This window comes from Anser anser (assembly GCF_964211835.1).
Source record: "Anser anser genome assembly, contig: HAP1_SCAFFOLD_71, whole genome shotgun sequence".
NCBI lineage: Eukaryota > Metazoa > Chordata > Aves > Anseriformes > Anatidae > Anser > Anser anser.
The window spans coordinates 724,502-868,680 of NW_028153640.1; positions in this window are offsets into that span (position 1 = coordinate 724,502).

The window sequence follows — 144,179 nt, forward strand, 5'->3', positions numbered from 1 at the left end:
GAGTGCACTGGCACCACTGGGGATGCACTGCAGTGAGTCCAGAGAGTGCACTGGCACCACTGGGGATGCACTGCAGTGAGTGCAGAGAGTACACTGGTACCATTGTGGATGTACTGCAGTGAGTCCAGAGAGTGCAATGGCACCACTGGGGATGCAGTGCTGTGAGTCCAGAGAGTGCACTGGCACCACTGGGGATGCACTGCATTGACTCTAGAGAGTGCACTGGCACCACTGGGGATGCAGTGCAGTGAGTCCAGAGAGTGCACTGGCACCACTGGGGATGCAGTGCAGTGAGTCCAGAGAGTGCACTGGCACCACTGGGGATGCACTGCAGTGTGTCCAGAGAGTGCACTGGCACCACTGGGGATGCAGTGCAGTGAGTCCAGAGAGTGCACTGGGACCACTGGGGATGCACTGCAGTGACTCCAGAGAGTGCACTGGCACCACTGGTGATGCAGTGCAGTGAGTCCAGAGAGTGCACTGGATCAATTGGTGATGCAGTTCACTTAGTCCAGAGAGTGCACTGGCACCACTGGGGATGCAGTGCAGTGAGTCCAGTGAGTGCACTGGCACCACTGGGGATGCACTGCAGTGAGTCCAGAGAGTGCACTGGCACCACTGGGGATGCACTACAGTGAGTCCAGAGAGTACACTGGCACCATTGGGGATGTACTGCAGTGAGTCCAGAGAGTGCACTGGCACCACTGGGGATGCAGTACAGTGAGTCCACAGAGTGCACTGGCACCACTGGGGATGCACTGCAGAGACTCCAGAGAGTGCACTGGCACCACTGGGGATGCAGTGCAGTGAGTCCAGAGAGTGCACTGGCACCACTGGGGATGCAGTGCTGTGAGTCCAGAGAGTGCACTGGCACCACTGGGGATGCACTGCTGTGAGTCCAGAGAGTGCACTGGCACCACTGGGGATGCACTGCAGTGAGTCCAGAGAGTGCACTGGCACCACTGGGGATGCACTGCAGTGAGTCCAGAGAGTGCACTGGCACCACTGGGGATGCACTGAAATGACTCCTGAGAGTGCACTGGCCCCACTGGGGATGCAGTGCAGTGAGTCCATAGAGTGCACTGGTACCACTGGGGATGCAGCGCAATGACTACAGAGAGTGCACTGGCACCACTGGGGATGCAGTGCTGTGAGTCCAGAGAGTGCACTGGCCCCACTGGGGATGAAGTGCAGTGAGTCCAGAGAGTGCACTGGCACCTCTGGGGATGCAGTGCAGTGACTCCAGAGAGTGCACTGGCACCCCTGGGGATGCACCGCAGTGACTCCAGAGAGTGCACTGGCACCATTGGGATGCAGTGCAGTGAGTCCAGAGAGTGCACTGGCACCACTCCGGATGCAGTGCGGTGAGTCCAGAGAGTGCACTGGCGCAACTGTGGATGCAGTACAGTGAGTCCAGAGAGTGCACTGGCACCACTGGGGATGCAGTGCAGTGAGTCCAGAGAGTGCACTGGCACCACTGGGGATGCACTGCAGAGACTCCAGAGAGTGCACTGGCACCACTGGGGATGCAGTGCAGTGACTCTAGAGAGTGCACTGGCACCACTGGGGAAGCACTGCAGTGACTCCAGAGAGTGAACTGGCAGCACTGGGGATGCAGAGCAGTGAGTCCAGAGAGTGTACTGCCACCAATGTAGAAGCACTGCAGTGAGTCCAGAGAGTGCACTGGCACCACTGGGGATGCAGAGCAGTGAGTCCAGAGACTGCACTGGCACTACTGGGGATTCAGCGCAGTGAGTCCAGAGAGTGCAGTGGCACCACTGGGGATGCAGTGCTGTAAGTCCAGAGAGTGCACTGGCACCACTGGGGATGCACTGCAGTGAGTCCAGAGAGTGCACTGGCACCACTGGGGATGCAGTGCGGTGAGTCCAGAGAGTGCACTGGCACCACTGGGGATGCAGTGCAGTAACTCCAGAGAGTGCACTGGCACCACTGGGGATGCACTGCAGTGAGTCCAGAGAGTGCACTGGCACCACTGGGGATGCACTACAGTGAGTCCAGAGAGTACACTGGCACCATTGGGGATGTACTGCAGTGAGTCCAGAGAGTGCACTGGCACCACTGGGGATGCAGTACAGTGAGTCCACAGAGTGCACTGGCACCACTGGGGATGCACTGCAGAGACTCCAGAGAGTGCACTGGCACCACTGGGGATGCAGCGCAATGACTACAGAGAGTGCACTGGCACCACTGGGGATGCAGTGCAGTGAGTCCAGAGAGTGCACTGGCACCACTCTGGATGCAGTGCAGTGAGTCCAGAGAGTGCACTGGCACCACTGGGGATGCACTGCAGTGAGTCCAGAGAGTGCACTGGCACCACTCTGGATGCAGTGCAGTGAGTCCAGAGAGTGCTCTGGATCAATTGGGGATGCAGTTCAGTTAGTCCAGAGAGTGCACTGGCACCACTGGGGATGCACTGCAGTGAGTCCAGAGAGTGCACTGGCACCACTGGGGATGCAGTGCAGTGACTCCAGAGAGTGAACTGGCACCACTGGGGATGCACTGCAGTGAGTCCAGAGAGTGCACTGGCACCACTGGGGATGCACTGCAGTGAGTGCAGAGAGTACACTGGCACCATTGGGGATGTACTGCAGTGAGTCCAGAGAGTGCACTGGCACCACTGGGGATGCAGTGCAGTGAGTCCAGAGAGTGCACTGGCACCACTGGGGATGCAGTACAGTGAGTCCACAGAGTGCACTGGCACCACTGGGGATGCACTGCAGAGACTCCAGAGAGTGCGCTGGCACCACTGGGGATGCACTGCAGTGACTCTAGAGAGTGCACTGGTACCACTGGGGAAGCACTGCAGTGACTCCAGAGAGTGCACTGGCACCACTGGGGATGCAGAGCAGTGAGTCCAGAGAGTGCACTGGCACCACTGGGGAAGAACTGCAGTGACTCCAGAGAGTGCACTGGCACCACTGGGGATGCAGAGCAGTGAGTCCAGAGAGTGCACTGGCACTACTGGGGATTCAGCGCAGTGAGTCCAGAGAGTGCACTGGAACCACTGGGGATGCAGTGCTGTAAGTCCAGAGAGTGCACTGGCACCACTGGAGATGCACTGCAGTGAGTCCAGAGAGTGCACTGGCACCACTGGGGATGCAGTGCGGTGAGTCCAGAGAGTGCACTGGCACCACTGGGGATGCAGTGCAGTGTGTCCAGAGAGTGCACTGGCACCACTCTGGATGCAGTGCGGTGAGTCCAGAGAGTGCACTGGCACCACTGGGGATGCAGTACAGTGAGTCCATAGAGTGCACTGGCACCACTGGGGATGCAGTGCAGTGAGTCCATAGAGTGCACTGGCACCACTGGGGATGCAGTACAGTTACTCCAGAGAGTGAACTGGCACCACTGGGGATGCACTGCAGTGAGTCCAGAGAGTGCACTGGCACCACTGGGGATGCTCTGCAGTGAGTGCAGAGAGTACACTGGCACCATTGGGGATGTACTGCAGTGAGTCCAGAGAGTGCACTGGCACCACTGGGGATGCAGTGCAGTGAGTCCAGAGAGTGCACTGGCACCACTGGGGATGCAGTACAGTGAGTCCATAGAGTGCACTGGCACCACTGGGGATGCACTGCAGAGACTCCAGAGAGTGCACTGGCACCACTGGAGATGCACTGCAGTGACTGTAGAGAGTGCACCGGCACCACTGGGGATGCAGTGCAGTGAGTCCAGAGAGTGCACTGGCACCACTGGGGATGCAGTGCAGTGAGTCCAGAGAGTGCACTGGCACCACTGGGGATGCAGTACAGTGAGTCCATAGAGTGCACTGGCACCACTGGGGATGCACTGTAGAGACTCCAGAGAGTGCACTGGCACCACTGGAGATGCACTGCAGTGACTGTAGAGAGTGCACCGGCACCACTGGGGATGCAGTGCAGTGAGTCCAGAGAGTGCACTGGCACCACTGGGGAAGCACTGCAGTGACTCCAGAGAGTGCACTGGCACCACTGGGGATGCAGTGCAGTGAGTCCAGAGAGAGCCCTGGCACCACTGGGGATGCAGCGCAATGACTACAGAGAGTGCACTGGCACCACTGGGGATGCAGTGCAGTGAGTCCAGAGAGTGCACTGGCACCACTGGGGATGCAGCGCAGTGAGTCCAGAGAGTACACTGGCACCACTCTGGATGCAGTGCGGTGAGTCCAGAGAGTGCACTGGCACCACTGTGGATGCAGTAGAGTGAGTCCACAGAATGCACTGGGACCACTGGGGATGCACTGCAGTGACTCCAGAGAGTGCACTGGCACCACTGGTGATGCAGTGAAGTGAGTCCAGAGAGTGCACTGGATCAATTGGGGATGCAGTTCACTTAGTCCAGAGAGTGCACTGGCACCACTGGGGATGCAGTGCAGTGAGTCCAGAGAGAGCACTGGCACCACTGGGGATGCAGTACAGTGACTCCAGTGAGTGCACTGGCACCACTGGGGATGCACTGCAGTGAGTCCAGAGAGTGCACTGGCACCACTGGGGATGCACTGCAGTGAGTGCAGAGAGTACACTGGTACCATTGTGGATGTACTGCAGTGAGTCCAGAGAGTGCAATGGCACCACTGGGGATGCAGTGCTGTGAGTCCAGAGAGTGCACTGGCACCACTGGGGATGCACTGCATTGACTCTAGAGAGTGCACTGGCACCACTGGGGATGCAGTGCAGTGAGTCCAGAGAGTGCACTGGCACCACTGGGGATGCAGTGCAGTGAGTCCAGAGAGTGCACTGGCACCACTGGGGATGCACTGCAGTGTGTCCAGAGAGTGCACTGGCACCACTGGGGATGCAGTGCAGTGAGTCCAGAGAGTGCACTGGCATCACTGGGGATGCACTGCAGTGAGTCCAGAGAGTGCACTGGCACCACTGGGGATGCAGTGCAGTGAGTCCAGAGAGTGCACTGGCACCACTGGGAATGCAGTGCAGTGAGTCCAGAGAGTGCACTTGCACCACTCTGGATGCAGTGCGGTGAGTCCAGAGAGTGCACTGGCACCACTGGGGATGCAGTGCAGTGAGTCCAGAGAGTGCACTGGCACCACTGGGGATGCAGCGCAGTGAGTCCAGAGAGTGCACTGGCACCACTAGGGATGCAGTGCAGTGAGTCCAGAGAGTGCACTGGCAGCACTGGGGATGCAGTGCAGTGACTCCAGAGAGTGCACTGGCACCACGGGGGATGCACTGCAGTGAGTCCAGAGAGTGCACTGGCACCACTCTGGATGCAGTGCAGTGAGTCCAGAGAGTGCACAGGCACCACTGGTGATGCAGTGCAGTGAGTCCAGAGAGTGCACTGGCACCACTGGGGATGCACTGCAGTGACTCCAGAGAGTGCACTGGCACCACTGGTGATGCAGTGCAGTGAGTCCAGAGAGTGCACTGGCACCACTGGGGATGCACTGCAGTGACTCTAGAGAGTGCACTGGCACCACTCTGGATGCAGTGCGGTTAGTCCAGAGAGTGCACTGGCACCACTGTGGATGCAGTACAGTGAGTCCACAGAGTGCACTGGCACCACTGGGGATGCAGTGCAGTGAGTCCAGAGAGTGCACTGGCACCACTGGGGATGCAGTGCAGTGAGTCCAGAGAGTGCACTGGCACCACTGGGGATGCAGTACAGTGACTCCAGAGAGTGAACTGGCACCACTGGGGATGCACTGCAGTGTGTCCAGAGAGTGCACTGGCACCACTGGGGATGCACTGCAGTGAGTGCAGAGAGTACACTGGCACCATTGGGGATGTACTGCAGTGAGTCCAGAGAGTGCACTGGCACCACTGGGGATGCAGTACAGTGAGTCCACAGAGTGCACTGGCACCACTGGGGATGCACTGCAGAGACTCCAGAGAGTGCACTGGCACCACTGGGGATGCAGTGCAGTGAGTCCAGAGAGTGCACTGGCACCACTGGGGATGCACTGCAGTGAGTCCAGAGAGTGCAATGGCACCACTGGTGATGCAGTGCAGTGAGTCCAGAGAGTGCACTGGCACCACTGGGGATGCACTGCAGTGACTCTAGAGAGTGCACTGGCACCACTCTGGATGCAGTGCGGTTAGTCCAGAGAGTGCACTGGCACCACTGTGGATGCAGTACAGTGAGTCCACAGAGTGCACTGGCACCACTGGGGATGCAGTGCAGTGAGTCCACAGAGTGCACTGGCACCACTGGGGATGCAGTGCAGTGAGTCCAGAGAGTGCACTGGCACCACTGGGGATGCAGTGCAGTGAGTCCAGAGAGTGCACTGGCACCATTGGGGATGTACTGCAGTGAGTCCAGAGAGTGCACTGGCACCACTGGGGATGCACTGCAGTGAGTGCAGAGAGTACACTGGCACCATTGGGGATGTACTGCAGTGAGTCCAGAGAGTGCACTGGCACCACTGGGGATGCAGTACTGTGAGTCCACAGAGTGCACTGGCACCACTGGGGATGCACTGCAGAGGCTCCAGAGAGTGCACTGGCACCACTGGGGATGCAGTGCAGTGAGTCCAGAGAGTGCAGTGGCACCACTGGGGATGCACTGCAGTGAGTCCAGAGAGTGCACTGGCACCACTGGCGATGCACTGCAGTGAGTCCAGAGAGTGCACTGGCACCACTGGGGATGCAGTGCATTGAGTCCAGATAGTGCACTGGCACCACTGGGGATGCAGTGCAGTGAGTCCAGAGAGTGCACTGGCACCACTGGGAATGCACTGCGGTGAGTCCAGAGAGTGCACTGGCACCACTGGGGATGCACTGCAGTGAGTCCAGAGAGTGCACTGGCACCACTGGGGATGCAGTGTAGTGAGTGCAGAGAGTGCACTGGCACCTTGGGGATACAGTGCCGTGAGTCCAGAGAGTGCATTGGCACCACTGGGGATGCACTGCAGTGAGTCCAGAGAGTGCACTGGCACCACTGGGGATGCACTGCAGTGAGTCCATAGAGTGCACTGGCACCACTGGGGATGCACTGAAATGGCTCCTGAGAGTGCACTGGCCCCACTGGGGATGCAGTGCAGTGAGTCCAGAGAGTGCACTGGTACCACTGGGGATGCAGCGCAATGACTACAGAGAGTGCACTGGCACCACTGGGGATGCAGTGCAGTGAGTCCAGAGAGTGCACTGGCACCACTCTGGATGCAGTGCAGTGAGTCCAGAGAGTGCACTGGCACCACTGGGGATGCACTGCAGTGAGTCCAGAGAGTGCACTGGCACCACTCTGGATGCAGTGCAGTGAGTCCAGAGAGTGCTCTGGATCAATTGGGGATGCAGTTCAGTTAGTCCAGAGAGTGCACTGGCACCACTGGGGATGCACTGCAGTGAGTCCAGAGAGTGCACTGGCACCACTGGGGATGCAGTACAGTGACTCCAGAGAGTGAACTGGCACCACTGGGGATGCACTGCAGTGAGTCCAGAGAGTGCACTGGCACCACTGGGGATGCACTGCAGTGAGTGCAGAGAGTACACTGGCACCATTGGGGATGTACTGCAGTGAGTCCAGAGAGTGCACTGGCACCACTGGGGATGCAGTGCAGTGAGTCCAGAGAGTGCACTGGCACCACTGGGGATGCAGTACAGTGAGTCCACAGAGTGCACTGGCACCACTGGGGATGCACTGCAGGGACTCCAGAGAGTGCGCTGGCACCACTGGGGATGCACTGCAGTGACTCTAGAGAGTGCACTGGTACCACTGGGGAAGCACTGCAGTGACTCCAGAGAGTGCACTGGCACCACTGGGGATGCAGAGCAGTGAGTCCAGAGAGTGCACTGGCACCACTGGGGAAGAACTGCAGTGACTCCAGAGAGTGCACTGGCACCACTGGGGATGCAGAGCAGTGAGTCCAGAGAGTGCACTGGCACTACTGGGGATTCAGCGCAGTGAGTCCAGAGAGTGCACTGGAACCACTGGGGATGCAGTGCTGTAAGTCCAGAGAGTGCACTGGCACCACTGGAGATGCACTGCAGTGAGTCCAGAGAGTGCACTGGCACCACTGGGGATGCAGTGCGGTGAGTCCAGAGAGTGCACTGGCACCACTGGGGATGCAGTGCAGTGAGTGCAGAGAGTGCACTGGCACCACTCTGGATGCAGTGCGGTGAGTCCAGAGAGTGCACTGGCACCACTGGGGATGCAGTACAGTGAGTCCATAGAGTGCACTGGCACCACTGGGGATGCAGTGCAGTGAGTCCATAGAGTGCACTGGCACCACTGGGGATGCAGTACAGTTACTCCAGAGAGTGAACTGGCACCACTGGGGATGCACTGCAGTGAGTCCAGAGAGTGCACTGGCACCACTGGGGATGCTCTGCAGTGAGTGCAGAGAGTACACTGGCACCATTGGGGATGTACTGCAGTGAGTCCAGAGAGTGCACTGGCACCACTGGGGATGCAGTGCAGTGAGTCCAGAGAGTGCACTGGCACCACTGGGGATGCAGTACAGTGAGTCCATAGAGTGCACTGGCACCACTGGGGATGCACTGCAGAGACTCCAGAGAGTGCACTGGCACCACTGGAGATGCACTGCAGTGACTGTAGAGAGTGCACCGGCACCACTGGGGATGCAGTGCAGTGAGTCCAGAGAGTGCACTGGCACCACTGGGGATGCAGTGCAGTGAGTCCAGAGAGTGCACTGGCACCACTGGGGATGCAGTACAGTGAGTCCATAGAGTGCACTGGCACCACTGGGGATGCACTGTAGAGACTCCAGAGAGTGCACTGGCACCACTGGAGATGCACTGCAGTGACTGTAGAGAGTGCACCGGCACCACTGGGGATGCAGTGCAGTGAGTCCAGAGAGTGCACTGGCACCACTGGGGAAGCACTGCAGTGACTCCAGAGAGTGCACTGGCACCACTGGGGATGCAGTGCAGTGAGTCCAGAGAGAGCCCTGGCACCACTGGGGATGCAGCGCAATGACTACAGAGAGTGCACTGGCACCACTGGGGATGCAGTGCAGTGAGTCCAGAGAGTGCACTGGCACCACTGGGGATGCAGCGCAGTGAGTCCAGAGAGTACACTGGCACCACTCTGGATGCAGTGCGGTGAGTCCAGAGAGTGCACTGGCACCACTGTGGATGCAGTAGAGTGAGTCCACAGAATGCACTGGGACCACTGGGGATGCACTGCAGTGACTCCAGAGAGTGCACTGGCACCACTGGTGATGCAGTGAAGTGAGTCCAGAGAGTGCACTGGATCAATTGGGGATGCAGTTCACTTAGTCCAGAGAGTGCACTGGCACCACTGGGGATGCAGTGCAGTGAGTCCAGAGAGAGCACTGGCACCACTGGGGATGCAGTACAGTGACTCCAGTGAGTGCACTGGCACCACTGGGGATGCACTGCAGTGAGTCCAGAGAGTGCACTGGCACCACTGGGGATGCACTGCAGTGAGTGCAGAGAGTACACTGGTACCATTGTGGATGTACTGCAGTGAGTCCAGAGAGTGCAATGGCACCACTGGGGATGCAGTGCTGTGAGTCCAGAGAGTGCACTGGCACCACTGGGGATGCACTGCATTGACTCTAGAGAGTGCACTGGCACCACTGGGGATGCAGTGCAGTGAGTCCAGAGAGTGCACTGGCACCACTGGGGATGCACTGCAGTGTGTCCAGAGAGTGCACTGGCACCACTGGGGATGCAGTGCAGTGAGTCCAGAGAGTGCACTGGCATCACTGGGGATGCACTGCAGTGAGTCCAGAGAGTGCACTGGCACCACTGGGGATGCAGTGCAGTGAGTCCAGAGAGTGCACTGGCACCACTGGGAATGCAGTGCAGTGAGTCCAGAGAGTGCACTTGCACCACTCTGGATGCAGTGCGGTGAGTCCAGAGAGTGCACTGGCACCACTGTGGATGCAGTACAGTGAGTCCACAGAGTGCACTGGGACCACTGGGGATGCACTGCAGTGACTCCAGAGAGTGCACTGGCACCACTGGTGATGCAGTGCAGTGAGTCCAGAGAGTGCACTGGATCAATTGGTGATGCAGTTCACTTAGTCCAGAGAGTGCACTGGCACCACTGGGGATGCAGTGCAGTGAGTCCAGTGAGTGCACTGGCACCACTGGGGATGCACTGCAGTGAGTCCAGAGAGTGCACTGGCACCACTGGGGATGCACTACAGTGAGTCCAGAGAGTACACTGGCACCATTGGGGATGTACTGCAGTGAGTCCAGAGAGTGCACTGGCACCACTGGGGATGCAGTACAGTGAGTCCACAGAGTGCACTGGCACCACTGGGGATGCACTGCAGAGACTCCAGAGAGTGCACTGGCACCACTGGGGATGCAGTGCAGTGAGTCCAGAGAGTGCACTGGCACCACTGGGGATGCAGTGCTGTGAGTCCAGAGAGTGCACTGGCACCACTGGGGATGCACTGCTGTGAGTCCAGAGAGTGCACTGGCACCACTGGGGATGCACTGCAGTGAGTCCAGAGAGTGCACTGGCACCACTGGGGATGCACTGCAGTGAGTCCAGAGAGTGCACTGGCACCACTGGGGATGCACTGAAATGACTCCTGAGAGTGCACTGGCCCCACTGGGGATGCAGTGCAGTGAGTCCATAGAGTGCACTGGTACCACTGGGGATGCAGCGCAATGACTACAGAGAGTGCACTGGCACCACTGGGGATGCAGTGCTGTGAGTCCAGAGAGTGCACTGGCCCCACTGGGGATGAAGTGCAGTGAGTCCAGAGAGTGCACTGGCACCTCTGGGGATGCAGTGCAGTGACTCCAGAGAGTGCACTGGCACCCCTGGGGATGCACCGCAGTGACTCCAGAGAGTGCACTGGCACCATTGGGATGCAGTGCAGTGAGTCCAGAGAGTGCACTGGCACCACTCCGGATGCAGTGCGGTGAGTCCAGAGAGTGCACTGGCGCAACTGTGGATGCAGTACAGTGAGTCCAGAGAGTGCACTGGCACCACTGGGGATGCAGTGCAGTGAGTCCAGAGAGTGCACTGGCACCACTGGGGATGCACTGCAGAGACTCCAGAGAGTGCACTGGCACCACTGGGGATGCAGTGCAGTGACTCTAGAGAGTGCACTGGCACCACTGGGGAAGCACTGCAGTGACTCCAGAGAGTGAACTGGCACCACTGGGGATGCAGAGCAGTGAGTCCAGAGAGTGTACTGCCACCAATGTAGAAGCACTGCAGTGAGTCCAGAGAGTGCACTGGCACCACTGGGGATGCAGAGCAGTGAGTCCAGAGACTGCACTGGCACTACTGGGGATTCAGCGCAGTGAGTCCAGAGAGTGCAGTGGCACCACTGGGGATGCAGTGCTGTAAGTCCAGAGAGTGCACTGGCACCACTGGGGATGCACTGCAGTGAGTCCAGAGAGTGCACTGGCACCACTGGGGATGCAGTGCGGTGAGTCCAGAGAGTGCACTGGCACCACTGGGGATGCAGTGCAGTAACTCCAGAGAGTGCACTGGCACCACTGGGGATGCACTGCAGTGAGTCCAGAGAGTGCACTGGCACCACTGGGGATGCACTACAGTGAGTCCAGAGAGTACACTGGCACCATTGGGGATGTACTGCAGTGAGTCCAGAGAGTGCACTGGCACCACTGGGGATGCAGTACAGTGAGTCCACAGAGTGCACTGGCACCACTGGGGATGCACTGCAGAGACTCCAGAGAGTGCACTGGCACCACTGGGGATGCAGCGCAATGACTACAGAGAGTGCACTGGCACCACTGGGGATGCAGTGCAGTGAGTCCAGAGAGTGCACTGGCACCACTCTGGATGCAGTGCAGTGAGTCCAGAGAGTGCACTGGCACCACTGGGGATGCACTGCAGTGAGTCCAGAGAGTGCACTGGCACCACTCTGGATGCAGTGCAGTGAGTCCAGAGAGTGCTCTGGATCAATTGGGGATGCAGTTCAGTTAGTCCAGAGAGTGCACTGGCACCACTGGGGATGCACTGCAGTGAGTCCAGAGAGTGCACTGGCACCACTGGGGATGCAGTACAGTGACTCCAGAGAGTGAACTGGCACCACTGGGGATGCACTGCAGTGAGTCCAGAGAGTGCACTGGCACCACTGGGGATGCACTGCAGTGAGTGCAGAGAGTACACTGGCACCATTGGGGATGTACTGCAGTGAGTCCAGAGAGTGCACTGGCACCACTGGGGATGCAGTGCAGTGAGTCCAGAGAGTGCACTGGCACCACTGGGGATGCAGTACAGTGAGTCCACAGAGTGCACTGGCACCACTGGGGATGCACTGCAGAGACTCCAGAGAGTGCGCTGGCACCACTGGGGATGCACTGCAGTGACTCTAGAGAGTGCACTGGTACCACTGGGGAAGCACTGCAGTGACTCCAGAGAGTGCACTGGCACCACTGGGGATGAAGAGCAGTGAGTCCAGAGAGTGCACTGGCACCACTGGGGAAGAACTGCAGTGACTCCAGAGAGTGCACTGGCACCACTGGGGATGCAGAGCAGTGAGTCCAGAGAGTGCACTGGCACTACTGGGGATTCAGCGCAGTGAGTCCAGAGAGTGCACTGGAACCACTGGGGATGCAGTGCTGTAAGTCCAGAGAGTGCACTGGCACCACTGGAGATGCACTGCAGTGAGTCCAGAGAGTGCACTGGCACCACTGGGGATGCAGTGCGGTGAGTCCAGAGAGTGCACTGGCACCACTGGGGATGCAGTGCAGTGAGTGCAGAGAGTGCACTGGCACCACTCTGGATGCAGTGCGGTGAGTCCAGAGAGTGCACTGGCACCACTGGGGATGCAGTACAGTGAGTCCATAGAGTGCACTGGCACCACTGGGGATGCAGTGCAGTGAGTCCATAGAGTGCACTGGCACCACTGGGGATGCAGTACAGTTACTCCAGAGAGTGAACTGGCACCACTGGGGATGCACTGCAGTGAGTCCAGAGAGTGCACTGGCACCACTGGGGATGCTCTGCAGTGAGTGCAGAGAGTACACTGGCACCATTGGGGATGTACTGCAGTGAGTCCAGAGAGTGCACTGGCACCACTGGGGATGCAGTGCAGTGAGTCCAGAGAGTGCACTGGCACCACTGGGGATGCAGTACAGTGAGTCCATAGAGTGCACTGGCACCACTGGGGATGCACTGTAGAGACTCCAGAGAGTGCACTGGCACCACTGGAGATGCACTGCAGTGACTGTAGAGAGTGCACCGGCACCACTGGGGATGCAGTGCAGTGAGTCCAGAGAGTGCACTGGCACCACTGGGGATGCAGTGCAGTGAGTCCAGAGAGTGCACTGGCACCACTGGGGATGCAGTACAGTGAGTCCATAGAGTGCACTGGCACCACTGGGGATGCACTGTAGAGACTCCAGAGAGTGCACTGGCACCACTGGAGATGCACTGCAGTGACTGTAGAGAGTGCACCGGCACCACTGGGGATGCAGTGCAGTGAGTCCAGAGAGTGCACTGGCACCACTGGGGAAGCACTGCAGTGACTCCAGAGAGTGCACTGGCACCACTGGGGATGCAGTGCAGTGAGTCCAGAGAGAGCCCTGGCACCACTGGGGATGCAGCGCAATGACTACAGAGAGTGCACTGGCACCACTGGGGATGCAGTGCAGTGAGTCCAGAGAGTGCACTGGCACCACTGGGGATGCAGCGCAGTGAGTCCAGAGAGTACACTGGCACCACTCTGGATGCAGTGCGGTGAGTCCAGAGAGTGCACTGGCACCACTGTGGATGCAGTAGAGTGAGTCCACAGAATGCACTGGGACCACTGGGGATGCACTGCAGTGACTCCAGAGAGTGCACTGGCACCACTGGTGATGCAGTGAAGTGAGTCCAGAGAGTGCACTGGATCAATTGGGGATGCAGTTCACTTAGTCCAGAGAGTGCACTGGCACCACTGGGGATGCAGTGCAGTGAGTCCAGAGAGAGCACTGGCACCACTGGGGATGCAGTACAGTGACTCCAGTGAGTGCACTGGCACCACTGGGGATGCACTGCAGTGAGTCCAGAGAGTGCACTGGCACCACTGGGGATGCACTGCAGTGAGTGCAGAGAGTACACTGGTACCATTGTGGATGTACTGCAGTGAGTCCAGAGAGTGCAATGGCACCACTGGGGATGCAGTGCTGTGAGTCCAGAGAGTGCACTGGCACCACTGGGGATGCACTGCATTGACTCTAGAGAGTGCACTGGCACCACTGGGGATGCAGTGCAGTGAGTCCAGAGAGTGCACTGGCACCACTGGGGATGCAGTGCAGTGAGTCCAGAGAGTGCACTGGCACCACTGGGGATGCACTGCAGTGTGTCCAGAGAGTGCACTGGCACCACTGGGGATGCAGTGCAGTGAGTCCAGAGAGTGCACTGGCATCACTGGGGATGCACTGCAGTGAGTCCAGAGAGTGCACTGGCACCACTGGGGATGCAGTGCAGTGAGTCCAGAGAGTGCACTGGCACCACTGGGAATGCAGTGCAGTGAGTCCAGAGAGTGCACTTGCACCACTCTGGATGCAGTGCGGTGAGTCCAGAGAGTGCACTGGCACCACTGTGGATGCAGTACAGTGAGTCCACAGAGTGCACTGGGACCACTGGGGATGCACTGCAGTGACTCCAGAGAGTGCACTGGCACCACTGGTGATGCAGTGCAGTGAGTCCAGAGAGTGCACTGGATCAATTGGTGATGCAGTTCACTTAGTCCAGAGAGTGCACTGGCACCACTGGGGATGCAGTGCAGTGAGTCCAGTGAGTGCACTGGCACCACTGGGGATGCACTGCAGTGAGTCCACAGAGTGCACTGGCACCACTGGGGATGCACTACAGTGAGTCCAGAGAGTACACTGGCACCATTGGGGATGTACTGCAGTGAGTCCAGAGAGTGCACTGGCACCACTGGGGATGCACTGCAGAGACTCCAGAGAGTGCACTGGCACCACTGGGGATGCAGTGCAGTGAGTCCAGAGAGTGCACTGGCACCACTGGGGATGCAGTGCTGTGAGTCCAGAGAGTGCACTGGCACCACTGGGGATGCACTGCTGTGAGTCCAGAGAGTGCACTGGCACCACTGGGGATGCACTGCAGTGAGTCCAGAGAGTGCACTGGCACCACTGGGGATGCACTGCAGTGAGTCCAGAGAGTGCACTGGCACCACTGGGGATGCACTGAAATGACTCCTGAGAGTGCACTGGCCCCACTGGGGATGCAGTGCAGTGAGTCCATAGAGTGCACTGGTACCACTGGGGATGCAGCGCAATGACTACAGAGAGTGCACTGGCACCACTGGGGATGCAGTGCTGTGAGTCCAGAGAGTGCACTGGCCCCACTGGGGATGAAGTGCAGTGAGTCCAGAGAGTGCACTGGCACCTCTGGGGATGCAGTGCAGTGACTCCAGAGAGTGCACTGGCACCCCTGGGGATGCACCGCAGTGACTCCAGAGAGTGCACTGGCACCATTGGGATGCAGTGCAGTGAGTCCAGAGAGTGCACTGGCACCACTCCGGATGCAGTGCGGTGAGTCCAGAGAGTGCACTGGCGCAACTGTGGATGCAGTACAGTGAGTCCAGAGAGTGCACTGGCACCACTGGGGATGCAGTGCAGTGAGTCCAGAGAGTGCACTGGCACCACTGGGGATGCACTGCAGAGACTCCAGAGAGTGCACTGGCACCACTGGGGATGCAGTGCAGTGACTCTAGAGAGTGCACTGGCACCACTGGGGAAGCACTGCAGTGACTCCAGAGAGTGAACTGGCACCACTGGGGATGCAGAGCAGTGAGTCCAGAGAGTGTACTGCCACCAATGTAGAAGCACTGCAGTGAGTCCAGAGAGTGCACTGGCACCACTGGGGATGCAGAGCAGTGAGTCCAGAGACTGCACTGGCACTACTGGGGATTCAGCGCAGTGAGTCCAGAGAGTGCAGTGGCACCACTGGGGATGCAGTGCTGTAAGTCCAGAGAGTGCACTGGCACCACTGGGGATGCACTGCAGTGAGTCCAGAGAGTGCACTGGCACCACTGGGGATGCAGTGCGGTGAGTCCAGAGAGTGCACTGGCACCACTGGGGATGCAGTGCAGTAACTCCAGAGAGTGCACTGGCACCACTGGGGATGCACTGCAGTGAGTCCAGAGAGTGCACTGGCACCACTGGGGATGCACTACAGTGAGTCCAGAGAGTACACTGGCACCATTGGGGATGTACTGCAGTGAGTCCAGAGAGTGCACTGGCACCACTGGGGATGCAGTACAGTGAGTCCACAGAGTGCACTGGCACCACTGGGGATGCACTGCAGGGACTCCAGAGAGTGCACTGGCACCACTGGGGATGCAGTGCAGTGAGTCCAGAGAGTGCACTGGCACCACTGGGGATGCAGTGCTGTGAGTCCAGAGAGTGCACTGGCACCACTGGGGATGCACTGCTGTGAGTCCAGAGAGTGCACTGGCACCACTGGGGATGCACTGCAGTGAGTCCAGAGAGTGCACTGGCACCACTGGGGATGCAGTGCAGTGAGTCCATAGAGTGCACTGGTACCACTGGGGATGCAGCGCAATGACTACAGAGAGTGCACTGGCACCACTGGGGATGCAGTGCTGTGAGTCCAGAGAGTGCACTGGCCCCACTGGGGATGAAGTGCAGTGAGTCCAGAGAGTGCACTGGCACCTCTGGGGATGCAGTGCAGTGACTCCAGAGAGTGCACTGGCACCCCTGGGGATGCACCGCAGTGACTCCAGAGAGTGCACTGGCACCATTGGGATGCAGTGCAGTGAGTCCAGAGAGTGCACTGGCACTACTCCGGATGCAGTGCGGTGAGTCCAGAGAGTGCACTGGCGCAACTGTGGATGCAGTACAGTGAGTCCAGAGAGTGCACTGGCACCACTGGGGATGCAGTGCAGTGAGTCCAGAGAGTGCACTGGCACCACTGGGGATGCACTGCAGAGACTCCAGAGAATGCACTGGCACCACTGGGGATGCAGTGCAGTGACTCTAGAGAGTGCACTGGCACCACTGGGGAAGCACTGCAGTGACTCCAGAGAGTGAACTGGCACCACTGGGGATGCGGAGCAGTGAGTCCAGAGACTGCACTGGTACTACTGGGGATTCAGCGCAGTGAGTCCAGAGAGTGCAGTGGCACCACTGGGGATGCAGTGCTGAAAGTCCAGAGAGTGCACTGGCACCACTGGGGATGCACTGCAGTGAGTCCAGAGAGTGCACTGGCACCACTGGGGATGCAGTGCGGTGAGTCCAGAGAGTGCACTGGCACCACTGGGGATGCAGTGCAGTAACTCCAGAGAGTGCACTGGCACCACTGGGGATGCACTGCAGTGAGTCCAGAGAGTGCACTGGCACCACTGGGGATGCACTGCAGTGACTCTAGAGAGTGCACTGGCACCACTGGGGATGCAGTGCAGTGAGTCCAGAGAGTGCACTGGCACCACTGGGGATGCACTGCAGTGAGTCCAGAGAGTGCACTGGCACCACTGGTGATGCAGTGCAGTGAGTCCAGAGAGTGCACTGGCACCACTGTGGATGCAGTGCAGTGAGTCCAGAGAGAGCACTGGCACCACTGGGGATGCAGTGCAGTGAGTCCAGAGAGTGCACTGGCACCACTGGGGATGCAGTGCAGTGAGTCCAGAGAGTGCACTGGATCAATTGGGGATGCAGTACAGTTAGTCCAGAGAGTGCACTGGCACCACTGTGGATGCAGTACAGTGAGTCCACAGAGTACACTGGCACCACTGGGGATGCACTGCAGTGACTCCAGAGAGTGCACTGGCACCACTGGTGATGCAGTGCAGTGAGTCCAGAGAGTGCACTGGCAGCACTGGGGATGCACTGCAGTGACTCCAGAGAGTGCACTGGCACCACTGGGGATGCAGTGCAGTGAGTCCAGAGAGTGCACTGGATCAATTGGGGATGCAGTTCACTTAGTCCAGAGAGTACACTGGCACCACTGGGGATGCACTGCAGTGAGTCCAGAGAGTGCACTGGCACCACTGGGGATGCAGTACAGTGACTCCAGAGAGTGAACTGGCACCACTGGGGATGCTTGCAGTGAGTCCAGAGAGTGCACTGGCACCACTGGGGATGCACTGCAGTGAGTGCAGAGAGTACACTGGCACCATTGGGGATGTACTGCAGTGAGTCCAGAGAGTGCACTGGCACCACTGGGGATGTAGTACAGTGAGTCCAGAGAGTGCACTGGCACCACTGGGGATGCACTGCAGTGAGTCCAGAGAGTGCACTGGCACCACTGGGGATGCAGTGTAGTGAGTCCAGAGAGTGCACTTGCACCTTGGGGATGCAGTGCAGTGAGTCCAGAGAGTGAATTCGCACCACTGGGGATGCACTGCAGTGAGTCCAGAGAGTGCACTGGCACCACTGGGGATGCACTGCAGTGAGTCCATAGAGTGCACTGGCACCACTGGGGATGCAGTGCAGTGAGTCCAGAGAGTGCACTGGCCCCACTGGGGATGCAGTGCAGTGAGTCCAGAGATTGCACTGGCACCACTGGGGATGCAGCGCAATGACTACAGAGAGTGCACTGGCACCACTGGTGATGCAGTGCTGTGAGTGCAGAGAGTGCACTGGCACCACTGGGGATGCAGTGCAGTGAGTCCAGAGAGTGCACTGGCACCACTGGGGATGCACTGCAGTGAGTCCATAGAGTGCACTGGCACCACTGGGGATGCAGTGCAGTGAGTCCAGAGAGTGCACTGGCACCACTGGGGATGCAGTGCAGTGAGTCCAGAGATTGCACTGGCACCACTGGGGATGCAGCGCAATGACTACAGAGAGTGCACTGGCACCACTGGTGATGCAGTGCTGTGAGTGCAGAGAGTGCACTGGCACCACTGGGGATGCAGTGCAGTGAGTCCAGAGAGTGCACTGGCACCACTGGGGATGCACTGCAGTGAGTCCAGAGAGTGCACTGGCACCACTCTGGATGCAGTGCGGTGAGTCCAGAGAGTGCACTGGCACCACTCTGGATGCAGTGCGGTGACTCCAGAGAGTGCAATGGCACCACTGGGGATGCAGTGCAGTGAGTCCAGAGAGTGCACTGGCACCCTGGGGATGCAGTACAGTGAGTCCACAGAGTGCACTGGCAGCACTGGGGATGCACTGCAGAGACTCCAGAGAGTGCACTGGCACCACTGGGGATGCAGTGCAGTGAGTCCAGAGAGTGCACTGGCACCACTGGGGATGCACTGCAGTGACTCCAGAGAGTGCAATGGCACCACTGGGGATGCAGTGCAGTGAGTCCAGAGAGTGCACTGGCACCACTGGGGATGCAGTAGAGTGAGTCCACAGAGTGCACTGGCACCACTGGGGATGCAGTGCAGCGAGTCCAGAGAGTGCACTGGCACCACTGGGGATGCAGTGCCGCGAGTCCAGAGAGTGCACTGGCACCACTGGGGATGCACTGCAGTGACTCTAGAGAATGCACCGGCACCAATGGGGATGCAGTGCAGTGAGTCCTGAGAGTGCACTGGCACCACTGGGGAAGCACTGCAGTGACTCCAGAGAGTGCACTGGCACCACTGGGGATGCAGTGCAGTGAGTCCACAGAGTGCCCTGGCACCACTGGGGATGCAGCGCAATGACTACAGAGAGTGCACTGGCACCACTGGGGATGCAGTGCAGTGAGTCCAGAGAGTGCACTGGCACCACTGGGGATGCAGCGCAGTGAGTCCAGAGAGTGCACTGGCACCAAATGGGTATGCAGTGCTGTAAGTCCAGAGAGTGCACTGGCACCACTGGGGATGCAGTGCAGTGACTCCAGAGAGTGCACTGGCACCACTGGGGATGCAGTGCAGTGAGTCCAGAGAGTGCACTGGCACCACTGGGGATGCAGTGCAGTGAGTCCAGAGAGTGCACTGGCACCACTCTGGATGCAGTGCGGTGAGTCCAGAGAGTGCACTGGCACCACTGTGGATGCAGTACAGTGAGTCCACAAGGTGCACTGGCACCACTGGGGATGCACTGCAGTAACTCCAGAGAGTGCACTGGCACCACTGGGGATGCAGTGCAGTGACTCCAGAGAGTGCACTGGATCAATTGGGGATGCAGTTCAGTTAGTCCAGAGAGTGCACTGGCACCACTGGGGATGCAGTGCAGTGAGTCCAGAGAGTGCACTGGCACCACTGGGGATGCACTGCAGTGAGTGCAGAGAGTACACTGGCACCATTGGGGATGTACTGCAGTGAGTCCAGAGAGTGCACTGGCACCACTGGGGATGCAGTACAGTGAGTCCACAGAGTGCACTGGCACCACTGGTGATGCACTGCAGAGACTGCAGAGAGTGCACTGGCACCACTGGGGATGCAGTGCAGTGAGTCCAGAGAGTGCACTGGCACCACTGGGGATGCAGTGCAGTGAGTCCAGATAGTGCACTGGCACCACTGGGGATGTAGTGCAGTGAGTCCAGAGAGTGCACTGGCACCACTGGGGATGCACTGCAGTGAGTCCAGAGAGTGCACTGGCACCACTGGGGATGCACTGCAGTGAGTCCAGAGAGTGCACTGGCCCCACTGGGGATGCAGTGCAGTGAGTCCAGAGATTGCACTGGCACCACTGGGGATGCAGCGCAATGACTACAGAGAGTGCACTGGCACCATTGGGGATGCAGTGCTGTGAGTCCAGAGAGCGCACTGGCACGACTGGGGATGCAGTGCAGTGAGTCCAGAGAGTGCAGTGGCACCACTCTGGATGCAGTGCGGTGAGTCCAGAGAGTGCACTGGTGCCACTGGGGATGCAGTACAGTGAGTCCACAGAGTGCACTGTCACCACTGGGGATGCACTGCTATGCCTCCAGAGAGTGCACTGGCACCACTGGGGATGCAGTGCAGTGAGTCCAGAGAGTGCACTGGCACCACTGGGGATGTAGTACAGTGAGTCCAGAGAGTGCACTGGCACCACTGGGGATGCACTGCAGTGAGTCCAGAGAGTGCACTGGCACCACTGGGGATGCAGTACAGTGACTCCAGAGAGTGAACTGGCACCACTGGGGATGCACTGCAGTGAGTCCAGAGAGTGCACTGGCACCACTGGGGATGCACTGCAGTGAGTGCAGAGAGTACACTGGCACCATTGGGGATGTACTGCAGTGAGTCCAGAGAGTGCACTGGCACCACTGGGGATGCAGTGCAGTGAGTCCAGAGAGTGCACTGGCACCACTGGGGATGCAGTACAGTGAGTCCATAGAGTGCACTGGCACCACTGGGGATGCACTGCAGAGACTCCAGAGAGTGCACTGGCACCACTGGAGATGCACTGCAGTGACTGTAGAGAGTGCACCGGCACCACTGGGGATGCAGTGCAGTGAGTCCAGAGAGTGCACTGGCACCACTCTGGATGCAGTGCGGTGAGTCCAGAGAGTGCACTGGCACCACTGTGGATGCAGTACAGTGAGTCCACAGAGTGCACTGGGACCACTGGGGATGCACTGCAGTGACTCCAGAGAGTGCACTGGCACCACTGGGGATGCAGTGCAGTGAGTCCAGAGAGTGCACTGGATCACTTGGGGATGCAGTTCACTTAGTCCAGAGAGTGCACTGGCACCACTGGGGATGCAGTGCAGTGAGTCCAGAGAGTGCACTGGCACCACTGGGGATGCAGTACAGTGACTCCAGTGAGTGCACTGGCACCACTGGGGATGGACTGCAGTGAGTCCAGAGAGTGCACTGGCACCACTGGGGATGCACTGCAGTGAGTGCAGAGAGTACACTGGCACCATTGGGGATGTAGTACAGTGAGTCCAGAGAGTGCACTGGCACCACTGGGGATGCACTGCAGTGAGTCCAGAGAGTGCACTGGCACCACTGGGGATGCAGTACAGTGACTCCAGAGAGTGAACTGGCACCACTGGGGATGCACTGCAGTGAGTCCAGAGAGTGCACTGGCACCACTGGGGATGCACTGCAGTGAGTGCAGAGAGTACACTGGCACCATTGGGGATGTACTGCAGTGAGTCCAGAGAGTGCACTGGCACCACTGGGGATGCAGTGCAGTGAGTCCAGAGAGTGCACTGGCACCACTGGGGATGCAGTACAGTGAGTCCATAGAGTGCACTGGCACCACTGGGGATGCACTGCAGAGACTCCAGAGAGTGCACTGGCACCACTGGAGATGCACTGCAGTGACTGTAGAGAGTGCACCGGCACCACTGGGGATGCAGTGCAGTGAGTCCAGAGAGTGCACTGGCACCACTCTGGATGCAGTGCGGTGAGTCCAGAGAGTGCACTGGCACCACTGTGGATGCAGTACAGTGAGTCCACAGAGTGCACTGGGACCACTGGGGATGCACTGCAGTGACTCCAGAGAGTGCACTGGCACCACTGGTGATGCAGTGCAGTGAGTCCAGAGAGTGCACTGGATCACTTGGGGATGCAGTTCACTTAGTCCAGAGAGTGCACTGGCACCACTGGGGATGCAGTGCAGTGAGTCCAGAGAGTGCACTGGCACCACTGGGGATGCAGTACAGTGACTCCAGTGAGTGCACTGGCACCACTGGGGATGGACTGCAGTGAGTCCAGAGAGTGCACTGGCACCACTGGGGATGCACTGCAGTGAGTGCAGAGAGTACACTGGCACCATTGGGGATGTACTGCAGTGAGTCCAGAGAGTGCAATGGCACCACTGGGGATGCACTGCAGTGAGTCCAGAGAGTGCACTGGCACCACTGGGGATGCAGTACAGTGACTCCAGAGAGTGAACTGGCACCACTGGGGATGCTTGCAGTGAGTCCAGAGAGTGCACTGGCACCACTGGGGATGCACTGCAGTGAGTGCAGAGAGTACACTGGCACCATTGGGGATGTACTGCAGTGAGTCCAGAGAGTGCACTGGCACCACTGGGGATGCACTGCTGTGAGTCCAGAGAGTGCACTGGCACCACTGGGGATGCAATGCAGTGAGTCCAGAGAGTGCACTGGCACCACTGTGGATGCAGCGCAATGACTACATAGAGTGCACTGGCACCACTGGGGATGCAGTGCAGTGAGTCCAGAGAGTGCACTGGCACCACTGGGGATGCAGTGCAGTGAGTCCAGAGAGTGCACTGGCACCACTGGGGATGCACTGCAGTGAGTCCAGAGAGTGCACTGGCACCACTGGGGATGTACTGCAGTGACTCCAGAGAGTGCACTGGCACCACTCTGGATGCAGTGCGGCGAGTCCAGAGAGTGCACTGGCACCATTGGGGATGCACTGCAGTGAGTCCACAGAGTGCACTGGCACCACTGGGGATGCAGTGCAGTGAGTCCAGAGAGTGCACTGGCACCACTGGTGATGCACTGCAGTGAGTCCAGAGAGTGCACTGGCACCACTGGGGATGCACTGCTGTGAGTCTAGAGAGTGCACTGGCACCAGTCTGGATGCAGTGCGGTGAGTCCAGAGAGTGCACTGGCACCACTGTGGATGCAGTACAGTGAGTCCACAGAGTGCACTGGCACCACTGTGGATGCAGTGCAGTGAGTCCAGAGAGTGCACTGGCACCACTGGGAATGCACTGCTGTGAGTCCAGAGAGTGCACTGGCACCACTGGGGATGCAGTGCAGTGAGTCCAGAGAGTGCAGTGGCACCACTGGGGATGCACTGCTGTGAGTCCAGAGAGTGCACTGGCACCACTGGGGATGCACTGCAGTGAGTCCAGAGAGTGCACTGGCACCACTGTGGATGCAGTGCAGTGAGTCCAGAGAGAGCACTGGCACCACTGGGGATGCAGTGCAGTGAGTCCAGAGAGAGCACTGGCACCACTGGGAATGCAGTGCAGTGAGTCCAGAGAGTGCACTGGCACCACTCTGGATGCAGTGCGGTGAGTCCAGAGAGTGCACTGGCACCACTGGGGATGCAGTGCAGTGAGTCCAGAGAGTGCACTGGCACCACTGGGGATGCACTGCAGTGAGTCCAGAGAGTGCACTGGCACCACAGGGGATGCAGTGCGGTGAGTCCAGAGGGTGCACTGGCACCACTGGGGATGCACTGCAGTGAGTCCACAGAGTGCACTGGGACCACTGTGGATGCAGTACAGTGAGTCCACAGAGTGCACTGGGACCACTGGGGATGCAGTGCAGTGAGTCCAGAGAGTGCACTGGCACCACTGGGGATGCAGTACAGTGACTCCAGAGAGCGTACTGGCACCACTGGGGATGCACTGCAGTGAGTCCAGAGAGTGCACTGGCACCACTGGGGATGCACTGCAGTGAGTGCAGAGAGTACACTGGAACAATTGGGGATGTACTGCAGTGAGTCCAGAGAGTGCAATGGCACCACTGGCACCACTGGGGATGCACTGCTGTGAGTCCAGAGAGTGCACTGGCACCACTGGGGATGCAGTGCAGTGTGTCCAGAGAGTGCACTGGCACCACAGGGGATGCACTGCAGTGAGTCCAGAGAGTGCACTGGCACCACTGGGGATGCAGTGCAGTGAGTCCAGAGAGTGCACTGGCACCACTGGGGATGCAGTGCAGTGAGTCCAGAGAGTGCACTGGCACCACTGGGGATGCAGCGCAGTGAGTCCAGAGAGTGCACTGGCACCACTAGGGATGCAGTGCAGTGAGTCCAGAGAGTGCACTGGCACCACTGGGAATGCAGTGCAGTGACTCCAGAGAGTGCACTGGCACTACGGGGGATGCACTGCAGTGAGTCCAGAGAGTGCACTGGCACCACTGGGGATGCACTGCAGTGAGTCCAGAGAGTGCACTGGCACCACTCTGGATGCAGTGCGGTGAGTCCAGAGAGTGCACTGGCACCACTGGGGATGCAGTGCAGTGAGTCCAGAGAGTGCACTGGCACCACTGGGGATGCACTGCAGTGAGTCCAGAGAGTGCAGTGGCACCACTGGGAATGCAGTGCAGTGAGTCCAGAGAGTGCACTGGCACCACTCTGTATGCAGTGCGGTGAGTCCAGAGAGTGCACTGGCACCACTGTGGATGCAGTACAGTGAGTCCACAGAGTGCACTGGGACCACTGGGGATGCAGTGCAGTGAGTCCAGAGAGTGCACTGGCACCACTGGGGATGCAGTGCAGTGAGTCCAGAGAGTGCACTGGCACCACTGGGGATGCAGTACAGTGACTCCAGAGAGTGAACTGGCACCACTGGGGATGCACTGCAGTGAGTCCAGAGAGTGCACTGGCACCACTGGGGAAGCACTGCAGTGAGTGCAGAGAGTACACTGGCACAATTGGGGATGTACTGCAGTGAGTCCAGAGAGTGCAATGGCACCACTGGTGATGCAGTGCTGTGAGTGCAGAGAGTGCACTGGCACCACTGGGGATGCAGTACAGTGAGTCCACAGAGTGCACTGGCACCACTGGGGATGCACTGCAGTGAGTCCAGAGAGTGCACTGGCACCACTGGGGATGCACTGCTGTGAGTCCAGAGAGTGCACTGGCACCACTGGGGATGCAGTGCAGTGTGTCCAGAGAGTGCACTGGCACCACTGGGGATGCACTGCAGTGAGTCCAGAGAGTGCACTGGCACCACTGGGGATGCAGTGCGGTGAGTCCAGAGAGTGCACTGGCACCACTCTGGATGCAGTGCGGTGAGTCCAGAGAGTGCACTGGCACCCTGGGGATGCAGTACAGTGAGTCCACAGAGTGCACTGGCACCACTGGGGATGCACTGCAGTGCCTCCAGAGAGTGCACTGGCACCACTGGGGATGCAGTGCAGTGAGTCCAGAGAGTGCACTGGCACCACTGGGGATGCACTGCAGTGAGTCCAGAGAGTGCACTGGCACCACTGGGGATGCACTGCAGTGACTCCAGAGAGTGAACTGGCACCACTGGGGATGCACTGCAGTGAGTCCAGAGAGTGCACTGGCACCACTGGGGATGCACTGCAGTGACTCTAGAGAGTGCACCGGCACCAATGGGGATGCAGTGCAGTGAGTCCAGACAGTGCACTGGCACCACTGGGGAAGCACTGCAGTGAGTCCAGAGAGTGCACTGGCACCACTGGGGATGCAGCGCAGTGAGTCCAGAGAGTGCACTGGCACCAAATGGGGATGCAGTGCTGTAAGTCCAGAGAGTGCACTGGCACCACTGGGGATGCACTGCAGTGAGTCCAGAGAGTGCACTGGCACCACTGGGGATGCAGTGCAGTGACTCCAGAGAGTGCACTGGCACCACTGGGGATGCAGTGCAGTGAGTCCAGAGAGTGCACTGGCACCACTGGGGATGCACTGCAGTGACTCTAGAGAGTGCATTGGCACCCTTGGGGATGCAGTGCAGTGAGTCCAGAGAGTGCACTGGCACCACTGGGGATGCACTGCAGTGAGTCCAGAGAGTGCACTGGCACCACTGGTGATGCAGTGCAGTGAGTCCAGAGAGTGCACTGGCACCACTGGGGATGCAGTGCAGTGAGTCCAGAGAGAGCACTGGCACCACTGGGGATGCAGTGCAGTGAGTCCAGAGAGTGCACTGGCACCACTGGGGATGCACTGCAGTGAGTCCAGAGAGTGCAGTGGCACCACTGGGAATGCAGTGCAGTGAGTCCAGAGATTGCACTGGCACCACTCTGTATGCAGTGCGGTGAGTCCAGAGAGTGCACTGGCACCATTGTGGATGCAGTACAGTGAGTCCACAGAGTGCACTGGGACCACTGGGGATGCAGTGCAGTGAGTCCAGGGAGTGCACTGGCACCACTGGGGATGCAGTGCAGTGAGTCCAGAGAGTGCACTGGCACCACTGGGGATGCAGTACAGTGACTCCAGAGAGTGAACTGGCACCACTGGGGATGCACTGCAGTGAGTCCAGAGAGTGCACTGGCACCACTGGGGATGCACTGCAGTGAGTGCAGAGAGTACACTGGCACAATTGGGGATGTACTGCAGTGAGTCCAGAGAGTGCAATGGCACCACTGGGAATGCAGTGCTGTGAGTGCAGAGAGTGCACTTGCACCACTGGGGATGCAGTACAGTGAGTCCACAGAGTGCACTGGCACCACTGGGGATGCACTGCTGTGAGTCCAGAGAGTGCACTGGCACCACTGGGGATGCAGTGCAGTGTGTCCAGAGAGTGCACTGGCACCACTGGGGATGCACTGCAGTGAGTCCAGAGAGTGCACTGGCACCACTGGGGATGCAGTGCGGTGAGTCCAGAGAGTGCACTGGCACCACTCTGGATGCAGTGCGGTGAGTCCAGAGAGTGCACTGGCACCCTGGGGATGCAGTACAGTGAGTCCACAGAGTGCACTGGCACCACTGGGGATGCACTGCAGTGCCTCCAGAGAGTGCACTGGCACCACTGGGGATGCAGTACAGTGAGTCCACAGAGTGCACTGGCACCACTGGGGATGCACTGCAGTGAGTCCAGAGAGTGCACTGGCACCACTGGGGATGCACTGCTGTGAGTCCAGAGAGTGCACTGGCACCACTGGGGATGCAGTGCGGTGAGTCCAGAGAGTGCACTGGCACCACTCTGGATGCAGTGCGGTGAGTCCAGAGAGTGCACTGGCACCCTGGGGATGCAGTACAGTGAGTCCACAGAGTGCACTGGCAGCACTGGGGATGCACTGCAGTGCCTCCAGAGAGTGCACTGGCACCACTGGGGATGCAGTGCAGTGAGTCCAGAGAGTGCACTGGCACCACTGGGGATGCAGTGCAGTGAGTCCAGAGAGTGCACTGGCACCACTGGGGATGCACTGCAGTGAGTCCAGAGAGTGCACTGGCACCACTGGGGATGCACTGCAGTGAGTCCAGAGAGTGCACTGGCACCACTGGGGATGCACTGCTGTGAGTCCAGAGAGTGCACTGGCACCACTGGGGATGCAGTGCAGTGTGACCAGAGAGTGCACTGGCACCACTGGGAATGCACTGCAGTGAGTCCAGAGAGTGCACTGGCACCACTGGGGATGCAGTGCGGTGAGTCCAGAGAGTGCACTGGCACCACTCTGGATGCAGTGCGGTGAGTCCAGAGAGTGCACTGGCACCCTGGGGATGCAGTACAGTGAGTCCACAGAGTGCACTGGCACCACTGGGGATGCACTGCAGTGCCTCCAGAGAGTGCACTGGCACCACTGGGGATGCAGTGCAGTGAGTCCAGAGAGTGCACTGGCACCACTGGGGATGCAGTGCAGTGAGTCCAGAGAGTGCACTGGCACCACTGGGGATGCACTGCAGTGAGTCCAGAGAGTGAACTGGCACCACTGGGGATGCACTGCAGTGACTCCAGAGAGTGAACTGGCACCACTGGGGATGCACTGCAGTGAGTCCAGAGAGTGCACTGGCACCACTGGGGATGCACTGCAGTGACTCTAGAGAGTGCACCGGCACCAATGGGGATGCAGTGCAGTGAGTCCAGAGAGTGCCCTGGCACCACTGGGGAAGCACTGCAGTGAGTCCAGAGAGTGCACTGGCACAACTGGGGATGCAGTGCAGTGAGTCCACAGAGTGCCCTGGCACCACTGGGGATGCAGCGCAATGACTACAGAGAGTGCACTGGCACCACTGGGGATGCAGTGCAGTGACTCCAGAGAGTGCACTGGCACCACTGGGGATGCAGTGCAGTGAGTCCAGAGAGTGCACTGGCACCACTGGGGATGCACTGCAGTGACTCTAGAGAGTGCATTGGCACCACTGATGATGCAGTGCAGTGAGTCCAGAGAGTGCACTGGCACCACTGGGGATGCACTGCAGTGAGTCCAGAGAGTGCACTGGCACCACTGGTGATGCAGTGCAGTGAGTCCAGAGAGTGCACTGGCACCACTGGGGATGCAGTGCAGTGAGTCCAGATAGAGCACTGGCACCACTGGGGATGCAGTGCAGTGAGTCTAGAGAGTGCACTGGCACCACTGGGGATGCACTGCAGTGAGTCCAGAGAGTGCAGTGGCACCACTGGGAATGCAGTGCAGTGAGTCCAGAGAGTGCACTGGCACCACTCTGGATGCAGTGCGGTGAGTCCAGAGAGTGCACTGGCACCACTGTGGATGCAGTACAGTGAGTCCACAGAGTGCACTGGGACCACTGGGGATGCAGTGCAGTGAGTCCAGAGAGTGCACTGGCACCACTGGGGATGCAGTACAGTGACTCCAGAGAGTGTACTGGCACCACTGGGGATGCACTGCAGTGAGTCCAGAGAGTGCACTGGCACCACTGGGGATGCACTGCAGTGAGTGCAGAGAGTACACTGGCACCACTGGGGATGCACTGCAGTGAGTCCAGAGAGTGCACTGGCACCACTGGGGATGCAGTGCAGTGTGTCCAGAGAGTGCACTGGCACCACTGGGGATGCACTGCAGTGAGTCCAGAGAGTGCACTGGCACCACTGGGGATGCAGTGCAGTGAGTCCAGAGAGTGCACTGGCACCACTGGGGATGCAGTGCAGTGAGTCCAGAGAGTGCACTGGCACCACTAGGGATGCAGTGCAGTGAGTCCAGAGAGTGCACTGGCACCACTGGGAATGCAGTGCAGTGACTCCAGAGAGTGCACTGGCACCACGGGGGATGCACTGCAGTGAGTCCAGAGAGTGCACTGGCACCACTGGGGATGCACTGCAGTGAGTCCAGAGAGTGCACTGGCACCACTCTGGATGCAGTGCGGTGAGTCCAGAGAGTGCACTGGCACCACTGGGGATGCAGTGCAGTGAGTCCAGAGAGTGCACTGGCACCACTGGGGATGCACTGCAGTGACTCCAGAGAGTGCACTGGCACCACTGGGGATGCACTGCAGTGACTCTAGAGAGTGCACTGGCACCACGCTGGATGCAGTGCGGTTAGTCCAGAGAGTGCACTGGCACCACTGTGGATGCAGTACAGTGAGTCCACAGAGTGCACTGGCACCACTGGGGATGCAGTGCAGTGAGTCCAGAGAGTGCACTGGCACCACTGGGGATGCAGTGCAGTGAGTCCAGAGAGTGCACTGGCACCACTGGGGATGCAGTACAGTGACTCCAGAGAGTGAACTGGCACCACTGGGGATGCACTGCAGTGAGTCCAGAGAGTGCACTGGCACCACTGGGGATGCACTGCAGTGAGTGCAGAGAGTACACTGGCACCATTGGGGATGTACTGCAGTGAGTCCAGAGAGTGCACTGGCACCACTGGGGATGCAGTACAGTGAGTCCAGAGAGTGCACTGGCACCACTGGGGATGCACTGCAGAGACTCCAGAGAGTGCACTGGGACCACTGGGGATGCAGTGCAGTGAGTCCAGAGAGTGCACTGGCACCACTGGGGATGCAGTGCAGTGAGTCCAGAGAGTGCACTGGCACCACTGGGGATGCACTGCAGTGAGTCCAGGGAGTGCACTGGCACCACTGGGGATGCAGTGTAGTGAGTGCAGAGAGTGCACTGGCACCTTGGGGATGCAGTGGAGTGAGTCCAGAGAGTGCATTGGCACCACTGGGGATGCACTGCAGTGAGTCCAGAGAGTGCACTGGCACCACTGGGGATGCACTGCAGTGAGTCCATAGAGTGCACTGGCACCACTGGGGATGCACTGAAATGACTCCTGAGAGTGCACTGGCCCCACTGGGGATGCAGTGCAGTGAGTCCAGAGAGTGCACTGGTACCACTGGGGATGCAGCGCAATGACTACAGAGAGTGCACTGGCACCACTGGGGATGCAGTGCTGTGAGTCCAGAGAGTGCACTGGCACCACTGGGGATGCAGTGCAGTGAGTCCAGAGAGTGCACTGGCACCACTGGGGATGCACTGCAGTGAGTCCAGAGAGTGCACTGGTATCACTGGGGATGCAGTGCAGTGAGTCCAGAGAGTGCACTGGATCAATTGGGGATGCAGTTCAGTTAGTCCAGAGAGTGCACTGGCACCACTGGGGATGCACTGCAGTGAGTCCAGAGAGTGCACTGGCACCACTGGGGATGCAGTACAGTGACTCCAGAGAGTGAACTGGCACCACTGGGGATGCACTGCGGTGAGTCCAGAGAGTGCACTGGCACCACTGGGGATGCACTGCAGTGAGTGCAGAGAGTACACTGGCACCATTGGGGATGCAGTGCAGTGAGTCCAGAGAGTGCACTGGCACCACTGGGGATGCAGTGCAGTGAGTCCAGAGAGTGCACTGGCACCACTGGGGATGCACTGCAGTGAGTCCAGAGAGTGCACTGGCACCACTGGTGATGCAGTGCAGTGAGTCCAGAGAGTGCACTGGCACCACTGGGGATGCAGTGCAGTGAGTCCAGATAGAGCACTGGCACCACTGGGGATGCAGTGCAGTGAGTCCAGAGAGTGCACTGGCACCACTGGGGATGCACTGCAGTGAGTCCAGAGAGTGCACTGGCACCACTGGGAATGCAGTGCAGTGAGTCCAGAGAGTGCACTGGCACCACTCTGGATGCAGTGCGGTGAGTCCAGAGAGTGCACTGGCACCACTGTGGATGCAGTACAGTGAGTCCACAGAGTGCACTGGGACCACTGGGGATGCAGTGCAGTGAGTCCAGAGAGTGCACTGGCACCACTGGGGATGCAGTACAGTGACTCCAGAGAGTGTACTGGCACCACTGGGGATGCACTGCAGTGAGTCCAGAGAGTGCACTGGCACCACTGGGGATGCACTGCAGTGAGTGCAGAGAGTACACTGGCACCACTGGGGATGCACTGCAGTGAGTCCAGAGAGTGCACTGGCACCACTGGGGATGCAGTGCAGTGTGTCCAGAGAGTGCACTGGCACCACTGGGGATGCACTGCAGTGAGTCCAGAGAGTGCACTGGCACCACTGGGGATGCAGTGCAGTGAGTCCAGAGAGTGCACTGGCACCACTGGGGATGCAGTGCAGTGAGTCCAGAGAGTGCACTGGCACCACTGGGGATGCAGCGCAGTGAGTCCAGAGAGTGCACTGGCACCACTAGGGATGCAGTGCAGTGAGTCCAGAGAGTGCACTGGCACCACTGGGAATGCAGTGCAGTGACTCCAGAGAGTGCACTGGCACCACGGGGGATGCACTGCAGTGAGTCCAGAGAGTGCACTGGCACCACTGGGGATGCACTGCAGTGAGTCCAGAGAGTGCACTGGCACCACTCTGGATGCAGTGCGGTGAGTCCAGAGAGTGCACTGGCACCACTGGGGATGCAGTGCAGTGAGTCCAGAGAGTGCACTGGCACCACTGGGGATGCACTGCAGTGACTCCAGAGAGTGCACTGGCACCACTGGGGATGCACTGCAGTGACTCTAGAGAGTGCACTGGCACCACGCTGGATGCAGTGCGGTTAGTCCAGAGAGTGCACTGGCACCACTGTGGATGCAGTACAGTGAGTCCACAGAGTGCACTGGCACCACTGGGGATGCAGCGCAATGACTACAGAGAGTGCACTGGCACCACTGGGGATGCAGTGCAGTGAGTCCAGAGAGTGCACTGGCACCACTGGGGATGCAGTACAGTGACTCCAGAGAGTGAACTGGCACCACTGGGGATGCACTGCAGTGAGTCCAGAGAGTGCACTGGCACCACTGGGGATGCACTGCAGTGAGTGCAGAGAGTACACTGGCACCATTGGGGATGTACTGCAGTGAGTCCAGAGAGTGCACTGGCACCACTGGGGATGCAGTACAGTGAGTCCACAGAGTGCACTGGCACCACTGGGGATGCACTGCAGAGACTCCAGAGAGTGCACTGGGACCACTGGGGATGCAGTGCAGTGAGTCCAGAGAGTGCACTGGCACCACTGGGGATGCAGTGCAGTGAGTCCAGAGAGTGCACTGGCACCACTGGGGATGCAGTGCAGTGAGTCCAGGGAGTGCACTGGCACCACTGGGGATGCAGTGTAGTGAGTGCAGAGAGTGCACTGGCACCTTGGGGATGCAGTGGAGTGAGTCCAGAGAGTGCATTGGCACCACTGGGGATGCACTGCAGTGAGTCCAGAGAGTGCACTGGCACCACTGGGGATGCACTGCAGTGAGTCCATAGAGTGCACTGGCACCACTGGGGATGCACTGAAATGACTCCTGAGAGTGCACTGGCCCCACTGGGGATGCAGTGCAGTGAGTCCAGAGAGTGCACTGGTACCACTGGGGATGCAGCGCAATGACTACAGAGAGTGCACTGGCACCACTGGGGATGCAGTGCTGTGAGTCCAGAGAGTGCACTGGCATCACTGGGGATGCAGTGCAGTGAGTCCAGAGAGTGCACTGGCACCACTGGGGATGCACTGCAGTGAGTCCAGAGAGTGCACTGGTATCACTGGGGATGCAGTGCAGTGAGTCCAGAGAGTGCACTGGATCAATTGGGGATGCAGTTCAGTTAGTCCAGAGAGTGCACTGGCACCACTGGGGATGCACTGCAGTGAGTCCAGAGAGTGCACTGGCACCACTGGGGATGCAGTACAGTGACTCCAGAGAGTGAACTGGCACCACTGGGGATGCACTGCGGTGAGTCCAGAGAGTGCACTGGCACCACTGGGGATGCACTGCAGTGAGTGCAGAGAGTACACTGGCACCATTGGGGATGCAGTGCAGTGAGTCCAGAGAGTGCACTGGCACCACTGGGGATGCAGTACAGTGAGTCCACAGAGTGCACTGGCACCACTGGGGATGCACTGCAGAGACTCCAGAGAGTGCGCTGGCACCACTGGGGATGCACTGCAGTGAGTCCAGAGAGTGCACTGGCACCACTGGGGAAGCACTGCAGTGACTCCAGAGAGTGCAATGGCACCACTGGGGATGCAGAGCAGTGAGTCCAGAGAGTGCAGTGGCACCACTGGGGAAGCACTGCAGTGACTCCAGAGAGTGCACTGGCACCACTGGGGATGCAGAGCAGTGAGTCCAGAGAGTGCACAGGCACTACTGGGGATTCAGCGCAGTGAGTCCAGAGAGTGCACTGGAACCACTGGGGATGCAGTGCTGTAAGTCCAGAGAGTGCACTGGCACCACTGGGGATGCACTGCAGTGAGTCCAGAGAGTGCACTGGCACCACTGGGGATGCAGTGCGGTGAGTCCAGAGAGTGCACTGGCACCACTCTGGATGCAGTGCGGTGAGTCCAGAGAGTGCACTGGCACCACTGTGGATGCAGTACAGTGAGTCCACAGAGTGCACTGGCACCACTGGGGATGCAGTGCAGTAACTCCAGAGAGTGCACTGGCACCACTGGGGATGCACTGCAGTGAGTCCAGAGAGTGCACTGGCCCCACTGGGGATGCAGTGCAGTGAGTCCACAGAGTGCCCTGGCACCACTGGGGATGCAGCGCAATGACTACAGAGAGTGCACTGGCACCACTGGGGATGCAGTGCAGTGACTCCAGAGAGTGCACTGGCACCACTGGGGATGCAGTGCAGTGAGTCCAGAGAGTGCACTGGCACCACTGGGGATGCACTGCAGTGACTCTAGAGAGTGCATTGGCACCACTGGGGATGCAGTGCAGTGAGTCCAGAGAGTGCACTGGCACCACTGGGGATGCACTGCAGTGAGTCCAGAGAGTGCACTGGCACCACTGGTGATGCAGTGCAGTGAGTCCAGAGAGTGCACTGGCACCACTGGGGATGAAGTGCAGTGAGTCCAGAGAGAGCACTGGCACCACTGGGGATGCAGTGCAGTGAGTCCAGAGAGTGCACTGGCACCACTGGGGATGCACTGCAGTGAGTCCAGAGAGTGCAGTGGCACCACTGGGAATGCAGTGCAGTGAGTCCAGAGAGTGCACTGGCACCACTCTGGATGCAGTGCGGTGAGTCCAGAGAGTGCACTGGCACCACTGTGGATGCAGTACAGTGAGTCCACAGAGTGCACTGGGACCACTGGGGATGCAGTGCAGTGAGTCCAGAGAGTGCACTGGCACCACTGGGGATGCAGTACAGTGACTCCAGAGAGTGTACTGGCACCACTGGGGATGCACTGCAGTGAGTCCAGAGAGTGCACTGGCACCACTGGGGATGCACTGCAGTGAGTGCAGAGAGTACACTGGCACCACTGGGGATGCACTGCAGTGAGTCCAGAGAGTGCACTGGCACCACTGGGGATGCAGTGCAGTGTGTCCAGAGAGTGCACTGGCACCACTGGGGATGCACTGCAGTGAGTCCAGAGAGTGCACTGGCACCACTGGGGATGCAGTGCAGTGAGTCCAGAGAGTGCACTGGCACCACTGGGGATGCAGTTCAGTGAGTCCAGAGAGTGCACTGGCACCACTGGGGATGCAGCGCAGTGAGTCCAGAGAGTGCACTGGCACCACTAGGGATGCAGTGCAGTGAGTCCAGAGAGTGCACTGGCACCACTGGGAATGCAGTGCAGTGACTCCAGAGAGTGCACTGGCACCACGGGGGATGCACTGCAGTGAGTCCAGAGAGTGCACTGGCACCACTGGGGATGCACTGCAGTGAGTCCAGAGAGTGCACTGGCACCACTCTGGATGCAGTCCGGTGAGTCCAGAGAGTGCACTGGCACCACTGGGGATGCAGTGCAGTGAGTCCAGAGAGTGCACTGGCACCACTGGGGATGCACTGCAGTGACTCCAGAGAGTGCACTGGCACCACTGGGGATGCACTGCAGTGACTCTAGAGAGTGCACTGGCACCACTCTGGATGCAGTGCGGTTAGTCCAGAGAGTGCACTGGCACCACTGTGGATGCAGTACAGTGAGTCCACAGAGTGCACTGGCACCACTGGGGATGCAGTGCAGTGAGTCCAGAGAGTGCACTGGCACCACTGGGGATGCAGTGCAGTGAGTCCAGAGAGTGCACTGGCACCACTGGGGATGCAGTACAGTGACTCCAGAGAGTGAACTGGCACCACTGGGGATGCACTGCAGTGAGTCCAGAGAGTGCACTGGCACCACTGGGGATGCACTGCAGTGAGTGCAGAGAGTAAACTGGCACCATTGGGGATGTACTGCAGTGAGTCCAGAGAGTGCACTGGCACCACTGGGGATGCAGTACAGTGAGTCCACAGAGTGCACTGGCACCACTGGGGATGCACTGCAGAGACTCCAGAGAGTGCACTGGGACCACTGGGGATGCAGTGCAGTGAGTCCAGAGAGTGCACTGGCACCACTGGGGATGCAGTGCAGTGAGTCCAGAGAGTGCACTGGCACCACTGGGGATGCACTGCAGTGAGTCCAGAGAGTGCACTGGCACCACTGGGGATGCAGTGTAGTGAGTGCAGAGAGTGCACTGGCACCTTGGGGATGCAGTGCAGTGAGTCCAGAGAGTGCATTGGCACCACTGGGGATGCACTGCAGTGAGTCCAGAGAGTGCACTGGCACCACTCTGGATGCACTGCAGTGAGTCCATAGAGTGCACTGGCACCACTGGGGATGCACTGAAATGACTCCTGAGAGTGCACTGGCCCCACTGGGGATGCAGTGCAGTGAGTCCAGAGAGTGCACTGGTACCACTGGGGATGCAGCGCAATGACTACAGAGAGTGCACTGGCACCACTGGGGATGCAGTGCTGTGAGTCCAGAGAGTGCACTGGCACCACTGGGGATGCAGTGCAGTGAGTCCAGAGAGTGCACTGGCACCACTGGGGATGCACTGCAGTGAGTCCAGAGAGTGCACTGGCATCACTGGGGATGCAGTGCAGTGAGTCCAGAGAGTGCACTGGCACCACTGTGGATGCAGTTCAGTTAGTCCAGAGAGTGCACTGGCACCACTGGGGATGCACTGCAGTGAGTCCAGAGAGTGCACTGGCACCACTGGAGATGTAGTGCAGTGAGTCCACAGAGTGCACTGGCACCACTGGGGATGCACTGCAGTGAGTCCAGAGAGTGCACTGGCACCACTGGGGATGCACTGCAGTGAGTCCATAGAGTGCACTGGCCCCACTGGGGATGCACTGCAGTGAGTCCAGAGAGTGCACTGGCCCCACTGGGGATGCAGTGCAGTGAGTCCAGAGATTGCACTGGCACCACTGGGGATGCAGCGCAATGACTACAGAGAGTGCACTGGCACCACTGGAGATGCAGTGCAGTGAGTCCAGAGAGTGCACTGGCACCACTGGGGATGCAGTGCAGTGAGTCCAGAGAGTGCACTGGCACCACTCTGGATGCAGTGCGGTGAGTCCAGAGAGTGCACTGGTGCCACTGGGGATGCAGTACAGTGAGTCCACAGAGTGCACTGGCACCACTGGGGATGCACTGCTATGCCTCCAGAGAGTGCACTGGCACCACTGGGGATGCAGTGCAGTGAGTCCAGAGAGTGCACTGGCACCACTGGGGATGCAGTACAGTGAGTCCACAGAGTGCACTGGCACCACTGGGGATGCAGTGCAGTGAGTCCATAGAGTGCACTGGCACCACTGGGGATGCAGTACAGTGACTCCAGAGAGTGAACTGGCACCACTGGGGATGCACTGCAGTGAGTCCAGAGTGTGCACTGGCACCACTGGGGATGCAGTGCTGTGAGTGCAGAGAGTACACTGGCACCATTGGGGATGTACTGCAGTGAGTCCAGAGAGTGCACTGGCACCACTGGGGATGCAGTGCAGTGAGTCCAGAGAGTGCACTGGCACCACTGGGGATGCAGTACAGTGAGTCCATAGAGTGCACTGGCACCACTGGGGATGCACTGCATAGACTCCAGAGAGTGCACTGGCACCACTGGAGATGCACTGCAGTGACTGTAGAGAGTGCACCGGCACCACTGGGGATGCAGTGCAGTGAGTCCAGAGAGTGCACTGGCACCACTGGGGAAGCACTGCAGTGACTCCAGAGAGTGCACCGGCACCACTGGGGATGCACTGCAGTGAGTCCAGAGAGAGCCCGGGCACCACTGGGGATGCAGCGCAATGACTACAGAGAGTGCACTGGCACCACTGGGGATGCAGTGCAGTGAGTCCAGAGAGTGCACTGGCACCACTGGGGATGCAGCGCAGTGAGTCCAGAGAGTGCACTGGCACCACTCTGGATGCAGTGCGGTGAGTCCAGAGAGTGCACTGGCACCACTGGTGATGCAGTGCAGTGAGTCCAGAGAGTGCACTGGCACCACTGGGGGTGCAGTGCAGTGAGTCCAGAGAGAGCACTGGCACCACTGGGGATGCAGTGCAGTGAGTCCAGAGAGTACACTGGCACCACTGGGGATGCACTGCAGTGAGTCCAGAGAGTGCACTGGCACCACTGGGAATGCAGTGCAGTGAGTCCAGAGAGTGCACTGGCACCACTCTGTATGCAGTGCGGAGAGTCCAGAGAGTGCACTGGCACCACTGTGGATGCAGTACAGTGAGTCCACAGAGTGCACTGGGACCACTGGGGATGCAGTGCAGTGAGTCCAGAGAGTGCACTGGCACCACTGGGGATGCAGTGCAGTGAGTCCAGAGAGTGCACTGGCACCACTGGGGATGCAGTACAGTGACTCCAGAGAGTGAACTGGCACCACTGGGGATGCAGTGCAGTGAGTCCAGAGAGTGCACTGGCACCACTGGGGATGCACTGCAGTGAGTGCAGAGAGTACACTGGCACAATTGGGGATGTACTGCAGTGAGTCCAGAGAGTGCAATGGCACCACTGGGGATGCAGTGCTGTGAGTGCAGAGAGTGCACTGGCACCACTGGGGATGCACTGCAGTGAGTCCACAGAGTGCACTGGCACCACTGTGGATGCACTGCAGAGACTCCAGAGAGTGCACTGGCACAACTGGGGATGCAGTGCAGTGAGTCCAGAGAGTGCACTGGCACCACTGGGGATGCACTGCAGTGAGTCCAGAGAGTGCACTGGCACCACTGGGGATGCAGTGCAGTGAGTCCAGAGAGTGCAGTGGCACCACTGGGAATGCAGTGCAGTGAGTCCAGAGAGTGCACTGGCACCACTGGGGATGCAGTGCGGTGAGTCCAGAGAGTGCACTGGCACCACTGTGGATGCAGTACAGTGAGTCCACAGAGTGCACTGGGACCACTGGGGATGCAGTGCAGTGAGTCCAGAGAGTGCACTGGCACCACTGGGGATGCAGTGCAGTGAGTCCAGAGAGTGCACTGGCACCACTGGGGATGCAGTACAGTGACTCCAGAGAGTGAACTGGCACCACTGGGGATGCACTGCAGTGAGTCCAGAGAGTGCACTGGCACCACTGGGGATGCAGCGCAATGACTACATAGAGTGCACTGGCCCCACTGGGGATGCAGTGCAGTGAGTCCAGAGAGTGCACTGGCACCACTGGGGATGCAGTGCAGTGAGTCCACAGAGTGCACTGGCACCACGGGGGATGCACTGCAGTGAGTCCAGAGAGTGCACTGGCACCACTGGGGATGGACTGCAGTGAGTCCAGAGAGTGCACTGGCACCACTCTGGATGCAGTGCGGTGAGTCCAGAGAGTGCACTGGCACCACTGGGGATGCAGTGCAGTGAGTCCACAGAGTGCACTGGCACCACTGGGGATGCACTGCAGTGACTCCAGAGAGTGCACTGGCACCAGTGGTGATGCAGTGCAGTGAGTCCAGAGAGTGCACTGGCACCACTGGGGATGCACTGCAGTGACTCGAGAGAGTGCACTGGCACCACTCTGGATGCAGTGCGGTGAGTCCAGAGAGTGCACTGGCACCACTGTGGATGCAGTACAGTGAGTCCACAGAGTGCACTGGCACCACTGGGGATGCAGTGCAGTGAGTCCAGAGAGTGCACTGGCACCACTGGGGATGCACTGCAGTGAGTCCAGAGAGTGCACTGGCACCACTGGGGATGCAGTACAGTGACTCCAGAGAGTGAACTGGCACCACTGGGGATGCACTGCAGTGAGTCCAGAGAGTGCACTGGCACCACTGGGGATGCACTGCAGTGAGTGCAGAGAGTACACTGGCACCATTGGGGATGTACTGCAGTGAGTCCAGAGAGTGCACTGGCACCACTGGGGATGCAGTACAGTGAGTCCACAGAGTGCACTGGCACCACTGGGGATGCACTGCAGAGACTCCAGAGAGTGCACTGGCACCACTGGGGATGCAGTGCAGTGAGTCCAGAGAGTGCACTGGCACCACTGTTGATGCACTGCAGTGAGTCCAGAGAGTGCACTGGCACCACTGGGGATGCAGTGCAGTGAGTCCAGAGAGTGCACTGGCACCACTGGGGATGCAGTGCATTGAGTCCAGATAGTGCACTGGCACCACTGGGGATGCAGTGCAGTGAGTCCAGAGAGTGCAGTGGCACCACTGGGAATGCACTGCTGTGAGTCCAGAGAGTGCACTGGCACCACTGGGGATGCACTGCAGTGAGTCCAGAGAGTGCACTGGCACCACTGGGGATGCAGTGTAGTGAGTGCAGAGAGTGCACTGGCACTTTGGGAATGCAGTGCAGTGAGTCCAGAGAGTGCATTGGCACCACTGGGGATGCACTGCAGTGAGTCCAGAGAGTGCACTGGCACCACTGGGGATGCACTGCAGTGAGTCCATAGAGTGCACTGGCACCACTGGGGATGCACTGAAATGACTCCTGAGAGTGCACTGGCCCCACTGGGGATGCACTGCAGTGAGTCCAGAGAGTGCACTGGCACCACTGGGGATGCAGCGCAATGACTACAGAGAGTGCACTGGCACCACTGGGGATGCAGTGCTGTGAGTCCAGAGAGTGCATTGGCACCACTGGGGATGCAGTGCAGTGAGTCCAGAGAGTGCACTGGCACCACTGGTGATGCAGTGAAGTGAGTCCAGAGAGTGCACTGGATCAATTGGGGATGCAGTTCAGTTAGTCCGGAGAGTGTACTGGCACCACTGGGGATGCACTGCAGTGAGTCCAGAGAGTGCACTGGCACCACTGGGGATGCAGTACAGTGACTCCAGAGAGTGAACTGGCACCACTGGGGATGCACTGCAGTGAGTCCAGAGAGTGCACTGGCACCACTGGGGATGCACTGCAGTGAGTGCAGAGAGTACACTGGCACCATTGGGGATGTACTGCAGTGAGTCCAGAGAGTGCACTGGCACCATTGGGGATGCACTGCAGTGAGTCCAGAGAGTGCACTGGCACCACTGGGGATGCAGTACAGTGAGTCCACAGAGTGCACTGGCACCACTGGGGATGCACTGCAGAGACTCCAGAGAGTGCGCTGGCACCACTGGGGATGCACTGCAGTGACTCTAGAGAGTGCACTGGCAACACTGGGGAAGCACGGCAGTGACTCCAGAGAGTGCATTGGCACCACTGGGGATGCAGAGCAGTGAGTCCAGAGAGTGCACTGGCACCACTGGGGAAGCACTGCAGTGACTCCAGAGAGTGCACTGGCACCACTGGGGATGCAGAGCAGTGAGTCCAGAGAGTGCACTGGCACTACTGGGGATTCAGCGCAGTGAGTCCAGAGAGTGCACTGGCACCACTGGGGATGCAGTGCAGTGAGTCCAGAGAGTGCACTGGCACCACTGGGGATGCAGTGCAGTGAGTCCAGAGAGTGCACTGGCACCACTGGGGATGCAGTGCGGTGAGTCCAGAGAGTGCACTGGCACCACTGGGGATGCAGTGCAGTGAGTCCAGAGAGTGCACTGGCACCACTGGTGATGCAGTGCAGTGAGTCCAGAGAGTGCACTGGCACCACTGGGGATGCACTGCAGTGACTCTAGAGAGTGCACTGGCACCACTGGGGATGCAGTGCAGAGAGTCCAGAGAGTGCACTGGCACCACTGGGGATGCACTGCAGTGAGTCCAGAGAGTGCACTGGCACCACTGGTGATGCAGTGCAGTGAGTCCACAGAGTGCACTGGCACCACTGGGGATGCAGTGCAGTGAGTCCAGAGAGAGCACTGGCACCACTGGGGATGCAGTGCAGTGAGTCCAGAGAGTGCACTGGCACCACTGGGGATGCAGTGCAGTGAGTCCAGAGAGTGCACTGGCACCACTGGGGATGCACTGCAGTGAGTCCAGAGAGTGCACTGGCCCCCCTCTGGATGCAGTGCGGTGAGTCCAGAGAGTGCACTGGCACCACTGTGGATGCAGTAGAGTGAGTCCACAGAGTGTACTGGCACCACTGGGGATGCACTGCAGTGACTCCAGAGAGTGCACTGGCACCACTGGGGATGCAGTGCAGTGAGTCCAGAGAGTGCACTGGCACCACTGGGGATGCAGTTCAGTTAGTCCAGAGAGTGCACTGGCACCACTGGGGATGCAGTGGAGTGAGTCCAGAGAGTGCACTTGCACCACTAGGGATGCAGTGCAGTGAGTGCAGAGAGTGCACTGGCACCACTGGGGATGCAGTGCAGTGAGTCCAGAGAGTGCACTGGCACCACTGGGGCTGCACTGCAGTGAGTCCAGAGAGTGCACTGGCACCACTCGGGATGCAGAGCAGTGAGTCCAGAGAGTGCACTGGCACCACTGGGGATGCAGTGCAGTGAGTCCAGAGAGTGCACTGGCACCACTGGGGATGCAGTGCAGTGAGTCCAGAGAGTGCTCTGGCACCACTCTGGATGCAGTGCGGTGAGTCCAGAGAGTGCACTGGCACCACTGTGGATGCAGTACAGTGAGTCCACAGAGTGCACTGGCACCACTGGGGATGCACTGCAGTAACTCCAGAGAGTGCACTGGCACCACTGGGGATGCAGTGCAGTGACTCCAGAGAGTGCACTGGATCAATTGGGGATGCAGTTCAGTTAGTCCAGAGAGTGCACTGGCACCACTGGGGATGCAGTGCAGTGAGTCCAGAGAGTGCACTGGTACCACTGGGGATGCACTGCAGTGAGTGCAGAGAGTACACTGGCACCATTGGGGATGTACTGCAGTGAGTCCAGAGAGTGCACTGGCACCACTGGGGATGCAGTACAGTGAGTCCACAGAGTGCACTGGCACCACTGGTGATGCACTGCAGAGACTCCAGAGAGTGCACTGGCACCACTGGTGATGCAGTGCAGTGAGTCCAGAGAGTGCACTGGCACCACTGGGGATGCAGTGCAGTGAGTCCAGATAGTGCACTGGCAGCACTGGGGATGTACTGCAGTGAGTCCAGAGAGTGCACTGGCACCACTGGGGATGCACTGCAGTGAGTCCAGAGAGTGCAGTGGCACCACTGGGGATGCACTGCAGTGAGTCCATAGAGTGCACTGGCACCACTGGGGATGCACTGCAGTGAGTCCAGAGAGTGCACTGGCCCCACTGTGGATGCAGTGCAGTGAGTCCAGAGATTGCACTGGCACCACTGGGGATGCAGCGCAATGACTACAGAGAGTGCACTGGCACCACTGGGGATGCAGTGCTGTGAGTCCAGAGAGCGCACTGGCACCACTGGGGATGCAGTGCATTGAGTCCAGAGAGTGCACTGGCACCACTGGGGATGCAGTGCAGTGAGTCCAGAGAGTGCACTGGCACCACTCTGGATGCAGTGCGGTGAGTCCAGAGAGTGCACTGGCACCACTGGGGATGCAGTACAGTGAGTCCACAGAGTGCACTGGCACCACTGGGGATGCACTGCAGTGAGTCCATAGAGTGCACTGGCACCACTGGGGATGCAGTACAGTGACTCCAGAGAGTGAACTGGCACCACTGGGGATGCACTGCAGTGAGTCCAGAGAGTGCACTGGCACCACTGGGGATGCAGTGCAGTGAGTGCAGAGAGTGCACTGGCACCACTGGGGATGCAGTGCAGTGAGTCCAGAGAGTGCACTGGCACCACTGCGGATGCAGTACAGTGAGTCCATAGAGTGCACTGGCACCACTGGGGATGCACTGCAGAGACTCCAGAGAGTGCACTGGCACCACTGGAGATGCACTGCAGTGACTTTAGAGAGTGCACCGGCACCACTGGGGATGCAGTGCAGTGAGTCCAGAGAGTGCACTGGCACCACTCTGGATGCAGTGCGGTGAGTCCAGAGAGTGCACTGGCACCACTGTGGATGCAGTACAGTGAGTCCACAGAGTGCACTGGGACCACTGGGGATGCACTGCATTGACTCCAGAGAGTGCACTGGCACCACTGGTGATGCAGTGCAGTGAGTCCAGAGAGTGCACTGGATCAATTGGGGATGCAGTTCACTTAGTCCAGAGAGTGCACTGGCACCACTGGGGATGCAGTGCAGTGAGTCCAGAGAGTGCACTGGCACCACTGGGGATGCAGTACAGTGACTCCAGTGAGTGCACTGGCACCACTGGGGATGGACTGCAGTGAGTCCAGAGAGTGCACTGGCACCACTGGGGATGCACTGCAGTGAGTGCAGAGAGTACACTGGCACCATTGGGGATGTACTGCAGTGAGTCCAGAGAGTGCAATGGCACCACTGGGGATGCAGTGCTGTGAGTCCAGAGAGTGCACTGGCACCACTGGGGATGCAGTGAAGTGAGTCCAGAGAGTGCACTGGCACCACTGGGGATGCACTGCAGAGACTCCAGAGAGTGCACTGGCACCACTGGGGATGCAGTGCAGTGAGTCCAGAGAGTGCACTGGCACCACTGGGGATGCAGTGCAGTGAGTCCAGAGAGTGCACGGGCACCACTGGGGATGCAGTGCTGTGAGTCCAGAGAGTGCACTGGCACCACTGGGGATGCAGTGCTGTGAGTCCAGAGAGTGCAGTGGCACCACTGGGGATGCACTGCAGTGAGTCCAGAGAGTGCACTGGCACCACTGGGGATGCAATGCAGTGAGTCCAGAGAGTGCACTGGCACCACTGGGGATGCAGCGCAATGACTACATAGAGTGCACTGGCACCACTGGGGATGCAGTGCAGTGAGTCCAGAGAGTGCACTGGCACCACTGGGGATGCAGTGCAGTGAGTCCAGAGAGTGCACTGGCACCACTGGGGATGCACTGCAGTGAGTCCAGAGAGTGCACTGGCACCACTGGGGATGTACTGCAGTGAGTCCAGAGAGTGCACTGGCACCACTCTGGATGCAGTGCGGTGAGTCCAGAGAGTGCACTGGCACCATTGGGGATGCACTGCAGTGAGTCCACAGAGTGCACTGGCACCACTGGGGATGCACTGCAGTGACTCCAGAGAGTGCACTGGCACCACTGGTGATGCACTGCAGTGAGTCCAGAGAGTGCACTGGCACCACTGGGGATGCACTGCAGTGACTCTAGAGAGTGCACTGGCACCACTGGGGATGCAGTGCGGTGAGTCCAGAGAGTGCACTGGCACCACTGTGGATGCAGTACAGTGAGTCCACAGAGTGCACTGGCACCACTGGGGATGCAGTGCAGTGAGTCCAGAGAGTGCACTGGCACCACTGGGGATGCAGTGCAGTGAGTCCAGAGAGTGCACTGGCACCACTGGAGATGCAGTACAGTGACTCCAGAGAGTGAACTGGCACCACTGGGGATGCACTGCAGTGAGTCCAGAGAGTGCACTGGCACCACTGGGGATGCAGTACAGTGACTCCAGAGAGTGAACTGGCACCACTGGGGATGCACTGCAGTGAGTCCAGAGAGTGCACTGGCACCACTGTGGATGCAGTGCAGTGAGTGCAGAGAGTACACTGGCACCATTGGGGATGTACTGCAGTGAGTCCAGAGAGTGCACTGGCACCACTGGGGATGCAGTACAGTGAGTCCACAGAGTGCACTGGCACCACTGGGGATGCACTGCAGAGACTCCAGAGAGTGCACTGGCACCACTGGGGATGCAGTGCAGTGAGTCCAGAGAGTGCACTGGCACCACTGGGGATGCACTGCAGTGAGTCCAGAGAGTGCACTAACACCACTGGGGATGCAGTGCAGTGAGTCCAGAGAGTGCACTGGCACCACTGGGGATGCACTGCTGTGAGTCCAGAGAGTGCACTGGCACCACTGGGGATGCAGTGCAGTGAGTCCAGAGAGTGCACTGGCACCACTGGGGATGCAGTGTAGTGAGTGCAGAGAGTGCACTGGCACCTTGGGGATGCAGTGCAGTGAGTCCAGAGAGTGCATTAGCACCACTGGGGATGCACTGCAGTGAGTCCAGAGAGTGCACTGGCACCACTGGGGATGCACTGCAGTGAGTCCAGAGAGTGCACTGGCACCACTGGGGATGCACTGAAATGACTCCTGAGAGTGCACTGGCCCCACTGGGGATGCAGTGCAGTGAGTCCATAGAGTGCACTGGTACCACTGGGGATGCAGCGCAATGACTACAGAGAGTGCACTGGCACCACTGGGGATGCAGTGCTGTGAGTCCAGAGAGTGCACTGGCCCCACTGGGGATGAAGTGCAGTGAGTCCAGAGAGTGCACTGGCACCACTGGGGATGCAGTGCAGTGACTCCAGAGAGTGCACTGGCACCACTGGGGATGCACTGCAGTGACTCCAGAGAGTGCACTGGCACCATTGGGATGCAGTGCAGTGAGTCCAGAGAGTGCACTGGAACCACTCCGGATGCAGTGCGGTGAGTCCAGAGAGTGTACTGGCACCAATGTAGAAGCACTGCAGTGACTCCAGAGAGTGCACTGGCACCACTGGGGATGCAGAGCAGTGAGTCCAGAGACTGCACTGGCACTACTGGGGATTCAGCGCAGTGAGTCCAGAGAGTGCACTGGCACCACTGGGGATGCAGTGCTGTAAGTCCAGAGAGTGCACTGGCACCACTGGGGATGCACTGCAGTGAGTCCAGAGAGTGCACTGGCACCACTGGGGATGCAGTGCAGTGAGTCCAGAGAGTGCACTGGCACCACTGGGGATGCACTGCAGTGAGTCCAGAGAGTGCACTGGCACCACTGGGGATGCACTGCAGTGACTCTAGAGAGTGCACTGGCACCACTGGGGATGCAGTGCAGTGAGTCCAGAGAGTGCACTGGCACCACTGGGGATGCACTGCAGTGAGTCCAGAGAGTGCACTGGCACCACTGGGGATGCAGTGCAGTGAGTCCAGAGAGTGCACTGGCACCACTGGGGATGCAGTGCGGTGAGTCCAGAGAGTGCACTGGCACCACTGGGGATGCAGTGCAGTAACTCCAGAGAGTGCACTGGCACCACTGGGGATGCACTGCAGTGAGTCCAGAGAGTGCACTGGCACCACTGGGGATGCACTGCAGTGACTCTAGAGAGTGCACTGGCACCACTGGGGATGCAGTGCAGTGAGTCCAGAGAGTGCACTGGCACCACTGGGGATGCACTGCAGTGAGTCCAGAGAGTGCACTGGCACCACTGGTGATGCAGTGCAGTGAGTCCAGAGAGTGCACTGGCACCACTGTGGATGCAGTGCAGTGAGTCCAGAGAGAGCACTGGCACCACTGGGGATGCAGTGCAGTGAGTCCAGAGAGTGCACTGGCACCACTGGTGATGCACTGCAGTGAGTCCAGAGAGTGCACTGGATCAATTGGGGATGCAGTACAGTTAGTCCAGAGAGTGCACTGGCACCACTGGGAATGCAGTGCAGTGAGTCCAGAGAGTGCACTGGCACCACTCTGGATGCAGTGCGGTGAGTCCAGAGAGTGCACTGGCACCACTGGTGATGCAGTGCAGTGAGTCCAGAGAGTGCACTGGCAGCAGTGGGGATGCACTGCAGTGACTCCAGAGAGTGCACTGGCACCACTGGGGATGCAGTGCAGTGAGTCCAGAGAGTGCACTGGATCAATTGGGGATGCAGTTCAGTTAGTCCAGAGAGTACACTGGCACCACTGGGGATGCACTGCAGTGAGTCCAGAGAGTGCACTGGCACCACTGGGGATGCAGTGCAGTGAGTCCAGAGAGTGCACTGGCACCTCTGGGGATGCACTGCAGTGAGTCCAGAGAGTGCACTGGCACCACTGGGGATGCAGTGCAGTGAGTCCAGAGAGTGCACTGGCACCACTGGGGATGCAGTGCAGTGAGTCCAGAGAGAGCACTGGCACCATTGGGGATGCAGTGCAGTGAGTCCAGAGAGTGCACTGGCACCACTGGGGATGCAGTGCAGTGAGTCCAGAGAGTGCACTGGCACCACTGGAGATGCAGTACAGTGACTCCAGAGAGTGAACTGGCACCACTGGGGATGCACTGCAGTGAGTCCAGAGAGTGCACTGGCACCACTGGGGATGCAGTACAGTGACTCCAGAGAGTGAACTGGCACCACTGGGGATGCACTGCAGTGATTCCAGAGAGTGCACTGGCACCACTGTGGATGCAGTGCAGTGAGTGCAGAGAGTACACTGGCACCATTGGGGATGTACTGCAGTGAGTCCCGAGAGTGCACTGGCACCACTGGGGATGCAGTACAGTGAGTCCAGAGAGTGCACTGGCACCACTGGGGATGCACTGCAGAGACTCCAGAGAGTGCACTGGCACCACTGGGGATGCAGTGCAGTGAGTCCAGAGAGTGCACTGGCACCACTGGGCATGCACTGCAGTGAGTCCAGAGAGTGCACTAACACCACTGGGGATGCAGTGCAGTGAGTCCAGAGAGTGCACTGGCACCACTGGGGATGCACTGCTGTGAGTCCAGAGAGTGCACTGGCACCACTGGGGATGCAGTGCAGTGAGTCCAGAGAGTGCACTGGCACCACTGGTGATGCAGTGTAGTGAGTCCAGAGAGTGCACTGGCACCTTGGGGATGCAGTGCAGTGAGTCCAGAGAGTGCATTGGCACCACTGGGGATGCACTGCAGTGAGTCCAGAGAGTGCACTGGCACCACTGGGGATGCACTGCAGTGAGTCCAGAGAGTGCACTGGCACCACTGGGGATGCACTGAAATGACTCCTGAGAGTGCACTGGCCCCACTGGGGATGCAGTGCAGTGAGTCCATAGAGTGCACTGGTACCACTGGGGATGCAGCGCAATGACTACAGAGAGTGCACTGGCACCACTGGGGATGCAGTGCTGTGAGTCCAGAGAGTGCACTGACCCCACTGGGGATGAAGTGCAGTGAGTCCAGAGAGTGCACTGGCACCACTGGGGATGCAGTGCGGTGAGTCCAGAGAGTGCACTGGCACCACTGGGGATGCAGTGCAGTAACTCCAGAGAGTGCACTGGCACCACTGGGGATGCACTGCAGTGAGTCCAGAGAGTGCACTGGCACCACTGGGGATGCACTGCAGTGACTCTAGAGAGTGCACTGGCACCACTGGGGATGCAGTGCAGTGAGTCCAGAGAGTGCACTGGCACCACTGGGGATGCACTGCAGTGAGTCCAGAGAGTGCACTGGCACCACTGGTGATGCAGTGCAGTGAGTCCAGAGAGTGCACTGGCACCACTGTGGATGCAGTGCAGTGAGTCCAGAGAGAGCACTGGCACCACTGGGGATGCAGTGCAGTGAGTCCAGAGAGTGCACTGGCACCACTGGTGATGCACTGCAGTGAGTCCAGAGAGTGCACTGGATCAATTGGGGATGCAGTACAGTTAGTCCAGAGAGTGCACTGGCACCACTGGGAATGCAGTGCAGTGAGTCCAGAGAGTGCACTGGCACCACTCTGGATGCAGTGCGGTGAGTCCAGAGAGTGCACTGGCACCACTGGTGATGCAGTGCAGTGAGTCCAGAGAGTGCACTGGCAGCAGTGGGGATGCACTGCAGTGACTCCAGAGAGTGCACTGGCACCACTGGGGATGCAGTGCAGTGAGTCCAGAGAGTGCACTGGATCAATTGGGGATGCAGTTCAGTTAGTCCAGAGAGTACACTGGCACCACTGGGGATGCACTGCAGTGAGTCCAGAGAGTGCACTGGCACCACTGGGGATGCAGTGCAGTGAGTCCAGAGAGTGCACTGGCACCTCTGGGGATGCACTGCAGTGAGTCCAGAGAGTGCACTGGCACCACTGGGGATGCAGTGCAGTGAGTCCAGAGAGTGCACTGGCACCACTGGGGATGCAGTGCAGTGAGTCCAGAGAGAGCACTGGCACCATTGGGGATGCAGTGCAGTGAGTCCAGAGAGTGCACTGGCACCACTGGGGATGCAGTGCAGTGAGTCCAGAGAGTGCACTGGCACCACTGGAGATGCAGTACAGTGACTCCAGAGAGTGAACTGGCACCACTGGGGATGCACTGCAGTGAGTCCAGAGAGTGCACTGGCACCACTGGGGATGCAGTACAGTGACTCCAGAGAGTGAACTGGCACCACTGGGGATGCACTGCAGTGAGTCCAGAGAGTGCACTGGCACCACTGTGGATGCAGTGCAGTGAGTGCAGAGAGTACACTGGCACCATTGGGGATGTACTGCAGTGAGTCCAGAGAGTGCACTGGCACCACTGGGGATGCAGTACAGTGAGTCCAGAGAGTGCACTGGCACCACTGGGGATGCACTGCAGAGACTCCAGAGAGTGCACTGGCACCACTGGGGATGCAGTGCAGTGAGTCCAGAGAGTGCACTGGCACCACTGGGGATGCACTGCAGTGAGTCCAGAGAGTGCACTAACACCACTGGGGATGCAGTGCAGTGAGTCCAGAGAGTGCACTGGCACCACTGGGGATGCACTGCTGTGAGTCCAGAGAGTGCACTGGCACCACTGGGGATGCAGTGCAGTGAGTCCAGAGAGTGCACTGGCACCACTGGTGATGCAGTGTAGTGAGTGCAGAGAGTGCACTGGCACCTTGGGGATGCAGTGCAGTGAGTCCAGAGAGTGCATTGGCACCACTGGGGATGCACTGCAGTGAGTCCAGAGAGTGCACTGGCACCACTGGGGATGCACTGCAGTGAGTCCAGAGAGTGCACTGGCACCACTGGGGATGCACTGAAATGACTCCTGAGAGTGCACTGGCCCCACTGGGGATGCAGTGCAGTGAGTCCATAGAGTGCACTGGTACCACTGGGGATGCAGCGCAATGACTACAGAGAGTGCACTGGCACCACTGGGGATGCAGTGCTGTGAGTCCAGAGAGTGCACTGACCCCACTGGGGATGAAGTGCAGTGAGTCCAGAGAGTGCACTGGCACCACTGGGGATGCAGTGCAGTGACTCCAGAGAGTGCACTGGCACCCCTTGGGATGCACTGCAGTGACTCCAGAGAGTGCACTGGCACCATTGGGATGCAGTGCAGTGAGTCCAGAGAGTGCACTGGCACCACTCCGGATGCAGTGCGGTGAGTCCAGAGAGTGTACTGGCACCAATGTAGAAGCACTGCAGTGACTCCAGAGAGTGCACTGGCACCACTGGGGATGCAGAGCAGTGAGTCCAGAGACTGCACTGGCACTACTGGGGATTCAGCGCAGTGAGTCCAGAGAGTGCACTGGCACCACTGGGGATGCAGTGCTGTAAGTCCAGAGAGTGCACTGGCACCACTGGGGATGCACTGCAGTGAGTCCAGAGAGTGCACTGGCACCACTGGGGATGCAGTGCGGTGAGTCCAGAGAGTGCACTGGCACCACTGGGGATGCAGTGCAGTAACTCCAGAGAGTGCACTGGCACCACTGGGGATGCACTGCAGTGAGTCCAGAGAGTGCACTGGCACCACTGGGGATGCACTGCAGTGACTCTAGAGAGTGCACTGGCACCACTGGGGATGCAGTGCAGTGAGTCCAGAGAGTGCACTGGCACCACTGGGGATGCACTGCAGTGAGTCCAGAGAGTGCACTGGCACCACTGGTGATGCAGTGCAGTGAGTCCAGAGAGTGCACTGGCACCACTGTGGATGCAGTGCAGTGAGTCCAGAGAGAGCACTGGCACCACTGGGGATGCAGTGCAGTGAGTCCAGAGAGTGCACTGGCACCACTGGGGATGCACTGCAGTGAGTCCAGAGAGTGCACTGGATCAATTGGGGATGCAATACAGTTAGTCCAGAGAGTGCACTGGCACCACTGGGAATGCAGTGCAGTGAGTCCAGAGAGTGCACTGGCACCACTCTGGATGCAGTGCGGTGAGTCCAGAGAGTGCACTGGCACCACTGGTGATGCAGTGCAGTGAGTCCAGAGAGTGCACTGGCAGCAGTGGGGATGCACTGCAGTGACTCCAGAGAGTGCACTGGCACCACTGGGGATGCAGTGCAGTGAGTCCAGAGAGTGCACTGGATCAATTGGGGATGCAGTTCAGTTAGTCCAGAGAGTACACTGGCACCACTGGGGATGCACTGCAGTGAGTCCAGAGAGTGCACTGGCACCACTGGGGATGCAGTGCAGTGAGTCCAGAGAGTGCACTGGCACCTCTGGGGATGCACTGCAGTGAGTCCAGAGAGTGCACTGGCACCACTGGGGATGCAGTGCAGTGAGTCCAGAGAGTGCACTGGCACCACTGGGGATGCAGTGCAGTGAGTCCAGAGAGAGCACTGGCACCACTGGGGATGCAGTGCAGTGAGTCCATAGAGTGCACTGGCACCACTGGGGATGCAGTGCAGTGAGTCCAGAGAGTGCACTGGCACCACTGGGGATGCACTGCAGTGAGTCCAGAGAGTGCACTGGCACCACTGGGAATGCAGTGCGGTGAGTCCAGAGAGTGCACTGGCACCACTCTGGATGCAGTGCGGTGAGTCCAGAGAGTGCACTGGCACCACTGGGGATGCAGTGCAGTGAGTCCAGAGAGTGCACTGGCACCACTGGGGATGCAGTGCAGTGAGTCCAGAGAGTGCACTGGAACCACTGGGGATGCAGTGCAGTGAGTCCATAGAGTGCACTGGCACCACTGGGGATGCACTGCAGAGAGTCCAGAGAGTGCACTGGCACAACTGGGGATGCACTGCAGTGAGTGCAGAGAGTACACTGGCACCTCTGGGGATGCACTGCAGTGAGTCCAGAGAGTGCACTGGCATCACTGGGGATGCCGTGCGGTGAGTCCAGAGAGTGCACTGGCACCACTGGAGATGCAGTACAGTAAGTCCACAGAGTGCACTGGCACCACTGGGGATGCAGTGCAGTGAGTCCAGAGAGTGCACTGGCACCACTGGGGATGCAGTGAAGTTAGTCCAGAGAGTGCACTGGCCCCACTGGGGATGCACTGCAGTGACTCTATAGAGTGCACTGCACCACTGGGGATGCAGTGTAGTGAGTCCAGAGAGTGCACTGTCACCACTGGGGATGCAGTGTAGTGAGTCCAGAGAGTGCACTGGCACCACTGGTGATGCAGTGCAGTGAGTCCAGAGAGTGCACTGGCACCACTGTGGATGCAGTGCAGTGAGTCCAGAGAGTGCACTGGCACCACTGGGGATGCAGTGCAGTGAGTCCAGAGAGTGCACTGGCACCACTGGGGATGCAGTGCAGTGAGTCCAGAGAGTGCACTGGATCAATTGGGGATGCAGTACAGTTAGTCCAGAGAGTGCACTGGCACCACTGGGAATGCAGTGCAGTGAGTCCAGAGAGTGCACTGGCACCACTCTGGATGCAGTGCGGTGAGTCCAGAGAGTGCACAGGCACCACTGGTGATGCAGTGCAGTGAGTCCAGAGAGTGCACTGGCAGCAGTGGGGATGCACTGCAGTGACTCCAGAGAGTGCACTGGCACCACTGGGGATGCAGTGCAGTGAGTCCAGAGAGTGCACTGGATCAATTGGGGATGCAGTGCAGTGAGTCCAGAGAGAGCACTGGCACCATTGGGGATGCAGTGCAGTGAGTCCAGAGAGTGCACTGGCACCACTGGGGATGCAGTGCAGTGAGTCCAAAGAGTGCAATGGCACCACTGGGGATGCAGTGCAGTGAGTCCAGAGAGTGCACTGGCACCACTGGGAATGCAGTGCAGTGAGTCCAGAGAGTGCACTGGCACCACTCTGGATGCAGTGCGGTGAGTCCAGAGAGTGCACTGGCACCACTGGGGATGCAGTGCAGTGAGTCCAGAGAGTGCACTGGCACCACTGGGGATGCAGTGCAGTGAGTCCATAGAGTGCACTGGCACCACTGGGGATGCACTGCAGAGAGTCCAGAGAGTGCACTGGCACCACTGGGGATGCAGTGCAGTGACTCCAGAGAGTGCACTGGCACCACTGGGGATGCAGTGCAGTGAGTCCACAGAGTGCAATGGCACCACTGGGGATGCAGTGCAGTGAGTCCAGGGACTGCACTGGCACCACTGGGGATGCAGTGCAGTGAGTCCAGAGACTGCACTGGCACCACTGGGGATGCACTGCAGTGACTCTAGAGAGTGCACTGGCACCACTGGGGATGCAGTGCAGTGAGTCCAGAGAGTGCACTGGATCAGTTGGGGATGCAGTTCAGTTAGTCCAGAGAGTGCACTGGCACCTCTGGGGATGCACTGCAGTGAGTCCAGAGAGTGCACTGGCACCACTGGGGATGCCGTGCGGTGAGTCCAGAGAGTGCACTGGCACCACTGGGGATGCAGTACAGTAAGTCCACAGAGTGCACTGGCACCACTGGGGATGCAGTCCAGTGACTCCAGAGAGTGCACTGGCACCACTGGTGATGCAGTGCAGTGAGTCCAGAGAGTGCACTGGCACCACTGGGGATGCAGTGCAGTGAGTCCAGAGAGTGCACTGGCACCACTGGGGATGCAGTGCGGGGAGTCCATAGAGTGCACTGGCACCACTGGGGATGCAGTGCAGTGAGTCCACAGAGTGCACTGGCACCACTGGGGATGCACTGCAGTGAGTCCAGAGAGTGCACTGGCACCACTGGGGATGCACTGCAGTGAGTCCAGAGAGTGCAATGGCACCACTGGGGATGCAGTGTAGTGAGTCCAGAGAGTGCACTGTCACCACTGGGGATGCAGTGTAGTGAGTCAAGAGAGTGCACTGGCACCACTGGGGATGCACTGCAGTGAGTCCAGAGAGTGCACTGGCACCACTGGGGATGCAGTGCAGTGAGTCCAGAGAGTGCACTGGCACCACTGGGGATGCTGTGCAGTGAGTCCAGAGAGTGCACTGGCACCTTGGGGATGCAGTGCAGTGAGTCCAGAGAGTGCACTGGCACCACTGGGGATGCAGTGCAGTGAGTCCAGAGATTGCACTGGTACCACTGGGGATGCAGTGCAGTGAGTCCAGAGAGTGCACTGGCACCACTGGGGATGCAGTGCAGTGAGTCCAGAGAGTGCACTGGCACCACTGCGGATGCAGCGCAATGACTACATAGAGTGCACTGGCACCACTGTGGATGCACTGCAGTGAGTCCAGAGAGTGCACTGGCACCACTGGGGATGCAGTGCAGTGACTCCAGAGAGTGCACTGGCACCACTGGGGATGCACCGCAGTGAGTCCAGAGAGTGCACTGGCACCACTGGGGATGCAGTGCGGTGAGTCCAGAGAGTGCACTGGCACCACTGGGGATGCAGTGCAGTGAGTCCACAGAGTGCACTGGCACCACTGGGGATGCACTGCAGTGACTCCAGAGAGTGCACTGGCACCACTGGTGATGCAGTGCAGTGAGTCCAGAGAGTGCACTGGCACCACTGGGGATGCACTGCAGTGACTCTAGAGAGTGCACTGGCACCACTCTGGATGCAGCGCGGTGAGTCCAGAGAGTGCACTGGATCAATTGGGGATGCAGTTCAGTTAGTCCAGAGAGTGCACTGGCACCACTGGGGATGCACTGCAGTGAGTCCAGAGAGTGCACTGGCACCACTGGGGATGCAGTACAGTGACTCCAGAGAGTGCACTGGCACCACTGGGGATGCACTGCAGTGAGTCCAGAGAGTGCACTGGCACCACTGGGGATGCAGTGCAGTGAGTCCAGAGAGTGCACTGGAACCACTGGGGATGCAGTGCAGTGAGTCCATAGAGTGCACTGGCACCACTGGGGATGCACTGCAGAGAGTCCAGAGAGTGCACTGGCACCACTGGGGATGCAGTGCAGTGAGTCCAGAGAGTGCACTGGCACCACTGGGGATGCAGTGCAGTGAGTCCACAGAGTGCAATGGCACCACTGGGGATGCAGTGCAGTGAGTCCAGGGACTGCACTGGCACCACTGGGGATGCAGTGCAGTGAGTCCAGAGACTGCACTGGCACCACTGGGGATGCACTGCAGTGACTCTAGAGAGTGCACTGGCACCACTGGGGATGCAGTGCAGTGAGTCCAGAGAGTGCACTGGATCAGTTGGGGATGCAGTTCAGTTAGTCCAGAGAGTGCACTGGCACCTCTGGGGATGCACTGCAGTGAGTCCAGAGAGTGCACTGGCACCACTGGGGATGCCGTGCGGTGAGTCCAGAGAGTGCACTGGCACCACTGGGGATGCAGTACAGTAAGTCCAGAGAGTGCACTGGCACCACTGGGGATGCAGTCCAGTGACTCCAGAGAGTGCACTGGCACCACTGGTGATGCAGTGCAGTGAGTCCAGAGAGTGCACTGGCACCACTGGGGATGCAGTGCAGTGAGTCCAGAGAGTGCACTGGCACCACTGGGGATGCAGTGCGGGGAGTCCATAGAGTGCACTGGCACCACTGGGGATGCAGTGCAGTGAGTCCACAGAGTGCACTGGCACCACTGGGGATGCACTGCAGTGAGTCCAGAGAGTGCACTGGCACCACTGGGGATGCACTGCAGTGACTCTAGAGAGTGCACTGCACCACTGGGGATGCAGTGTAGTGAGTCCAGAGAGTGCACTGTCACCACTGGGGATGCAGTGTAGTGAGTCAAGAGAGTGCACTGGCACCACTGGGGATGCACTGCAGTGAGTCCAGAGAGTGCACTGGCACCACTGGGGATGCAGTGCAGTGAGTCCAGAGAGTGCACTGGCACCACTGGGGATGCTGTGCAGTGAGTCCAGAGAGTGCACTGGCACCTTGGGGATGCAGTGCAGTGAGTCCAGAGAGTGCACTGGCACCACTGGGGATGCAGTGCAGTGAGTCCAGAGATTGCACTGGTACCACTGGGGATGCAGTGCAGTGAGTCCAGAGAGTGCACTGGCACCACTGGGGATGCAGTGCAGTGAGTCCAGAGAGTGCACTGGCACCACTGCGGATGCAGCGCAATGACTACATAGAGTGCACTGGCACCACTGTGGATGCACTGCAGTGAGTCCAGAGAGTGCACTGGCACCACTGGGGATGCAGTGCAGTGACTCCAGAGAGTGCACTGGCACCACTGGGGATGCACCGCAGTGAGTCCAGAGAGTGCACTGGCACCACTGGGGATGCAGTGCGGTGAGTCCAGAGAGTGCACTGGCACCACTGGGGATGCAGTGCAGTGAGTCCACAGAGTGCACTGGCACCACTGGGGATGCACTGCAGTGACTCCAGAGAGTGCACTGGCACCACTGGTGATGCAGTGCAGTGAGTCCAGAGAGTGCACTGGCACCACTGGGGATGCACTGCAGTGACTCTAGAGAGTGCACTGGCACCACTCTGGATGCAGCGCGGTGAGTCCAGAGAGTGCACTGGATCAATTGGGGATGCAGTTCAGTTAGTCCAGAGAGTGCACTGGCACCACTGGGGATGCACTGCAGTGAGTCCAGAGAGTGCACTGGCACCACTGGGGATGCAGTACAGTGACTCCAGAGAGTGCACTGGCACCACTGGGGATGCACTGCAGTGAGTCCAGAGAGTGCACTGGCACCACTGGGGATGCAGTGCAGTGAGTCCAGAGAGTGCACTGGAACCACTGGGGATGCAGTGCAGTGAGTCCATAGAGTGCACTGGCACCACTGGGGATGCACTGCAGAGAGTCCAGAGAGTGCACTGGCACCACTGGGGATGCAGTGCAGTGAGTCCAGAGAGTGCACTGGCACCACTGGGGATGCAGTGCAGTGAGTCCACAGAGTGCAATGGCACCACTGGGGATGCAGTGCAGTGAGTCCAGGGACTGCACTGGCACCACTGGGGATGCAGTGCAGTGAGTCCAGAGACTGCACTGGCACCACTGGGGATGCACTGCAGTGACTCTAGAGAGTGCACTGGCACCACTGGGGATGCAGTGCAGTGAGTCCAGAGAGTGCACTGGATCAGTTGGGGATGCAGTTCAGTTAGTCCAGAGAGTGCACTGGCACCTCTGGGGATGCACTGCAGTGAGTCCAGAGAGTGCACTGGCACCACTGGGGATGCCGTGCGGTGAGTCCAGAGAGTGCACTGGCACCACTGGGGATGCAGTACAGTAAGTCCAGAGAGTGCACTGGCACCACTGGGGATGCAGTCCAGTGACTCCAGAGAGTGCACTGGCACCACTGGTGATGCAGTGCAGTGAGTCCAGAGAGTGCACTGGCACCACTGGGGATGCAGTGCAGTGAGTCCAGAGAGTGCACTGGCACCACTGGGGATGCAGTGCGGGGAGTCCATAGAGTGCACTGGCACCACTGGGGATGCAGTGCAGTGAGTCCACAGAGTGCACTGGCACCACTGGGGATGCACTGCAGTGAGTCCAGAGAGTGCACTGGCACCACTGGGGATGCACTGCAGTGACTCTAGAGAGTGCACTGCACCACTGGGGATGCAGTGTAGTGAGTCCAGAGAGTGCACTGTCACCACTGGGGATGCAGTGTAGTGAGTCAAGAGAGTGCACTGGCACCACTGGGGATGCACTGCAGTGAGTCCAGAGAGTGCACTGGCACCACTGGGGATGCAGTGCAGTGAGTCCAGAGAGTGCACTGGCACCACTGGGGATGCAGTGCAGTGAGTCCAGAGAGTGCACTGGCACCTTGGGGATGCAGTGCAGTGAGTCCACAGAGTGCACTGGCACCACTGGGGATGCAATGCAGTGAGTCCAGAGATTGCACTGGTACCACTGGGGATGCAGTGCAGTGAGTCCAGAGAGTGCACTGGCACCACTGGGGATGCAGTGCAGTGAGTCCAGAGAGTGCACTGGCACCACTGCGGATGCAGCGCAATGACTACATAGAGTGCACTGGCACCACTGTGGATGCACTGCAGTGAGTCCAGAGAGTGCACTGGCACCACTGGGGATGCAGTGCAGTGACTCCAGAGAGTGCACTGGCACCACTGGGGATGCACCGCAGTGAGTCCAGAGAGTGCACTGGCACCACTGGGGATGCAGTGCGGTGAGTCCAGAGAGTGCACTGGCACCACTGGGGATGCAGTGCAGTGAGTCCACAGAGTGCACTGGCACCACTGGGGATGCACTGCAGTGACTCCAGAGAGTGCACTGGCACCACTGGTGATGCAGTGCAGTGAGTCCAGAGAGTGCACTGGCACCACTGGGGATGCACTGCAGTGACTCTAGAGAGTGCACTGGCACCACTCTGGATGCAGCGCGGTGAGTCCAGAGAGTGCACTGGATCAATTGGGGATGCAGTTCAGTTAGTCCAGAGAGTGCACTGGCACCACTGGGGATGCACTGCAGTGAGTCCAGAGAGTGCACTGGCACCACTGGGGATGCAGTACAGTGACTCCAGAGAGTGAACTGGCACCACTGGGGATGCACTGCAGTGAGTCCAGAGAGTGCACTGGCACAACTGGGGATGCGGTGCAGTGAGTCCAGAGAGTGCACTGGCACCACTGGGGATGCACTGCAGTGACTCTAGAGAGTGCACTGGCACCACTGGGGATGCAGTGCAGTGAGTCCAGAGAGTGCACTGGATCAATTGGGGATGCAGTTCAGTTAGTCCAGAGAGTGCACTGGCACCACTGGGGATGCACTGCAGTGAGTCCAGAGAGTGCACTGGCACCATTGGGGATGCACTGCAGTGAGTCCAGAGAGTGCACTGGAACCACTGGGGATGCAGTGTAGTGAGTGCAGAGAGTGCACTGGCACCACTCTGGATGCAGTGCGGTGAGTCCAGAGAGTGCACTGGCGCCACTGTGGATGCAGTACAGTGAGTCCAGAGAGTGCACTGGCACCACTGGGGATGCACTGCAGTGACTCCAGAGAGTGCACTGGCACCACTGGGGATGCAGTGCATTGAGTCCAGAGAGTGCACTGGCTCCACTGGGGATGCAGTGCAGTGAGTCCAGAGAGTGCACTGGCACCACTGGGAATGCAGTACAGTGACTCCAGAGAGTGAAATGGCACCACTGGGGATGCAGTGCAGTGAGTCCAGAGAGTGCACTGGCACCACTGGGGATGCAGTGCAGTGAGTGCAGAGAGTACACTGGCACCATTGGGGATGCTGTGCAGTGAGTCCAGAGAGTGCACTGGCACCACTGGGAATGCAGTGCAGTGAGTCCAGAGAGGGCACTGGCACCACTGGAGATGCAGTACAGTGAGTCCACAGAGTGCACTGGCACCACTGGGGATGCACTGCAGAGACTCCAGAGAGTGCACTGGCACCACTGGGGATGCAGTACAGTGAGTCCACAGAGTGCACTGGCACCACTGGGGATGCACTGCAGAGACTCCAGAGAGTGCACTGGCACCACTGGGGATGCACTGCAGTGACTCTGGAGAGTCCACTGGCACCACTGGGGATGCACTGCAGTGAGTCCAGGGAGTGCACTGTCAGCACTGGGGATGCACTGCAGTGAGTCCAGATAGTGCACTGGCACCACTGGGGATGCAGTGCAGTGATTCCAGAGAGTGCACTGTCAGCACTGGGGATGCAGTGCAGTGAGTCCAGATAGTGCACTGGCACCACTGGGGATGCAGTGCAGTGAGTCCAGAGAGTGCACTGGCACCACTGGGGATGCACTGCAGTGAGTCCAGAGAGTGCACTGGCACCACTGGGGATGCAGTGCAGTGAGTCCAGAGAGTGCACTGTCAGCACTGGGGATGCAGTGCAGTGAGTCCAGATAGTGCACTGGCACCACTGGGGATGCAGTGCAGTGAGTCCAGAGAGTGCACTGGCACCACTGGGAATGCACTGCTGTGAGTCCAGAGAGTGCACTGGCACCACTTTGGATGCACTGCAGTGAGTCCAGAGAGTGCACTGGCACCACTGGGGATGCAGTGTAGTGAGTGCAGAGAGTGCACTGGCACCTTGGGGATGCAGTGCAGTGAGTCCAGAGAGTGCACTGGCACCACTGGGGATGCAGTGCAGTGAGTCCAGAGAGTGCACTGGCACCACTGGGGATGCACTGCAGTGAGTCCATAGAGTGCACTGGCACCACCGGGGATGCACTGAAATGACTCCAGAGAGTGCACTGGCCCCACTGGGGGTGCAGTGCAGTGAGTCCAGAGAGTGCACTGGTACCACTGGGGATGCAGCGCAATGACTACAGAGAGTGCACTGGCACCACTGGGGATGCAGTGCTGTGAGTCCAGAGAGTGCACTGGCACCACTGGGGATTCACTGCTGTGAGTCCAGAGAGTGCACTGGCACCACAGGGGATGCAGTGCAGTGAGTCCAGAGAGTGCACTGGCACCACTGGGGATGCACTGCAGTGAGTCCAGAGAGTGCACTGGCACCACTCTGGATGCAGTGCGGTGAGTCCAGAGAGTGCACTGGCGCCACTGTGGATGCAGTACAGTGAGTCCACAGAGTGCACTGGCACCACTGGGGATGCACTGCAGTGAGTCCAGAGAGTGCACTGGCACAACTGGGGATGCAGTGCAGTGAGTCCCGAGAGTGCACTGGATCAATTGGGGATGCAGTTCAGTTAGTCCAGAGAGTGCACTGGCACCACTGGGGATGCAGTTCAGTGAGTCCACAGAGTGCACTGGCACCACTGGGGATGCACTGCAGTGAGTCCAGAGAGTGAACTGGCACCACTGGGGATGCAGTACAGTGACTCCAGAGAGTGAACTGGCACCACTGGCGATGCAGTGTAGTGAGTCCAGAGAGTGCACTGTCACCACTGGGGATGCACTGCAGTGAGTGCAGAGAGTACACTGGCACCATTGGGGATGTACTGCAGTGAGTCCAGAGAGTGCACTGGCACCACTGGGGATGCAGTGCAGTGAGTCCAGAGAGTGCACTGGCACCACTGGGGATGCAGTGCAGTGAGTCCAGAGAGTGCACTGGATCAGTTGGGGATGCAGTTCAGTTAGTCCAGAGAGTGCACTGGCACCACTGGGGATGCACTGCAGTGAGTTCAGAGAGTACACTGGCACCACTGGGGATGCAGTGCAGTGAGTCCAGAGAGTGCACTGGCACCACTGGGGATGCAGTGCAGTGAGTCCAGAGAGTGCACTGGCACCACTGGGAATGCACTGCTGTGAGTCCAGAGAGTGCACTGGCACCACTTTGGATGCACTGCAGTGAGTCCAGAGAGTGCACTGGCACCACTGGGGATGGAGTGTAGTGAGTGCAGAGAGTGCACTGGCACCTTGGGATGCAGTGCAGTGAGTCCAGAGAGTGCACTGGCACCACTGGGGATGCAGTGCAGTGAGTCCAGAGAGTGCACTGGCACCACTGGGGATGCACTGCAGTGAGTCCATAGAGTGCACTGGCACCACTGGGGATGCACTGAAATGACTCCAGAGAGTGCACTGGCCCCACTGGGGGTGCAGTGCAGTGAGTCCAGAGAGTGCACTGGTACCACTGGGGATGCAGCGCAATGACTACAGAGAGTGCACTGGCACCACTGGGGATGCAGTGCTGTGAGTCCAGAGAGTGCACTGGCACCACTGGGGATTCACTGCTGTGAGTCCAGAGAGTGCACTGGCACCACAGGGGATGCAGTGTAGTGACTCCAGAGAGTGCACTGGCACCACTGGGGATGCACTGAAGTGAATCCAGAGAGTGCACTGTCACCACTGGGTCTGCACTGCAGTGAGTGCAGAGAGTACACTGGCACCATTGGGGATGTACTGCAGTGACTCCAGAGAGTGCACTGGCACCACTGGGGATGCACTGCAGTGAGTCCAGAGAGTGCACTAGCACCACTGGGGATGCAGTGCAGTGAGTCCAGAGAGTGCACTGGCACCACTCTGGATGCAGTGCGGTGAGTCCAGAGAGTGCACTGGCGCCACTGTGGATGCAGTACAGTGAGTCCAGAGAGTGCACTGGCACCACTGGGGATGCACTGCAGTGACTCCAGAGAGTGCACTGGCACCACTGGGGATGCAGTGCATTGAGTCCTGAGAGTGCACTGGCTCCACTGGGGATGCAGTGCAGTGAGTCCAGAGAGTGCACTGGCACCACTGGGGATGCAGTACAGTGACTCCAGAGAGTGAAATGGCACCACTGGGGATGCACTGCAGTGAGTCCAGAGAGTGCACTGGCACCACTGGGGATGCAGTGCAGTGAGTTCAGAGAGTACACTGGCACCATTGGGGATGTACTGCAGTGAGTCCAGAGAGTGCACTGGCACCACTGGGGATGCAGTGCAGTGAGTCCAGAGAGTGCACTGTCAGCACTGGGGATGCAGTGCAGTGAGTCCAGATAGTGCACTGGCACCACTGGGGATGCGGTGCAGTGAGTCCAGAGAGTGCACTGGCACCACTGGGAATGCACTGCTGTGAGTCCAGAGAGTGCACTGGCACCACTTTGGATGCACTGCAGTGAGTCCAGAGAGTGCACTGGCACCACTGGGGATGCAGTGTAGTGAGTGCAGAGAGTGCACTGGCACCTTGGGGATGCAGTGCAGTGAGTCCAGAGAGTGCACTGGCACCACTGGGGATGCAGTGCTGTGAGTCCAGAGAGTGCACTGGCACCACTGGGGATGCACTGCAGTGAGTCCAGAGAGTGCACTGGTACCACAGGGGATGCAGTGCAGTGAGTCCAGAGAGTGCACTGGATCAATTGGGGATGCAGTTCAGTTAGTCCAGAGAGTGCACTGGCACCACTGGGGATGCAGTGCAGTGAGTCCAGAGAGTGCACTGGCACCACTGGGGATGCACTGCAGTGAGTCCAGAGAGTGAACTGGCACCACTGGGGATGCAGTACAGTGACTCCAGAGAGTGAACTGGCACCACTGGCGATGCAGTGTAGTGAGTCCAGAGAGTGCACTGGCACCACTGGGGATGCACTGCAGTGAGTGCAGAGAGTACACTGGCACCATTGGGGATGTACTGCAGTGAGTCCAGAGAGTGCACTGGCACCACTGGGGATGCACTGCAGAGACTCCAGAGAGTGCACTGGCACCACTGGGGATGCAGCGCAGTGAGTCCAGAGAGTGCACTGGCACCACTGGGGATGCAGTGCTGTAAGTCCAGAGAGTGCACTGGCACCACTGGGGATGCACTGCAGTGACTCCAGAGAGTGCACTGGCACCACTGGGGATGCAGTGCGGTGAGTCCAGAGAGTGCACTGGCACCACTGGGGATGCAGTGCAGTGACTCCAGAGAGTGCACTGGCACCACTGGGGATGCAGTGCAGTGAGTCCAGAGAGTGCACTGTTACCACTGGGGATGCAGTGCAGTGAGTCCAGAGAGTGCACTGGCACCACTGGGAATGCAGTGCAGTGAGTCCAGAGAGTGCACTGGCACCACTGGGGATGCAGTGCAGTGATTCCAGAGAGTGCACTGTCAGCACTGGGGATGCAGTGCAGTGAGTCCAGATAGTGCACTGGCACCACTGGGGATGCAGTGCAGTGAGTCCAGAGAGTGCACTGGCACCACTGGGGATGCACTGCAGTGAGTCCAGAGAGTGCACTGGCTCCACTGGGGATGCACTGCTGTGAGTCCAGAGAGTGCACTGGCACCACTGGGGATGCAGTGTAGTGAGTGCAGAGAGTGCACTGGCACCTTGGGGATGCAGTGCAGTGAGTCCAGAGAGTGCACTGGCACCACTGGGGATGCAGTGCAGTGAGTCCAGAGAGTGCACTGGCACCACTGGGGATGCACTGCAGTGAGTCCATAGAGTGCACTGGCACCACTGGGGATGCACTGAAATGACTCCAGAGAGTGCACTGGCACCACTGGGGGTGCAGTGCAGTGAGTCCAGAGAGTGCACTGGTACCACTGGGGATGCAGCGCAATGACTACAGAGAGTGCACTGGCACCACTGGGGATGCAGTGCTGTGAGTCCAGAGAGTGCACTGGCACCACTGGGGATTCACTGCTGTGAGTCCAGAGAGTGCACTGGCACCACTGGGGATGCAGTGTAGTGAGTCCAGAGAGTGCACTGGCACCACTGGGGATGCACTGCAGTGAGTCCAGAGAGTGCACTGGCACCACTGGGGATGCAGTGCAGTGAGTCCAGAGAGTGCACTGGCACCACTCTGGATGCTATGCGGTGAGTCCAGAGAGTGCACTGGCGCCACTGTGGATGCAGTACAGTGAGTCCACAGAGTGCACTGGCACCACTGGGGATGCAGTGCAGTGACTCCAGAGAGTGCACTGGCACCATTGGGGATGCAGTGCAGTGAGTCCAGAGAGTGCACTGGATCAATTGGGGATGCAGTTCAGTTAGTCCAGAGAGTGCACTGGCACCACTGGGGATGCAGTGCAGTGAGTCCAGAGAGTGCACTGGCACCACTGGGGATGCACTGCAGTGAGTCCAGGGACTGCACTGGCACCACTGGGGATGCAGTGCAGTGAGTCCAGAGACTGCACTGGCACCACTGGGGATGCAGTGCAGTGAGTCCAGAGAGTGCACTGGCACCTTGGGGATGCAGTGCAGTGAGTCCAGAGATTGCACTGGCACCACTGGGGATGCAGTGCAGTGAGTCCAGAGAGTGCACTGGCACCACTGGGGATGCAGCGCAATGACTACATAGAGTGCACTGGCACCACTGTGGATGCACTGCAGTGAGTCCAGAGAGTGCACTGGCACCACTGGGGATGCAGTGCAGTGACTCCAGAGAGTTCACTGGCACCACTGGGGATGCACTGCAGTGAGTCCAGAGAGTGCACTGGCACCACTCTGGATGCAGTGCGGTGAGTCCAGAGAGTGCACTGGCACCACTGGGGATTCAGTGTAGTGAGTCCAGAGAGTGCACTGTCACCACTGTGGGATGCAGTGTAGTGAGTCAAGAGAGTGCACTGGCACCACTGGGGATGCACTGCTGTGACTGCAGAGAGTGCACTGGCACCACTGGTGATGCAGTGCAGTGAGTCCAGAGAGTGCACTGGCACCACTGGGGATGCACTGCAGTGACTCTAGAGAGTGCACTGGCACCACTCTGGATGCAGCGCGGTGAGTCCAGAGAGTGCACTGGATCAATTGGGGATGCAGTTCAGTTAGTCCAGAGAGTGCACTGGCACCACTGGGGATGCACTGCAGTGAGTCCAGAGAGTGCACTGGCACCACTGGGGATGCAGTACAGTGACTCCAGAGAGTGAACTGGCACCACCGGGGATGCACTGCAGTGAGTCCAGAGAGTGCACTGGCACCACTGGGGATGCGGTGCAGTGAGTCCAGAGAGTGCACTGGATCAATTGGGGATGCAGTTCTGTTAGTCCAGAGAGTGCACTGGCACCACTGGGGATGCACTGCAGTGAGTGCAGAGAGTACACTGGCACCTCTGGGGATGCAGTGCAGTGAGTCCAGACAGTGCACTGGCACCACTGGGGATGCCGTGCGGTGAGTCCAGAGAGTGCACTGGCACCACTGGGGATGCAGTACAGTAAGTCCACAGAGTGCACTGGCACCACTGGGGATGCAGTGCAGTGACTCCAGAGAGTGCACTGGCACCACTGGTGATGCAGTGCAGTGAGTCCAGAGAGTGCACTGGCACCACTGGGGATGCAGTGCAGTGAGTCCAGAGAGTGCACTGGCACCACTGGGGATGCAGTGCGGGGAGTCCATAGAGTGCACTGGCACCACTGGGGATGCAGTGCAGTGAGTCCAGAGAGTGCACTGGCACCACTGGGGATGCAGTGCAGTGAGTCCAGAGAGTGCACTGGCACCACTGGGGATGCACTGCAGTGACTCTAGAGAGTGCACTGCACCACTGGGGATGCAGTGTAGTGAGTCCAGAGAGTGCACTGTCACCACTGTGGGATGCAGTGTAGTGAGTCAAGAGAGTGCACTGGCACCACTGGGGATGCACTGCAGTGAGTCCAGAGAGTGCACTGGCACCACTGGGGATGCAGTGCAGTGAGTCCAGAGACTGCACTGGCATCACTGGGGATGCAGTGCAGTGAGTCCAGAGAGTGCACTGGCACCTTGGGGATGCAGTGCAGTGAGTCCAGAGATTGCACTGGCACCACTGGGGATGCAGTGCAGTGAGTCCAGAGAGTGCACTGGCACCACGGGGGATGCACTGCGGTGAGTCCAGAGAGTGCACTGGCACCACTGGGGATGCACTGCAGTGAGTCCAGAGAGTGCACTGGCACCACTGGGGATGCAGTGCAGTGACTCCAGAGAGTGCACTGGCACCACTGGGGATGCACTGCAGTGAGTCCAGAGAGTGCACTGGCACCACTCTGGATGCAGTGCGGTGAGTCCAGAGAGTGCACTGGCACCACTGGGGATGCAGTGCAGTGAGTCCAGAGAGTGCACTGGCACCACTGGGGATGCACTGCAGTGACTCCAGAGAGTGCACTGGCACCACTGGTGATGCAGTGCAGTGAGTCCAGAGAGTGCACTGGCACCACTGGGGATGCACTGCAGTGACTCTAGAGAGTGCACTGGCACCACTCTGGATGCAGCGCGGTGAGTCCAGAGAGTGCACTGGATCAATTGGGGATGCAGTTCAGTTAGTCCAGAGAGTGCACTGGCACCACTGGGGATGCACTGCAGTGAGTCCAGAGAGTGCACTGGCACCACTGGGGATGCAGTACAGTGACTCCAGAGAGTGAACTGGCACCACTGGGGATGCACTGCAGTGAGTCCAGAGAGTGCACTGGCACAACTGGGGATGCGGTGCAGTGAGTCCAGAGAGTGCACTGGCACCACTGGGGATGCACTGCAGTGACTCTAGAGAGTGCACTGGCACCACTGGGGATGCAGTGCAGTGAGTCCAGAGAGTGCACTGGATCAATTGGGGATGCAGTTCAGTTAGTCCAGAGAGTGCACTGGCACCACTGGGGATGCACTGCAGTGAGTCCATAGAGTGCACTGGCACCACTGGGGATGCAGTGTAGTGAGTCCAGAGAGTGCACTGGCACCACTGGGGATGCAGTGCAGTGAGTCCAGAGAGTGCACTGGCACCACTGGGGATGCAGTACAGTGACTCCAGAGAGTGAACTGGCACCACTGGGGATGCACTGCAGTGAGTCCAGAGAGTACACTGGCACCTCTGGGGATGCACTGCAGTGAGTCCAGAGAGTGCACTGGCACCACTGGGGATGCCGTGCGGTGAGTCCAGAGAGTGCACTGGCACCACTGGGGATGCAGTACAGTAAGTCCACAGAGTGCACTGGCAACACTGGGGATGCAGTGCAGTGAGTCCAGAGAGTGCACTGGCACCTCTGGGGATGCAGTGCAGTGAGTCCAGAGAGTGCACTGGCACCACTGGGGATGCACTGCAGTGACTCTAGAGAGTGCACTGCACCATTGGGGATGCAGTGTAGTGAGTCCAGAGAGTGCACTGTCACCACTGGGGATGCAGTGTAGTGAGTCCAGAGAGTGCACTGTCACCACTGGGGATGCACTGCAGTGAGTCCAGGGACTGCACTGGCACCACTGGGGATGCAGTGCAGTGAGTCCAGAGACTGCACTGGCACCACTGGGGATGCAGTACAGTGACTCCAGAGAGTGAACTGGCACCACTGGGGATGCACTGCAGTGAGTCCAGAGAGTGCACTGGCACCACTGGGGATGCAGTGCAGTGAGTGCAGAGAGTACACTGGCACCATTGGGGATGTACTGCAGTGAGTCCAGAGAGTGCACTGGCACCACTGGGAATGCACTGCAGTGAGTCCAGAGAGGGCACTGGCACCACTGGAAATGCAGTACAGTGAGTCCAGAGAGTGCACTGGCACCACTGGGGATGCACTGCAGAGACTCCAGAGAGTGCACTGGCACCACTGGGGATGCAGTACAGTGAGTCCACAGAGTGCACTGGCACCACTGGGGATGCACTGCAGAGACTCCAGAGAGTGCACTGGCACCACTGGGGAAGCACTGCAGTGACTCTGGAGAGTGCACTGGCACCACTGGGGATGCACTGCAGTGAGTCCAGGGAGTGCACTGTCAGCACTGGGGATGCAGTGCAGTGAGTCCAGATAGTGCACTGGCACCACTGGGGATGCAGTGCAGTGATTCCAGAGAGTGCACTGGCACCACTGGGAATGCACTGCTGTGAGTCCAGAGAGTGCACTGGCACCACTGGGGATGCAGTGCAGTGAGTCCAGAGAGTGCACTGGCACCACTGGGGATGCAGTGTAGTGAGTCCAGAGAGTGCACTGGCACCTTGGGGATGCAGTGCAGTGAGTCTAGAGAGTGCATTGGCACCACTGGGGATGCAGTGCAGTGAGTCCAGAGAGTGCACTGGCACCACTGGAGATGCAGTGCAGTGAGTCCAGAGAGTGCACTGGATCAATTGGGGATGCAGTTCAGTTAGTCCAGAGAGTGCACTGGCACCACTGGGGATGCACTGCAGTGATTCCAGAGAGTGCACTGGCACCACTGGGGATGCAGTGCAGTGAGTCCAGAGAGTGCACTGGCACCACTCTGGATGCAGTGCGGTGAGTCCAGAGAGTGCAGTGGCACCACTGGGGATGCAGTGCAGTGACTCCAGAGAGTGCACTGGCACCACTGGGGATGCAGTGCAGTGAGTCCAGAGAGTGCACTGGATCAATTGGGGATGCAGTTCAGTTAGTCCAGAGAGTGCACTGGCACCACTGGGGATGCAGTGCAGTGAGTCCAGAGAGTGCAGTGGCACCACTGGGGATGCAGTGCAGTGAGTGCAGAGAGTGCACTGGCACCACTGGGGATGCAGTGCAGTGAGTCCAGAGAGTGCACTGGCCCCACTGGGGATGCACTGCAGTGAGTCCAGAGAGTGCACTGGCACCACTGGGGATGCAGTACAGTGAGTCCACAGAGTGCACTGGCACCACTGGGGATGCACTGCAGAGACTCCAGAGAGTGCACTGGCACCACTGGGGATGCACTGCAGTGACTCTAGAGAGTGCACCGGCACCACTGGGAATGCAGTGCAGTGAGTCCAGAGAGTGCACTGGCACCACTGGGGAAGCACTGCAGTGACTCCAGAGAGTGCACTGGCACCACTGGGGATGCAGAGCAGTGAGTCCAGAGAGTGCACTGGCACCACTGGTGATGCAGTGCAGTGAGTCCAGAGAGTACACTGGCACCACTGGGGATGCAGTGCAGTGAGTCCAGAGAGAGCACTGGCACCACTGGTGATGCAGTGCAGTGAGTCCAGAGAGTGCACTGGCACCACTGGGGATGCACTGCAGTGAGTCCAGAGAGTGCACTGGCACCACTGGGAATGCAGTGCAGTGAGTCCAGAGAGTGCACTGGCACCACTCTGGATGCACTGCAGTGAGTCCAGAGAGTGCACTGGCACCACTGGGGATGCAGTTCAGTGAGTCCAGAGAGTGCACTGGCACCACTGGGGATGCAGTTCAGTGAGTCCAGAGAGTGCAGTGGCACCACTGGGGATGCAGTGCAGTGAGTGCAGAGAGTGCACTGGGACCACTGGGGATGCAGTGCAGTGAGTCCAGAGAGTGCACTGGCACCACTGGGGATGCAGTACAGTGAGTCCACAGAGTGCACTGGCACCACTGGTGATGCACTGGAGAGACTCCAGAGAGTGCACTGGCACCACTGGAGATGCAGTGCAGTGAGTCCAGAGAGTGCACTGGCACCACTGGGGATGCAGTGCAGTGAGTCCAGAGAGTGCACTGGCACCACTGGGGATGCAGTGCTGTGAGTCCAGAGAGTGCACTGGCACCACTGGGGATGCACTGCAGTGAGTCCAGAGAGTGCACTGGCACCACTGGGGATGCAGTGCAGTGAGTGCAGAGAGTGCACTGGCACCACTGGGGATGCACTGCAGTGAGTCCAGAGAGTGCACTGGCACCACCGGGGATGCAGTGCAGTGAGTCCAGAGAGTGCACTGGCACCACTGGGGATGCAGTGAAGTGAGTCCAGAGAGTGCAGTGGCACCACTGGGGATGCAGTGCAGTGAGTGCAGAGAGTGCACTGGCACCACTGGGGATGCAGTGCGGTGAGTCCAGAGAGTGCACTGGCACCACTGGGGATGCAGTTCAGTGAGTCCAGAGAGTGCACTGGCACCACTGGGGATGCAGTGTAGTGAGTCCAGAGAGTGCAGTGGCACCACTGGGGATGCAGTGCAGTGAGTGCAGAGAGTGCAGTGGCACCACTGGGGATGCACTGCAGTGAGTCCAGAGAGTGCACTGGCACCACTGGGGATGCAGTGCAGTGAGTCCAGAGAGTGCACTGGCACCATTGGGGATGTACTGCAGTGAGTCCACAGAGTGCACTGGCACCACTGTGGATGCAGTGCAGTGAGTCCAGAGAGTGCACTGGCACCACTGGGGATGCAGTGCGGTGAGTCCAGAGAGTGCACTGGCACCACTGGGGATGCAGTGCAGTGAGTCCAGAGAGTGCACTGGCACCACTGGGGATGCACTGCAGTGACTCTAGAGAGTGCACTGGCACCACTGGGGATGCAGTGCAGTGAGTCCAGAGAGTGCACTGGCACCACTGGGGATGCACTGCAGAGACTCCAGAGAGTGCACTGGCACCACTGGTGATGCACTGCAGTGAGTCCAGAGAGTGCACTGTCAGCACTGGGTATGCAGTGCAGTGAGTCCAGAGAGTGCACTGGCACCACTGGCGATGCAGTGCAGTGATTCCAGAGAGTGCACTGGCACCACTGGGAATGCACTGCTGTGAGTCCAGAGAGTGCACTGGCACCACTGGGGATGCAGTGCAGTGAGTGCAGAGAGTGCACTGGCACCACTGGGGATGCAGTGTAGTGAGTCCAGAGAGTGCACTGGCACCTTGGGGATGCAGTGCAGTGAGTCCAGAGAGTGCATTGGCACCACTGGGGATGCAGTTCAGTGAGTCCAGAGAGTGCACTGGCACCACTGGAGATGCAGTGCAGTGAGTCCAGAGAGTGCACTGGATCAATTGGGGATGCAGTTCAGTTAGTCCAGAGAGTGCACTGGCACCACTGGGGATGCAGTGCAGTGAGTCCAGAGAGTGCACTGGCACCACTGGGGATGCAGTGCAGTGAGTCCAGAGAGTGCACTGGCACCACTCTGGATGCAGTGCGGTGAGTCCAGAGAGTGCAGTGGCACCACTGGGGATGCACTGCAGTGACTCCAGAGAGTGCACTGGCACCACTGGGGATGCAGTGCAGTGAGTCCAGAGAGTGGACTGGATCAATTGGGGATGCAGTTCAGTTAGTCCAGAGAGTGCACTGGCACCACTGGGGATGCAGTGCAGTGAGTCCAGAGAGTGCACTGGCACCACTGGGGATGCAGTACAGTGACTCCAGAGAGTGAACTGGCACCACTGGGGATGCAGTGCAGTGAGTCCAGAGAGTGCACTGGCACCACTGGGGATGCACTGCAGTGAGTCCAGAGAGTGCACTGGCACCACTGGGGATGCAGTACAGTGAGTCCACAGAGTGCACTGGCACCACTGGGGATGCACTGCAGAGACTCCAGAGAGTGCACTGGCACCACTGGGGATGCACTGCAGTGACTCTAGAGAGTGCACCGGCACCACTGGGGATGCACTGCAGTGAGTCCAGAGAGTGCACTGGCACCACTGGGGAAGCACTGCAGTGACTCCAGAGAGTGCACTGGCACCACTGGGGATGCAGTGCAGTGAGTCCAGAGAGTGCACTGGCACCACTGGGAATGCAGTGCAGTGAGTTCAGAGAGTGCACTGGCACCACTCTGGATGCACTGCAGTGAGTCCAGAGAGTGCACTGGCACCACTGGGGATGCACTGCAGTGAGTCCAGAGAGTGCACTGGCACCACTGGGAATGCAGTGCAGTGAGTCCAGAGAGTGCACTGGCACCATTGGGGATGCACTGCAGTGAGTCCAGAGAGTGCACTGGCACCACTGGGGATGCAGTTCAGTGAGTCCAGAGAGTGCACTGGCACCACTGGGGATGCAGTTCAGTGAGTGCAGAGAGTGCACTGGCACCACTGGGGATGCAGTGCAGTGAGTGCAGAGAGTGCACTGGCACCACTGGGGATGCAGTACAGTGAGTCCACAGAGTGCACTGGCACCACTGGTGATGCACTGCAGAGACTCCAGAGAGTGCACTGGCACCACTGGTGATGCAGTGCAGTGAGTCCAGAGAGTGCACTGGCACCACTGGGGATGCACTGCAGTGAGTCCAGAGAGTGCACTGGCACCACTGGGGAAGCACTGCAGTGAGTCCAGAGAGTGCACTGGCACCACTGGGGATGCAGTGCTGTGAGTCCAGAGAGTGCACTGGCACCACTGGGGATGCAGTGCAGTGAGTCCAGAGAGTGCACTGGCACCACTGGGGATGCAGTGCAGTGAGTGCAGAGAGTGCACTGGCACCACTGGGGATGCACTGCAGTGAGTCCAGAGAGTGCACTGGCACCACCGGGGATGCAGTGCAGTGAGTCCAGAGAGTGCACTGGCACCACTGGGGATGCAGTGAAGTGAGTCCAGAGAGTGCAGTGGCACCACTGGGGATGCAGTGCAGTGAGTGCAGAGAGTGCACTGGCACCACTGGGGATGCAGTGCAGTGACTCCTGAGAGTGCACTGGCACCACTGGGGATGCAGTGCAGTGAGTCCAGAGATTGCACTGGCACCATTGGGGATGTACTGCAGTGAGTCCAGAGAGTGCACTGGCACCACTGGGGATGCAGTGCAATGACTCCAAAGAGTGCACTGGCACCACTGGGAATGCAGTGCGGTGAGTCCAGAGAGTGCACTGGCACCACTGGGGATGCAGTTCAGTTAGTCCAGAGAGTGCACTGGCACCACTGGGGATGCAGTGTAGTGAGTCCAGAGAGTGCACTGGCACCACTGGGGATGCAGTGCAGTGAGTCCAGAGAGTGCACTGGCACCACAGGGGATGCAGTGCAGTGAGTCCAGAGAGTGCACTGGCACCATTGGGGATGTACTGCAGTGAGTCCAGAGAGTGCACTGGCACCACTGGGGATGCAGTGCAGTGAGTCCAGAGAGTGCACTGGCACCACTGGGGATGCAGTGCGGTGAGTCCAGAGAGTGCACTGGCACCACTGGGGATGCAGTGCAGTGAGTCCAAAGAGTGCACTGTCACCACTGGGGATGCAGTGCTGTAAGTCCAGAGAGTGCACTGGCACCACTGGGGATGCAGTGCAGTGAGTCCAGGGAGTGCACTGGCACCACTGGGGATGCACTGCAGTGAGTCCGGAGAGTGCACTGGCACCACTGGGGATGTACTGCAGTGAGTCCAGAGAGTGCACTGGCACCACTGGGGATGCACTGCAGTGAGTCCAGAGAGTGCACTGGCACCACTGGGGATGCAGTGCGGTCAGTCCAGAGAGTGCACTGGCACCACTGGGGATGCAGTACAGTGAGTCCACAGAGTGCACTGGCACCACTGGGGATGCAGTGCAGTGACTCCAGAGAGTGCACTGGCACCACTGGGGATGCACTGCAGTGACTCTAGAGAGTGCACCGGCACCACTGGGGATGCAGTGCAGTGAGTCCAGAGAGTGCACTGGCACCACTGGGAATGCACTGCTGTGAGTCCAGAGAGTGCACTGGCACCACTGGGGATGCAGTGCAGTGAGTGCAGAGAGTGCACTGGCACCACTGGGGATGCAGTGTAGTGAGTCCAGAGAGTGCACTGGCACCTTGGGGATGCAGTGCAGTGAGTCCAGAGAGTGCATTGGCACCACTGGGGATGCAGTTCAGTGAGTCCAGAGAGTGCACTGGCACCACTGGAGATGCAGTGCAGTGAGTCCAGAGAGTGCACTGGATCAATTGGGGATGCAGTTCAGTTAGTCCAGAGAGTGCACTGGCACCACTGGGGATGCAGTGCAGTGAGTCCAGAGAGTGCACTGGCACCACTCTGGATGCAGTGCGGTGAGTCCAGAGAGTGCAGTGGCACCACTGGGGATGCACTGCAGTGACTCCAGAGAGTGCACTGGCACCACTGGGGATGCAGTGCAGTGAGTCTAGAGAGTGGACTGGATCAATTGGGGATGCAGTTCAGTTAGTCCAGAGAGTGCACTGGCACCACTGGGGATGCAGTGCAGTGAGTCCAGAGAGTGCACTGGCACCACTGGGGATGCAGTGCAGTGAGTCCAGAGAGTGCACTGGCACCACTGGGGATGCAGTGCTGTGAGTCCAGAGAGTGCACTGGCACCACTGGGGATGCACTGCAGTGAGTCCAGAGAGTGCACTGGCACCACTGGGGATGCAGTGCAGTGAGTGCAGAGAGTGCACTGGCACCACTGGGGATGCACTGCAGTGAGTCCAGAGAGTGCACTGGCACCACTGGGGATGCACTGCAGAGACTCCAGAGAGTGCACTGGCACCACTGGGGATGCACTGCAGTGACTCTAGAGAGTGCACCGGCACCACTGGGGATGCACTGCAGTGAGTCCAGAGAGTGCACTGGCACCACTGGGGATGCAGAGCAGTGAGTCCAGAGAGTGCACTGGCACCACTGGTGATGCAGTGCAGTGAGTCCAGAGAGTACACTGGCACCACTGGGGATGCAGTGCAGTGAGTCCAGAGAGAGCACTGGCACCACTGGGGATGCAGTGCAGTGAGTCCAGAGAGTGCACTGGCACCACTGGGGATGCACTGCAGTGAGTCCAGAGAGTGCACTGGCACCACTGGGAATGCAGTGCAGTGAGTCCAGAGAGTGCACTGGCACCACTCCGGATGCACTGCAGTGAGTCCAGAGAGTGCAATGGCACCACTGGGGATGCAGTTCAGTGAGTCCAGAGAGTGCACTGGCACCACTGGGGATGCAGTTCAGTGAGTCCAGAGAGTGCACTGGCACCACTGGGGATGCAGTGCAGTGAGTGCAGAGAGTGCACTGGCACCACTGGGGATGCAGTACAGTGAGTCCAGAGAGTGCACTGGCACCACTGGTGATGCACTGCAGAGACTCCAAAGAGTGCACTGGCACCACTGGTGATGCAGTGCAGTGAGTCCAGAGAGTGCACTGGCACCACTGGGGATGCACTGCAGTGAGTCCAGAGAGTGCACTGGCACCACTGGGGAAGCACTGCAGTGAGTCCAGAGAGTGCACTGGCACCACTGGGGATGCAGTGCTGTGAGTCCAGAGAGTGCACTGGCACCACTGGGGATGCAGTGCAGTGAGTCCAGAGAGTGCACTGGCACCACTGGGGATGCAGTGCAGTGAGTGCAGAGAGTGCACTGGCACCACTGGTGATGCACTGCAGTGAGTCCAGAGAGTGCACTGGCACCACCGGGGATGCAGTGCAGTGAGTCCAGAGAGTGCACTGGCACCACTGGGGATGCAGTGAAGTGAGTCCAGAGAGTGCAGTGGCACCACTGGGGATGCAGTGCAGTGAGTGCAGAGAGTGCACTGGCACCACTGGGGATGCAGTGCAGTGACTCCTGAGAGTGCACTGGCACCACTGGGGATGCAGTGCAGTGAGTCCAGAGAGTGCACTGGCACCATTGGGGATGTACTGCAGTGAGTCCAGAGAGTGCACTGGCACCACTGGGGATGCAGTTCAATGACTCCAAAGAGTGCACTGGCACCACTGGGGATGCAGTGCGGTGAGTCCAGAGAGTGCACTGGCACCACTGGGGATGCAGTTCAGTTAGTCCAGAGAGTGCACTGGCACCACTGGGGATGCAGTGTAGTGAGTCCAGAGAGTGCAGTGGCAGCACTGGGGATACAGTGCAGTGAGTGCAGAGAGTGCACTGGCACCACTGGGGATGCAGTGCAGTGAGTCCAGAGAGTGCACTGGCACCACTGGGGATGCAGTGCAGTGAGTCCAGAGAGTGCACTGGCACCATTGGGGATGTACTGCAGTGAGTCCAGAGAGTGCACTGGCACCACTGGGGATGCAGTGCAGTGAGTCCAGAGAGTGCACTGGCACCACTGGGGATGCAGTGCGGTGAGTCCAGAGAGTGCACTGGCACCACTGGGGATGCAGTGCAGTGAGTCCAAAGAGTGCACTGTCACCACTGGGGATGCAGTGCTGTAAGTCCAGAGAGTGCACTGGCACCACTGGGGATGCAGTGCAGTGAGTCCAGAGAGTGCACTGGCACCACTGGGGATGCACTGCAGTGAGTCCGGAGAGTGCACTGGCACCACTGGGGATGTACTGCAGTGAGTCCAGAGAGTGCACTGGCACCAGTGGTGATGCAGTGCAGTGAGTCCAGAGAGTGCACTGGCACCACTGGGGATGCAGTGCGGTGAGTCCAGAGAGTGCACTGGCACCACTGGGGATGCAGTACAGTGAGTCCACAGAGTGCACTGGCACCACTGGGGATGCAGTGCAGTGACTCCAGAGAGTGCACTGGCACCACTGGGGATGCACTGCAGTGACTCTAGAGAGTGCACCGGCACCACTGGGGATGCAGTGCAGTGAGTCCAGAGAGTGCACTGGCACCACTGGGGATGCACTGCAGTGAGTCCAGAGAGTGCACAGGCACCACTGGTGATGCAGTGCAGTGAGTCCAGAGAGTGCACTGGCACCACTGGGGATGCAGTGCTGTAAGCCCAGAGAGTGCACTGGCACCACCGGGGATGCAGTGCAGTGAGTGCAGAGAGTGCACTGGCACCACTGGGGATGCAGTGCAGTGAGTCCAGAGAGTGCACTGGCACCACTGGGGATGCAGTACAGTGAGTCCACAGAGTGCACTGGCACCACTGGGGATGCACTGCAGAGACTCCAGAGAGTGCACTGGCACCACTGGGGATGCAGTGCAGTGAGTCCAGAGTGTGCACTGGCACCACTGGGGATGCAGTGCAGTGAGTCCAGAGAGTGCACTGGCACCACTGGGGATGCAGTGCTGTGAGTCCAGAGAGTGCACTGGCACCACTGGGGATGCACTGCAGTGAGTGCAGAGAGTGCACTGGCACCACTGGGGATGCAGTGCCTTGAGTGCAGAGAGTGCACTGGCACCACTGGGGATGCAGTTCAGTGAGTCCAGAGAGTGCACTGGCACCACTGGAGATGCAGTGCAGTGAGTCCAGAGAGTGCACTGGATCAATTGGGGATGCAGTTCAGTTAGTCCAGAGAGTGCACTGGCACCACTGGGGATGCAGTGCTGTGAGTCCAGAGAGTGCACTGGCACCACTGGGGATGCAGTGCAGTGAGTCCAGAGAGTGCACTGGCACCACTCTGGATGCAGTGCGGTGAGTCCAGAGAGTGCAGTGGCACCACTGGGGATGCAGTGCAGTGAGTCCAGAGAGTGCACTGGCACCACTGGGGATGCAGTGCAGTGAGTCCAGAGAGTGGACTGGATCAATTGGGGATGCAGTTCAGTTAGTCCAGAGAGTGCACTGGCACCACTGGGGATGCAGTGCAGTGAGTCCAGAGAGTGCACTGGCACCACTGGGGATGCAGTACAGTGACTCCAGAGAGTGAACTGGCACCACTGGGGATGCAGTGCAGTGAGTCCAGAGAGTGCACTGGCACCACTGGGGATGCACTGCAGTGAGTCCAGAGAGTGCACTGGCACCACTGGGGATGCAGTGCAGTGAGTCCAGAGAGTGCACTGGCACCACTGGGGATGCAGTACAGTGAGTCCACAGAGTGCACTGGCACCACTGGGGATGCACTGCAGAGACTCCAGAGAGTGCACTGGCACCACTGGGGATGCACTGCAGTGACTCTAGAGAGTGCACCGGCACCACTGGGGATGCACTGCAGTGAGTCCAGAGAGTGCACTGGCACCACTGGGGAAGCACTGCAGTGACTCCAGAGAGTGCACTGGCACCACTGGGGATGCAGAGCAGTGAGTCCAGAGAGTGCACTGGCACCACTGGTGATGCAGTGCAGTGAGTCCAGAGAGTACAATGGCACCACTGGGGATGCAGTGCAGTGAGTCCAGAGAGAGCACTGGCACCACTGGGGATGCAGTGCAGTGAGTCCAGAGAGTGCACTGACACCACTGGGGATGCACTGCAGTGAGTCCAGAGAGTGCACTGGCACCACTGGGAATGCAGTGCAGTGAGTCCAGAGAGTGCACTGGCACCACTCCGGATGCACTGCAGTGAGTCCAGAGAGTGCACTGGCACCACTGGGGATGCAGTTCAGTGAGTCCAGAGAGTGCACTGGCACCACTGGGGATGCAGTTCAGTGAGTCCAGAGAGTGCACTGGCACCACTGGGGATGCAGTGCAGTGAGTGCAGAGAGTGCACTGGCACCACTGGGGATGCAGTACAGTGAGTCCACAGAGTGCACTGGCACCACTGGTGATGCACTGCAGAGACTCCAGAGAGTGCACTGGCACCACTGGTGATGCAGTGCAGTGAGTGCACAGAGTGCACTGGCACCACTGGGGATGCACTGCAGTGAGTCCAGAGAGTGCACTGGCACCACTGGGGAAGCACTGCAGTGAGTCCAGAGAGTGCACTGGCACCACTGGGGATGCAGTGCTGTGAGTCCAGAGAGTGCACTGGCACCACTGGGGATGCAGTGCAGTGAGTCCAGAGAGTGCACTGCCACCACCGGGGATGCAGTGCAGTGAGTGCAGAGAGTGCACTGGCACCACTGGGGATGCACTGCAGTGAGTCCAGAGAGTGCACTGGCACCACCGGGGATGCAGTGCAGTGAGTCCAGAGAGTGCACTGGCACCACTGGGGATGCAGTGAAGTGAGTCCAGAGAGTGCAGTGGCACCACTGGGGATGCAGTGCAGTGAGTGCAGAGAGTGCACTGGCACCACTGGGGATGCAGTGCAGTGACTCCTGAGAGTGCACTGGCACCACTGGGGATGCAGTGCAGTGAGTCCAGAGAGTGCACTGGCACCATTGGGGATGTACTGCAGTGAGTCCAGAGAGTGCACTGGCACCACTGGAGATGCAGTGCAATGACTCCAAAGAGTGCACTGGCACCACTGGGGATGCAGTGCGGTGAGTCCAGAGAGTGCACTGGCACCACTGGGGATGCAGTTCAGTTAGTCCAGAGAGTGCACTGGCACCACTGGGGATGCAGTGTAGTGAGTCCAGAGAGTGCAGTGGCACCACTGGGGATGCAGTGCAGTGAGTGCAGAGAGTGCACTGGCACCACTGGGGATGCAGTGCAGTGAGTCCAGAGAGTGCACTGGCACCACTGGGGATGCAGTGCAGTGAGTCCAGAGAGTGCACTGGCACCATTGGGGATGTACTGCAGTGAGTCCAGAGAGTGCACTGGCACCACTGGGGATGCACTGCAGTGAGTCCAGAGAGTGCACTGGCACCACTGGGGATGCAGTGCGGTGAGTCCAGAGAGTGCACTGGCACCACTGGGGATGCAGTGCAGTGAGTCCAAAGAGTGCACTGTCACCACTGGGGATGCAGTGCTGTAAGTCCAGAGAGTGCACTGGCACCACTGGGGATGCAGTGCCTTGAGTGCAGAGAGTGCACTGGCACCACTGGGGATGCACTGCAGTGAGTCCGGAGAGTGCACTGGCACCACTGGGGATGTACTGCAGTGAGTCCAGAGAGTGCACTGGCACCACTGGGGATGCAGTGCAGTGAGTCCAGAGAGTGCACTGGCACCACTGGGGATGCAGTGCGGTGAGTCCAGAGAGTGCACTGGCACCACTGGGGATGCAGTACAGTGAGTCCACAGAGTGCACTGGCACCACTGGGGATGCAGTGCAGTGACTCCAGAGAGTGCACTGGCACCACTGGGGATGCACTGCAGTGACTCTAGAGAGTGCACCGGCACCACTGGGGATGCAGTGCAGTGAGTCCAGAGAGTGCACTGGCACCACTGGGGATGCAGTGCTGTGAGTCCAGAGAGTGCACTGGCACCACTGGTGATGCAGTGCAGTGAGTCCAGAGAGTGCACTGGCACCACTGGGGATGCAGTGCTGTAAGTCCATAGAGTGCACTGGCACCACCGGGGATGCAGTGCAGTGAGTCCAGAGAGTGCACTGGCACCACTGGGGATGCAGTGAAGTGAGTCCAGAGAGTGCACTGGCACCACTGGGGATGCACTGCAGAGACTCCAGAGAGTGCACTGGCACCACTGGGGATGCAGTGCAGTGAGTCCAGAGAGTGCACTGTCACCACTGGCGATGCAGTGCAGTGACTCCAGAGAGTGCACTGGCACCACAGGGGATGCAGTGCGGGGAGTCCAGGGAGTGCACTGGCACCACTGGGGATGCAGTGCAGTGAGTCCAGAGAGTGCACTGGCACCACTGGGGATGCAGTGCTGTAAGTCCAGAGAGTGCACTGGCACCACTGGGGATGCCGTGCAGTGAGTCCAGAGAGTGCACTGGCACCACTGGGGATGCAGTGCGGTGAGTCCAGAGAGTGCACCGGCACCACTGGGGATGCAGTACAGTGAGTCCACAGAGTGCACTGGCACCACTGGGGATGCACTGCAGAGACTCCAGAGAGTGCACCGGCACCACTGGGGATGCAGTGCAGTGAGTCCAGAGAGTGCACTGGCACCACTGGGGAAGCACTGCAGTGACTCCAGAGAGTGCACTGGCACCACTGGGGATGCAGTGCAGTGAGTCCAGAGAGTGCACTGGCACCACTGGGGATGCAGTGCAGTGACTCCTGAGAGTGCACTGGCACCACTGGGGATGCAGTGCAGTGAGTCCAGAGAGTGCACTGGCACCATTGGGGATGTACTGCAGTGAGTCCAGAGAGTGCACTGGCACCACTGGGGATGCAGTGCAATGACTCCAAAGAGTGCACTGGCACCACTGGGGATGCAGTGCGGTGAGTCCAGAGAGTGCACTGGCACCACTGGGGATGCAGTTCAGTTAGTCCAGAGAGTGCACTGGCACCACTGGGGATGCAGTGTAGTGAGTCCAGAGAGTGCAGTGGCACCACTGGGGATGCAGTGCAGTGAGTGCAGAGAGTGCACTGGCACCACTGGGGATGCAGTGCAGTGAGTCCAGAGAGTGCACTGGCACCACTGGGGATGCAGTGCAGTGAGTCCAGAGAGTGCACTGGCACCATTGGGGATGTACTGCAGTGAGTCCAGAGAGTGCACTGGCACCACTGGGGATGCACTGCAGTGAGTGCAGAGAGTGCACTGGCACCACTGGGGATGCAGTGCGGTGAGTCCAGAGAGTGCACTGGCACCACTGGGGATGCAGTGCAGTGAGTCCAAAGAGTGCACTGTCACCACTGGGGATGCAGTGCTGTAAGTCCAGAGAGTGCACTGGCACCACTGGGGATGCACTGCAGTGAGTCCAGAGAGTGCACTGGCACCACTGGGGATGCACTGCAGTGAGTCCGGAGAGTGCACTGGCACCACTGGGGATGTACTGCAGTGAGTCCAGAGAGTGCACTGGCACCACTGGGGATGCAGTGCAGTGAGTCCAGAGAGTGCACTGGCACCACTGGGGATGCAGTGCGGTGAGTCCAGAGAGTGCACTGGCACCTTGGGGATGCAGTACAGTGAGTCCACAGAGTGCACTGGCACCACTGGGGATGCAGTGCAGTGACTCCAGAGAGTGCACTGGCACCACTGGGGATGCACTGCAGTGACTCTAGAGAGTGCACCGGCACCACTGGGGATGCAGTGCAGTGAGTCCAGAGAGTGCACTGGCACCACTGGGGATGCAGTGCAGTGAGTCCAGAGAGTGCACTGGCACCACTGGTGATGCAGTGCAGTGAGTCCAGAGAGTGCACTGGCACCACTGGGGATGCAGTGCTGTAAGTCCATAGAGTGCACTGGCACCACCGGGGATGCAGTGCAGTGAGTGCAGAGAGTGCACTGGCACCACTGGGGATGCAGTGCAGTGAGTCCAGAGAGTGCACTGGCACCACTGGGGATGCAGTACAGTGAGTCCACAGAGTGCACTGGCACCACTGGGGATGCACTGCAGAGACTCCAGAGAGTGCACTGGCACCACTGGGGATGCAGTGCAGTGAGTCCAGAGAGTGCACTGGCACCACTGGGGATGCAGTGCAGTGAGTCCAGAGAGTGCACTGGCACCACTGGGGATGCAGTGCTGTGAGTCCAGAGAGTGCACTGGCACCACTGGGGATGCACTGCAGTGACTCCAGAGAGTGCACTGGCACCACTGGGGATGCAGTGCCTTGAGTGCAGAGAGTGCACTGGCACCACTGGGGATGCAGTGCAGTGAGTGCAGAGAGTGCACTGGCACCACCGGGGATGCAGTGCAGTGAGTGCAGAGAGTGCACTGGCACCACTGGGGATGCAGTGAAGTGAGTCCAGAGAGTGCACTGGCACCACTGGGGATGCAGTGCAGTGAGTGCAGAGAGTGCACTGGCACCACTGGGGATGCAGTGCAGTGAGTCCAGAGAGTGCACTGTCACCACTGGGGATGCAGTGCAGTGACTCCAGAGAGTGCACTGGCACCACTGGGGATGCAGTGCGGGGAGTCCAGAGAGTGCACTGGCACCACTGGGGATGCAGTGCAGTGAGTCCAGAGAGTGCACTGGCACCACTGGGGATGCAGTGCAGTGAGTCCAGATAGTGCACTGGCACCACTGGGAATGCACTGCTGTGAGTGCAGAGAGTGCACTGGCACCACTGGGAATGCACTGCTGTGAGTCCAGAGAGTGCACTGGCACCACTGGGGATGCACTGCAGTGAGTCCAGAGAGTGCACTGGCACCACTGGGGATGCAGTGCAGTGAGTCCAGAGAGTGCACTGGCACCACTGGGGATGCACTGCAGAGAGTCCAGAGAGTGCACTGGCACCACTGGGGATGCACTGCAGTGACTCTAGAGAGTGCACTGGCACCACTGGGGATGCACTGCAGTGAGTCCAGATAGTGCACTGGCACCACTGGGGATGTACTGCCAGTCCAGAGAGTGCACTGGCACCACTGGGGATGCAGTGTAGTGAGTCCAGAGAGTGCACTGGCACAACTGGGGATGCACTGAAATGACTCCAAAGAGTGCACTGGCCCCACTGGGGATGCAGTGCAGTTAGTCCAGAGAGTGCACTGGCACCACTGGGAATGCACTGCTGTGAGTGCAGAGAGTGCACTGGCACCACTGGGAATGCACTGCTGTGAGTCCAGAGAGTGCACTGGCACCACTGGGGATGCACTGCAGTGAGTCCAGAGAGTGCACTGGCACCACTGGGGATGCAGTACAGTGAGTCCAGAGAGTGCACTGGATCAATTGGGGATGCAGTTCAGTTAGTCCAGAGAGTGCACTGGCACCACTGGGGATGCAGTGCAGTGAGTCCAGAGAGTGCACTGGCACCACTGGGGATGCACTGCAGTGAGTCCAGATAGTGCACTGGCACCACTGGGGATGCACTGCAGTGAGTCCAGAGAGTGCACTGGCACCACTGGGGATGCAGTGCAGTGAGTCCAGAGAGTGCACTGGCAGAACTGGGGATGCACTGCAGTGAGTCCAGAGAGTGCACTGGCCCCACTGGTGATGCAGTGCAGTTAGTCCAGAGAGTGCACTGGCACCACTGGGGATGCACTGCAGTGAGTCCAGAGAGTGCACTGGCACCACTGGTGATGCAGTGCAGTGAGTCCAGAGAGTGCACTGGCACCACTGGGGATGCACTGCAGTGACTCTAGAGAGTGCACTGGCACCACTGGGGATGCAGTGCAGTGAGTCCAGAGAGTGCACTGGCACCACTGGGGATGCAGTGCAGTGAGTCCAGAGAGTACACTGGCACCTTGGGGATGCAGTGCAGTGAGTCCAGAGAGTGCACTGGCACCACTGGGGATGCAGTACAGTGAGTCCAGAGAGTGCACTGGCACCACTGGGGATGCAGTACAGTGAGTCCACAGAGTGCACTGGCACCACTGGGGATGCACTGCAGAGACTCCAGAGAGTGCACTGGCACCACTGAGGATGCACTGCAGTGACTCTAGAGAGTGCACTGTCAGCACTGGGGATGCAGTGCAGTGAGTCCAGAGAGTGCACTGGCACCACTGGGGATGCAGTGCAGTGAGTCCAGATAGTGCACTGGCACCACTGGGAATGCACTGCTGTGAGTGCAGAGAGTGCACTGGCACCACTGGGAATGCACTGCTGTGAGTCTAGAGAGTGCACTGGCACCACTGGGGATGCACTGCAGTGAGTCCAGAGAGTGCACTGGCACCACTGGGGATGCACTGCAGTGAGTCCAGAGAGTGCACTGGCACCACTGGGGATGCAGTGAAGTGAGTCCAGAGAGTGCAGTGGCACCGTTGGGGATGCAGTGCAGTGAGTGCAGAGAGTGCACTGGCACCACTGGGGATGCAGTGCAGTGAGTCCAGAGAGTGCACTGGCACCACTGGGGATGCAGTGCAGTGACTCCAGAGAGTGCACTGGCACCACTGGGGATGCAGTGCGGTGAGTCCAGAGAGTGCACTGGCACCACTGGGGATGCAGTGCGGTGAGTCCAGAGAGTGCACTGGCACCACTGGGGATGCAGTGCGGTGAGTCCACAGAGTGCACTGGCACCACTGGGGATGCACTGCAGAGACTCCAGAGAGTGCACTGGCACCACTGGGCATGCAGTGCAGTGAGTCCAGAGAGTGCACTGGCACCACTGGGGATGCAGTGCAGTGAGTCCAGAGAGTGCACTGGCACCACTGGGGATGCAGTGCAGTGAGTCCAGAGAGTGCACTGGCACCACTGGGGATGCAGTGCTGTGAGTCCAGAGAGTGCACTGGCACCACTGGGGATGCAGTGCAGTGAGTCCAGAGAGTGCACTGGCACCACTGGGGATGCAGTGCCTTGAGTGCAGAGAGTGCACTGGCACCACTGGGGATGCACTGCAGTGAGTCCAGAGAGTGCACTGGCACCACCGGGGATGTAGTGCAGTGAGTCCAGAGAGTGCACTGGCACCACTGGGGATGCAGTGAAGTGAGTCCAGAGAGTGCAGTGGCACCACTGGGGATGCAGTGCAGTGAGTGCAGAGAGTGCACTGGCACCACTGGGGATGCAGTGCAGTGAGTCCAGAGAGTGCACTGGCACCACTGGGGATGCAGTGCAGTGAGTCCAGAGAGTGCACTGGCACCATTGGGGATGTACTGCAGTGAGTCCATAGAGTGCACTGGCACCACTGGGGATGCAGTGCAGTGACTCCAGAGAGTGCACTTGCACCACTGGGGATGCAGTGCGGTGAGTCCAGAGAGTGCACTGGCACCACTGGGGATGCAGTGCAGTGAGTCCACAGAGTGCACTGGCACCACTGGGGATGCAGTTCTGTAAGTCCAGAGAGTGCACTGGCACCACTGGGGATGCCGTGAAGTGAGTCCAGAGAGTGCACTGGCACCACTGGTGATGCAGTGCTGTAAGTCCATAGAGTGCACTGGCACCACTGGGGATGCAGTACAGTGAGTCCAGAGAGTGCACTGGCACCACTGGGGATGCACTGCAGAGACTCCAGAGAGTGCACTGGCACCACTGGGAATGCACTGCAGTGACTCTAGAGAGTGCACTGTCAGCACTGGGGATGCAGTGCAGTGAGTCCAGAGAGTGCACTGGCACCACTGGGGATGCAGTGCAGTGAGTCCAGATAGTGCACTGGCACCACTGGGAATGCACTGCTGTGAGTGCAGAGAGTGCACTGGCACCACTGGGAATGCACTGCTGTGAGTCTAGAGAGTGCACTGGCACCACTGGGGATGCACTGCAGTGAGTCCAGAGAGTGCACAGGCACCACTGGGGATGCACTGCAGTGAGTCCAGAGAGTGCACTGGCACCACTGGGGATGCAGTGAAGTGAGTCCAGAGAGTGCAGTGGCACCACTGGGGATGCAGTGCAGTGAGTGCAGAGAGTGCACTGGCACCACTGGGGATGCACTGCAGTGAGTCCAGAGAGTGCACTGGCACCACTGGGGATGCAGTGCAGTGACTCCAGAGAGTGCACTGGCACCACTGGGGATGCAGTGCGGTGAGTCCAGAGAGTGCACTGGCACCACTGGGGATGCAGTGCGGTGAGTCCAGAGAGTGCACTGGCACCACTGGGGATGCAGTGCGGTGAGTCCACAGAGTGCACTGGCACCACTGGGGATGCACTGCAGAGACTCCAGAGAGTGCACTGGCACCACTGGGCATGCAATGCAGTGAGTCCAGAGAGTGCACTGGCACCACTGGGGATGCAGTGCAGTGAGTCCAGAGAGTGCACTGGCACCACTGGGGATGCAGTGCAGTGAGTCCAGAGAGTGCACTGGCACCACTGGGGATGCAGTGCTGTGAGTCCAGAGAGTGCACTGGCACCACTGGGGATGCACTGCAGTGAGTCCAGAGAGTGCACTGGCACCACTGGGGATGCAGTGCCTTGAGTGCAGAGAGTGCACTGGCACCACTGGGGATGCACTGCAGTGAGTCCAGAGAGTGCACTGGCACCACCGGGGATGTAGTGCAGTGAGTCCAGAGAGTGCACTGGCACCACTGGGGATGCAGTGAAGTGAGTCCAGAGAGTGCAGTGGCACCACTGGGGATGCAGTGCAGTGAGTGCAGAGAGTGCACTGGCACCACTGGGGATGCAGTGCAGTGAGTGCAGAGAGTGCACTGGCACCACTGGGGATGCAGTGCAGTGAGTCCAGAGAGTGCACTGGCACCATTGGGGATGTACTGCAGTGAGTCCATAGAGTGCACTGGCACCACTGGGGATGCAGTGCAGTGACTCCAGAGAGTGCACTGGCACCACTGGGGATGCAGTGCGGTGAGTCCAGAGAGTGCACTGGCACCACTGGGGATGCAGTGCAGTGAGTCCACAGAGTGCACTGGCACCACTGGGGATGCAGTTCTGTAAGTCCAGAGAGTGCACTGGCACCACTGGGGATGCCGTGAAGTGAGTCCAGAGAGTGCACTGGCACCACTGGGGATGCAGTACAGTGAGTCCACAGAGTGCACTGGCACCACTGGGGATGCACTGCAGAGACTCCAGAGAGTGCACTGGCACCACTGGGGATGCACTGCAGTGACTCTAGAGAGTGCACCGGCACCACTGGGGATGCAGTGCTGTGAGTCCAGAGAGTGCACTGGCACCACTGGGGAAGCACTGCAGTGACTCCAGAGAGTGCACTGGCACCACTGGGGATGCAGTACAGTGAGTCCAGAGAGTGCATTGGCACCACTGGGGATGCAGCGCAATGACTACAGAGAGTGCACTGTCAGCACTGGGGATGCAGTGCAGTGAGTCCAGAGAGTGCACTGGCACCACTGGGGATGCAGTGCAGTGAGTCCAGAGAGTGCACTGGCACCACTGGGGATGCAGTACAGTGAGTCCACAGAGTGCACTGGCACCACTGGGGATGCACTGCAGAGACTCCAGAGAGTGCACTGGCACCACTGGGGATGCACTGCAGTGAGTCCAGGGAGTGCACTGTCAGCACTGGGGATGCAGTGCAGTGAGTCCAGATAGTGCACTGGCACCACTGGCGATGCAGTGCAGTGAGTGCAGAGAGTGCACTGGCACCACTGGGAATGCACTGCTGTGAGTCCAGAGAGTGCACTGGCACCACTGGGGATGCAGTGCAGTGAGTGCAGAGAGTGCACTGGCACCACTGGGGATGCAGTGTAGTGAGTCCAGAGAGTGCACTGGCACCTTGGGGATGCAGTGCAGTGAGTCCAGAGAGTGCATTGGCACCACTGGGGATGCAGTTCAGTGAGTCCAGAGAGTGCACTGGCACCACTGGAGATGCAGTGCAGTGAGTCCAGAGAGTGCACTGGCACCACTGGGGATGCAGTGCAGTTAGTCCAGAGAGTGCACTGGCACCACTGGGGATGCAGTGCAGTGAGTCCAGAGAGTGCACTGGCACCACTGGGGATGCAGTGCGGTGAGTCCAGAGAGTGCAGTGGCACCACTGGGGATGCACTGCAGTGACTCCAGAGAGTGCAGTGGCACCACTGGGGATGCACTGCAGTGACTCCAGAGAGTGCACTGGCACCACTGGGGATGCAGTGCAGTGAGTCCAGAGAGTGCACTGGATCAATTGGGGATGCAGTTCAGTTAGTCCAGAGAGTGCACTGGCACCACTGGGGATGCAGTGCAGTGAGTCCAGAGAGTGCACTGGCACCACTGGGGATGCAGTACAGTGACTCCAGAGAGTGAACTGGCACCACTGGGGATGCAGTGCAGTGAGTCCAGAGAGTGCACTGGCACCACTGGGGATGCACTGCAGTGAGTCCAGAGAGTGCACTGGCACCACTGGGGATGCAGTGCAGTGAGTCCAGAGAGTGCACTGGCACCACTGGGGATGCAGTACAGTGAGTCCACAGAGTGCACTGGCACCACTGGGGATGCACTGCAGAGACTCCAGAGAGTGCACTGGCACCACTGGGGATGCACTGCAGTGACTCTAGAGAGTGCACTGGCACCACTGGGGATGCACTGCAGTGAGTCCAGAGAGTGCACTGGCACCACTGGGGAAGCACTGTAGTGACTCCAGAGAGTGCACTGGCACCACTGGGGATGCAGAGCAGTGAGTCCAGAGAGTGCACTGGCACCACTGGTGATGCAGTGCAGTGAGTCCAGAGAGTACACTGGCACCACTGGGGATGCAGTGCAGTGAGTCCAGAGAGAGCACTGGCACCACTGGGGATGCAGTGCAGTGAGTCCAGAGAGTACACTGGCACCACTGGGGATGCAGTGCAGTGAGTCCAGAGAGTGTACTGGCACCACTGGTGATGCACTGCAGTGAGTCCAGAGAGTGCACTGGCACCACTGGGGAAGCACTGCAGTGAGTCCAGAGAGTGCACTGGCACCACTGGGGATGCAGTGCTGTGAGTCCAGAGAGTGCACTGGCACCACTTCGGATGCACTGCAGTGAGTCCAGAGAGTGCACTGGCACCACCGGGGATGCAGTGCAGTGAGTGCAGAGAGTGCACTGGCACCACTGGGGATGCACTGCAGTGAGTCCAGAGAGTGCACTGGCACCACCGGGGATGCAGTGCAGTGAGTCCAGAGAGTGCACTGGCACCACTGGGGATGCAGTGCAGTGAGTGCAGAGAGTGCACTGGCACCACCGGGGATGCACTGCAGTGAGTCCAGAGAGTGCACTGGCACCACTGGGGATGCAGTGCAGTGAGTCCAGAGAGTGCACTGGCACCACTGGGGATGCACTGCAGTGAGTCCAGAGAGTGCAGTGGCACCACTGGGGATGCAGTGCAGTGAGTGCAGAGAGTGCACTGGCACCATTGGGGATGTACTGCAGTGACTCCTGAGAGTGCACTGGCACCACTGGGGATGCAGTGCAGTGAGTCCAGAGAGTGCACTGGCACCACTGGGGATGTACTGCAGTGAGTCCAGAGAGTGCACTGGCACCACTGGGGATGCAGTGCAATGACTCCAAAGAGTGCACTGGCACCACTGGGGATGCAGTGCTGTGAGTCCAGAGAGTGCACTGGCACCACTGGGGAAGCACTGCAGTGACTCCAGAGAGTGCACTGGCACCACTGGGGATGCAGTACAGTGAGTCCAGAGAGTGCATTGGCACCACTGGGGATGCAGCGCAATGACTACAGAGAGTGCACTGTCAGCACTGGGGATGCAGTGCAGTGAGTCCAGAGAGTGCACTGGCACCACTGGGGATGCAGTGCAGTGAGTCCAGAGAGTGCACTGGCACCACTGGGGATGCAGTACAGTGAGTCCACAGAGTGCACTGGCACCACTGGGGATGCACTGCAGAGACTCCAGAGAGTGCACTGGCACCACTGGGGATGCACTGCAGTGAGTCCAGGGAGTGCACTGTCAGCACTGGGGATGCAGTGCAGTGAGTCCAGATAGTGCACTGGCACCACTGGCGATGCAGTGCAGTGAGTGCAGAGAGTGCACTGGCACCACTGGGAATGCACTGCTGTGAGTCCAGAGAGTGCACTGGCACCACTGGGGATGCAGTGCAGTGAGTGCAGAGAGTGCACTGGCACCACTGGGGATGCAGTGTAGTGAGTCCAGAGAGTGCACTGGCACCTTGGGGATGCAGTGCAGTGAGTCCAGAGAGTGCATTGGCACCACTGGGGATGCAGTTCAGTGAGTCCAGAGAGTGCACTGGCACCACTGGAGATGCAGTGCAGTGAGTCCAGAGAGTGCACTGGCACCACTGGGGATGCAGTGCAGTTAGTCCAGAGAGTGCACTGGCACCACTGGGGATGCAGTGCAGTGAGTCCAGAGAGTGCACTGGCACCACTGGGGATGCAGTGCGGTGAGTCCAGAGAGTGCAGTGGCACCACTGGGGATGCACTGCAGTGACTCCAGAGAGTGCAGTGGCACCACTGGGGATGCACTGCAGTGACTCCAGAGAGTGCACTGGCACCACTGGGGATGCAGTGCAGTGAGTCCAGAGAGTGCACTGGATCAATTGGGGATGCAGTTCAGTTAGTCCAGAGAGTGCACTGGCACCACTGGGGATGCAGTGCAGTGAGTCCAGAGAGTGCACTGGCACCACTGGGGATGCAGTACAGTGACTCCAGAGAGTGAACTGGCACCACTGGGGATGCAGTGCAGTGAGTCCAGAGAGTGCACTGGCACCACTGGGGATGCACTGCAGTGAGTCCAGAGAGTGCACTGGCACCACTGGGGATGCAGTGCAGTGAGTCCAGAGAGTGCACTGGCACCACTGGGGATGCAGTACAGTGAGTCCACAGAGTGCACTGGCACCACTGGGGATGCACTGCAGAGACTCCAGAGAGTGCACTGGCACCACTGGGGATGCACTGCAGTGACTCTAGAGAGTGCACTGGCACCACTGGGGATGCACTGCAGTGAGTCCAGAGAGTGCACTGGCACCACTGGGGAAGCACTGTAGTGACTCCAGAGAGTGCACTGGCACCACTGGGGATGCAGAGCAGTGAGTCCAGAGAGTGCACTGGCACCACTGGTGATGCAGTGCAGTGAGTCCAGAGAGTACACTGGCACCACTGGGGATGCAGTGCAGTGAGTCCAGAGAGAGCACTGGCACCACTGGGGATGCAGTGCAGTGAGTCCAGAGATTGCACTGGCACCACTGGGGATGCACTGCAGTGAGTCCAGAGAGTGCACTGGCACCACTGGGAATGCAGTGCAGTGAGTCCAGAGAGTGCACTGGCACCACTCTGGATGCACTGCAGTGAGTCCAGAGAGTGCACTGGCACCACTGGGGATGCAGTTCAGTGAGTCCAGAGAGTGCACTGGCACCACTGGGGATGCAGTTCAGTGAGTCCAGAGAGTGCACTGGCACCACTGGGGATGCAGTGCAGTGAGTGCAGAGAGTGCACTGGGACCACTGGGGATGCAGTACAGTGAGTCCACAGAGTGCACTGGCACCACTGGTGATGCACTGCAGAGACTCCAGAGAGTGCACTGGCACCACTGGGGATGCAGTGCAGTGAGTCCAGAGAGTGTACTGGCACCACTGGTGATGCACTGCAGTGAGTCCAGAGAGTGCACTGGCACCACTGGGGAAGCACTGCAGTGAGTCCAGAGAGTGCACTGGCACCACTGGGGATGCAGTGCTGTGAGTCCAGAGAGTGCACTGGCACCACTTCGGATGCACTGCAGTGAGTCCAGAGAGTGCACTGGCACCACCGGGGATGCAGTGCAGTGAGTGCAGAGAGTGCACTGGCACCACTGGGGATGCACTGCAGTGAGTCCAGAGAGTGCACTGGCACCACCGGGGATGCAGTGCAGTGAGTCCAGAGAGTGCACTGGCACCACTGGGGATGCAGTGCAGTGAGTGCAGAGAGTGCACTGGCACCACCGGGGATGCACTGCAGTGAGTCCAGAGAGTGCACTGGCACCACTGGGGATGCAGTGCAGTGAGTCCAGAGAGTGCACTGGCACCACTGGGGATGCACTGCAGTGAGTCCAGAGAGTGCAGTGGCACCACTGGGGATGCAGTGCAGTGAGTGCAGAGAGTGCACTGGCACCATTGGGGATGTACTGCAGTGACTCCTGAGAGTGCACTGGCACCACTGGGGATGCAGTGCAGTGAGTCCAGAGAGTGCACTGGCACCACTGGGGATGTACTGCAGTGAGTCCAGAGAGTGCACTGGCACCACTGGGGATGCAGTGCAATGACTCCAAAGAGTGCACTGGCACCACTGGGGATGCAGTGCGGTGAGTCCAGAGAGTGCACTGGCACCACTGGGGATGCAGTGTAGTGAGTCCAGAGAGTGCAGTGGCACCACTGGGGATGCAGTGCAGTGAGTCCAGAGAGTGCACTGGCACCACTGGGGATGCAGTGCGGTGAGTGCAGAGAGTGCACTGGCACCACTGGGGATGCAGTGCAGTGAGTCCAGAGAGTGCACTGGCACCACTGGGGATGCAGTGCAGTGAGTCCAGAGAGTGCACTGGCACCACTGGGGATGCAGTACAGTGACTCCAGAGAGTGAACTGGCACCACTGGGGATGCAGTGCAGTGAGTCCAGAGAGTGCACTGGCACCACTGGGGATGCACTGCAGTGAGTCCAGAGAGTGCACTGGCACCACTGGGGATGCAGTGCAGTGAGTCCAGAGAGTGCACTGGCACCACTGGGGATGCAGTACAGTGAGTCCACAGAGTGCACTGGCACCACTGGGGATGCACAGCAGAGACTCCAGAGAGTGCACTGGCACCACTGGGGATGCACTGCAGTGACTCTAGAGAGTGCACTGGCACCACTGGGGATGCACTGCAGTGAGTCCAGAGAGTGCACTGGCACCACTGGGGAAGCACTGTAGTGACTCCAGAGAGTGCACTGGCACCACTGGGGATGCAGAGCAGTGAGTCCAGAGAGTGCACTGGCACCACTGGTGATGCAGTGCAGTGAGTCCAGAGAGTACACTGGCACCACTGGGGATGCAGTGCAGTGAGTCCAGAGAGAGCACTGGCACCACTGGGGATGCAGTGCAGTGAGTCCAGAGATTGCACTGGCACCACTGGGGATGCACTGCAGTGAGTCCAGAGAGTGCACTGGCACAACTGGGAATGCAGTGCAGTGAGTCCAGAGAGTGCACTGGCACCACTCTGGATGCACTGCAGTGAGTCCAGAGAGTGCACTGGCACCACTGGGGATGCAGTTCAGTGAGTCCAGAGAGTGCACTGGCACCACTGGGGATGCAGTTCAGTGAGTCCAGAGAGTGCACTGGCACCACTGGGGATGCAGTGCAGTGAGTGCAGAGAGTGCACTGGGACCACTGGGGATGCAGTACAGTGAGTCCACAGAGTGCACTGGCACCACTGGTGATGCACTGCAGAGACTCCAGAGAGTGCACTGGCACCACTGGGGATGCAGTGCAGTGAGTCCAGAGAGTGTACTGGCACCACTGGTGATGCACTGCAGTGAGTCCAGAGAGTGCACTGGCACCACTGGGGAAGCACTGCAGTGAGTCCAGAGAGTGCACTGGCACCACTGGGGATGCAGTGCTGTGAGTCCAGAGAGTGCACTGGCACCACTTCGGATGCACTGCAGTGAGTCCAGAGAGTGCACTGGCACCACCGGGGATGCAGTGCAGTGAGTGCAGAGAGTGCACTGGCACCACTGGGGATGCACTGCAGTGAGTCCAGAGAGTGCACTGGCACCACCGGGGATGCAGTGCAGTGAGTCCAGAGAGTGCACTGGCACCACTGGGGATGCAGTGCAGTGAGTGCAGAGAGTGCACTGGCACCACCGGGGATGCACTGCAGTGAGTCCAGAGAGTGCACTGGCACCACTGGGGATGCAGTGCAGTGAGTCCAGAGAGTGCACTGGCACCACTGGGGATGCACTGCAGTGAGTCCAGAGAGTGCAGTGGCACCACTGGGGATGCAGTGCAGTGAGTGCAGAGAGTGCACTGGCACCATTGGGGATGTACTGCAGTGACTCCTGAGAGTGCACTGGCACCACTGGGGATGCAGTGCAGTGAGTCCAGAGAGTGCACTGGCACCACTGGGGATGTACTGCAGTGAGTCCAGAGAGTGCACTGGCACCACTGGGGATGCAGTGCAATGACTCCAAAGAGTGCACTGGCACCACTGGGGATGCAGTGCGGTGAGTCCAGAGAGTGCACTGGCACCACTGGGGATGCAGTGTAGTGAGTCCAGAGAGTGCAGTGGCACCACTGGGGATGCAGTGCAGTGAGTCCAGAGAGTGCACTGGCACCACTGGGGATGCAGTGCGGTGAGTGCAGAGAGTGCACTGGCACCACTGGGGATGCAGTGCAGTGAGTCCAGAGAGTGCACTGGCACCACTGGGGATGCAGTGCAGTGAGTCCAGAGAGTGCACTGGCACCATTGGGGATGTACTGCAGTGAGTCCAGAGAGTGCACTGGCACCACTGGGGATGCAGTGCAGTGAGTCCAGAGAGTGCACTGGCACCACTGGGGATGCAGTGCGGTGAGTCCAGAGAGTGCACTGGCACCACTGGGGATGCAGTGCAGTGACTCCAGAGAGTGCACTGTCACCACTGGGGATGCAGTGCTGTAAGTCCAGAGAGTGCACTGGCACCACTGGGGATGCACTGCAGTGAGTCCAGAGAGTGCACTGGCACCACTGGGGATGCACTGCAGTGAGTCCAGAGAGTGCACTGGCACCACTGGGGATGTACTGCAGTGAGTCCAGAGAGTGCACTGGCACCACTGGGGATGCAGTGCAGTGAGTCCAGATAGTGCACTGGCACCACTGGGAATGCACTGCTTTGAGTGCAGAGAGTGCACTGGCACCACTGGGAATGCACTGCTGTGAGTCCAGAGAGTGCACTGGCACCACTGGGGATGCACTGCAGTGAGTCCAGAGAGTGCACTGGCACCACTGGGGATGCACTGCAGTGAGTCCAGAGAGTGCACTGGCACCACTGGGGATGCAGTGCAGTGAGTCCAGAGAGTGCACTGGCACCACTGGGGAAGCACTGCAGTGAGTCCAGAGAGTGCACTGGCACCACTGGGGATGCAGCGCAATGACTACAGAGAGTGCACTGGCACCACTGGTGATGCAGTGCAGTGAGTCCAGAGAGTGCACTGGCACCACTGGGGATGCAGTGCTGTAAGTCCATAGAGTGCACTGGCACCACCGGGGATGCAGTGCAGTGAGTGCAGAGAGTGCACTGGCACCACTGGGGATGCAGTGCAGTGAGTCCAGAGAGTGCACTGGCACCACTGGGGATGCAGTACAGTGAGTCCACAGAGTGCACTGGCACCACTGGGGATGCACTGCAGAGACTCCAGAGAGTGCACTGGCACCACTGGGGATGCAGTGCAGTGAGTCCAGAGAGTGCACTGGCACCACTGGGGATGCAGTACAGTGAGTCCACAGAGTGCACTGGCACCACTGGGGATGCACTGCAGAGACTCCAGAGAGTGCACTGGCACCACTGGGGATGCACTGCAGTGACTCTAGAGAGTGCACTGTCAGCACTGGGGATGCAGTGCAGTGAGTCCAGAGAGTGCACTGGCACAACTGGGGATGCACTGAAATGACTCCAAAGAGTGCACTGGCCCCACTGGGGATGCAGTGCAGTTAGTCCAGAGAGTGCACTGGCACCACTGGGAATGCAGTGCAGTGACTCCAGAGAGTGCACTGGCACCACTGGGAATGCACTGCTGTGAGTCCAGAGAGTGCACTGGCACCACTGGGGATGCACTGCAGTGAGTCCAGAGAGTGCACTGGCACCACTGGGGATGCAGTACAGTGAGTCCACAGAGTGCACTGGCACCACTGGGGATGCGCTGCAGAGACTCCAGAGAGTGCACTGGCACCACTGGGGATGCACTGCAGTGACTCTAGAGAGTGCACTGGCACCACTGGGGATGCACTGCAGTGAGTCCAGATAGTGCACTGGCACCACTGGGGATGCACTGCAGTGAGTCCAGAGAGTGCACTGGCACCACTGGGGATGCAGTGCAGTGAGTCCAGAGAGTGCACTGGCAGAACTGGGGATGCACTGCAGTGAGTCCAGAGAGTGCACTGGCCCCACTGGGGATGCAGTGCAGTTAGTCCAGAGAGTGCACTGGCACCACTGGGGATGCACTGCAGTGAGTCCAGAGAGTGCACTGGCACCACTGGTGTTGCAGTGCAGTGAGTCCAGAGAGTGCACTGGCACCACTGGGGATGCACTGCAGTGACTCTAGAGAGTGCACTGGCACCACTGGGGATGCAGTGCAGTGAGTCCAGAGAGTGCACTGGCACCACTGGGGATGCAGTGCAGTGAGTCCAGAGAGTGCACTGGCACCTTGGGGATGCAGTGCAGTGAGTCCAGAGAGTGCACTGGCACCACTGGGGATGCAGTGCTGTAAGTCCATAGAGTGCACTGGCACCACTGGGGATGCAGTGCAGTGAGTCCAGAGAGTGCACTGGCACCACTGGGGATGCAGTACAGTGAGTCCACAGAGTGCACTGGCACCACTGGGGATGCACTGCAGAGATTCCAGAGAGTGCACTGGCACCACTGGTGATGCAGTGCAGTGAGTCCAGAGAGTGCACTGGCACCACCGGGGATGCAGTGCTGTAAGTCCATAGAGTGCACTGGCACCACCGGGGATGCAGTGCAGTGAGTGCAGAGAGTGCACTGGCACCACTGGGGATGCAGTGCAGTGAGTCCAGAGAGTGCACTGGCACCACTGGGGATGCAGTACAGTGAGTCCACAGAGTGCACTGGCACCACTGGGGATGCACTGCAGAGACTCCAGAGAGTGCACTGGCACCACTGGGGATGCAGTGCAGTGAGTCCAGAGAGTGCACTGGCACCACTGGGGATGCAGTGCAGTGAGTCCAGAGAGTGCACTGGCACCACTGGTGTTGCAGTGCAGTGAGTCCAGAGAGTGCACTGGCACCACTGGGGATGCACTGCAGTGAGTCCAGAGAGTGCACTGGCACCACTGGGGATGCAGTGCAGTGAGTCCAGAGAGTGCACTGGCACCACTGGGGATGCAGTGCAGTGAGTCCAGAGAGTACAATGGCACCTTGGGGATGCAGTGCAGTGAGTCCAGAGAGTGCAGTGGCACCACTGGGGATGCACTGCAGAGATTCCAGAGAGTGCACTGGCACCACTGGGGATGCAGTACAGTGAGTCCAGAGAGTGCACTGGCACCACTGGGGATGCAGTGCAGTGAGTCCACAGAGTGCACTGGCACCACTGGGGATGCACTGCAGAGATTCCAGAGAGTGCACTGGCACCACTGGGGATGCACTGCAGTGACTCTAGAGAGTGCACTGGCACCACTGGTGATGCAGTGCAGTGAGTCCAGAGAGTGCACTGGCACCACTGGGGATGCAGTGCTGTAAGTCCATAGAGTGCACTGGCACCACCGGGGATGCAGTGCAGTGAGTGCAGAGAGTGCACTGGCACCACTGGGGATGCAGTGCAGTGAGTCCAGAGAGTGCACTGGCACCACTGGGGATGCAGTACAGTGAGTCCACAGAGTGCACTGGCACCACTGGGGATGCACTGCAGAGACTCCAGAGAGTGCACTGGCACCACTGGGGATGCAGTGCAGTGAGTCCAGAGAGTGCACTGGCACCACTGGGGATGCAGTACAGTGAGTCCACAGAGTGCACTGGCACCACTGGGGATGCACTGCAGAGACTCCAGAGAGTGCACTGGCACCACTGGGGATGCACTGCAGTGACTCTAGAGAGTGCACTGTCAGCACTGGGGATGCAGTGCAGTGAGTCCAGAGAGTGCACTGGCACCACTGGGGATGCAGTGCAGTGAGTCCAGATAGTGCACTGGCACCACTGGGAATGCACTGCTGTGAGTGCAGAGAGTGCACTGGCACCACTGGGAATGCACTGCTGCGAGTCCAGAGAGTGCACTGGCACCACTGGGGATGCACTGCAGTGAGTCCAGAGAGTGCACTGGCACCACTGGGGATGCAGTACAGTGAGTCCACAGAGTGCACTGGCACCACTGGGGATGCACTGCAGAGACTCCAGAGAGTGCACTGGCACCACTGGGGATGCACTGCAGTGACTCTAGAGAGTGCACTGGCACCACTGGGGATGCACTGCAGTGAGTCCAGAGAGTGCACTGGCACCACTGGGGATGCAGTGCAGTGAGTCCAGAGAGTGCACTGGCACAACTGGGGATGCACTGAAATGACTCCAAAGAGTGCACTGGCCCCACTGGGGATGCAGTGCAGTTAGTCCAGAGAGTGCACTGGCACCACTGGGAATGCAGTGCAGTGACTCCAGAGAGTGCACTGGCACCACTGGGAATGCACTGCTGTGAGTCCAGAGAGTGCACTGGCACCACTGGGGATGCAGTACAGTGAGTCCAGAGAGTGCACTGGCACCACTGGGGATGCAGTACAGTGAGTCCACAGAGTGCACTGGCACCACTGGGGATGCGCTGCAGAGACTCCAGAGAGTGCACTGGCACCACTGGGGATGCAGTGCAGTGACTCTAGAGAGTGCACTGGCACCACTGGGGATGCACTGCAGTGAGTCCAGATAGTGCACTGGCACCACTGGGGATGCACTGCAGTGAGTCCAGAGAGTGGACTGGCACCACTGGGGATGCAGTGCAGTGAGTCCAGAGAGTGCACTGGCACCACTGGGGATGCACTGCAGTGAGTCCAGAGAGTGCACTGGCCCCACTGGGGATGCAGTGCAGTTAGTCCAGAGAGTGCACTGGCACCACTGGGAATGCACTGCAGTGAGTCCAGAGAGTGCACTGGCACCACTGGTGTTGCAGTGCAGTGAGTCCAGAGAGTGCACTGGCACCACTGGGGATGCACTGCAGTGACTCTAGAGAGTGCACTGGCACCACTGGGGATGCAGTGCAGTGAGTCCAGAGAGTGCACTGGCACCACTGGGGATGCAGTGCAGTGAGTCCAGAGAGTGCACTGGCACCTTGGGGATGCAGTGCAGTGAGTCCAGAGAGTGCACTGGCACCACTGGGGATGCAGTGCTGTAAGTCCATAGAGTGCACTGGCACCACTGGGGATGCAGTGCAGTGAGTCCAGAGAGTGCACTGGCACCACTGGGGATGCAGTACAGTGAGTCCACAGAGTGCACTGGCACCACTGGGGATGCACTGCAGAGATTCCAGAGAGTGCACTGGCACCACTGGTGATGCAGTGCAGTGAGTCCAGAGAGTGCACTGGCACCACCGGGGATGCAGTGCTGTAAGTCCATAGAGTGCACTGGCACCACCGGGGATGCAGTGCAGTGAGTGCAGAGAGTGCACTGGCACCACTGGGGATGCAGTGCAGTGAGTCCAGAGAGTGCACTGGCACCACTGGGGATGCAGTACAGTGAGTCCAGAGAGTGCACTGGCACCACTGGGGATGCACTGCAGAGACTCCAGAGAGTGCACTGGCACCACTGGGGATGCAGTGCAGTGAGTCCAGAGAGTGCACTGGCACCACTGGGGATGCAGTGCAGTGAGTCCAGAGAGTGCACTGGCACCACTGGGGATGCAGTGCAGTGAGTCCAGAGAGTGCACTGGCACCACTGGTGTTGCAGTGCAGTGAGTCCAGAGAGTGCACTGGCACCACTGGGGATGCACTGCAGTGAGTCCAGAGAGTGCACTGGCACCACTGGGGATGCAGTGCAGTGAGTCCAGAGAGTGCACTGGCACCACTGGGGATGCAGTGCAGTGAGTCCAGAGAGTACACTGGCACCTTGGGGATGCAGTGCAGTGAGTCCAGAGAGTGCACTGGCACCACTGGGGATGCAGTGCGGTGAGTCCAGAGAGTGCACTGGCACCACTGGGGATGCAGTGCGGTGAGTCCACAGAGTGCACTGGCACCACTGGGGATGCACTGCAGAGATTCCAGAGAGTGCACTGGCACCACTGGGGATGCACTGCAGTGACTCTAGAGAGTGCACTGTCAGCACTGGGAATGCACTGCTGTGAGTCCAGAGAGTGCACTGGCACCACTGGGGATGCAGTGCAGTGAGTCCAGATAGTGCACTGGCACCACTGGGAATGCACTGCTGTGAGTGCAGAGAGTGCACTGGCACCACTGGGAATGCACTGCTGTGAGTCCAGAGAGTGCACTGGCACCACTGGAGATGCACTGCAGTGAGTGCAGAGAGTGCACTGGCACCACTGGGGATGCACTGCAGTGAGTCCAGAGAGTGCACTGGCACCACTGGTGTTGCAGTGCAGTGAGTCCAGAGAGTGCACTGGCACCACTGGGGATGCACTGCAGTGACTCTAGAGAGTGCACTGGCACCACTGGGGATGCAGTGCAGTGAGTCCAGAGAGTGCACTGGCACCACTGGGGATGCAGTGCAGTGAGTCCAGAGAGTGCACTGGCACCTTGGGGATGCAGTGCAGTGAGTCCAGAGAGTGCACTGGCACCACTGGGGATGCAGTGCTGTAAGTCCATAGAGTGCACTGGCACCACTGGGGATGCAGTGCAGTGAGTCCAGAGAGTGCACTGGCACCACTGGGGATGCAGTACAGTGAGTCCACAGAGTGCACTGGCACCACTGGGGATGCACTGCAGAGATTCCAGAGAGTGCACTGGCACCACTGGTGATGCAGTGCAGTGAGTCCAGAGAGTGCACTGGCACCACCGGGGATGCAGTGCTGTAAGTCCATAGAGTGCACTGGCACCACCGGGGATGCAGTGCAGTGAGTGCAGAGAGTGCACTGGCACCACTGGGGATGCAGTGCAGTGAGTCCAGAGAGTGCACTGGCACCACTGGGGATGCAGTACAGTGAGTCCACAGAGTGCACTGGCACCACTGGGGATGCACTGCAGAGACTCCAGAGAGTGCACTGGCACCACTGGGGATGCAGTGCAGTGAGTCCAGAGAGTGCACTGGCACCACTGGGGATGCAGTGCAGTGAGTCCAGAGAGTGCACTGGCACCACTGGGGATGCAGTGCAGTGAGTCCAGAGAGTGCACTGGCACCACTGGTGTTGCAGTGCAGTGAGTCCAGAGAGTGCACTGGCACCACTGGGGATGCACTGCAGTGAGTCCAGAGAGTGCACTGGCACCACTGGGGATGCAGTGCAGTGAGTCCAGAGAGTGCACTGGCACCACTGGGGATGCAGTGCAGTGAGTCCAGAGAGTACACTGGCACCTTGGGGATGCAGTGCAGTGAGTCCAGAGAGTGCACTGGCACCACTGGGGATGCAGTGCGGTGAGTCCAGAGAGTGCACTGGCACCACTGGGGATGCAGTGCGGTGAGTCCACAGAGTGCACTGGCACCACTGGGGATGCACTGCAGAGATTCCAGAGAGTGCACTGGCACCACTGGGGATGCACTGCAGTGACTCTAGAGAGTGCACTGTCAGCACTGGGAATGCACTGCTGTGAGTCCAGAGAGTGCACTGGCACCACTGGGGATGCAGTGCAGTGAGTCCAGATAGTGCACTGGCACCACTGGGAATGCACTGCTGTGAGTGCAGAGAGTGCACTGGCACCACTGGGAATGCACTGCTGTGAGTCCAGAGAGTGCACTGGCACCACTGGAGATGCACTGCAGTGAGTGCAGAGAGTGCACTGGCACCACTGGGGATGCACTGCAGTGAGTCCAGAGAGTGCACTGGCACCACTGGTGATGCAGTGCAGTGAGTCCAGAGAGTGCACTGGCACCACTGGGGATGCAGTGCTGTAAGTCCATAGAGTGCACTGGCACCACCGGGGATGCAGTGCAGTGAGTGCAGAGAGTGCACTGGCACCACTGGGGATGCAGTGCAGTGAGTCCAGAGAGTGCACTGGCACCACTGGGGATGCAGTACAGTGAGTCCACAGAGTGCACTGGCACCACTGGGGATGCACTGCAGAGACTCCAGAGAGTGCACTGGCACCACTGGGGATGCAGTGCAGTGAGTCCAGAGAGTGCACTGGCACCACTGGGGATGCAGTGCAGTGAGTCCAGAGAGTGCACTGGCACCACTGGGGATGCAGTGCAGTGAGTCCAGAGAGTGCACTGGCACCACTGGGGATGCACTGCAGTGAGTGCAGAGAGTGCACTGGCACCACTGGGGATGCAGTGCCTTGAGTGCAGAGAGTGCACTGGCACCACTGGGGATGCAGTGCAGTGAGTCCAGAGAGTGCACTGGCACCACCGGGGATGCAGTGCAGTGAGTGCAGAGAGTGCACTGGCACCACTGGGGATGCAGTGAAGTGAGTCCAGAGAGTGCACTGGCACCACTGGGGATGCAGTGCAGTGAGTGCAGAGAGTGCACTGGCACCACTGGGGATGCAGTGCAGTGAGTCCAGAGAGGGCACTGTCACCACTGGGGATGCAGTGCAGTGACTCCAGAGAGTGCACTGGCACCACTGGGGATGCAGTGCGGGGAGTCCAGAGAGTGCACTGGCACCACTGGGGATGCAGTGCAGTGAGTCCAGAGAGTGCACTGGCACCACTGGGGATGCAGTGCTGTAAGTCCAGAGAGTGCACTGGCACCACTGGGGATGCCGTGCAGTGAGTCCAGAGAGTGCACTGGCACCACTGGGGATGCAGTGCGGTGAGTCCAGAGAGTGCACCGGCACCACTGGGGATGCAGTACAGTGAGTCCACAGAGTGCACTGGCACCACTGGGGATGCACTGCAGTGACTCTAGAGAGTGCACTGGCACCACTGGGGATGCACTGCAGTGAGTCCAGATAGTGCACTGGCACCACTGGGGATGCACTGCAGTGAGTCCAGAGAGTGAACTGGCACCACTGGGGATGCAGTGTAGTGAGTCCAGAGAGTGCACTGGCACAACTGGGGATGCACTGAAATGACTCCAAAGAGTGCACTGGCCCCACTGGGGATGCAGTGCAGTTAGTCCAGAGAGTGCACTGGCACCACTGGGAATGCACTGCTGTGAGTCCAGAGAGTGCACTGGCACCACTGGGGATGCACTGCAGTGAGTCCAGAGAGTGCACTGGCACCACTGGGGATGCAGTACAGTGAGTCCACAGAGTGCACTGGCACCACTGGGGATGCACTGCAGAGACTCCAGAGAGTGCACTGGCACCACTGGGGATGCACTGCAGTGACTCTAGAGAGTGCACTGGCACCACTGGGGATGCACTGCAGTGAGTCCAGATAGTGCACTGGCACCACTGGGGATGCACTGCAGTGAGTCCAGAGAGTGCACTGGCACCACTGGGGATGCAGTGCAGTGAGTCCAGAGAGTGCACTGGCAGAACTGGGGATGCACTGCAGTGAGTCCAGAGAGTGCACTGGCCCCACTGGGGATGCAGTGCAGTTAGTCCAGAGAGTGCACTGGCACCACTGGGGATGCACTGCAGTGAGTCCAGAGAGTGCACTGGCACCACTGGTGATGCAGTGCAGTGAGTCCAGAGAGTGCACTGGCACCACTGGGGATGCACTGCAGTGACTCTAGAGAGTGCACTGGCACCACTGGGGATGAAGTGCAGTGAGTCCAGAGAGTGCACTGGCACCACTGGGGATGCAGTGCAGTGAGTCCAGAGAGTACACTGGCACCTTGGGGATGCAGTGCAGTGAGTCCAGAGAGTGCACTGGCACCACTGGGGATGCAGTACAGTGAGTCCAGAGAGTGCACTGGCACCACTGGGGATGCAGTACAGTGAGTCCACAGAGTGCACTGGCACCACTGGGGATGCACTGCAGAGACTCCAGAGAGTGCACTGGCACCACTGGGGATGCACTGCAGTGACTCTAGAGAGTGCACTGTCAGCACTGGGGATGCAGTGCAGTGAGTCCAGAGAGTGCACTGGCACCACTGGGGATGCAGTGCAGTGAGTCCAGATAGTGCACTGGCACCACTGGGAATGCACTGCTGTGAGTGCAGAGAGTGCACTGGCACCACTGGGAATGCACTGCTGTGAGTCGAGAGAGTGCACTGGCACCACTGGGGATGCAGTGCAGTGAGTCCAGAGAGTGCACTGGCACCACTGGGGATGCACTGCAGTGAGTCCAGAGAGTGCACTGGCACCACTGGGGATGCAGTGAAGTGAGTCCAGAGAGTGCAGTGGCACCGTTGGGGATGCAGTGCAGTGAGTGCAGAGAGTGCACTGGCACCACTGGGGATGCAGTGCAGTGAGTCCAGAGAGTGCACTGGCACCACTGGGGATGCACTGCAGTGAGTCCAGAGAGTGCACTGGCACCACTGGGGATGCAGTGCGGTGAGTCCAGAGAGTGCACTGGCACCACTGGGGATGCAGTGCGGTGAGTCCAGAGAGTGCACAGGCACCACTGGGGATGCAGTGCGGTGAGTCCACAGAGTGCACTGGCACCACTGGGGATGCACTGCAGAGACTCCAGAGAGTGCACTGGCACCACTGGGCATGCAGTGCAGTGAGTCCAGAGAGTGCACTGGCACCACTGGGGATGCAGTGCAGTGAGTCCAGAGAGTGCACTGGCACCACTGGGGATGCACTGCAGTGACTCTAGAGAGTGCACTGGCACCACTGGGGATGCACTGCAGTGAGTCCAGATAGTGCACTGGCACCACTGGGGATGCACTGCAGTGAGTCCAGAGAGTGCACTGGCACCACTGGGGATGCAGTGTAGTGAGTCCAGAGAGTGCACTGGCACAACTGGGGATGCACTGAAATGACTCCAAAGAGTGCACTGGCCCCACTGGGGATGCAGTGCAGTTAGTCCAGAGAGTGCACTGGCACCACTGGGAATGCACTGCTGTGAGTGCAGAGAGTGCACTGGCACCACTGGGAATGCACTGCTGTGAGTCCAGAGAGTGCACTGGCACCACTGGGGATGCACTGCAGTGAGTCCAGAGAGTGCACTGGCACCACTGGGGATGCAGTACAGTGAGTCCACAGAGTGCACTGGCACCACTGGGGATGCACTGCAGAGACTCCAGAGAGTGCACTGGCACCACTGGGGATGCACTGCAGTGACTCTAGAGAGTGCACTGGCACCACTGGGGATGCACTGCAGTGAGTCCAGATAGTGCACTGGCACCACTGGGGATGCACTGCAGTGAGTCCAGAGAGTGCACTGGCACCACTGGGGATGCAGTGCAGTGAGTCCAGTGAGTGCACTGGCAGAACTGGGGATGCACTGCAGTGAGTCCAGAGAGTGCACTGGCCCCACTGGGGATGCAGTGCAGTTAGTCCAGAGAGTGCACTGGCACCACTGGGGATGCACTGCAGTGAGTCCAGAGAGTGCACTGGCACCACTGGTGATGCAGTGCAGGGAGTCCAGAGAGTGCACTGGCACCACTGGGGATGCACTGCAGTGACTCTAGAGAGTGCACTGGCACCACTGGGGATGCAGTGCAGTGAGTCCAGAGAGTGCACTGGCACCACTGGGGATGCAGTGCAGTGAGTCCAGAGAGTACACTGGCACCTTGGGGATGCAGTGCAGTGAGTCCAGAGAGTGCACTGGCACCACTGGGGATGCAGTACAGTGAGTCCAGAGAGTGCACTGGCACCACTGGGGATGCAGTACAGTGAGTCCACAGAGTGCACTGGCACCACTGGGGATGCACTGCAGAGACTCCAGAGAGTGCACTGGCACCACTGGGGATGCACTGCAGTGACTCTAGAGAGTGCACTGTCAGCACTGGGGATGCAGTGCAGTGAGTCCAGAGAGTGCACTGGCACCACTGGGGATGCAGTGCAGTGAGTCCAGATAGTGCACTGGCACCACTGGGAATGCACTGCTGTGAGTGCAGAGAGTGCACTGGCACCACTGGGAATGCACTGCTGTGAGTCTAGAGAGTGCACTGGCACCACTGGGGATGCAGTGCAGTGAGTCCAGAGAGTGCACTGGCACCACTGGGGATGCACTGCAGTGAGTCCAGAGAGTGCACTGGCACCACTGGGGATGCAGTGAAGTGAGTCCAGAGAGTGCAGTGGCACCGTTGGGGATGCAGTGCAGTGAGTGCAGAGAGTGCACTGGCACCACTGGGGATGCAGTGCAGTGAGTCCAGAGAGTGCACTGGCACCACTGGGGATGCACTGCAGTGAGTCCAGAGAGTGCACTGGCACCACTGGGGATGCAGTGCGGTGAGTCCAGAGAGTGCACTGGCACCACTGGGGATGCAGTGCGGTGAGTCCAGAGAGTGCACAGGCACCACTGGGGATGCAGTGCGGTGAGTCCACAGAGTGCACTGGCACCACTGGGGATGCACTGCAGAGACTCCAGAGAGTGCACTGGCACCACTGGGCATGCAGTGCAGTGAGTCCAGAGAGTGCACTGGCACCACTGGGGATGCAGTGCAGTGAGTCCAGAGAGTGCACTGGCACCACTGGGGATGCAGTGCAGTGAGTCCAGAGAGTGCACTGGCACCACTGGGGATGCAGTGCTGTGAGTCCAGAGAGTGCACTGGCACCACTGGGGATGCAGTGCAGTGAGTCCAGAGAGTGCACTGGCACCACTGGGGATGCAGTGCCTTGAGTGCAGAGAGTGCACTGGCACCACTGGGGATGCACTGCAGTGAGTCCAGAGAGTGCACTGGCACCACCGGGGATGTAGTGCAGTGAGTCCAGAGAGTGCACTGGCACCACTGGGGATGCAGTGAAGTGAGTCCAGAGAGTGCAGTGGCACCACTGGGGATGCAGTGCAGTGAGTGCAGAGAGTGCACTGGCACCACTGGGGATGCAGTGCAGTGAGTGCAGAGAGTGCACTGGCACCACTGGGGATGCAGTGCAGTGAGTCCAGAGAGTGCACTGACACCATTGGGGATGTACTGCAGTGAGTCCATAGAGTGCACTGGCACCACTGGGGATGCAGTGCAGTGACTCCAGAGAGTGCACTTGCACCACTGGGGATGCAGTGCGGTGAGTCCAGAGAGTGCACTGGCACCAATGGGGATGCAGTGCAGTGAGTCCACAGAGTGCACTGGCACCACTGGGGATGCAGTTCTGTAAGTCCAGAGAGTGCACTGGCACCACTGGGGATGCCGTGAAGTGAGTCCACAGAGTGCACTGGCACCACTGGGGATGCAGTGCTGTAAGTCCATAGAGTGCACTGGCACCACTGGGGATGCAGTACAGTGAGTCCAGAGAGTGCACTGGCACCACTGGGGATGCAGTACAGTGAGTCCACAGAGTGCACTGGCACCACTGGGGATGCACTGCAGAGACTCCAGAGAGTGCACTGGCACCACTGGGGATGCACTGCAGTGACTCTAGAGAGTGCACTGTCAGCACTGGGGATGCAGTGCAGTGAGTCCAGATAGTGCACTGGCACCACTGGGAATGCACTGCTGTGAGTGCAGAGAGTGCACTGGCACCACTGGGAATGCACTGCTGTGAGTCTAGAGAGTGCACTGGCACCACTGGGGATGCACTGCAGTGAGTCCAGAGAGTGCACAGGCACCACTGGGGATGCACTGCAGTGAGTCCAGAGAGTGCACTGGCACCACTGGGGATGCAGTGAAGTGAGTCCAGAGAGTGCAGTGGCACCACTGGGGATGCAGTGCAGTGAGTGCAGAGAGTGCACTGGCACCACTGGGGATGCACTGCAGTGAGTCCAGAGAGTGCACTGGCACCACTGGGGATGCAGTGCAGTGACTCCAGAGAGTGCACTGGCACCACTGGGGATGCAGTGCGGTGAGTCCAGAGAGTGCACTGGCACCACTGGGGATGCAGTGCGGTGAGTCCAGAGAGTGCACTGGCACCACTGGGGATGCAGTGCGGTGAGTCCACAGAGTGCACTGGCACTACTGGGGATGCACTGCAGAGACTCCAGAGAGTGCACTGGCACCACTGGTCATGCAGTGCAGTGAGTCCAGAGAGTGCACTGGCACCACTGGGGATGCAGTGCAGTGAGTCCAGAGAGTGCACTGGCACCACTGGGGATGCAGTGCAGTGAGTCCAGAGAGTGCACTGGCACCACTGGGGATGCACGGCAGTGAGTCCAGAGAGTGCACTGGCACCACTGGGGATGCACTGCAGTGAGTCCAGAGAGTGCACTGGCACCACTGGGGATGCAGTGCCTTGAGTGCAGAGAGTGCACTGGCACCACTGGGGATGCACTGCAGTGAGTCCAGAGAGTGCACTGGCACCACCGGGGATGTAGTGCAGTGAGTCCAGAGAGTGCACTGGCACCACTGGGGATGCAGTGAAGTGAGTCCAGAGAGTGCAGTGGCACCACTGGGGATGCAGTGCAGTGAGTGCAGAGAGTGCACTGGCACCACTGGGGATGCAGTGCAGTGAGTGCAGAGAGTGCACTGGCACCACTGGGGATGCAGTGCAGTGAGTCCAGAGAGTGCACTGGCACCATTGGGGATGTACTGCAGTGAGTCCATAGAGTGCACTGGCACCACTGGGGATGCAGTGCAGTGACTCCAGAGAGTGCACTGGCACCACTGGGGATGCAGTGCGGTGAGTCCAGAGAGTGCACTGGCACCACTGGGGATGCAGTGCAGTGAGTCCAGAGAGTGCACTGGCACCACTCGGGATGCAGTTCTGTAAGTCCAGAGAGTGCACTGGCACCACTGGGGATGCCGTGAAGTGAGTCCAGAGAGTGCACTCGCACCACTGGGGATGCAGTACAGTGAGTCCACAGAGTGCACTGGCACCACTGGGGATGCACTGCAGAGACTCCAGAGAGTGCACTGGCACCACTGGGGATGCACTGCAGTGACTCTAGAGAGTGCACCGGCACCACTGGGGATGCAGTGCTGTGAGTCCAGAGAGTGCACTGGCACCACTGGGGAAGCACTGCAGTGACTCCAGAGAGTGCACTGGCACCACTGGGGATGCAGTACAGTGAGTCCAGAGAGTGCATTGGCACCACTGGGGATGCAGCGCAATGACTACAGAGAGTGCACTGGCACCACTGGGGATGCAGTGCAGTGAGTCCAGAGAGTGCACTGGCACCACTGGGGATGCAGTGCAGTGAGTCCAGAGAGTGCACTGGCACCACTGGGGATGCAGTACAGTGAGTCCACAGAGTGCACTGGCACCACTGGGGATGCACTGCAGAGACTCCAGAGAGTGCACTGGCACCACTGGGGATGCACTGCAGTGAGTCCAGGGAGTGCACTGTCAGCACTGGGGATGCAGTGCAGTGAGTCCAGATAGTGCACTGGCACCACTGGCGATGCAGTGCAGTGAGTGCAGAGAGTGCACTGGCACCACTGGGAATGCACTGCTGTGAGTCCAGAGAGTGCACTGGCACCACTGGGGATGCAGTGCAGTGAGTGCAGAGAGTGCACTGGCACCACTGGGGATGCAGTGTAGTGAGTCCAGAGAGTGCACTGGCACCTTGGGGATGCAGTGCAGTGAGTCCAGAGAGTGCATTGGCACCACTGGGGATGCAGTTCAGTGAGTCCAGAGAGTGCACTGGCACCACTGGAGATGCAGTGCAGTGAGTCCAGAGAGTGCACTGGATCAATTGGGGATGCAGTTCAGTTAGTCCAGAGAGTGCACTGGCACCACTGGGGATGCAGTGCAGTGAGTCCAGGGAGTGCACTGGCACCACTGGGGATGCAGTGCGGTGAGTCCAGAGAGTGCAGTGGCACCACTGGGGATGCAGTGCAGTGACTCCAGAGAGTGCAGTGGCACCACTGGGGATGCACTGCAGTGACTCCAGAGAGTGCACTGGCACCACTGGGGATGCAGTGCAGTGAGTCCAGAGAGTGCACTGGATCAATTGGGGATGCAGTTCAGTTAGTCCAGAGAGTGCACTGGCACCACTGGGGATGCAGTGCAGTGAGTCCAGAGAGTGCACTGGCACCACTGGGGATGCAGTACAGTGACTCCAGAGAGTGAACTGGCACCACTGGGGATGCAGTGCAGTGAGTCCAGAGAGTGCACTGGCACCACTGGGGATGCACTGCAGTGAGTCCAGAGAGTGCACTGGCACCACTGGGGATGCACTGCAGTGAGTCCAGAGAGTGCACTGGCACCACTGGGGATGCAGTACAGTGAGTCCACAGAGTGCACTGGCACCACTGGGGATGCACTGCAGAGACTCCAGAGAGTGCACTGGCACCACTGGGGATGCACTGCAGTGACTCTAGAGAGTGCACTGGCACCACTGGGGATGCAGTGCAGTGAGTCCAGAGAGTGCACTGGCACCACTGGGGAAGCACTGTAGTGACTCCAGAGAGTGCACTGGCACCACTGGGGATGCAGAGCAGTGAGTCCAGAGAGTGCACTGGCACCACTGGTGATGCAGTGCAGTGAGTCCAGAGAGTACACTGGCACCACTGGGGATGCAGTGCAGTGAGTCCAGAGAGAGCACTGGCACCACTGGGGATGCAGTGCAGTGAGTCCAGAGAGTGCACTGGCACCACTGGGGATGCACTGCAGTGAGTCCAGAGAGTGCACTGGCACCACTGGGAATGCAGTGCAGTGAGTCCAGAGAGTGCACTGGCACCACTCTGGATGCACTGCAGTGAGTCCAGAGAGTGCACTGGCACCACTGGGGATGCAGTTCAGTGAGTCCAGAGAGTGCACTGGCACCACTGGGGATGCAGTTCAGTGAGTCCAGAGAGTGCACTGGCACCACTGGGGATGCAGTGCAGTGAGTGCAGAGAGTGCACAGGGACCACTGGGGATGCAGTACAGTGAGTCCACAGAGTGCACTGGCACCACTGGTGATGCACTGCAGAGACTCCAGAGAGTGCACTGGCACCACTGGGGATGCAGTGCAGTGAGTCCAGAGAGTGCACTGGCACCACTGGGGATGCACTGCAGTGAGTCCAGAGAGTGCACTGGCACCACTGGGGAAGCACTGCAGTGAGTCCAGAGAGTGCACTGGCACCACTGGGGATGCAGTGCTGTGAGTCCAGAGAGTGCACTGGCACCACTTCGGATGCACTGCAGTGAGTCCAGAGAGTGCACTGGCACCACTCTGGATGCAGTGCAGTGAGTGCAGAGAGTGCACTGGCACCACTGGGGATGCACTGCAGTGAGTCCAGAGAGTGCACTGGCACCACCGGGGATGCAGTGCAGTGAGTCCAGAGAGTGCACTGGCACCACTGGGGATGCAGTGCAGTGAGTGCAGAGAGTGCACTGGCACCACTGGGGATGTACTGCAGTGAGTCCAGAGAGTGCACTGGCACCACTGGGGATGCAGTGCAATGACTCCAAAGAGTGCACTGGCACCACTGGGGATGCAGTGCGGTGAGTCCAGAGAGTGCACTGGCACCACTGGGGATGCAGTGTAGTGAGTCCAGAGAGTGCAGTGGCACCACTGGGGATGCAGTGCAGTGAGTCCAGAGAGTGCAGTGGCACCACTGGGGATGCAGTGCAGTGAGTGCAGAGAGTGCACTGGCACCACTGGGGATGCAGTGCAGTGAGTCCAGAGAGTGCACTGGCACCACTGGGGATGCAGTGCAGTGAGTCCAGAGAGTGCACTGGCACCATTGGGGATGTACTGCAGTGAGTCCAGAGAGTGCACTGGCACCACTGGGGATGCAGTGCAGTGAGTCCAGAGAGTGCACTGGTACCACTGGGGATGCAGTGCGGTGAGTCCAGAGAGTGCACTGGCACCACTGGGGATGCAGTGCAGTGACTCCAGAGAGTGCACTGTCACCACTGGGGATGCAGTGCTGTAAGTCCAGAGAGTGCACTGGCACCACTGGGGATGCACTGCAGTGAGTCCAGAGAGTGCACTGGCACCACTGGGGATGCACTGCAGTGAGTCCAGAGAGTGCACTGGCACCACTGGGGATGTACTGCAGTGAGTCCAGAGAGTGCACTGGCACCACTGGGGATGCAGTGCAGTGAGTCCAGAGAGTGCACTGGCACGACTGGGGATGCAGTGCGGTGAGTCCAGAGAGTGCACTGGCACCACTGGGGATGCAGTGCTGTAAGTCCATAGAGTGCACTGGCACCACCGGGGATGCAGTGCAGTGAGTGCAGAGAGTGCACTGGCACCACTGGGGATGCAGTGCAGTGAGTCCAGAGAGTGCACTGGCACCACTGGGGATGCAGTACAGTGAGTCCACAGAGTGCACTGGCACCACTGGGGATGCACTGCAGAGACTCCAGAGAGTGCACTGGCACCACTGGGGATGCACTTTAGTGACTCTAGAGAGTGCACTGTCAGCACTGGGGATGCAGTGCAGTGAGTCCAGAGAGTGCACTGGCACCACTGGGGATGCACTACAGTGAGTCCAGATAGTGCACTGGCACCACTGGGAATGCACTGCTGTGAGTCCAGAGAGTGCACTGGCACCACTGGGGATGCACTGCAGTGAGTCCAGAGAGTGCACTGGCACCACTGGGGATGCAGTACAGTGAGTCCACAGAGTGCACTGGCACCACTGGGGATGCACTGCAGAGACTCCAGAGAGTGCACTGGCACCACTGGGGATGCACTGCAGTGACTCTAGAGAGTGCACTGGCACCACTGGGGATGCACTGCAGTGAGTCCAGATAGTGCACTGGCACCACTGGGGATGCACTGCAGTGAGTCCAGAGAGTGCACTGGCACCACTGGGGATGCAGTGCAGTGAGTCCAGAGAGTGCACTGGCACAACTGGGGATGCACTGAAATGACTCCAAAGAGTGCACTGGCCCCACTGGGGATGCAGTGCAGTGAGTCCAGAGAGTGCACTGGCACCACTGGGAATGCAGTGCAGTGACTCCTGAGAGTGCACTGGCACCACTGGGAATGCACTGCTGTGAGTCCAGAGAGTGCACTGGCACCACTGGGGATGCACTGCAGTGAGTCCAGAGAGTGCACTGGCACCACTGGGGATGCAGTACAGTGAGTCCAGAGAGTGCACTGGCACCACTGGGGATGCGCTGCAGAGACTCCAGAGAGTGCACTGGCACCACTGGGGATGCACTGCAGTGACTCTAGAGAGTGCACTGGCACCACTGGGGATGCACTGCAGTGAGTCCAGATAGTGCACTGGCACCACTGGGGATGCAGTGCAGTGAGTCCAGAGAGTGCACTGGCACCACTGGGGATGCAGTGCAGTGAGTCCAGAGAGTGCACTGGCAGAACTGGGGATGCACTGCAGTGAGTCCAGAGAGTGCACTGGCCCCACTGGGGATGCAGTGCAGTGAGTCCAGAGAGTGCACTGGCACCACTGGGGATGCACTGCAGTGAGTCCAGAGAGTGCACTGGCACCACTGGTGTTGCAGTGCAGTGAGTCCAGAGAGTGCACTGGCACCACTGGGGATGCACTGCAGTGACTCTAGAGAGTGCACTGGCACCACTGGGGATGCACTGCAGAGACTCCAGAGAGTGCACTGGCACCACTGGGGATGCACTGCAGTGAGTCCAGGGAGTGCACTGTCAGCACTGGGGATGCAGTGCAGTGAGTCCAGATAGTGCACTGGCACCACTGGCGATGCAGTGCAGTGAGTGCAGAGAGTGCACTGGCACCACTGGGAATGCACTGCTGTGAGTCCAGAGAGTGCACTGGCACCACTGGGGATGCAGTGCAGTGAGTGCAGAGAGTGCACTTTCACCACTGGGGATGCAGTGTAGTGAGTCCAGAGAGTGCACTGGCACCTTGGGGATGCAGTGCAGTGAGTCCAGAGAGTGCATTGGCACCACTGGGGATGCAGTTCAGTGAGTCCAGAGAGTGCACTGGCACCACTGGAGATGCACTGCAGAGAATCCAGAGAGTGCACTGGCACCACTGGGGATGCAGTTCAGTTAGTCCAGAGAGTGCACTGGCACCACTGGGGATGCAGTGCAGTGAGTCCAGAGAGTGCACTGGCACCACTGGGGATGCAGTGCGGTGAGTCCAGAGAGTGCAGTGGCACCACTGGGGATGCAGTGCAGTGACTCCAGAGAGTGCAGTGGCACCACTGGGGATGCACTGCAGTGACTCCAGAGAGTGCACTGGCACCACTGGGGATGCAGTGCAGTGAGTCCAGAGAGTGCACTGGATCAATTGGGGATGCAGTTCAGTTAGTCCAGAGAGTGCACTGGCACCACTGGGGATGCAGTGCAGTGAGTCCAGAGAGTGCACTGGCACCACTGGGGATGCAGTACAGTGACTCCAGAGAGTGAACTGGCACCACTGGGGATGCAGTGCAGTGAGTCCAGAGAGTGCACTGGCACCACTGGGGATGCACTGCAGTGAGTCCAGAGAGTGCACTGGCACCACTGGGGATGCAGTGCAGTGAGTCCAGAGAGTGCACTGGCACCACTGGGGATGCAGTACAGTGAGTCCACAGAGTGCACTGGCACCACTGGGGATGCACTGCAGAGACTCCAGAGAGTGCACTGGCACCACTGGGGATGCACTGCAGTGACTCTAGAGAGTGCACTGGCACCACTGGGGATGCAGTGCAGTGAGTCCAGAGAGTGCACTGGCACCACTGCGGAAGCACTGTAGTGACTCCAGAGAGTGCACTGGCACCACTGGGGATGCAGAGCAGTGAGTCCAGAGAGTGCACTGGCACCACTGGTGATGCAGTGCAGTGAGTCCAGAGAGTACACTGGCACCACTGGGGATGCAGTGCAGTGAGTCCAGAGAGAGCACTGGCACCACTGGGGATGCAGTGCAGTGAGTCCAGAGATTGCACTGGCACCACTGGGGATGCACTGCAGTGAGTCCAGAGAGTGCACTGGCACCACTGGGAATGCAGTGCAGTGAGTCCAGAGAGTGCACTGGCACCACTCTGGATGCACTGCAGTGAGTCCAGAGAGTGCACTGGCACCACTGGGGATGCAGTTCAGTGAGTCCAGAGAGTGCACTGGCACCACTGGGGATGCAGTTCAGTGAGTCCAGAGAGTGCACTGGCACCACTGGGGATGCAGTGCAGTGAGTGCAGAGAGTGCACAGGGACCACTGGGGATGCAGTACAGTGAGTCCACAGAGTGCACTGGCACCACTGGTGATGCACTGCAGAGACTCCAGAGAGTGCACTGGCACCACTGGGGATGCAGTGCAGTGAGTCCAGAGAGTGCACTGGCACCACTGGGGATGCACTGCAGTGAGTCCAGAGAGTGCACTGGCAGCACTGGGGAAGCACTGCAGTGAGTCCAGAGAGTGCACTGGCACCACTGGGGATGCAGTGCTGTGAGTCCAGAGAGTGCACTGGCACCACTTCGGATGCACTGCAGTGAGTCCAGAGAGTGCACTGGCACCACCGGGGATGCAGTGCAGTGAGTGCAGAGAGTGCACTGGCACCACTGGGGATGCACTGCAGTGAGTCCAGAGAGTGCACTGGCACCACCGGGGATGCAGTGCAGTGAGTCCAGAGAGTGCACTGGCACCACTGGGGATGCAGTGCAGTGAGTGCAGAGAGTGCACTGGCACCACTGGGGATGTACTGCAGTGAGTCCAGAGAGTGCACTGGCACCACTGGGGATGCAGTGCAATGACTCCAAAGAGTGCACTGGCACCACTGGGGATGCAGTGCGGTGAGTCCAGAGAGTGCACTGGCACCACTGGGGATGCAGTGTAGTGAGTCCAGAGAGTGCAGTGGCACCACTGGGGATGCAGTGCAGTGAGTCCAGAGAGTGCAGTGGCACCACTGGGGATGCAGTGCAGTGAGTGCAGAGAGTGCACTGGCACCACTGGGGATGCAGTGCAGTGAGTCCAGAGAGTGCACTGGCACCATTGGGGATGTACTGCAGTGAGTCCAGAGAGTGCACTGGCACCACTGGGGATGCAGTGCAGTGAGTCCAGAGAGTGCACTGGCACCAATGGGGATGCAGTGCGGTGAGTCCAGAGAGTGCACTGGCACCACTGGGGATGCAGTGCAGTGACTCCAGAGAGTGCACTGTCACCACTGGGGATGCAGTGCTGTAAGTCCAGAGAGTGCACTGGCACCACTGGGGATGCACTGCAGTGAGTCCAGAGAGTGCACTGGCACCACTGGGGATGCACTGCAGTGAGTCCAGAGAGTGCACTGGCACCACTGGGGATGTACTGCAGTGAGTCCAGAGAGTGCACTGGCACCACTGGGGATGCAGTGCAGTGAGTCCAGAGAGTGCACTGGCACCACTGGGGATGCAGTGCGGTGAGTCCAGAGAGTGCACTGGCACCACTGGGGATGCAGTACAGTGAGTCCAGAGAGTGCACTGGCACCACTGGGGATGCAGTGCAGTGACTCTAGAGAGTGCACCGGCACCACTGGGGATGCACTGCAGTGAGTCCAGAGAGTGCACTGGCACCACTGGGGATGCACTGCAGTGAGTCCAGAGAGTGCACTGGCACCACTGGGGAAGCACTGCAGTGAGTCCAGAGAGTGCACTGGCACCACTGGGGATGCAGCGCAATGACTACAGAGAGTGCACTGGCACCACTGGTGATGCAGTGCAGTGAGTCCAGAGAGTGCACTGGCACCACTGGGGATGCAGTGCTGTAAGTCCATAGAGTGCACTGGCACCACCGGGGATGCAGTGCAGTGAGTGCAGAGAGTGCACTGGCACCACTGGGGATGCAGTGCAGTGAGTCCAGAGAGTGCACTGGCACCACTGGGGATGCAGTACAGTGAGTCCACAGAGTGCACTGGCACCACTGGGGATGCACTGCAGAGACTCCAGAGAGTGCACTGGCACCACTGGGGATGCAGTGCAGTGAGTCCAGAGAGTGCACTGGCACCACTGGGGATGCAGTACAGTGAGTCCACAGAGTGCACTGGCACCACTGGGGATGCACTGCAGAGACTCCAGAGAGTGCACTGGCACCACTGGGGATGCACTTTAGTGACTCTAGAGAGTGCACTGTCAGCACTGGGGATGCAGTGCAGTGAGTCCAGAGAGTGCACTGGCACCACTGGGGATGCACTACAGTGAGTCCAGATAGTGCACTGGCACCACTGGGAATGCACTGCTGTGAGTCCAGAGAGTGCACTGGCACCACTGGGGATGCACTGCAGTGAGTCCAGAGAGTGCACTGGCACCACTGGGGATGCAGTACAGTGAGTCCACAGAGTGCACTGGCACCACTGGGGATGCACTGCAGAGACTCCAGAGAGTGCACTGGCACCACTGGGGATGCACTGCAGTGACTCTAGAGAGTGCACTGGCACGACTGGGGATGCACTGCAGTGAGTCCAGATAGTGCACTGGCACCACTGGGGATGCACTGCAGTGAGTCCAGAGAGTGCACTGGCACCACTGGGGATGCAGTGCAGTGAGTCCAGAGAGTGCACTGGCACAACTGGGGATGCACTGAAATGACTCCAAAGAGTGCACTGGCCCCACTGGGGATGCAGTGCAGTTAGTCCAGAGAGTGCACTGGCACCACTGGGAATGCAGTGCAGTGACTCCAGAGAGTGCACTGGCACCACTGGGAATGCACTGCTGTGAGTCCAGAGAGTGCACTGGCACCACTGGGGATGCACTGCAGTGAGTCCAGAGAGTGCACTGGCACCACTGGGGATGCAGTGCTGTGAGTCCAGAGAGTGCACTGGCACCACTGGGGATGCGCTGCAGAGACTCCAGAGAGTGCACTGGCACCACTGGGGATGCACTGCAGTGACTCTAGAGAGTGCACTGGCACCACTGGGGATGCACTGCAGTGAGTCCAGAGAGTGCACTGGCACCACTGGGGATGCAGTGCAGTGAGTCCAGAGAGTGCACTGGCAGAACTGGGGATGCACTGCAGTGAGTCCAGAGAGTGCACTGGCCCCACTGGGGATGCAGTGCAGTGAGTCCAGAGAGTGCACTGGCACCACTGGGGATGCACTGCAGTGAGTCCAGAGAGTGCACTGGCACCACTGGTGTTGCAGTGCAGTGAGTCCAGAGAGTGCACTGGCACCACTGGGGATGCACTGCAGTGACTCCAGAGAGTGCACTGGCACCACTGGGGATGCAGTGCAGTGAGTCCAGAGAGTGCACTGGCCCCACTGGGGATGCAGTGCAGTGAGTCCAGAGAGTGCACTGGCACCACTGGGGATGCACTGCAGTGAGTCCAGAGAGTGCACTGGCACCACTGGTGTTGCAGTGCAGTGAGTCCAGAGAGTGCACTGGCACCACTGGGGATGCACTGCAGTGACTCTAGAGAGTGCACTGGCACCACTGGGGATGCAGTGCAGTGAGTCCAGAGAGTGCACTGGCACCACTGGGGATGCAGTGCAGTGAGTCCAGAGAGTGCACTGGCACCTTGGGGATGCAGTGCAGTGAGTCCAGAGAGTGCACTGGCACCACTGGGGATGCAGTGCTGTAAGTCCATAGAGTGCACTGGCACCACTGGGGATGCAGTGCAGTGAGTCCAGAGAGTGCACTGGCACCACTGGGGATGCAGTACAGTGAGTCCACAGAGTGCACTGGCACCACTGGGGATGCACTGCAGAGATTCCAGAGAGTGCACTGGCACCACTGGTGATGCAGTGCAGTGAGTCCAGAGAGTGCACTGGCACCACCGGGGATGCAGTGCTGTAAGTCCATAGAGTGCACTGGCACCACCGGGGATGCAGTGCAGTGAGTGCAGAGAGTGCACTGGCACCACTGGGGATGCAGTGCAGTGAGTCCAGAGAGTGCACTGGCACCACTGGGGATGCAGTACAGTGAGTCCACAGAGTGCACTGGCACCACTGGGGATGCACTGCAGAGACTCCAGAGAGTGCACTGGCACCACTGGGGATGCAGTGCAGTGAGTCCAGAGAGTGCACTGGCACCACTGGGGATGCAGTGCAGTGAGTCCAGAGAGTGCACTGGCACCACTGGGGATGCAGTGCAGTGAGTCCAGAGAGTGCACTGGCACCACTGGTGTTGCAGTGCAGTGAGTCCAGAGAGTGCACTGGCACCACTGGGGATGCACTGCAGTGAGTCCAGAGAGTGCACTGGCACCACTGGGGATGCAGTGCAGTGAGTCCAGAGAGTGCACTGGCACCACTGGGGATGCAGTGCAGTGAGTCCAGAGAGTACACTGGCACCTTGGGGATGCAGTGCAGTGAGTCCAGAGAGTGCAGTGGCACCACTGGGGATGCACTGCAGAGATTCCAGAGAGTGCACTGGCACCACTGGGGATGCAGTACAGTGAGTCCAGAGAGTGCACTGGCACCACTGGGGATGCAGTGCAGTGAGTCCACAGAGTGCACTGGCACCACTGGGGATGCACTGCAGAGATTCCAGAGAGTGCACTGGCACCACTGGGGATGCACTGCAGTGACTCTAGAGAGTGCACTGGCACCACTGGTGATGCAGTGCAGTGAGTCCAGAGAGTGCACTGGCACCACTGGGGATGCAGTGCTGTAAGTCCATAGAGTGCACTGGCACCACCGGGGATGCAGTGCAGTGAGTGCAGAGAGTGCACTGGCACCACTGGGGATGCAGTGCAGTGAGTCCAGAGAGTGCACTGGCACCACTGGGGATGCAGTACAGTGAGTCCACAGAGTGCACTGGCACCACTGGGGATGCACTGCAGAGACTCCAGAGAGTGCACTGGCACCACTGGGGATGCAGTGCAGTGAGTCCAGAGAGTGCACTGGCACCACTGGGGATGCAGTACAGTGAGTCCACAGAGTGCACTGGCACCACTGGGGATGCACTGCAGAGACTCCAGAGAGTGCACTGGCACCACTGGGGATGCACTGCAGTGACTCTAGAGAGTGCACTGTCAGCACTGGGGATGCAGTGCAGTGAGTCCAGAGAGTGCACTGGCACCACTGGGGATGCAGTGCAGTGAGTCCAGATAGTGCACTGGCACCACTGGGAATGCACTGCTGTGAGTGCAGAGAGTGCACTGGCACCACTGGGAATGCACTGCTGCGAGTCCAGAGAGTGCACTGGCACCACTGGGGATGCAGTGCAGTGAGTCCAGAGAGTGCACTGGCACCACTGGGGATGCAGTACAGTGAGTCCACAGAGTGCACTGGCACCACTGGGGATGCACTGCAGAGACTCCAGAGAGTGCACTGGCACCACTGGGGATGCACTGCAGTGACTCTAGAGAGTGCACTGGCACCACTGGGGATGCACTGCAGTGAGTCCAGATAGTGCACTGGCACCACTGGGGATGCACTGCAGTGAGTCCAGAGAGTGCACTGGCACCACTGGGGATGCAGTGCAGTGAGTCCAGAGAGTGCACTGGCACAACTGGGGATGCACTGAAATGACTCCAAAGAGTGCACTGGCCCCACTGGGGATGCAGTGCAGTTAGTCCAGAGAGTGCACTGGCACCACTGGGAATGCAGTGCAGTGACTCCAGAGAGTGCACTGGCACCACTGGGAATGCACTGCTGTGAGTCCAGAGAGTGCACTGGCACCACTGGGGATGCACTGCAGTGAGTCCAGAGAGTGCACTGGCACCACTGGGGATGCAGTACAGTGAGTCCACAGAGTGCACTGGCACCACTGGGGATGCGCTGCAGAGACTCCAGAGAGTGCACTGGCACCACTGGGGATGCAGTGCAGTGACTCTAGAGAGTGCACTGGCACCACTGGGGATGCACTGCAGTGAGTCCAGATAGTGCACTGGCACCACTGGGGATGCACTGCAGTGAGTCCAGAGAGTGGACTGGCACCACTGGGGATGCACTGCAGTGAGTCCAGAGAGTGCACTGGCCCCACTGGGGATGCAGTGCAGTTAGTCCAGAGAGTGCACTGGCACCACTGGGAATGCACTGCAGTGAGTCCAGAGAGTGCACTGGCACCACTGGTGTTGCAGTGCAGTGAGTCCAGAGAGTGCACTGGCACCACTGGGGATGCACTGCAGTGACTCTAGAGAGTGCACTGGCACCACTGGGGATGCAGTGCAGTGAGTCCAGAGAGTGCACTGGCACCACTGGGGATGCACTGCAGTGAGTCCAGAGAGTGCACTGGCACCACTGGGGAAGCACTGCAGTGAGTCCAGAGAGTGCACTGTCAGCACTGGGGATGCAGTGCTGTGAGTCCAGAGAGTGCACTGGCACCACTTCGGATGCACTGCAGTGAGTCCAGAGAGTGCACTGGCACCACCGGGGATGCAGTGCAGTGAGTGCAGAGAGTGCACTGGCACCACTGGGGATGCACTGCAGTGAGTCCAGAGAGTGCACTGGCACCACTGGGGATGCAGTGCAGTGAGTGCAGAGAGTGCACTGGCACCACCGGGGATGCACTGCAGTGAGTCCAGAGAGTGCACTGGCACCACTGGGGATGCAGTGCAGTGAGTCCAGAGAGTGCACTGGCACCACTGGGGATGCACTGCAGTGAGTCCAGAGAGTGCAGTGGCACCACTGGGGATGCAGTGCAGTGAGTGCAGAGAGTGCACTGGCACCATTGGGGATGTACTGCAGTGACTCCTGAGAGTGCACTGGCACCACTGGGGATGCAGTGCAGTGAGTCCAGAGAGTGCACTGGCACCACTGGGGATGTACTGCAGTGAGTCCAGAGAGTGCACTGGCACCACTGGGGATGCAGTGCAATGACTCCAAAGAGTGCACTGGCACCACTGGGGATGCAGTGCGGTGAGTCCAGAGAGTGCACTGGCACCACTGGGGATGCAGTGTAGTGAGTCCAGAGAGTGCAGTGGCACCACTGGGGATGCAGTGCAGTGAGTCCAGAGAGTGCAGTGGCACCACTGGGGATGCAGTGCAGTGAGTGCAGAGAGTGCACTGGCACCACTGGGGATGCAGTGCAGTGAGTCCAGAGAGTGCACTGGCACCACTGGGGATGCAGTGCAGTGAGTCCAGAGAGTGCACTGGCACCATTGGGGATGTACTGCAGTGAGTCCAGAGAGTGCACTGGCACCACTGGGGATGCAGTGCAGTGAGTCCAGAGAGTGCACTGGCACCACTGGGGATGCAGTGCGGTGAGTCCAGAGAGTGCACTGGCACCACTGGGGATGCAGTGCAGTGACTCCAGAGAGTGCACTGTCACCACTGGGGATGCAGTGCTGTAAGTCCAGAGAGTGCACTGGCACCACTGGGGATGCACTGCAGTGAGTCCAGAGAGTGCACTGGCACCACTGGGGATGCACTGCAGTGAGTCCAGAGAGTGCACTGGCACCACTGGGGATGTACTGCAGTGAGTCCAGAGAGTGCACTGGCACCACTGGGGATGCAGTGCAGTGAGTCCAGAGAGTGCACTGGCACCACTGGGGATGCAGTGCGGTGAGTCCAGAGAGTGCACTGGCACCACTGGGGATGCAGTACAGTGAGTCCACAGAGTGCACTGGCACCACTGGGGATGCAGTGCAGTGACTCTAGAGAGTGCACCGGCACCACTGGGGATGCACTGCAGTGAGTCCAGAGAGTGCACTGGCACCACTGGGGATGCAGTGCAGTGAGTCCAGAGAGTGCACTGGCACCACTGGGGAAGCACTGCAGTGAGTCCAGAGAGTGCACTGGCACCACTGGGGATGCAGCGCAATGACTACAGAGAGTGCACTGGCACCACTGGTGATGCAGTGCAGTGAGTCCAGAGAGTGCACTGGCACCACTGGGGATGCAGTGCTGTAAGTCCATAGAGTGCACTGGCACCACCGGGGATGCAGTGCAGTGAGTGCAGAGAGTGCACTGGCACCACTGGGGATGCAGTGCAGTGAGTCCAGAGAGTGCACTGGCACCACTGGGGATGCAGTACAGTGAGTCCACAGAGTGCACTGGCACCACTGGGGATGCACTGCAGAGACTCCAGAGAGTGCACTGGCACCACTGGGGATGCAGTGCAGTGAGTCCAGAGAGTGCACTGGCACCACTGGGGATGCAGTACAGTGAGTCCACAGAGTGCACTGGCACCACTGGGGATGCACTGCAGAGACTCCAGAGAGTGCACTGGCACCACTGGGGATGCACTGCAGTGACTCTAGAGAGTGCACTGTCAGCACTGGGGATGCAGTGCAGTGAGTCCAGAGAGTGCACTGGCACCACTGGGGATGCAGTGCAGTGAGTCCAGATAGTGGACTGGCACCACTGGGAATGCACTGCTGTGAGTCCAGAGAGTGCACTGGCACCACTGGGGATGCACTGCAGTGAGTCCAGAGAGTGCACTGGCACCACTGGGGATGCAGTACAGTGAGTCCACAGAGTGCACTGGCACCACTGGGGATGCACTGCAGAGACTCCAGAGAGTGCACTGGCACCACTGGGGATGCACTGCAGTGACTCTAGAGAGTGCACTGGCACCACTGGGGATGCACTGCAGTGAGTCCAGATAGTGCACTGGCACCACTGGGGATGCACTGCAGTGAGTCCAGAGAGTGCACTGGCACCACTGGGGATGCAGTGCAGTGAGTCCAGAGAGTGCACTGGCACAACTGGGGATGCACTGAAATGACTCCAAAGAGTGCACTGGCCCCACTGGGGATGCAGTGCAGTTAGTCCAGAGAGTGCACTGGCACCACTGGGAATGCAGTGCAGTGACTCCAGAGAGTGCACTGGCACCACTGGGAATGCACTGCTGTGAGTCCAGAGAGTGCACTGGCACCACTGGGGATGCACTGCAGTGAGTCCAGAGAGTGCACTGGCACCACTGGGGATGCAGTACAGTGAGTCCACAGAGTGCACTGGCACCACTGGGGATGCGCTGCAGAGACTCCAGAGAGTGCACTGGCACCACTGGGGATGCACTGCAGTGACTCTAGAGAGTGCACTGGCACCACTGGGGATGCACTGCAGTGAGTCCAGATAGTGCACTTGCACCACTGGGGATGCACTGCAGTGAGTCCAGAGAGTGCACTGGCACCACTGGGGATGCAGTGCAGTGAGTCCAGAGAGTGCACTGGCAGAACTGGGGATGCACTGCAGTGAGTCCAGAGAGTGCACTGGCCCCACTGGGGATGCAGTGCAGTTAGTCCAGAGAGTGCACTGGCACCACTGGGGATGCACTGCAGTGAGTCCAGAGAGTGCACTGGCACCACTGGTGTTGCAGTGCAGTGAGTCCAGAGAGTGCACTGGCACCACTGGGGATGCACTGCAGTGACTCTAGAGAGTGCACTGGCACCACTGGGGATGCAGTGCAGTGAGTCCAGAGAGTGCACTGGCACCACTGGGGATGCAGTGCAGTGAGTCCAGAGAGTGCACTGGCACCTTGGGGATGCAGTGCAGTGAGTCCAGAGAGTGCACTGGCACCACTGGGGATGCAGTGCTATAAGTCCATAGAGTGCACTGGCACCACTGGGGATGCAGTGCAGTGAGTCCAGAGAGTGCACTGGCACCACTGGGGATGCAGTACAGTGAGTCCACAGAGTGCACTGGCACCACTGGGGATGCACTGCAGAGATTCCAGAGAGTGCACTGGCACCACTGGTGATGCAGTGCAGTGAGTCCAGAGAGTGCACTGGCACCACCGGGGATGCAGTGCTGTAAGTCCATAGAGTGCACTGGCACCACCGGGGATGCAGTGCAGTGAGTGCAGAGAGTGCACTGGCACCACTGGGGATGCAGTGCAGTGAGTCCAGAGAGTGCACTGGCACCACTGGGGATGCAGTACAGTGAGTCCACAGAGTGCACTGGCACCACTGGGGATGCACTGCAGAGACTCCAGAGAGTGCACTGGCACCACTGGGGATGCAGTGCAGTGAGTCCAGAGAGTGCACTGGCACCACTGGGGATGCAGTGCAGTGAGTCCAGAGAGTGCACTGGCACCACTGGGGATGCAGTGCAGTGAGTCCAGAGAGTGCACTGGCACCACTGGTGTTGCAGTGCAGTGAGTCCAGAGAGTGCACTGGCACCACTGGGGATGCACTGCAGTGAGTCCAGAGAGTGCACTGGCACCACTGGGGATGCAGTGCAGTGAGTCCAGAGAGTGCACTGGCACCACTGGGGATGCAGTGCAGTGAGTCCAGAGAGTACACTGGCACCTTGGGGATGCAGTGCAGTGAGTCCAGAGAGTGCAGTGGCACCACTGGGGATGCACTGCAGAGATTCCAGAGAGTGCACTGGCACCACTGGGGATGCAGTACAGTGAGTCCAGAGAGTGCACTGGCACCACTGGGGATGCAGTGCAGTGAGTCCACAGAGTGCACTGACACCACTGGGGATGCACTGCAGAGATTCCAGAGAGTGCACTGGCACCACTGGGGATGCACTGCAGTGACTCTAGAGAGTGCACTGGCACCACTGGTGATGCAGTGCAGTGAGTCCAGAGAGTGCACTGGCACCACTGGGGATGCAGTGCTGTAAGTCCATAGAGTGCACTGGCACCACCGGGGATGCAGTGCAGTGAGTGCAGAGAGTGCACTGGCACCACTGGGGATGCAGTGCAGTGAGTCCAGAGAGTGCACTGGCACCACTGGGGATGCAGTACAGTGAGTCCACAGAGTGCACTGGCACCACTGGGGATGCACTGCAGAGACTCCAGAGAGTGCACTGGCACCACTGGGGATGCAGTGCAGTGAGTCCAGAGAGTGCACTGGCACCACTGGGGATGCAGTACAGTGAGTCCACAGAGTGCACTGGCACCACTGGGGATGCACTGCAGAGACTCCAGAGAGTGCACTGGCACCACTGGGGATGCACTGCAGTGACTCTAGAGAGTGCACTGTCAGCACTGGGGATGCAGTGCAGTGAGTCCAGAGAGTGCACTGGCACCACTGGGGATGCAGTGCAGTGAGTCCAGATAGTGCACTGGCACCACTGGGAATGCACTGCTGTGAGTGCAGAGAGTGCACTGGCACCACTGGGAATGCACTGCTGCGAGTCCAGAGAGTGCACTGGCACCACTGGGGATGCAGTACAGTGAGTCCACAGAGTGCACTGGCACCACTGGGGATGCACTGCAGAGACTCCAGAGAGTGCACTGGCACCACTGGGGATGCACTGCAGTGACTCTAGAGAGTGCACTGGCACCACTGGGGATGCACTGCAGTGAGTCCAGATAGTGCACTGTCAGCACTGGGGATGCACTGCAGTGAGTCCAGAGAGTGCACTGGCACCACTGGGGATGCAGTGCAGTGAGTCCAGAGAGTGCACTGGCACAACTGGGGATGCACTGAAATGACTCCAAAGAGTGCACTGGCCCCACTGGGGATGCAGTGCAGTTAGTCCAGAGAGTGCACTGGCACCACTGGGAATGCAGTGCAGTGACTCCAGAGAGTGCACTGGCACCACTGGGAATGCACTGCTGTGAGTCCAGAGAGTGCACTGGCACCACTGGGGATGCACTGCAGTGAGTCCAGAGAGTGCACTGGCACCACTGGGGATGCAGTACAGTGAGTCCAGAGAGTGCACTGGCACCACTGGTGATGCGCTGCAGAGACTCCAGAGAGTGCACTGGCACCACTGGGGATGCAGTGCAGTGACTCTAGAGAGTGCACTGGCACCACTGGGGATGCACTGCAGTGAGTCCAGATAGTGCACTGGCACCACTGGGGATGCACTGCAGTGAGTCCAGAGAGTGGACTGGCACCACTGGGGATGCAGTGCAGTGAGTCCAGAGAGTGCACTGGCACCACTGGGGATGCACTGCAGTGAGTCCAGAGAGTGCACTGGCCCCACTGGGGATGCAGTGCAGTTAGTCCAGAGAGTGCACTGGCACCACTGGGGATGCACTGCAGTGAGTCCAGAGAGTGCACTGGCACCACTGGTGTTGCAGTGCAGTGAGTCCAGAGAGTGCACTGGCACCACTGGGGATGCACTGCAGTGAGTCCAGAGAGTGCACTGGCACCACTGGGGATGCAGTGCAGTGAGTCCAGAGAGTGCACTGGCACCACTGGGGATGCACTGCAGTGAGTCCAGAGAGTGCACTGGCACCACTGGGGAAGCACTGCAGTGAGTCCAGAGAGTGCACTGGCACCACTGGGGATGCAGTGCAGTGAGTCCAGAGAGTGCACTGGCACCACTGGTGTTGCAGTGCAGTGAGTCCAGAGAGTGCACTGGCACCACTGGGGATGCACTGCAGTGACTCTAGAGAGTGCACTGGCACCACTGGGGATGCAGTGCAGTGAGTCCAGAGAGTGCACTGGCACCACTGGGGATGCAGTGCAGTGAGTCCAGAGAGTGCACTGGCACCTTGGGGATGCAGTGCAGTGAGTCCAGAGAGTGCACTGGCACCACTGGGGATGCAGTGCTATAAGTCCATAGAGTGCACTGGCACCACTGGGGATGCAGTGCAGTGAGTCCAGAGAGTGCACTGGCACCACTGGGGATGCAGTACAGTGAGTCCACAGAGTGCACTGGCACCACTGGGGATGCACTGCAGAGATTCCAGAGAGTGCACTGGCACCACTGGTGATGCAGTGCAGTGAGTCCAGAGAGTGCACTGGCACCACCGGGGATGCAGTGCTGTAAGTCCATAGAGTGCACTGGCACCACCGGGGATGCAGTGCAGTGAGTGCAGAGAGTGCACTGGCACCACTGGGGATGCAGTGCAGTGAGTCCAGAGAGTGCACTGGCACCACTGGGGATGCAGTACAGTGAGTCCACAGAGTGCACTGGCACCACTGGGGATGCACTGCAGAGACTCCAGAGAGTGCACTGGCACCACTGGGGATGCAGTGCAGTGAGTCCAGAGAGTGCACTGGCACCACTGGGGATGCAGTGCAGTGAGTCCAGAGAGTGCACTGGCACCACTGGGGATGCAGTGCAGTGAGTCCAGAGAGTGCACTGGCACCACTGGTGTTGCAGTGCAGTGAGTCCAGAGAGTGCACTGGCACCACTGGGGATGCACTGCAGTGAGTCCAGAGAGTGCACTGGCACCACTGGGGATGCAGTGCAGTGAGTCCAGAGAGTGCACTGGCACCACTGGGGATGCAGTGCAGTGAGTCCAGAGAGTACACTGGCACCTTGGGGATGCAGTGCAGTGAGTCCAGAGAGTGCAGTGGCACCACTGGGGATGCACTGCAGAGATTCCAGAGAGTGCACTGGCACCACTGGGGATGCAGTACAGTGAGTCCAGAGAGTGCACTGGCACCACTGGGGATGCAGTGCAGTGAGTCCACAGAGTGCACTGACACCACTGGGGATGCACTGCAGAGATTCCAGAGAGTGCACTGGCACCACTGGGGATGCACTGCAGTGACTCTAGAGAGTGCACTGGCACCACTGGTGATGCAGTGCAGTGAGTCCAGAGAGTGCACTGGCACCACTGGGGATGCAGTGCTGTAAGTCCATAGAGTGCACTGGCACCACCGGGGATGCAGTGCAGTGAGTGCAGAGAGTGCACTGGCACCACTGGGGATGCAGTGCAGTGAGTCCAGAGAGTGCAATGGCACCACTGGGGATGCAGTACAGTGAGTCCACAGAGTGCACTGGCACCACTGGGGATGCACTGCAGAGACTCCAGAGAGTGCACTGGCACCACTGGGGATGCAGTGCAGTGAGTCCAGAGAGTGCACTGGCACCACTGGGGATGCAGTACAGTGAGTCCACAGAGTGCACTGGCACCACTGGGGATGCACTGCAGAGACTCCAGAGAGTGCACTGGCACCACTGGGGATGCACTGCAGTGACTCTAGAGAGTGCACTGTCAGCACTGGGGATGCAGTGCAGTGAGTCCAGAGAGTGCACTGGCACCACTGGGGATGCAGTGCAGTGAGTCCAGATAGTGCACTGGCACCACTGGGAATGCACTGCTGTGAGTGCAGAGAGTGCACTGGCACCACTGGGAATGCACTGCTGCGAGTCCAGAGAGTGCACTGGCACCACTGGGGATGCAGTGCAGTGAGTCCAGAGAGTGCACTGGCACCACTGGGGATGCAGTACAGTGAGTCCACAGAGTGCACTGGCACCACTGGGGATGCACTGCAGAGACTCCAGAGAGTGCACTGGCACCACTGGGGATGCACTGCAGTGACTCTAGAGAGTGCACTGGCACCACTGGGGATGCACTGCAGTGAGTCCAGATAGTGCACTGTCAGCACTGGGGATGCACTGCAGTGAGTCCAGAGAGTGCACTGGCACCACTGGGGATGCAGTGCAGTGAGTCCAGAGAGTGCACTGGCACAACTGGGGATGCACTGAAATGACTCCAAAGAGTGCACTGGCCCCACTGGGGATGCAGTGCAGTTAGTCCAGAGAGTGCACTGGCACCACTGGGAATGCAGTGCAGTGACTCCAGAGAGTGCACTGGCACCACTGGGAATGCACTGCTGTGAGTCCAGAGAGTGCACTGGCACCACTGGGGATGCACTGCAGTGAGTCCAGAGAGTGCACTGGCACCACTGGGGATGCAGTACAGTGAGTCCAGAGAGTGCACTGGCACCACTGGTGATGCGCTGCAGAGACTCCAGAGAGTGCACTGGCACCACTGGAGATGCAGTGCAGTGACTCTAGAGAGTGCACTGGCACCACTGGGGATGCACTGCAGTGAGTCCAGATAGTGCACTGGCACCACTGGGGATGCACTGCAGTGAGTCCAGAGAGTGGACTGGCACCACTGGGGATGCAGTGCAGTGAGTCCAGAGAGTGCACTGGCACCACTGGGGATGCACTGCAGTGAGTCCAGAGAGTGCACTGGCCCCACTGGGGATGCAGTGCAGTTAGTCCAGAGAGTGCACTGGCACCACTGGGGATGCACTGCAGTGAGTCCAGAGAGTGCACTGGCACCACTGGTGTTGCAGTGCAGTGAGTCCAGAGAGTGCACTGGCACCACTGGGGATGCACTGCAGTGAGTCCAGAGAGTGCACTGGCACCACTGGGGATGCAGTGCAGTGAGTCCAGAGAGTGCACTGGCACCACTGGGGATGCACTGCAGTGAGTCCAGAGAGTGCACTGGCACCACTGGGGAAGCACTGCAGTGAGTCCAGAGAGTGCACTGGCACCACTGGGGATGCAGTGCAGTGAGTCCAGAGAGTGCACTGGCACCACTGGGGATGCAGTGCTGTAAGTCCATAGAGTGCACTGGCACCACCGGGGATGCAGTGCAGTGAGTGCAGAGAGTGCACTGGCACCACTGGGGATGCAGTGCAGTGAGTCCAGAGAGTGCACTGGCACCACTGGGGATGCAGTACAGTGAGTCCACAGAGTGCACTGGCACCACTGGGGATGCACTGCAGAGACTCCAGAGAGTGCACTGGCACCACTGGGGATGCAGTGCAGTGAGTCCAGAGAGTGCACTGGCACCACTGGGGATGCAGTACAGTGAGTCCACAGAGTGCACTGGCACCACTGGGGATGCACTGCAGAGACTCCAGAGAGTGCACTGGCACCACTGGGGATGCACTGCAGTGACTCTAGAGAGTGCACTGTCAGCACTGGGGATGCAGTGCAGTGAGTCCAGAGAGTGCACTGGCACCACTGGGGATGCAGTGCAGTGAGTCCAGATAGTGCACTGGCACCACTGGGAATGCACTGCTGTGAGTGCAGAGAGTGCACTGGCACCACTGGGGATGCAGTGCAGTGAGTCCAGAGATGCACTGGCACCACTGGGGATGCAGTACAGTGAGTCCACAGAGTGCACTGGCACCACTGGGGATGCACTGCAGAGACTCCAGAGAGTGCACTGGCACCACTGGGGATGCAGTGCAGTTAGTCCAGAGAGTGCACTGGCACCACTGGGGATGCACTGCAGTGAGTCCAGAGAGTGCACTGGCACCACTGGTGTTGCAGTGCAGTGAGTCCAGAGAGTGCACTGGCACCACTGGGGATGCACTGCAGTGACTCTAGAGAGTGCACTGGCACCACTGGGGATGCAGTGCAGTGAGTCCAGAGAGTGCACTGGCACCACTGGGGATGCACTGCAGTGAGTCCAGAGAGTGCACTGGCACCACTGGGGAAGCACTGCAGTGAGTCCAGAGAGTGCACTGGCACCACTGGGGATGCAGTGCAGTGAGTCCAGAGAGTGCACTGGCACCACTGGGGATGCAGTGCTGTAAGTCCATAGAGTGCACTGGCACCACCGGGGATGCAGTGCAGTGAGTGCAGAGAGTGCACTGGCACCACTGGGGATGCAGTGCAGTGAGTCCAGAGAGTGCACTGGCACCACTGGGGATGCAGTACAGTGAGTCCACAGAGTGCACTGGCACCACTGGGGATGCACTGCAGAGACTCCAGAGAGTGCACTGGCACCACTGGGGATGCAGTGCAGTGAGTCCAGAGAGTGCACTGGCACCACTGGGGATGCAGTACAGTGAGTCCACAGAGTGCACTGGCACCACTGGGGATGCACTGCAGAGACTCCAGAGAGTGCACTGGCACCACTGGGGATGCACTGCAGTGACTCTAGAGAGTGCACTGGCACCACTGGGGATGCAGTGCAGTGAGTCCAGAGAGTGCACTGGCACCACTGGGGATGCAGTGCTGTAAGTCCATAGAGTGCACTGGCACCACCGGGGATGCAGTGCAGTGAGTGCAGAGAGTGCACTGGCACCACTGGGGATGCAGTGCAGTGAGTCCAGAGAGTGCACTGGCACCACTGGGGATGCAGTACAGTGAGTCCACAGAGTGCACTGGCACCACTGGGGATGCACTGCAGAGACTCCAGAGAGTGCACTGGCACCACTGGTGATGCAGTGCAGTGAGTCCAGAGAGTGCACTGGCACCACTGGGGATGCAGTACAGTGAGTCCACAGAGTGCACTGGCACCACTGGGGATGCACTGCAGAGACTCCAGAGAGTGCACTGGCACCACTGGGGATGCACTGCAGTGACTCTAGAGAGTGCACTGTCAGCACTGGGGATGCAGTGCAGTGAGTCCAGAGAGTGCACTGGCACCACTGGGGATGCAGTGCAGTGAGTCCAGAGAGTGCACTGGCACCACTGGGAATGCACTGCTGTGAGTGCAGAGAGTGCACTGGCACCACTGGGAATGCACTGCTGCGAGTCCAGAGAGTGCACTGGCACCACTGGGGATGCAGTGCAGTGAGTCCAGAGAGTGCACTGGCACCACTGGGGATGCAGTACAGTGAGTCCACAGAGTGCACTGGCACCACTGGGGATGCACTGCAGAGACTCCAGAGAGTGCACTGGCACCACTGGGGATGCACTGTAGTGACTCTAGAGAGTGCACTGGCACCACTGGGGATGCACTGCAGTGAGTCCAGATAGTGCACTGGCACCACTGGGGATGCACTGCAGTGAGTCCAGAGAGTGCACTGGCACCACTGGGGATGCAGTGCAGTGAGTCCAGAGAGTGCACTGGCACAACTGGGGATGCACTGAAATGACTCCAAAGAGTGCACTGGCCCCACTGGGGATGCAGTGCAGTTAGTCCAGAGAGTGCACTGGCACCACTGGGAATGCAGTGCAGTGACTCCAGAGAGTGCACTGGCACCACTGGGAATGCACTGCTGTGAGTCCAGAGAGTGCACTGGCACCACTGGGGATGCACTGCAGTGAGTCCAGAGAGTGCACTGGCACCACTGGGGATGCAGTACAGTGAGTCCACAGAGTGCACTGGCACCACTGGGGATGCGCTGCAGAGACTCCAGAGAGTGCACTGGCACCACTGGGGATGCAGTGCAGTGACTCTAGAGAGTGCACTGGCACCACTGGGGATGCAGTGCAGTGAGTCCAGATAGTGCACTGGCACCACTGGGGATGCACTGCAGTGAGTCCAGAGAGTGGACTGGCACCACTGGGGATGCAGTGCAGTGAGTCCAGAGAGTGCACTGGCACCACTGGGGATGCACTGCAGTGAGTCCAGAGAGTGCACTGGCCCCACTGGGGATGCAGTGCAGTTAGTCCAGAGAGTGCACTGGCACCACTGGGGATGCACTGCAGTGAGTCCAGAGAGTGCACTGGCACCACTGGTGTTGCAGTGCAGTGAGTCCAGAGAGTGCACTGGCACCACTGGGGATGCACTGCAGTGACTCTAGAGAGTGCACTGGCACCACTGGGGATGCAGTGCAGTGAGTCCAGAGAGTGCACTGGCACCACTGGGGTTGCACTGCAGTGAGTCCAGAGAGTGCACTGGCACCACTGGGGAAGCACTGCAGTGAGTCCAGAGAGTGCACTGGCACCACTGGGGATTCAGTGCAGTGAGTCCAGAGAGTGCACTGGCACCACTGGGGATGCAGTGCTGTAAGTCCATAGAGTGCACTGGCACCACCGGGGATGCAGTGCAGTGAGTGCAGAGAGTGCACTGGCACCACTGGGGATGCAGTGCAGTGAGTCCAGAGAGTGCACTGGCACCACTGGGGATGCAGTACAGTGAGTCCACAGAGTGCACTGGCACCACTGGGGATGCACTGCAGAGACTCCAGAGAGTGCACTGGCACCACTGGGGATGCAGTGCAGTGAGGCCAGAGAGTGCACTGGCACCACTGGGGATGCAGTACAGTGAGTCCACAGAGTGCACTGGCACCACTGGGGATGCACTGCAGAGACTCCAGAGAGTGCACTGGCACCACTGGGGATGCACTGCAGTGACTCTAGAGAGTGCACTGTCAGCACTGGGGATGCAGTGCAGTGAGTCCAGAGAGTGCACTGGCACCACTGGGGATGCAGTGCAGTGAGTCCAGATAGTGCACTGGCACCACTGGGAATGCACTGCTGTGAGTGCAGAGAGTGCACTGGCACCACTGGGAATGCACTGCTGCGAGTCCAGAGAGTGCACTGGCACCACTGGGGATGCACTGCAGTGAGTCCAGAGAGTGCACTGGCACCACTGGGGATGCAGTACAGTGAGTCCACAGAGTGCACTGGCACCACTGGGGATGCACTGCAGAGACTCCAGAGAGTGCACTGGCACCACTGGGGATGCACTGCAGTGACTCTAGAGAGTGCACTGGCACCACTGGGGATGCACTGCAGTGAGTCCAGAGAGTGCACTGGCACCACTGGGGATGCAGTGCAGTGAGTCCAGAGAGTGCACTGGCACAACTGGGGATGCACTGAAATGACTCCAAAGAGTGCACTGGCCCCACTGGGGATGCAGTGCAGTTAGTCCAGAGAGTGCACTGGCACCACTGGGAATGCAGTGCAGTGACTCCAGAGAGTGCACTGGCACCACTGGGAATGCACTGCTGTGAGTCCAGAGAGTGCACTGGCACCACTGGGGATGCACTGCAGTGAGTCCAGAGAGTGCACTGGCACCACTGGGGATGCAGTACAGTGAGTCCACAGAGTGCACTGGCACCACTGGGGATGCGCTGCAGAGACTCCAGAGAGTGCACTGGCACCACTGGGGATGCAGTGCAGTGACTCTAGAGAGTGCACTGGCACCACTGGGGATGCACTGCAGTGAGTCCAGATAGTGCACTGGCACCACTGGGGATGCAGTGCAGTGAGTCCAGAGAGTGCACTGGCACCACTGGGGATGCAGTGCAGTGAGTCCAGAGAGTGCACTGGCACCATTGGGGATGTACTGCAGTGAGTCCAGAGAGTGCACTGGCACCACTGGGGATGCAGTGCAGTGAGTCCAGAGAGTGCACTGGCACCACTGGGGATGCAGTGCGGTGAGTCCAGAGAGTGCACTGGCACCACTGGGGATGCAGTGCAGTGACTCCAGAGAGTGCACTGTCACCACTGGGGATGCAGTGCTGTAAGTCCAGAGAGTGCACTGGCACCACTGGGGATGCACTGCAGTGAGTCCAGAGAGTGCACTGGCACCACTGGGGATGCACTGCAGTGAGTCCAGAGAGTGCACTGGCACCACTGGGGATGTACTGCAGTGAGTCCAGAGAGTGCACTGGCACCACTGGGGATGCAGTGCAGTGAGTCCAGAGAGTGCACTGGCACCACTGGGGATGCAGTGCGGTGAGTCCAGAGAGTGCACTGGCACCACTGGGGATGCAGTACAGTGAGTCCACAGAGTGCACTGGCACCACTGGGGATGCAGTGCAGTGACTCTAGAGAGTGCACCGGCACCACTGGGGATGCACTGCAGTGAGTCCAGAGAGTGCACTGGCACCACTGGGGATGCAGTGCAGTGAGTCCAGAGAGTGCACTGGCACCACTGGGGAAGCACTGCAGTGAGTCCAGAGAGTGCACTGGCACCACTGGGGATGCAGCGCAATGACTACAGAGAGTGCACTGGCACCACTGGTGATGCAGTGCAGTGAGTCCAGAGAGTGCACTGGCACCACTGGGGATGCAGTGCTGTAAGTCCATAGAGTGCACTGGCACCACCGGGGATGCAGTGCAGTGAGTGCAGAGAGTGCACTGGCACCACTGGGGATGCAGTGCAGTGAGTCCAGAGAGTGCACTGGCACCACTGGGGATGCAGTACAGTGAGTCCACAGAGTGCACTGGCACCACTGGGGATGCACTGCAGAGACTCCAGAGAGTGCACTGGCACCACTGGGGATGCAGTGCAGTGAGTCCAGAGAGTGCACTGGCACCACTGGGGATGCAGTACAGTGAGTCCACAGAGTGCACTGGCACCACTGGGGATGCACTGCAGAGACTCCAGAGAGTGCACTGGCACCACTGGGGATGCACTGCAGTGACTCTAGAGAGTGCACTGTCAGCACTGGGGATGCAGTGCAGTGAGTCCAGAGAGTGCACTGGCACCACTGGGGATGCAGTGCAGTGAGTCCAGATAGTGCACTGGCACCACTGGGAATGCACTGCTGTGAGTCCAGAGAGTGCACTGGCACCACTGGGGATGCAGTGCAGTGAGTCCAGAGAGTGCACTGGCACCACTGGGGATGCAGTACAGTGAGTCCACAGAGTGCACTGGCACCACTGGGGATGCACTGCAGAGACTCCAGAGAGTGCACTGGCACCACTGGGGATGCACTGCAGTGACTCTAGAGAGTGCACTGGCACCACTGGGGATGCACTGCAGTGAGTCCAGATAGTGCACTGGCACCACTGGGGATGCACTGCAGTGAGTCCAGAGAGTGCACTGGCACCACTGGGGATGCAGTGCAGTGAGTCCAGAGAGTGCACTGGCACAACTGGGGATGCACTGAAATGACTCCAAAGAGTGCACTGGCCCCACTGGGGATGCAGTGCAGTTAGTCCAGAGAGTGCACTGGCACCACTGGGAATGCAGTGCAGTGACTCCAGAGAGTGCACTGGCACCACTGGGAATGCACTGCTGTGAGTCCAGAGAGTGCACTGGCACCACTGGGGATGCAGTGCAGTGAGTCCAGAGAGTGCACTGGCACCACTGGGGATGCAGTACAGTGAGTCCACAGAGTGCACTGGCACCACTGGGGATGCGCTGCAGAGACTCCAGAGAGAGCACTGGCACCACTGGGGATGCACTGCAGTGACTCTAGAGAGTGCACTGGCACCACTGGGGATGCACTGCAGTGAGTCCAGATAGTGCACTTGCACCACTGGGGATGCAGTGCAGTGAGTCCAGAGAGTGCACTGGCACCACTGGGGATGCAGTGCAGTGAGTCCAGAGAGTGCACTGGCAGAACTGGGGATGCACTGCAGTGAGTCCAGAGAGTGCACTGGCCCCACTGGGGATGCAGTGCAGTTAGTCCAGAGAGTGCACTGGCACCACTGGGGATGCACTGCAGTGAGTCCAGAGAGTGCACTGGCACCACTGGTGTTGCAGTGCAGTGAGTCCAGAGAGTGCACTGGCACCACTGGGGATGCACTGCAGTGACGCTAGAGAGTGCACTGGCACCACTGGGGATGCAGTGCAGTGAGTCCAGAGAGTGCACTGGCACCACTGGGGATGCACTGCAGTGAGTCCAGAGAGTGCACTGGCACCTTGGGGATGCAGTGCAGTGAGTCCAGAGAGTGCACTGGCACCACTGGGGATGCAGTGCTGTAAGTCCATAGAGTGCACTGGCACCACTGGGGATGCAGTGCAGTGAGTCCAGAGAGTGCACTGGCACCACTGGGGATGCAGTACAGTGAGTCCACAGAGTGCACTGGCACCACTGGGGATGCACTGCAGAGATTCCAGAGAGTGCACTGGCACCACTGGTGATGCAGTGCAGTGAGTCCAGAGAGTGCACTGGCACCACCGGGGATGCAGTGCTGTAAGTCCATAGAGTGCACTGGCACCACCGGGGATGCAGTGCAGTGAGTGCAGAGAGTGCACTGGCACCACTGGGGATGCAGTGCAGTGAGTCCAGAGAGTGCACTGGCACCACTGGGGATGCAGTACAGTGAGTCCACAGAGTGCACTGGCACCACTGGGGATGCACTGCAGAGACTCCAGAGAGTGCACTGGCACCACTGGGGATGCAGTGCAGTGAGTCCAGAGAGTGCACTGGCACCACTGGGGATGCAGTGCAGTGAGTCCAGAGAGTGCACTGGCACCACTGGGGATGCAGTGCAGTGAGTCCAGAGAGTGCACTGGCACCACTGGTGTTGCAGTGCAGTGAGTCCAGAGAGTGCACTGGCACCACTGGGGATGCACTGCAGTGAGTCCAGAGAGTGCACTGGCACCACTGGGGATGCACTGCAGTGAGTCCAGAGAGTGCACTGGCACCACTGGGGATGCAGTGCAGTGAGTCCAGAGAGTGCACTGGCACCACTGGGGATGCAGTGCAGTGAGTCCAGAGAGTACACTGGCACCTTGGGGATGCAGTGCAGTGAGTCCAGAGAGTGCAGTGGCACCACTGGGGATGCACTGCAGAGATTCCAGAGAGTGCACTGGCACCACTGGGGATGCAGTACAGTGAGTCCAGAGAGTGCACTGGCACCACTGGGGATGCAGTGCAGTGAGTCCACAGAGTGCACTGGCACCACTGGGGATGCACTGCAGAGATTCCAGAGAGTGCACTGGCACCACTGGGGATGCACTGCAGTGACTCTAGAGAGTGCACTGGCACCACTGGTGATGCAGTGCAGTGAGTCCAGAGAGTGCACTGGCACCACTGGGGATGCAGTGCTGTAAGTCCATAGAGTGCACTGGCACCACCGGGGATGCAGTGCAGTGAGTGCAGAGAGTGCACTGGCACCACTGGGGATGCAGTGCAGTGAGTCCAGAGAGTGCACTGGCACCACTGGGGATGCAGTACAGTGAGTCCACAGAGTGCACTGGCACCACTGGGGATGCACTGCAGAGACTCCAGAGAGTGCACTGGCACCACTGGGGATGCAGTGCAGTGAGTCCAGAGAGTGCACTGGCACCACTGGGGATGCAGTACAGTGAGTCCACAGAGTGCACTGGCACCACTGGGGATGCACTGCAGAGACTCCAGAGAGTGCACTGGCACCACTGGGGATGCACTGCAGTGACTCTAGAGAGTGCACTGTCAGCACTGGGGATGCAGTGCAGTGAGTCCAGAGAGTGCACTGGCACCACTGGGGATGCAGTGCAGTGAGTCCAGATAGTGCACTGGCACCACTGGGAATGCACTGCTGTGAGTGCAGAGAGTGCACTGGCACCACTGGGAATGCACTGCTGCGAGTCCAGAGAGTGCACTGGCACCACTGGGGATGCACTGCAGTGAGTCCAGAGAGTGCACTGGCACCACTGGGGATGCAGTACAGTGAGTCCACAGAGTGCACTGGCACCACTGGGGATGCACTGCAGAGACTCCAGAGAGTGCACTGGCACCACTGGGGATGCACTGCAGTGACTCTAGAGAGTGCACTGGCACCACTGGGGATGCACTGCAGTGAGTCCAGATAGTGCACTGGCACCACTGGGGATGCACTGCAGTGAGTCCAGAGAGTGCACTGGCACCACTGGGGATGCAGTGCAGTGAGTCCAGAGAGTGCACTGGCACAACTGGGGATGCACTGAAATGACTCCAAAGAGTGCACTGGCCCCACTGGGGATGCAGTGCAGTTAGTCCAGAGAGTGCACTGGCACCACTGGGAATGCAGTGCAGTGACTCCAGAGAGTGCACTGGCACCACTGGGAATGCACTGCTGTGAGTCCAGAGAGTGCACTGGCACCACTGGGGATGCACTGCAGTGAGTCCAGAGAGTGCACTGGCACCACTGGGGATGCAGTACAGTGAGTCCACAGAGTGCACTGGCACCACTGGGGATGCGCTGCAGAGACTCCAGAGAGTGCACTGGCACCACTGGGGATGCACTGCAGTGACTCTAGAGAGTGCACTGGCACCACTGGGGATGCACTGCAGTGAGTCCAGATAGTGCACTGGCACCACTGGGGATGCACTGCAGTGAGTCCAGAGAGTGGACTGGCACCACTGGGGATGCAGTGCAGTGAGTCCAGAGAGTGCACTGGCACCACTGGGGATGCACTGCAGTGAGTCCAGAGAGTGCACTGGCCCCACTGGGGATGCAGTGCAGTTAGTCCAGAGAGTGCACTGGCACCACTGGGGATGCACTGCAGTGAGTCCAGAGAGTGCACTGGCACCACTGGTGTTGCAGTGCAGTGAGTCCAGAGAGTGCACTGGCACCACTGGGGATGCACTGCAGTGACTCTAGAGAGTGCACTGGCACCACTGGGGATGCAGTGCAGTGAGTCCAGAGAGTGCACTGGCACCACTGGGGATGCACTGCAGTGAGTCCAGAGAGTGCACTGGCACCACTGGGGAAGCACTGCAGTGAGTCCAGAGAGTGCACTGGCACCACTGGGGATGCAGTGCTGTGAGTCCAGAGAGTGCACTGGCACCACTGGGGATGCACTGCAGTGAGTCCAGAGAGTGCACTGGCACCACTGGGGATGCAGTGCAGTGAGTGCAGAGAGTGCACTGGCACCACTGGGGATGCACTGCAGTGAGTCCAGAGAGTGCACTGGCACCACCGGGGATGCAGTGCAGTGAGTCCAGAGAGTGCACTGGCACCACTGGGGATGCAGTGCAGTGAGTGCAGAGAGTGCACTGGCACCACCGGGGATGCACTGCAGTGAGTCCAGAGAGTGCACTGGCACCACTGGGGATGCAGTGCAGTGAGTCCAGAGAGTGCACTGGCACCACTGGGGATGCACTGCAGTGAGTCCAGAGAGTGCAGTGGCACCACTGGGGATGCAGTGCAGTGAGTGCACAGAGTGCACTGGCACCATTGGGGATGTACTGCAGTGACTCCTGAGAGTGCACTGGCACCACTGGGGATGCAGTGCAGTGAGTCCAGAGAGTGCACTGGCACCACTGGGGATGTACTGCAGTGAGTCCAGAGAGTGCACTGGCACCACTGGGGATGCAGTGCAATGACTCCAAAGAGTGCACTGGCACCACTGGGGATGCACTGCAGAGATTCCAGAGAGTGCACTGGCACCACTGGTGATGCAGTGCAGTGAGTCCAGAGAGTGCACTGGCACCACTGGGGATGCAGTACAGTGAGTCCACAGAGTGCACTGGCACCACTGGGGATGCACTGCAGAGACTCCAGAGAGTGCACTGGCACCACTGGGGATGCAGTGCAGTGAGTCCAGAGAGTGCACTGGCACCACTGGGGATGCAGTACAGTGAGTCCACAGAGTGCACTGGCACCACTGGGGATGCACTGCAGAGACTCCAGAGAGTGCACTGGCACCACTGGGGATGCAGTGCAGTGAGTCCAGAGAGTGCACTGGCACAACTGGGGATGCACTGAAATGACTCCAAAGAGTGCACTGGCCCCACTGGGGATGCAGTGCAGTTAGTCCAGAGAGTGCACTGGCACCACTGGGAATGCAGTGCAGTGACTCCAGAGAGTGCACTGGCACCACTGGGAATGCACTGCTGTGAGTCCAGAGAGTGCACTGGCACCACTGGGGATGCACTGCAGTGAGTCCAGAGAGTGCACTGGCACCACTGGGGATGCAGTACAGTGAGTCCACAGAGTGCACTGGCACCACTGGGGATGCGCTGCAGAGACTCCAGAGAGAGCACTGGCACCACTGGGGATGCACTGCAGTGACTCTAGAGAGTGCACTGGCACCACTGGGGATGCACTGCAGTGAGTCCAGATAGTGCACTGGCACCACTGGGGATGCACTGCAGTGAGTCCAGAGAGTGCACTGGCACCACTGGGGATGCAGTGCAGTGAGTCCAGAGAGTGCACTGGCACAACTGGGGATGCACTGAAATGACTCCAAAGAGTGCACTGGCCCCACTGGGGATGCAGTGCAGTTAGTCCAGAGAGTGCACTGGCACCACTGGGGATGCACTGCAGTGACTCCAGAGAGTGCACTGGCACCACTGGGAATGCACTGCTGTGAGTCCAGAGAGTGCACTGGCACCACTGGGGATGCACTGCAGTGAGTCCAGAGAGTGCACTGGCACCACTGGGGATGCAGTACAGTGAGTCCACAGAGTGCACTGGCACCACTGGGGATGCGCTGCAGAGACTCCAGAGAGTGCACTGGCACCACTGGGGATGCACTGCAGTGACTCTAGAGAGTGCACTGGCACCACTGGGGATGCACTGCAGTGAGTCCAGATAGTGCACTGGCACCACTGGGGATGCACTGCAGTGAGTCCAGAGAGTGGACTGGCACCACTGGGGATGCAGTGCAGTGAGTCCAGAGAGTGCACTGGCACCACTGGGGATGCACTGCAGTGAGTCCAGAGAGTGCACTGGCCCCACTGGGGATGCAGTGCAGTTAGTCCAGAGAGTGCACTGGCACCACTGGGGATGCACTGCAGTGAGTCCAGAGAGTGCACTGGCACCACTGGTGTTGCAGTGCAGTGAGTCCAGAGAGTGCACTGGCACCACTGGGGATGCACTGCAGTGACTCTAGAGAGTGCACTGGCACCACTGGGGATGCAGTGCAGTGAGTCCAGAGAGTGCACTGGCACCACTGGGGATGCACTGCAGTGAGTCCAGAGAGTGCACTGGCACCACTGGGGAAGCACTGCAGTGAGTCCAGAGAGTGCACTGGCACCACTGGGGATGCAGTGCTGTGAGTCCAGAGAGTGCACTGGCACCACTTCGGATGCACTGCAGTGAGTCCAGAGAGTGCACTGGCACCACCGGGGATGCAGTGCAGTGAGTGCAGAGAGTGCACTGGCACCACTGGGGATGCACTGCAGTGAGTCCAGAGAGTGCACTGGCACCACCGGGGATGCAGTGCAGTGAGTCCAGAGAGTGCACTGGCACCACTGGGGATGCAGTGCAGTGAGTGCAGAGAGTGCACTGGCACCACTGGGGATGCACTGCAGTGAGTCCAGAGAGTGCACTGGCACCACTGGGGATGCAGTGCAGTGAGTCCAGAGAGTGCACTGGCACCACTGGGGATGCACTGCAGTGAGTCCAGAGAGTGCAGTGGCACCACTGGGGATGCAGTGCAGTGAGTGCACAGAGTGCACTGGCACCATTGGGGATGTACTGCAGTGACTCCTGAGAGTGCACTGGCACCACTGGGGATGCAGTGCAGTGAGTCCAGAGAGTGCACTGGCACCACTGGGGATGTACTGCAGTGAGTCCAGAGAGTGCACTGGCACCACTGGGGATGCAGTGCAATGACTCCAAAGAGTGCACTGGCACCACTGGGGATGCACTGCAGAGATTCCAGAGAGTGCACTGGCACCACTGGTGATGCAGTGCAGTGAGTCCAGAGAGTGCACTGGCACCACCGGGGATGCAGTGCTGTAAGTCCATAGAGTGCACTGGCACCACCGGGGATGCAGTGCAGTGAGTGCAGAGAGTGCACTGGCACCACTGGGGATGCAGTGCAGTGAGTCCAGAGAGTGCACTGGCACCACTGGGGATGCAGTACAGTGAGTCCACAGAGTGCACTGGCACCACTGGGGATGCACTGCAGAGACTCCAGAGAGTGCACTGGCACCACTGGGGATGCAGTGCAGTGAGTCCAGAGAGTGCACTGGCACCACTGGGGATGCAGTGCAGTGAGTCCAGAGAGTGCACTGGCACCACTGGGGATGCAGTGCAGTGAGTCCAGAGAGTGCACTGGCACCACTGGTGTTGCAGTGCAGTGAGTCCAGAGAGTGCACTGGCACCACTGGGGATGCACTGCAGTGAGTCCAGAGAGTGCACTGGCACCACTGGGGATGCAGTGCAGTGAGTCCAGAGAGTGCACTGGCACCACTGGGGATGCAGTGCAGTGAGTCCAGAGAGTACACTGGCACCTTGGGGATGCAGTGCAGTGAGTCCAGAGAGTGCACTGGCACCACTGGGGATGCAGTGCGGTGAGTCCAGAGAGTGCACTGGCACCACTGGGGATGCAGTGCGGTGAGTCCAGAGAGTGCACTGGCACCACTGGGGATGCACTGCAGTGACTCTAGAGAGTGCACTGTCAGCATTGGGAATGCACTGCTGTGAGTCCAGATAGTGCACTGGCACCACTGGGAATGCACTGCTGTGAGTGCAGAGAGTGCACTGGCACCACTGGGAATGCACTGCTGTGAGTCCAGAGAGTGCACTGGCACCACTGGAGATGCACTGCAGTGAGTGCAGAGAGTGCACTGGCACCACTGGGGATGCACTGCAGTGAGTCCAGAGAGTGCACTGGCACCACTGGGGATGCAGTGAAGTGAGTCCAGAGAGTGCACTGGCACCACTGGGGATGCAGTGCAGTGAGTGCAGAGAGTGCACTGGCACCACTGGGGATGCAGTGCAGTGAGTCCAGAGAGTGCACTGGCACCGCTGGGGATGCAGTGCAGTGACTCCAGAGAGTGCACTGGCACCACTGGGGATGCAGTGCGGTGAGTCCAGAGAGTGCACTGGCACCACTGGGGATGCAGTGCGGTGAGTCCACAGAGTGCACTGGCACCACTGGGGATGCACTGCAGAGACTCCAGAGAGTGCACTGGCACCACTGGGGATGCAGTGCGGTGACTCTAGAGAGTGCACCGGCACCACTGGGGATGCAGTGCGGTGAGTCCAGAGAGTGCACTGGCACCACTGGGGATGCAGTGCGGTGAGTCCAGAGAGTGCACTGGCACCACTGGGGATGCAGTGCAGTGAGTCCAGAGAGTGCACTGGCACCACTGGGGAAGCACTGCAGTGAGTCCAGAGAGTGCACTGGCACCACTGGGGATGCAGTGCGGTGAGTCCAGAGAGTGCACTGGCACCACTGGGGATGCAGTGCGGTGAGTCCAGAGAGTGCACTGGCACCACTGGGGATGCAGTGCAGTGAGTCCATAGAGTGCACTGGCACCACTGGGGATGCAGTGCTGTAAGTCCATAGAGTGCACTGGCACCACTGGGGATGCAGTGCTGTAAGTCCATAGAGTGCACTGGCACCACTGGGGATGCAGTACAGTGAGTCCACAGAGTGCACTGGCAGCACTGGGGATGCACTGCAGAGACTCCACAGAGTGCACTGGCACCACTGGGGATGCACTGCAGTGACTCTAGAGAGTGCACTGGCACCACTGGGGATGCACTGCAGTGAGTCCAGAGAGTGCACTGGCACCACTGGGGATGCAGTGCAGTGACTCCAGAGAGTGCACTGTCAGCACTGGGGATGCAGTGCAGTGAGTCCAGAGAGTGCACTGGCACCACTGGGGATGCAGTGCAGTGAGTCCAGATAGTGCACTGGCACCACTGGGAATGCACTGCTGTGATTCCAGAGAGTGCACTGGCACCACTGGGGATGCACTGCAGTGAGTCCAGAGAGTACACTGGCACCACTGGGGATGCACTGCAGTGAGTCCAGATAGTGCACTGGCACCACTGGGGATGCAGTGCTGTAAGTCCATAGAGTCCATAGGGTTAGGGTTAGGGTTAGGGTTAGGGTTAGGGTGGTAGAAGCTCCTAAGAAGGTAGGAGCCCCCCCAAACTTGAAGGGTTGAAGCCCCAAGTTAGGGGAAGGAACCTCCAAAATTGTGGGGCCCCCCAAA